Raw genomic sequence first — 144,179 nt, 5'->3', positions numbered from 1 at the left:
GTAAGGTGTGGGTGTGTCCTTGTTGAAGGCATTTCTTGCAATGACAACATCTGCCCAATCAAAAGTCATGCAGGTGAGTAAGTAATGTGAACAGAAAGCTGTGTTGTGTAAGACAACATATTTAATTATAGTAAGGTGTTATATAAACACATTTGTGAATATATTTTATATTTGTAGGGTTCCCTTTGGTGAAATTGTGATTGCTTTTAACATAGGCAGCCCCACACTTGATTACAGTAGGTTGAATGTATGAATAGATATAAATACATTTGAAAGCCATTTTAACTTTCTTTCTGATATTTCATAAAAAAAATATTAAAAAATGTTTGATATAAGTACATTTAGATCAATTCATTTGAAAAATATATATCATTTTCCACCCAACCATGAAATATAAAATCTCCTGACTCGAGTCGCCCCAACACTTTTCCTGTAACTCAGTCGTGCAGTTAGCTGTTGTGTTCAGTTATTCATGATGGTGCAGCTGATGCCGTCTTATCAGGTTTCTAGATGATGTGTGGCATGAGAGCCATGACTTGTGTGAGGTTGGAGTTACTCTGCCATGTGAGAGGATGTGAACAGTGTGAGACAATGTGTTAACTTATTCATGATGTGTGTGTCAAATGTGGTGAATGTCCAACTCAATAAGCGTGAGGATATCATCCGGCTCACTTCTGAGCAGAACATTGTTTTATTTTATCTTAGGTACAATTTAAATCTAAATTAACATCAAATGTTAACAGAATATTAAAGATTTTGGCACTTGGTTTCATAAAGGTGTTTGATTGGGCAAGGGACAGTTGAATGTATGTACAGATTTATTTTTGGCTAAGTAATTGCCAAAGATCCTAAGCCAAATGTAAACAGTATCTGGCTGCATATCATACCAACTGCATTCTGTCTGGGTCACAGTGTCTATAATAGATATTGAAGTGAAACGTCTGTTATTCTGCGGACAAATGTATCCATTTAGCTTGTTTTGCTAACATTGGTGTGTATCAAAAGCATAAATACATGCTATATTTTATTTTACTGTAGATATGAAGGTTTAACATGCTGTTTACCTCCCCCAGTTTTTGTCTCCTATTTTTCTACAAACACTAGTTTTATCCTGTATCTGATAAGATGTGTGCATATAAATAATAAGTATAAATGAAGGCTGTGGTTATCTCAGATCAGTATACAATGTGCAGCAATTTAGAAATGTAACATTTGAAAGCTGACGGAAATGGTTGAATAAAAGAAAATATATACGGTAGTGCAAAAGTTAAAATGGTATGAATTACAGACTTGTATCTTTTGTGGTGTGTGGTTTCAGGTGTGATCTATTAGGGCTGTTCAATGTGGATTTATTTAGGATGATAGCGTAATGTGTCGTATAAATGTATTCCTTAATCTGTAACTTGATATGTTTGACAAGCACCGCAACAGTAATGGAAACAGTTGGTATCGTTCCAAGCTTTATTGGCTCCTCATAGTAACTGCATGGTTGATTATCCAGAGAGGCACATATTTATTAGATAAAGATACTGTGATGCCAAAAAATGTAAAATTAAAAAGTAACAAATGGTACCAATAGATTTATTATGGTACTGTTGGCAATAATAATGTTTTTATTTGTACTTTTTTGTTCTGTTTTAGAGCAACCGGTCAGCCAGGGATCACGCCCTGACGGATAGCGACACTGAGCAGATGAGACAGCTGAGTAACAGAGATGCTCTCTCAGAAATCACTGAGCAGGAGAAAGACTTCCTCTGGAGACACAGGTAACAACACAACCAGCAAGAATAACACTAGAACTACCATACATCACACATAAAGTACTGCTTGGATTGAAGAAAGTGGCATGAATTGAACAGGTCGAATTCTATGTAGCTGTACGTGAAAATAGATTCAATTCAGGCTTGTTATCTTTGGTTGGTAGCTACATGTGCTATTGTTTTGGGTTTTACAGTGGAAAGAAAATAGTTCCTACATTTAAATGCTCACAATAAAGTCTGTGTCATCTTAAGTAAAGGGTATGATTTATGGAAGAGACATTGCTGTTGATCTTTTAAATAACTTTAGGTGTGAACTGTCTATTTAATAATACATTAAAACAACATTTTAAAGAATAACCAGAGCCAAATTGTGTACGCTGAATACTCATGTAAATCAAAATCACTGATCAGATTTAGTTTGAACTTTGTATGCAGGATGTAGGTGTGTAAAAACAACAGATTAAAACTTAAAGTGGAAATGTAGTTATCTCCTTTCTTATTTTCTACCAGACACTACTGCATGAACATCCCTGAGATCCTTCCCAAGATCCTGCTCTCTGTCAAATGGAACTCCAGGGATGAAGTAGCACAGGTAATGTCATGCCATTTCATACCTGCTCATTACACAAACACTCATACTCGAAATAAACTTGATCAACGAGTAAAGGAAAGATGTTTTGGGGCATTGTGAAAAATATAAATACATGTAGAAAAAAGCAGGTAATTGCAAATTGTGTTTTCCATCTACTCCATGTTGGACCACTTAAATCAACTTGTTAGGAAAGAACTCCTTTTTAAGCTTGAGTGTATACTTGAGTTAATATATTTACCGCCGCAGACAGTTTATAATGAGTATTAAATCATATTTCTTGTTTGTTTCCCAGATGTACTGTCTGTTGAAGGAATGGCCGTCCACCCGCCCTGAGCAGGCCATGGAGCTGTTGGACTGTAACTACCCAGACCCCATGGTCAGACACTTTGCTGTACGCTGCCTCGAAAAATATCTGACCGACGACAAACTGTCCCAGTACCTCATCCAACTTGTACAGGTGAGTCTGACACTTTAAGTAGACTGTGGGGTGCCTTTGTACGGTTATATCTGGAGGGAAGCAGCTGTATTGAAGACTCTAAAAGTCTGCCTTAAGATGTATTTGTTGCTTTGTGTGCTGAGGCTCCATGGTGAAAAACAGTATTGAATCTGAAATGACTAACCTGAACCCGCGTTATGCATCTCGATCATTTCTCTTCTCCTGTTCTAGGTATTAAAATATGAGCAGTATCTCGACAATCCCCTGGCCCGTTTCCTCCTCAAAAAGGCTCTGACCAATCAAAGGATAGGTCATTTCTTCTTCTGGCATCTAAAGTGAGTCACCATCCAGATTGCTTTCTCCCTAATGTTTATGCAGCGTCCTTTCTCTGTGAGCTATTATTATCTTTCCTTCCTGCTTCCCACTCCCTTCTCTTTGTGGCTTCTTCACAGGTCAGAAATGCACAACAAAACAGTGAGCCAAAGGTTTGGGCTGCTGCTGGAGGCGTATTGCCGGGCCTGTGGGATGTACCTCAAACACCTGAGCAGGCAAGTGGAGGCCATGGAGAAGCTCATTAACCTCACTGACATCCTCAAGCAGGAGAAGAAGGATGAGACGCAGAAGGTAAGGAGAGCAGCAGCACACACTTACACACGTATTATACATTATCACAAAAAAACACTATGCTTTTGTCTGGTTCAGGTCCAGATGCGGTTCCTTGTGGACCAGATGAAGAGGCCTGACTACATGGATGCTCTGCAGAACTACACCTCTCCTCTCAACCCTGCACACCAACTGGGAAACCTGAGGCAGGGAGCAGCGTGACTGAGCCTGTGTGTGCTGTTGTAAAAAGAGGGCATTGTATAATACCTTGAATGCATTTGTGCACAGGTTAGATGAATGCAGGATCATGTCGTCAGCGAAGAGACCGTTGTGGCTGAACTGGGAGAATCCTGACATCATGTCCGAGCTGCTCTTTCAGAACAATGAGATCATCTTCAAAAATGGAGATGGTAACGCACACACGGACACAAACAACCCACATTACACTTTACCACACTCAAGTGTTTTGTATCTCACTCGATACCACCAGTATGCCATTGAAAGAAACTCTGATAGCTTTAGCTCTGTTAGCCGGTAAAGGCCTTAATGGGTATACATCTTTTTTTTAATCAATATTTGAATGTCCTAAAAACGCAAAGCCATTAGATTTAGGATTTTCAGTTTTTTTTCTGATCTTGTATTGCTTAATCTCAAAAATAATTACTGGTAGTAACATCTAATAAAAAATGTTTTCCATTAACATCAAACAGATCCTGATAGCGGTTAAAATGCATATACAACATCTCTGATTTCATTCCAACTGTATTTAAAAATGTTCAATCTAATTGACTTAGTCTGTAGGAACCCTCTAACCAACTTCATTGTTTGTGTTATAGACCTGCGGCAGGACATGCTGACGTTGCAGATTATTAAAATCATGGAGAACATTTGGCAGAATCAGGGGCTGGACCTACGGTACTCTCCCTATTCTGTTTTCTCGATCCCTTTTCCTCCCATATTCTTCTTGCACCGTTTTTTCTGCTTCAATTGATACATTCTCTAACTTTCTCCTGCCTCAGTGCATATGGCTAAACAAATCTGTTGGTGTGTGTCTCCAGGATGCTTCCGTACGGCTGTCTGTCGTTGGGAGACTGTGTGGGGCTCATTGAGGTGGTTCGCAGCTCCCACACCATCATGCAGATTCAGTGTAAAGGAGGCTTGAAAGGAGCCCTGCAGTTCAACTCAAACACTCTGCACCAGTGGCTCAAGGACAAGAACAAGGGCGAGATGTGAGCTCCTCTCTCCTGAGATTATTTTTCACATCATTAGACAGGGAAGAACATAAAAGGACTTTGTGACCCTTAAAGAAATCTGCTGTTGCTAAGAGTTGCAGCCTATTTCCTGCCCACATAAGTTTCAAAATCCACATTTGTTTTTTAAAAGAATTTTCACATTTCCAATTGCTTTTAAATGCTAAATTAATTGTGTCACTGCTAATTTGTGTGTGTGTTTTTGCAGGTATGACCTGGCTGTGGATCTGTTCACGAGGTCCTGTGCTGGCTACTGTGTAGCTACATTTATCCTTGGGATAGGAGACAGACACAACAGCAACATTATGGTCAAAGATGATGGACAGGTAACCTGTGTAGGAACACCACACAATTGTATTTAAGGCACAGTAGGACACGTTACAGTTTTCCCTAACAGACACATAGTGAACAACCTGCACAATGTTTCAATCCTAATCTGTCTAGCCAAGCCTCTGTTTTTTTTAATGTAATTTTTTAGTTTTTTATAAACAAACAGCCAGACAGACTGCACAATAGCAGTTGGCAAACAAGTTAGGATGACAACAGTGTGATTCGAGTCCGACAGGATAAAAACAAAGACAAAACAAAACAATAAAAAAAAGGAATATAAAATTAAAAAAAGGACTGCGACAGGACAAAAATCAACATCAAAAAACAAATTCAAAATCTAAAGGCTCTGAGTCTAAGTCCATTATTAATAGCATGATGCAAAAGTAGAGATCAAACCATGTATATAAATGGAACAAAAATAACAAATATATATCAAAAATAAAAAACATAGCACTTGTTGTTCAGTCAGCCGCCCAGTAACCACAGTTTAACACCGCAGGTCCACCACCCTATTGTACAGAGACATCCGGCATGTCCAGCTCCCGTATATACTTGTAGAAGGGGTTCCACATCTTATGGAATTTCTCCAGGGAGCCCCTCAGTATGCACCTTATTTTCTCGAGTTTGGCTGAATTTAGGACTTCTTTTAACCACAAGGTGTGTGAAGGGGTGTTGGAGATTTCCACATGAGCAATATCAGGTGTCTGGCTAGTAAGGTATGTAGGCTGTCTCCAGAGAAGAGAGTGGCCATGTGGGTGGGGTTACACCAAACAGTGCGGTCATGGCATTAGGAGCGATCGGTTTTCCAGTAATTTCTGACAGTGATCTGAAGATGTCAGTCCAATAAGAGTGTAAGACCGGACAAGACCAGAACATGTGTGTGTGTGACTCGCCGGTGCTTGGTTACATCTGTCACAAGTTGGGTCCACCTCCTTATATATTTTAGAGAGCCTGAGCTAAGTGTGTGCGATGCACTACTTTGCACTAAATCAGTCCATGTCTAGCACAAATAGAAGATTTGTGTAGATTAGCAAGGGCTTTTTCCCAAAGTTCTCCTTCCCAAGATCGGTTTCCCAAAGAGATTTAATGGAGTTCAGGGTAACCAAACGAAGAGAATAAATCTGAGCGTAAATACACGTCATCATTCCCTTCAGACCAGGTAACGGCCTAAGGAGTGTGTCTAGCGGCTAATCTATTATTAACAAAACTGCGAATCTGTAGATACCTGAAGAAATGTTGCCTAGGTAGTGCACATTTATCAGATAGCTGTTGGAAAGAGGCAAATGTGTTGTGAATAAAGGGGCTAGCGTCGAGTATGTTTGGAGATCAAAGAAACGTCTGAACTAATTCCACATTTTCAAGGTTGCTCTGACAATTACATTTTTAGTGTAAGTGGAGGAGGGGGTCTTAATGAGAGAGTGAGCCAATGCTGAAAGAGATACTGGACTGTTGTTTTTTTGTTACAGTATACATGAGCGAATACTCAGCAGACTGAATGGCACATTTTATTGAAATAAATTGGTATCAGCAGTAAATAGATTTCACTTAAGAGGAGGTAACTTGTTATAGAGAAACTACTTTTTGACTTTGTGCTTTCTTCTTTTCCCTGCTCCCTTCTAGTTGTTTCACATAGATTTTGGCCATTTCCTTGACCATAAGAAGAAGAAGTTTGGCTACAAGAGAGAGCGTGTGCCCTTTGTGCTAACACAAGACTTCCTCATCGTCATCAGCAAGGGATCCCAAGAGTGTGCCAAGACCAAAGAGTTTGAGAGGTACTGCAGCATTTAAACTATGTACTAGTCTTCTACATGTAACTAATAAGTCAGTCTGTTGATTGGTTGTTTGAGGTTGTAGAATTCCAAAATGTGTCTCTTAATGTGCTATCCTGAAATTCTGCCATAAAAAAGGTTTGCTATAGTGTAGGTGCGTTAGTCTTAAACTAGGTTTAAAGGGTTACATTGTTACCACTTTATTGAAGCTGGTTTTGTCTGTTTTTTATTTTATATTGTAATGCAGGTTTGATTTTATGTTTTTATATTTTGAGGATTAGGGAACTTGGGAGGGACCAGCCCCCAAATCTTCTTCAAATGGCACCCGACTGCAAGTTAAACAGACCGTCTCTCGTGGAATTAGGTGGTTGTTACTGCCAGTGTTGGGGGTGTAGCGTGTTACAGTAATCAGATTACATTTGTCTCTAATTCAGTAGTGTAACGCGTTACTGTTGGTCTTGGTTACTGGACAAAATGATCTTGTTACTTGCGTTACTTTAAGGTCTTCTACTATCTGCATAACTGGAGGACAGAACATTTAATAAAACGGCCTGTTTCACTAGTGCTACACACGCAAGTTCATGGATGAGGAAACGGAGCAGAAATTACAGAATTGCATAGCATGTCTCAGCAAACATCGTTGAGGAAATGTTGCCTGTTTCAACGGTGAAATTGCAATATTTCTGTAACATATTGAGCAAGATACAGGTAACGGGGCTGCCGCCATCATACAGGAAAACACAGCTGAATTTCAAACAAAGAGCAGAAAACCGAGGTCTTGTGTACAGTAATGGCATCTAATGTTACAGAGGGATCCAAAAGTAATGTAACTTGTAGTGTAACTAATTACTTTCAGCAGTGAGTAACTACTGTAAGTAAGGCATTACTTTGTTTTTTAAAGTAACATCTAATGTGTAATGCATTACTTTTTTTGAGCAACTACCCCAACACTGGTTACTGCACAATACTGATTTTTTTTTAAACTTTTTTTTTTTTCTTGTTGTCTTTGCTTCGACCTGTTCTGTTGATATTTCTCACACTACATTTCCCATCTCCCTCCAGGTTCCAGGAGATGTGTTATAAAGCCTACCTGGCCATCCGGCAGCATGCAAACCTGTTCATCAACCTGTTCTCCATGATGCTGGGCTCTGGGATGCCCGAGCTGCAGTCATTTGATGACATTGCCTACATCAGGAAGACGCTGGCCTTGGAGAAAAGCGAACAGGTAATAAGACTTTTCCCCCGAGCTCATATCCACTCCGATCTGATATTGTTATTGCTGTGTATCTCACATTAAAATGTCATCATCTTCTTTATTTGATTCTGCTTTGTGCAGGAGGCGTTGGACTACTTTATGAAACAGATGAACGATGCTCACCATGGAGGGTGGACCACCAAGATGGACTGGATATTCCACACAATCAGACAGCATGCACTGAACTGATCTCCTGCACACAAACAACACAACACCAGTCCCGCCATGAAGTAACACCTCAGTGATGAAGGAAGTTTACACCCGTACCATTTCTGTTCATCTAAACAAGGTTCCTGGTTTTCTTTGGCCATAATCATCTGCTTTCTTCTCAACAATCGGTTCTACAAGAGATTGTTGTCTCCATGTCCTTGTGAAGATATTCCCTTCCTGGCCAATGCATCCACAAACAGGAACAAACTGGGAAACAAAGAACATGTTACCTCTCACCCTGCTGCTCTTGTTGGGAAAACACAAATTGGACAAAACAGCTTAAAGAAAATCGTCCAATCGTCTGAATCCACAAAGTAAATCCAACTTGCTGCCGTTCCACTGTGTTAGCTCTGCACTGTGGCTCCATCCCAGAAAGAGATGCTTGTATCTCTGCTGAGAAGATAGCGTGCACAAAAGAACATGTCATACCTAGTATTTGTTACGCAAATATGTTGCACATCGCAAGATTAAAGAAGTATGACGTAAGTATGACTTACCACTGTTCCCTCCTGAGCTGATTTGGTGTCAGCTTCGCCACCTTTAACCCTCTGTGAAAAAAACTGCATAAGAGCCTGTCGGTTGTTTTGCACAGGTCTAGAGTCTCCCTCGGCCTCAAAGAAAAAGCACTCCACCCTTGGGAACATTTGTTGGTGGTGCTGCTTTAGACTCATAAACTTCAGGGTGATGATGCCTCTCCATCGAAAAACAGCACTTAAAAAGTAGTAGAATACTATACAGGTTTATTATGACTTTTTTAAATTTATTTATGTATCTAGTTTATCCTTTTGTTACACATGCAACACTCAACTCTCAAGAAACACACTTGTTTGTTTCAATATATATTTGGAGTCTTTTTGTATTTGTGCTTCCTTTATCTGACTACCATGAGTTCTGCAAATGGAGACTACTAATGCCCTTTTCGCCTCCTGCACTTCTAAGTTAAACATCAGTTTGTTAGTAACGCTAGTTTGCAGCTTGGAATTTGTGATAATGAATTTGTTTGGGGATGCACATTTGGTAATGAAGGAAAGTGCCAGTCTCACGCTTTGAATAATGTGATCTATTTAAAGCCTCTGGCTGTCTATTTAGTTGGCGAGCAGAAGCCCAGGAGAATGTCACGTCTTCCTGATGATAAAATGCCTTGGCGTCACAGAACCTGATTCACATTGCTAAGCTCGACAGCCTAAATATTTGTAGTAAACAAACCACCACTATTTACATGAAAAGCTAGATTTTTGGTTTTAGTAACATGAAAACCAATATTTTTTTATTATTTCTAACTATGTGATATTTATCGTTTCATCTCTATAAATGTCAACTGATGGACATAGTTCGTCATACACAGTTCGTTTATATGTTTATCCATTTTTATTTGATTAACATCTTTCACTGAGCATGTAATAAACCTAGCAGTATTTGAGCAATGCTCTCTAAATCCTTGCTCTTTATTTTCCAAACTTTTTTACATATCCCCCCCAACGGAAACATATGAGCGTGTAGGTTTTTCAACATTTTTAAGTCAAAACAAATTAGCCTTCCCAAATTCCATTGGATCGCTCAATATTAAGCAGATAGAGTGATATATAGCTGTAGAGCAGTGTTTCTCAAACTTATTCAAACCAAGGACCACTTAACCAATAAAAAGACACTCGCGGACCTCTTAACTCCAAAGATATTCAAAAACACATCGTTTTTCTAGAACAGATTACAAATCGCCTGAAAATGGTACAAACAAGTGGCAACATGTGTAATTGAGGTGTTGCGTGGGGCTATATCATGCAATCAAAAGTGAAACTTAAGCTGGCTCCATTGCGGAGATATTCCCGCGAGAGTGCGGAAAACTTTAATTAATGAATTTATTTCAAATGTGAAATTGTACCAATATACTCACGGACCACTAGGGGGCGCTCACGGAACACAAGTGGCCCGCGGACCACACTTTGAGAAGCACTGTGTAGAGGACGCATAGTCTCCGCCCACACCTCCTTCAGCTGTGGTGTCTATAGGCAGAGGATGAGGGGAAATTTATGAATTAGACGTTAGCGCCATTCTTTGGACATGTTAACATAGTTATATCAACTGATATCAACATACTTTTTTATCTGGTAGCTCGATTAAGCCACTCTTAAGTTCTATAGTGATCGTCACAATCACATTTCATTGAAAGACAGGGATTTTGATTTTGTTCCATTGACCAAAGTCACCTTGTCTTTTGAGATTGGTATTAGTTCTAAAATGTGTTTTTATAAACAGAAAACCCTGATTGACTGTAAGCTTAGCCAGTTGAGAACGTGTCAAATTATGAGCTTTGTTGAGGAGAGAATGTATTATTTAACGAAAGTAGCTCAGCAGCATCATGAGCCCCTGACACCTCTACTGTGTACCTAGAAAGATATTTGGATGTGCTCATGGCTAAATGATCATCTTCTGTTTGAAAGTAGATCTGCCAGTGAAAAAGGAAGTATGCACTTTTCCCAACTGTTGATTGTATGGAAAAGCCTAAATGGTGTCTGTTCTGGTATGGCACACCTGTGTGTTGTCATATTACTGCAACATTAGTGGCTAGAATGTATTGAGCTGTCAAATATGTGCACTCTTTTTCTGGTTTTTGCGTCATTTATGGTTTCTCTCTAAAGTGTCAAATGCAGTGCCACTAAACATACAAGAGGTGTTCGGCAGAGAGCTCGTCTCTTCTTTCTCTCAATGTGCCAAACACAGGTTCACTGAGGCCTGTGAAAGATAATTCTGGAATTAAGTAGGCATATCAGTTTATCTTAAAATATAAAAGAAGAGGTTGGTGTGTGCACCTTAAAATAGCCTTTTTGTCCAGAAGAACGTTAGCCTAGTGTGCATGTCAGGATAACCAGTTTGTATATTTTGAAGCAGCGTTAGCCGTATGTATGTAGAGTTGCAGTCAGACTGCTTTGTTTTCTATCCTGAGCTCATATATGACAACCTGCAGTGTTACTATCATTATTATCTCTTCCCATGTATATGTTTGTGTGAACTCATTGTCTCTCTGTACAGGATGCAGAGCTTCATTGGCAGGCCCCAATGAAAACCCACACTGTGTGTATGTAGCTTACATGTGTGAGATGACACTTTTTAATTGTTTGTTAGGAAACATAAGTGAGAGGGAACTTTTCATACAGTTGTAAATGTTTTACTTCAGATATTGCATATCAGAACTGCAGCTGTATTTTCTTTTTGGTTTTAAGTTGAGACTGGTTGTTGTGCATTGTCTATTTAGTACTGATTGTGAGAGTGGTTATTGATGCCACAGTTATACATGAGTGAAGAAACAAGTATTTCTTGAAGTGATGAATGTTGTTCGAGAGCCAAATTCCAGGTGCAAAGTATTACTAATATATATTTATTGTTCTTTCATTATCCTGAGCCTCAAACTCATGAAAATTAGGTCCAAGTGATAGCTCTCACAGACAGCAGGATTATGTGTCTCAAGTTCTGCTTGTCCTCAACTTATGCACTGAATTTGTACAGGGTATCTGCAATAGTATTGCACTTGTTTTTCCACCTGTGGAAGCTGTGGTGGCTCCCATGCGTTATCCCTTTTGACTTTAAAGCAACATTGAAAACACCAAAATGTGTAATGGTATGAATCAACAATCTACATAATGTTACATTATCATTTCGCTGTTTTCTCAGAATTTGGAGTTATTGAATCTCTTTGAACCCGCTTGTGTGCTGAGAAATACTGTGAGATTTCGTGAGGTTAAACAGAGAGGGGAGGGAGGTCCTGTTTCCATTCATCTGCAGTTTGCCCCTGCTAATACAATCACAAGATTCTAGCTATGATTTGAAGACAACCAGTGGACATAATAACAAACACACAGGAAATAAGAATGCAATATCCATGCAGTGTTTACTGCTCTGTGAAAACCTATTGTTTTTTATGATATTCAAATTTGCTTCTGTTATATCTGTAAACATAATCAACAGGTGTTAGTTTGTCCACCACCTGTAGGAACTGTATTGTTTCTGTAAAGCAGTTAAAAAGCCACTGTTACTGCTTTTGTTTTTAATACAAATTGCGTTGCTAGGAAGCCTTTGAATAGGCTTTGAACAGAATGAATGTCAAGGGTTTTAAACGATTGTACTTCCAAGAGCAAGTATGACTAATCAATAAGATTACTGATCATTAATGATCATTTTGCTTTTGAAGTATCCTAAATGTTAAAGGGAAATATCGACTAAATTGTCTGTAGCTTAATGTTCAGTTCTGTATGCAGTGCTCTAAACTGCACTAGTGTGTCTCTAATATGTCCTCAACATGCCGTGCTGTCAGAACCTTAACCTACTATGAATGAATGTACATCAAGCCATGTTTCCCACAGCCTACCTGCATGAGCTTGGGTAAAGAGGAATATTCTTTTTCATTGTTTTAGTTTTCATATTCAGCCTGCTAAGCAGCCATACACATGTTTAGAAATGAATGCCTTACGTTTACTCCTATAGGAACATTTTCATCGTCACAATAACCTGCATTTATTAAAAGAAAATGTATTTCATTTAGGCTCGCAGGGTAAAGATTTGTACCCTGACCGACTGACTGGTCATCTGAGTGTTTGTGAAGATGTACAAATAAACGTGTTAAACATTCACCCGCTTCTGTTTGCTCGTACTTTCCCCTCTTGCGGTTTCACTCTACAGCAGGCCTTCACAAAGTCTTACTGGATTGAATAATGCAATGAATGATATCGTCAACATGTTCAAATGTAATGACTTTAATTATTGTATTCATTTCCAGGGCTTGAAAAGAAGATTTCCGGGTATCCAAAGGACTTCATCCGGATGTTGACAATGTTAAAAGACCAGTGAGATAATTTAGGCTGATGAAATGATAATAGGAAATCAAAGGGATACCGTGTAAGTCCGTGAGTACAGGAGAATCTTACAGAAAGAAACACATCATCGATTAGCTGCATTTATATTCACATTTAACCACAGCACAAAGAACAACGTCTTATTTTCGTGCGGATCTTTCCCTTTGAAGAAAAGACACATGCAATTTTCTCACATCTCTAATAAACCTGACACTTTGATTTACTCAAAGGAAACTGACGCTGATTATCTTTAACAGTTCAGAGCTCTTTCATCACTTCAGTCATTTTCTCCAGTGCTTTCAAAGAAGCAACAGGTCCCAAAAACAAGTTGCTTTCACCTGCACTGGTTCTTTTATCAACCTTTTGCATCTTAAATTTGAAATTAATCAAAGGTGTTTCTTTAAAGAAAAATGTGCTGCGTCCCAGAAAATAAAGCACTAGTCTAAATAAACAAAAAGCTGTGTTTGGAGGGAGTAAAAAGTGAGATCATTTTGAATACAAATGTGTTTCCCTTGAGGATGAATTTATCCCTGCAGGTCTGAATCACTGAAGCCCCCCTCTGCTGGGGGCTGGGGGCTGGCCTCCTCTGCCAGGCCATGTGTGGGTGCTGCAGGGGGGATGGGGTTGAAAGGTTTCCAAGGGTTGGACGGGCAGTGGAAGGGGCTGTCGTTCCCAGCTTCTGCATCCATGTCCGGGGAGGAGGGTTTTTTGGGTGCAGTGGTGTCCTCCTCAGAAGACTCTTCTTTGGCCGAAGCCTTGCCGGTGGGGGGTGGGCTGGTTGTGGTTGGAGGCGAGGTGATGGAGGGGACTTCTAACAGGATGTTCCTGAGAGGAGACCAGCCCGGGGGACGACGCCTGGTAAACATCTGGAGAAGGAATACAGTAAGACACTTAGCAACTGGACGGTTTTAAATTTTAGAATGAAAGTATTGTGATTGAATTGTAAAATGGGAAAGATGAAAAAGTATGGACATCCTATTTTACAAAGTCTATCCTTTTTATCTTTAAGGTTTATAGTATGTAACTGTGATAGATCTTATTTGGCATATTGCATGTTGTCTTTTATTTACAGCATGCAAACTCGAATGTCTACATTTCACTTTCAAGATATATCACTATCTAGTATTTGAGCAGATAGTGAGAGCTGACAGGTAAAACTTGTTTTATATAGTACTTTTACTTTCAATTAAAATAGAGTTGTTTATCATAGATTCAATTAGGTCGATGTGCTCTTTATTCAATTTCTAAAACAGGCTGAATGTTTGAGCATCCTGTGGAAGTGGGTCTCACCGTGGGCAGCGCCCCTTGTTCACACTGTATATATGCCTGTGGGACCTCAAACCTCCATGGTGCTACATCCACTGTAGAGTTACAGTTGGCAAGCTCCTACACACAAACAGAGAGAGAGAGAGACACATCAGACTAATGAACGTGGAGCATTGGATGGATAGCATAGGGGTCATGGGGCAGAGACACAAAACAACCACTGAGAGACACAATAGACGAAAAAGAAAATAATAAGGAACGCAACATCACACAAAGCCAAATAAAGCCACCATCAAGAAATACAACAAAAACAAAAGGACACACAATGACCCAAAGACACACAGAATGACCACAACGAGACACAGATCGACCACTTTCAGAACCAAAAAACACAAAGATACAGAAAACAGCAACAAGGAGACTCGTACGTAACAGCGACAGAAAGACACAAAACAACTAAAAAGACACAAAATACAACCACATAGAGACACAGAACGACCACATACAAAAACAAATACAAAGAAACAAAGAAACAAATACTATGTCAGTGCTTACCACATTCTCACTATCAGGGACACACAGCTCGTTGAGGTCTTTGTGTTCACTCTTGGGACAGGTGGTCCTCCTCATATCAAACCTCAGCTTGAACCTGAATCCTGCGACGACCTACAGGGAAACAGATACAGATGCAGACAGTAAAGAAAAACCTTCTTCTCCTCTTCATCTTCACCTCTCTCCTCATATCAACCCATTTCTACCTGTCTGGTGGAGGGGCCCACAGAGTTCAGGGTGAACAGGTGAGTAGAGTCGGATACTGAGTTAAACTTGGAGATGGAGACAGAGAGAGGAACCCTGAGATCCTCTGAGTTCTCATCGATCTCTGTCGGGCATCCCAAACAGATAGATTTCTCTGGGACGATGTAATCATCTAGAGAGGAGAAAGATGGTGGAGAGAAATAAAGAATGAGAAGACAGCAGATTGACTGGGCTAATCATGCGGTTAATTCAAACCACAACACCTAATTTCTGTAAGACCAGATCCAACTGAAGCAATCTACAAAACAGTACCAGTATTATTTTTCCAAGCTGTGCCTTTAAAAGTTGCAAATCATTGTGTTGGCTGGATAGAAAAATAACTATTTACTGGAAGCTTTCAGTGGGCTGGTTGGGCAAAGATTAAAGTCTAGACTATCACAAGTTAATATTGCTCTCTCTCTCTGTATCTGAAAATTATATTTCACAATCAGCTTCTCTGTGTATGCCCTGCGCCCACGAGGTTACACTTTCCTCAATGAATCACTGTTTTCTTAATGAGAAATACACTCCACTAATAAACAGTCATAGGGAACGTTATCAGCACACCAGATGTTCCTCTTCCCATACACGATATACGTTAAGAATATGAAGGTACCTGAAATGTGTTCCTAAGTAAAGTACTTGAGTAAATGTATGTAAATATGAAGCGTCACAATACAACAAATTAAAGTATTGATCAGGGCCTGCATGTAATATCATATGTCTAAGTGAAAAAATATACTTTCGATAATTTTGAAAGACATTTCTCTATAAAATTGAGTTCAGGTTTCTTCCAACAAAAGTAGTTATTTTGGATTTATTTATTTATTACTATCCTGTTTATGTCTCTGTTTAACTAGCTTTGAAGGGTTGCTTCAGTTCTTGAATCTTGAATCTCAAATGTTCAATATTTTTTTCATACTGCAGGAAACACGAGACGAAAAGGCTTTGTCTTTTATCTCCAGACTTTAATTACGTTAGATATTGTTTTTAAGTATAGTTCTAGGTTTGGTTGGTGATGGTGGATTAGATAGAACCAACCCTCTCCATCTTTTCTTATTTCTTTGAGAAAAAAGCTGGATATTCTTGTGTCATAACTGATAAAACAATAATATGACACTTTGTTATTTTCACTCACCAAGCAGGCAATCCACCTGTCGAGTGTCTGCCTCTGTCTCTGTCATGTAGACAGTGGCATTGCATGAAATTGGTTTCTGAAAAGAAAAACAGCTTAGATGATTTAATTTGTTTTAATCAAAGATTGTATAATCCATGCCTTTACATAACATATTGCTACCAATTTAAGACATGTTGTTCTCCCTTAAAGGTCCCTATTATACTGTTTTTCATCAATATATTTTATGTCGCAGATATATACAAAACATGTCTCTGAAGTGTTTGGCTCCACATACCAAACAGATCATGCATTGTAGCATCCCATAATCCCCTCTGTTTCAGCCCTGTTTCAAAAGTGCTGATTCTGTCTTTTAAAATAAGGAGCCACTCCCCACGCCCCTCAGAGAGATATTTGGTTAAAAAGAACAAAATGGTGCTCTAGGAGGAGATTCAGGTGATATGGTGGGCGGGGGTTATCTTGGTTGGTGATTGGCTAATGGTTACACTAGCCAAAAAAAATCGTTATGACATCATAAAGTGGCCAAAATCTGATCAGCTCATTTTCAGACAGGTTTTTATATAAATGGATCAGGACAAAAAGAGAGTGAACCCTTTTTCCTGAGACGTTCAGAATGTCTTTACACAGAGGGGACACATGTTGATGTATACAATACATGAAAAAGTGGATTTTGCATAATATGTGACCTTTAACTCTGAATGTATTTCCTGTGTAAACTAAATACGCTGGAAAGACAGTGGGCACTGTTTGTAGATTTTTACTGTGTGTCACTGCTAACAAAACCATGGATGTCTGCAGCTGTTTAGCTCTCTCATTATTACCTCTCTTCCGTTGGGCAGATAGTCGCAGACAGTCCAGGGTTTGTTGCTGCCAGCTAGACAGTCGCTCCTCCTGGTGGTGAACTGCAGTGAGTACACTGAGTCCGAGCCATTCTCTGACTGGAGACACGCACACACACACGCACACACGCACGCACGCACGCACGCACGCATGCACGCACGCGCGCGCGCACACACACACACACACACACACACACACACACACACACACACACACACACACACACACACACACACACGTTCAGTGTTCCAGAGGTCATAGTGTGTAAACATGTTTTCTTTAAATTTCTTATCATCCCACAGCTTTAGTTCCTGTTGTTTCACCACCGTCCAGTTTCATCTCTAATACAGTATGATACTTTAAAAAAAAATCAGGAGGCCACAATCGCCACATGTATGAATTATTATTATTGTTAATACTATTATTATTATTATTATGTTTTATAATAGGTGAAACAGTTAAAACCTCAATAAAGCTCATGAAATAATTGCATTGTCCTAGTTATTGCCAATATCTGTATTATATTCTTTGGCAGCCTTATGGTGTTGAGCAGATTCAAAATGTTTAGTTTTGCACATTTCACCCTTTTGTCTTTTAATTGTAGTGACTATATTAATCACCCTTCATTTTTAGTATGTCTAATACTAACTGAGTCCCTCTTACAAGTAGGACAGTGTCAGTATTTACAACAATGCAACACTGTAAGAGTAACCATTTTCCTCAAAAAACCTACAGTAGCATGTCACACACATCATTTTTTCCATCCCTGTACCTTGCTGGCTGACAGTATCTGAAACAGGGCCAGGTTGTGTCCCGTGCTCAGCCTCTCGTTGAACTTGTTCACGGCGCTGCTGACGGCTCTGTCCACAGACGGGTCGTCACAGAAGATCAGAACGCCAGGCTGCACCTCCAATGCCTCCGGTGAAAAGAAAAAAAATAATTTACTTTTTCTAGTAAAATCCTGATGTTTCTGACAAGAAGGTGAGGACTTTCATTTTCTCCTCCTTTATTAGTGAAATATAATGTTCTTTATTCCACAACATTAATCTGACAGTTACCAGTTACTTTACAGATAACATTTTAAATACTAAACAACTTCACTGTATGAACAATTTGACTTTGCTCACAGTGTATTCTCATAATGCAAGAAAGTTGTAGTTGTAGTAGGGTTTCTTTCTGCATACCTGGCCATAGATTGAGCTGTGGAGGCACAGCAGGCCGAGCACGCAAAGCCCCGCTCCGCTCCTCATCGTCTGATCCTGATGGATGTTTCTGCTCTGCTTCACAGGAAATAACAGTAAATATAACAACAGATAGTGAACGCCTCAATCCACAGTTTACCAATGCAATGAAAGTGTATTTCAGGTCGAAATGGCCTTCTAACCCTGGCAGCGTGAGTCGCAAATGTCTTATTTCTGGCTGAATCAGAAACAATTTGAAGCTTTCAAAATGATTTAATGCAAATATTTAATATAGCATTACTTACAGTTTATGAAGGTGAATGCCTGCTGTCGATGTTGCTGTGCTTGAAGAGATAAATGAATGAGTGAAGTTCTCCTGAAACTTTGGGTGGGAATCCTGGGAAGAATGATGACACACTGATAGACACATACACAGGGGACAGGAGGGCACACACACACACAAACACACACACACACACACACACACACACACACACACACACACACACACACACACACACACACACACACACACACACACACACACACACACACACACACACACACACACACATACACACACACACACACAAACACACACACACACACACACACACACACACACACACACACACACACACACACACACACACACACACACACACACACACACACACACACACGGATGCTCAAAACGCTCAGTCGGTAAAAGGAGAGTAAATGTTTGCTCTCTAGTTTGCCCTCCTACTTGTCAAATCAATACAACTGTCAGTATCCAAGAAAGGGGAGAGTATTTAAAGAGGTAACATCTTCCTTCCTAATGAATTTAAATGAGCAAACGCGCTCATACCTAAATACACACACACACATTTGAACACACAAAGAAGCATGTATGTTTGAACATAAACATAACTAACTGTACATGTTTAAGGGCCATTGTGTGTGTGTGTGTGTGTGTGTGTGTGTGTGTGTGTGTGTGTGTGTGTGTGTGTGTGTGTGTGTGTGTGTGTGTGTGTGTGTGTGTGTGTGTGTGTGTCTTTGTGTTTGCTTGCTGTGTGCTTTCACTGGTACTTTGTCCCTGTCGACCTTTGGCCTCTACCACTCTGATTTCCTCACTGCTCCTCAGTGAAATGAGGTGAAAGCTGCACAGATGTTACACTGCATAAATGACAGTATCATCCAGACATTGTGTTTGCTGTGTCTATGTGCAGCCTCTGTACAGGAATACACCAAGTTCACTGAGTTCACATGCCAACCGATGGGACGCAAACGGAGACCTCCTCAAGAGGTTTCTAAGTTTAGGGCATCGAATGTTATTTACTGCCACTAGGGGTCCCTCAATCAAAACAATGAGAAAAGACAGAATTGTATGCCTTTCATAACTTCCAAGGATTACTTAATTCTTCATCATTCAGGAGGTTTTGACTGGTAGCTGAATTCTCCGTAGATAAATCACCTGGTATATCAATAAGGTAATACGTAGACAAAGGAAAAAAATATGGGAACAAATGAAAACATGGAGTTAAATTCCAAAGAAAACAGAGCCTTGTCTTGGTTAAAATTATGGATGTTTTGGAGAAAATGTGGGATATTGAAGTGCTCTTATTAACACATTTCTAACATAGGTTATTTAGACATTTTATCGTTACAATTTTACAAAGAGGAGTCACATTTGAATAAAAGGATAAAGGAAAACTCAAATTATTTAGTTATTTTTACTTTACAAAATATTCAAATAAAAACAAGTAAAACAAATTAGTTTAGATTCAATATTTCAATGTAAACCAACAGTATAGCAGCAGCTGTGTAGCTTAACCAAGCCAGTAAGTACTCAAATATTTTATTGTAGTAAAACAATACCACACTGTAAAAATACTATGTTACAAACATATTCCTACATTCAAGTATTAGAAACAAAGAAAAGGTTCATAATATAAATAAGTTAAATGAATTAAATTAGATAACAGATATATTAAGATATAACATCAGTCACAAATGAAAGGCAGTTTTGTAACTTTAGAAATATACATATTGTTGTTAATGCTCAAAGTCCCCAACTTCTAAGACACTAACAAAAGCAACATGTTGTCAAGGTGACATATTTAGCACATAAAGTTAGAGCTACATGCTTCTGACTCAGAGTTTTACCATCATATAGTTTCCATCCGAGGTGTCAGCTCACCGCCTCCTATGACTCTGCACTTCCTGTGCACGGTTCCTTTGAGTGTCAAGGTGGTCGACAGTTTCACATTTAGAAGCAAAGCCACAACTGAAGCACTCACACGGCTCCCATCACATCACTGCTGCATTATTCTCCTTTCTGTTGTTTTCTGTGAACTATGATGCTAACGGCTCAAACAGGTGGATGGTGTCTCATAATCCTGGCTATTATTGCAGGTAAGTTTGATTTTCTAATCTCATTACATCCTTATAGTGCGCTTCTCCACAGACTAGTCAACTGCTCAACTCAATGCAGCATTTATGGGAGACCTCCTCCAGATAACAGAGAGGGTTTTCACATCCATATTGCCCACACAACTAAACTCAAATCAAACTTAAAAAAGGTAATGCAAAGTTAAAAACAACAACCTAAAGGATATTTTCTTTTTTTGTGATTTTCTTTTACCTCAAATACACTAAAGTATAAAAAATGGTTTGAGATTTAGAATCTTTTCAGATTTTATAGATCAATTGGTGGGATTGTCCTCAAAACAAAATTAAACTGTTATTTGAAACCAGAGCTGAACTCCAAGCGTCTCTAGGCACAAAGTTACAAAGGACCCCATTCGGTATTACTGTATGCAAGGAAGTAATAATGATAGGAGTGAACATGTGATTGAGACATTTCAACTGATTATTTCTTAATTTATATTTCTTAATTTGAATTGAATATTGAATTCAAAATGCTGTGTTGCCTTCTCTGTGAAAACCTAGTACTTGTAAATGTGCTTTGTAATAAATGAGGATGTTCTGGTTTTCTCTCTTACACAGAAATCTACATTTAAGGGTTTAACACATGTTTCTTTCTTTCTTAATCTGCAGTTAAAAGCATACAGATGGTATGAAAATAAACTGAGATAAAAACATTGAGGACAAGGTTTGCAGCAGCAGCTTTCATGAAATGTGTTATTATGTGTAATTGTTCAATTACTGTAATTATTGCTTTAAACCAATGTCAAGACAGCCTCATTCTTACTTCATAACCAAGTAATTTACCAAGTAAAATGTACTTGTTGCAAAGTGGACAAGCCTGGCAAAAATGTTTTTGTTTTCCTATTCTATTTAGACTTTCTGCAAAAATGTCCAATCCAAGATTCTGCTAGAGGCAGGTTAACAAACGTGGACGAATACCCAGCATTCCAGCATGTCCGTGTGCTGGCTGGTTTCTTGGCACATAACTGAATATGTGTCTGCTGTGTGCAATACGTATACATTAGATAACCAGATGTTGATAGTGACACGTCTCTTCTCCCCCAGGTGTCCAGCTCCAGGAAAAAGAGCGCTCTGTCCAGCCTGCGTCTGAGCCTCACGTCTACAAGCCGGCGCTGCAGCCCACTGAGACCACCCCTCCAATAGGTACACACCAATCCCTTAGAGATAAAACATAAATTGTTTGCACCACAGCAAATGTACCTACAGTTAAATGTAGACCTAATTGGGTTTAAAGTTTTAAAGGGAAAGTAAAACAAATAATTCAAGTCTAAACATTGGGGGCTCTTTTGTACGGAGCCAGAAGTTATTAATAAAATGAAAACAGATTGTCTCTAATTCAAGTTAAATGACCTTTGGCTGTCTGTGTTAATGTATATTTCTATATGTGTTCGTGCATAGGGACCTACAAGCATGTCGGAAAATCCTGCATAAAAGCCACCATGGGAGTACAGTACATTGTCATTGAGAAAAAGGTTAGTTTGTGTTTGGGTGTATGCGTGCGTGTGTGTTTTCCTCCGTGTATTTTTGTCCGATTTCAGCACATTTCGCCCAGCGTGCGTGTTCATTTCTGCATGTCTTCGTGAAGTATTTGTTTCACTGTACAAACAAAAGAAAACTAAAAATGTCCGTAACAATCTATTTAAAAACAAATAACAAGACGTGTGTGCTCTGGTGGAGGTGATACATTATCATTTAAATGTTAACTATTTTTTGCTCCAGTACTTGTTTGGTGACTGACTGGAGACAATGACATCTGACAGTGTATAAGTCATATTTCTCTCCTGTGTGCATTCAGAAGGCTTGGTATTACAACCTGGAGCCCTCCAGGGTCAGGACGGGGGGGTCCTGTGGTGAAGAAGCTGCTGTCCTCTCTCTCACACTGCCTGACGATGCTGCCAGTCTGCAGCTCACCTTCAGAAAGGTACACCAAATTTCATACATCCCTGTTTCCTTCAAAGTGTGCATTTTCTTCCACTGTCCGGAGATATGCAGGCAATGGTGGAATGTAAATTGACTATACTTAAACTCAAGTACTATACACATTTGAGGTAATTGTAATTGAGCGTTGATTTTATGCAACTTGTACTTCTAGACCACTACATCTCAAAAGGCAAAACTTGTATTTCTTACTCCATTATATCTATATGAGCACTTAAGTTTAGTTTAGTCAATTTTTCATACCATCATGTCAATTTTAAAGCCTTAGAAAACACCTCATAAATGCAGTGATTATGGAACTATTAGCAATAGTCAAATGAGGAAGACAAAACTGTGTTACGTGTTTATACTGTATCTTCAAATTCAGAAAATATAGTTTCTGCATCCACACTCTGCCATAGAAAAAATTAATAGAATCATTGACGCTTCCAGCTTCACAGAAAATCCAAAACATTCACATCAACAGATAAAGTAATGTGCATTAGAAAAATTGTTTTCAGAATTCATGCATTAGTGGATCAGCTTCAATCTCTTTTGTTTTTGTCTCCAGAAAGGGAATATTTTCTACGTCTCCAATCTGACCGCTCACGTGTCTCCTCTGCCTGTCTGCCAAGGATGTTCCAGTAAGACCAGATCAAGAGATAAAAAGAGAGATGACATTTAGCTGGTATTTCTGATTCTGAACCTGCCCACACAGAGAACATAACCATCCCTGTCTGACATCCTTTCCTCACAGATAAGACTTACTCAGGTGTGTTGACGAATGACAAGCTGTTTGCAGCGGCTGATGGCCAGAGCTTCAAGTGCGAATCTGAGAATCTGCTTCTGACGTCTCCGGAGCTGAGGATCCGGCTGGTTCCTCTGCAGATACAGGCCTTCACTCTGCTCAAAGGACACTACGGAAAAGGTGAATGGGTTGATCCTTAGGTACAAGGGAAAATATTCTTTATATAACAAAGTATCTGCGCTGGTAGATATAGAACTATAACAACATTTAGTCCTAAAACCGTAATTAATATCATAGTGAAAAGACAATTACAAACTCACATTGCTGAATAAAAGTATACACGCTTGACTACCCCATATGGTATTGTCTGCTTCCTCTCTTGTGTTCAAACTCATTTGAAGACACATGGACAGATACATTAGCATGAGCACCAATCTTTTTTCAAAAAGGCCCAAGAATTTAAAAATCAAATTGGGCTTGTTTTCTGTTGTACAGTATTACATTATGGTCATGCTTTGAAAGCACTCCAGTTTTCCCTCATTCTGTGATTAATCTCAATCTAGGAAAACAGCTGGGAGTTTTGCCAGATAGCCTACAGATGTGATCTATAATGTGAGCTTTGAGCATGCGATTCTTGAGAATCACACACAATGATAATTGGTCCCATTGGACTGTGTTAACAGTAAATATCCTGAAACTAAAGCAGGTTTATTGCTGCCGTGTTATTGATCTAATCATTATGGAAAACAATGTTCGTGTTATAAATGTGAATCTCTGCACTGCAGCTTTAGATCTAAGGGATTGATGTGAATGTGATATCTGCAAGATCAGATTATATATGGCTAAATTAAGGTACTCATTTGTTTCTGCATTTTGCTCTCCATGTTGTTTCAGAGGTGGAGTGTTGGGTTGACTTTACCAAGCGAGTTATCCCCATCATCCTCGGGGCCACAGTGGTGGGTCTTTTTCTCATCGCCGTGACGACCTCCCTGTTCATCAAAGACCACCACAGAGAAGGATATGACAGGGTCTGAACTTCGGACAACTGGATGGAGATTACCTTCATCTAAAATATTAGTTCATCATACACTGTCACAAAAAGTTCTCAAATTAGCTCTCCTTAATTTAAAGCACAGCGGTCTAATACCCATAAATCTTGACAATGTTGTTCCATTTATTTCTTTGACTATTATTTAATTATTTTTTCCAATTATAATTTGTAATCATCACAATTGGGTTTAACATTTATTTTCCTTTTTATTCTGTATTTAATGATAACTTTTGTTCACAGCTGTGTGTTGTAATATTCATATTTGTGGCATATTCCAGAGTTAATTGATAAAAGGGATTAGCCCTTATTGACACACGCTTGTTAATGATTAAGTAAATAATCATAACAACACTTGCTAACCTACATGTCAGAGATACTAGAAAATGAACATCGCATTTTGTTGTTGTTGTTGCTTTAATTGGTAATATATTTTATTTTGGATAAACAAATATTTCGTTATTACATCAATTGAAATACTGTACATAACTGCATAATATTGTAGTGTTACCAGAATACTTTAGGTTTTTATAAATAAAATATGTTTTAAATGTATTATAAGTGGGATTATCCTTACCTGTGTGACAGAGAAACGCTGCCCTCTGCTGGCGCTAAGTGCTCCCTGCAGCGTCCTCCCCACCTCCATATCCCTCTTTCTCATTGGCTCCTCGTCACTACGAGTCCTTTAAAAGGTCAAAAATAATAGTACAGATATTTAGACCTGTATTGCTGTTTTTACAAGTGCCAGTGTTTGTTTAAAAGGTCGGAATATTATTCATGGTTCGGTTGAGTAGTTTGCTTCTTTGAAATCATCACCAAACTGTGTATGAACTGTTTAATATAATAACACTTCGCCTTTTCCTCCTCAGCTGGTCATTTAGTGAGTTAGCTAGCAGCTATCACCTCAGCAGCTGGTAGCTATGGCTGCAGTTATTCTGAGTTTCCCAACTCTGCAGGGTCTGAGGATATTCACACAGTGAGTATATTTAAGCAATTCAGTCAGTTGTGATGTTGCCTAAAGCAGTCTGCTCTTCTTACGTAGTGTTACACAAACCAGCATCTTTTTGACCTTTTTTTAGCTTTCAAGTTTGCAATGCTATTCCACGTCTGAGCTAACATGGATGCATTTGTGCAGCTATCATTGCTACGCATCACTTTGTTTATTATTCGCTGTTGCTCGTGATGGCTGGACATGACAACAGGACGTTGTTTTACCGTCAACCTTAACGTGTTGTTGAATAGGTTTTTCACCATTATGCGAGCTAATGGAACAGATAAGAGCCGAGCAAGGTTAAATAAAGGTAGCAAACTGCCAGCTAGCATGGCTAATGTTGCTGCTTGTACACCATGCACACTGTTGTGTTTCTACCTGTGACACTAGTCCTTTATAGGTATCACATTCAGCCTATTTATTAAGACTACAGTTTTATTAACTGTACGTGCTTTTTAAAAAAAAGTTTTTTGTCTATTTAGCATCTTCTCCGCACTTTATACCCATGCAGAGATTTGAATGGCACTGAAGTTGTTGTCATCTTTCTCCTCAGAAAATTGTCATGGACCAAAAGAGGCGTGAGGTTCGTTTCAGGAGGTGAGTGAGGAAATATGCACATGTATGAAGAATCATGGCTCAGTTATGTTATGGTCTGAGGTTAAGCACTAAAATACCACAATTATATATTGCCATTATGTATCTTTTGCAGGGAGTTTATTTATTTAAAGTAAAAAAAGATACTGTTTCAGCCGCTTATTTAATTAACAATTTAATTTAGTCTATTAAACTTAAGAAAATAGAGAACAATTCTAGTCCCAACAATTCAATTAGTTACTGCCTGTTTTTTTTTAATCACAGCTCAAAGATATGATCATTCTAGTGTTATAAAGCTGATGGCATAGATGATATTGGGTTTTTATTGTCAAATGACTAAAACCAGTCATTGATTACAGTGTTTCCCACATAATTTGATTCTATTTGTGGGGGCACAGCACCCCCCCCCCCCCCCCCGGCAAGAAAAGCCAAAGGCCCCTTGACCTATTCGGGTGGTCCATGCATCCACCCCCCCCTCAAATAAGATAATACATGCGAGTTCATGGCTACTGTAGACAACAATCTTGTTGCTCTGTGTTGCGTTGTTAATGAGTGAAACACACCGGAGTTGATGATCTGTGGGGTTTATTCTCCCAAAAATATCATTTACAATTCAGGCATTTCGCAGACGCCTTATTCCAAAGCGATTTACAATGACCAATTACAGGGACACTCTCCCTGGAGTAACCGAAGGCTAAGTGCCTTACTCAAGGGCACACTAGTAGTGGTGTTCCAGGCAGGATTTGAACTCTCAACCTTCCGATCATCAGCCCACTTCACTATCCATTAGACTACCAAAAAATAAATAAATAAATAAATAAAAATAATAATAATTACAATTTTTTTTTTTTTTTATGAGATCCATTTGTGGCGGACGATATTTAATTGTGGCGGCCCGCCACAAATGAATCAATTTATGGGAAACACTGGATTATTCAAAAAGTTGCCGATTAGTTATCTGACTGATGTGTTATTTGTAGTATCTGGTTCGCACTGTGGATCAAACCATTGTCCGTGCTGTAATTGTTTACAGTTTTTGTTTTGTTTTGTTTTTGTTTGATCAGTATGTAGCACTTTTGTTTTCTTAAGACATTGGATAGTGGTTTCTGCAAGCCCTATAAAATGTTTTGAATTAGTTAGTGAGGTGTTGACTGCTGTAAAGTAAAATTGTAGTCCATTATTCATCGTTAAAGTGTCTGTTGTGTCTTTCTGCAGAGGTGGGAAGGATAGAGAAGGTGCTGATTGCCAATCGAGGAGAGATTGCGTGTCGTGTGATGCGCACGGCCAAGAAGATGGGCGTCCGCTCTGTGGCTGTGTACAGTGACGCAGACAGAGACTCCATGCACGTGGCCATGGTGAGATGATGGCTGATTTAAGTCTTGCAAAAGCTGTGTCTTTAGAATGTGTACACATCTGCTTCTCAGACTTTGTCTTTTTCTTATTTTCTCTTTGTTTTTGTTTTTTGTAGGCAGATGAAGCCTATCATATCGGCCCCGCCCCCTCCCAGGAGAGTTACCTGTCGATGGAGAAAGTTTTGGAAGTGGCAAAGAAGTCTGGATCACATGTGAGTAACCCCCTACTTGAGGTATTTTAAATAAAATGGGAGATAATTCTTTTCAGGTCTTATCAACCTTTCCTTTCGCGTCTTATTTCCCGTTGAAATCTCAAGGGACTTTGACGTTGTTACACATGTGTGTTTGTGTGTGCAGGCTGTCCACCCTGGCTATGGCTTCCTGTCAGAAAACACAGAGTTTGCGGAGGCGTGTAAACAGGAAGGCATCATATTTATTGGGCCACCTTCCTCTGCCATCCGAGACATGGGCATTAAAAGGTAACACATTTTCATCTTTTCCACAGTTATTTAGAATGATTCATTATTTGTGGTATCAAAAGGAGGCATCATTTACTCTTACTAAAGTTTCTTCCCCAGTCTTTTATGTGGAGGTTTTTGATCTGCTTTGAGGGTCCAAAGACAGTCTATTTCTACAAACTATAAAGTCCCTTTTAGGCGAAGAAAATAAATAAATAGAATAAATTAGGAATGCAATTTGTGAATTTGCTCTAGTAAAATTGACTTTGACACTTATAGCAATAATTGTTAACTTTTTCTCATTTTAAATGCTTTCTCCTTTTTTAGCACATCCAAATACATCATGTCAGCTGCCGGGGTGCCAATCATTGGTGGTTACCATGGAGAGGAACAATCAAATGAGAGACTGCAAGCAGAGGCGGCCCAGATAGGATTCCCTGTGATGATTAAAGCAGTCCGTGGAGGAGGAGGGAAGGTGAGAGGATGCCAAAACACCTAAATAACTTTGACAAAGAAACTTCAGGAAACATGGAATAACTGTGTGTGTGTTCAGGGGATGCGTATCGCACGGTCAGACTCAGTATTCTTGGAACAGTTGGAGTCTGCGAGACGAGAAGCCAGAAAATCCTTCAACGATGATGTCATGCTGGTTGAGAAATTTGTAGAGGATCCCAGGTAAAAGTTATGTTTAATAACTAATACATTTGACTCAATCAGTTAGTGCTAGTTTGACCACCTTTCCATGCTTATTAACACATTGATTCACAATTGAATGTGTCCGTCTCCTGTAGACACGTGGAGGTGCAGGTTTTTGGGGACATGCACGGTAACGTTGTCTACCTGTTTGAGAGAGACTGCAGCGTCCAGAGGAGACATCAGAAGATCATAGAGGAGGCGCCGGGGGTGAGCTAAATCAATACAGACTCATACATACATTCAATGTAATTGTAACAGTGACAGGCAAATCTCTTTTGAAATTGAATGTGGATTTGCTACAATTAGCCGAAGTGAACCTGACTCGAGGTTTAGGACATGTTCCGGGAATAATCCCCTGGTCTTATTGTTGGATCAGAGGAAGTGGTTCTGCTATTCTAAAGAGGATGAAGTCATTAAATATGTTGGTAAAAATGAAGTGTTTTTTTGAAGCGGGAGGGCAGAAAGCACAGATTATACAGAGGTAGCCCTCCCGTTAGGCATCCAGTTGCAGGATAAAGAACAAAATATAAATCCGTAATTAAATACGCACACAGATAAACAAAATGATATACATGTGTACACATATACAAGTTAAAATATGAAATCTACTACTCTTCTTTCTTTCTTGGTAGAGGACACGTGTCTGTCTTTCTTTGAATATGTTAGTGAGCTAGGTTTATGGAGTTTACTGCTGCACTTGTTTAAAAAAAGACTATAAAAAGCTATAGTGTAAACCTCTCGCATTTATCCATAGTTTTAAACAGATATGATGACTGGAATATATTTGTGTCAATTATTGAATGTTTTGACGTATTTTCATTTCCTTGTTTTGTTTTCAGCCTGACATTAGTCCTGAGGTTCGGAGGAAACTTGGAGAGGCAGCAGTTAAAGCTGCCAAGGCTGTCAACTACGTAGGGGCAGGTGAGACCCCTGCACACACCTCCCCCCAGCCCCTCACCCCCAACACACGGCGTATTAACATCGTATTGTTTGTCTTCCTTTGTAGGGACGGTGGAGTTTATAATGGACGCAGAGCACAACTTTTACTTCATGGAGATGAACACCAGGCTGCAGGTGGAGCACCCCGTCTCTGAGATGATCACTGGGACCGACCTGGTGGAGTGGCAGCTCAGGGTGAGACAGGAGGGAGAGAGCAAAGAAAGAGGGAGGAATATGTGCTCTAAAACATTTTCTTTTTATCTGAAGGAATTACATTTTCAGTCACATCAACACTCTGTGTAAATCTCCTCCAGGTGGCAGCAGGGGAGCGCCTGCCTCTCCTCCAGGATGACATCATTCTGAGGGGACACTCTTTTGAGGCTCGGATCTACGCCGAGGACCCCAACAACGACTTCCTCCCAGGGGCGGGGCCTCTGCTGCACCTCTCCACCCCGGCTGCAGACCAACACACGCGCATAGAGACTGGAGTCAGGGAAGGTGAGGAGTCAAGATCTGACTGGTTGTTTTTATACTGAGGGTTTCAATTCTTTATATAACGATACAGGATTTAGAGTCCTTTATGACGCTGCCTGATTTAACGGTATTGATTTAAACGTACAGAGAACAAAGGTCATGGTAGCTATAAAGAGCTAGAGTAAATCATTCTGAATAAGTGACAAATAAAATAGTTTTTTTTGCCCCTTTATCGTGCGTTTGTCTTTCAGGGGACGAGGTGTCACCACATTACGACCCCATGATTGCGAAGCTGGTGGTGTGGGGGGAAGACCGCTCTGCTGCTTTAAAGAAGCTGCGGTACTGCTTACGCCAATACAATGTAAGACACACACACACACACACACACACACACACACACACACACACACACACACAGCTATGCATGTCGTGCAACTAAACCTGTGAAACAAATACAGTAACTATTAAAGGTCCCATATTATACTGTTTTTCATCAATATATTATAGGTCTCAGATATATACAAAACATGTCTCTAAAGTGTTTGGGTCCAAATATCAAACGGATCATTGCAGCATCCCACAATCCCCTCTGTTTCAAAAGTGCTGATTCTCTGTCTGTTACTTTAGATGAAAATAAGGAGCCACTCCCCACGCCCCTCTGAGAGATATTTGGTTAAAAAGAACACAATGGTGCTCTAGGAGGAGATTCAGGTGATAAGGTGGGGAGTTACCTTGGTTAGTGATTAAAAACGTTATGACATCATAAAGTAGCCAAAATCCGATCAGCTCATTTTCAGACAGGTTTTTATAGAAATGGATCAGGACAAAAAGAGAGCGAATTTTTTCTCCTGAAACTTCCAGAATGTCTTTCCACAGAGGGGACACATGTTGATGTGTAAAAGATATGAAAGCAGTTAACTAAAGTGTTACAACAAATAAATGCAAAATTGCCTACAATAAGTCATGGTGCTGTGATTTAACTGTCTCTGCCTCCTCTGTCCTCAGATCGTGGGACTGAACACTAACATTGACTTTCTGCTGAGCCTTTCCGGTCACCCTGAGTTTGAGGCTGGAAACGTGACGACCAGCTTCATCCCTCAGTACTACGCCGACCTCTTCCCCGCTCCTAGGGCTCCCTCTGGGGAGACCATCTGCCAGGCGGCCCTGGGCCTGGTGCTGCAGGAGAGGAGACACACACAGGAGTTTGTACAGGCCTCCAATGGTGAGTGGAGAGCACCACAACACATATCTACCACGTTTGATTTGAACATTTATATAAATGGTGCAATGACGTGATTTGGATTTGTTTCAGACCCCTTCTCCCCGTTCGGATCCAGCAGTGGCTGGAGAAGCAACATTCAGTATAACAGAAACATGACGCTACAGCTGGGAGACAAAAGTAAGTCAGAGGGCTATGGTGGGCTTTACTGCCCCCTAGGGGTTACAGTAGAGAGGGAGAAAACGTCCTTTTTTGGTCCCATCAACAGACTAATGCCAAATATATTGAATTTATTATGACACAGGAAAAGAGCAAATACTCAAATGTATGCATTACATTTTTTTTTTTAAATAGTGTTTATTTCTTATTTTTTTTCTATGGACTGCAGCACTTTCATGGCAGGATTACTACACTTTATTTTCTAACTGTCATTTCCTTACAAAGCGAAGTTACTTTAACTTTAAGTTGGAAATGTTGAAGAGTAAAGTCAGAGACTCATCACTGTTTCATGACTGTTTGAATAATGAAGTTCAGAGCTGATCTTCTCTGGCAGTTTGGTAATGAACTCATATTCAGGGGTGCACATAACTTTTTTGCCCTAGTTCTCAAAGGAGCACCTGGAGATGTTGCTTGGTGCTCATCCTTAAAATGAAATAAACCGTAACTTTTGAGGGGGTCTTGACTTTATTTGCCAGACACACGGCACTGAACACACATGCAGAGGTGAACACAGAACACACATGCAGTGAACATAACCAATAACCTACCATAGCAAATAACAAATTAATGTAACTTATTTCATTTGTGTTGTTCATTCACATCTTATTTTACCTTAACATTTATTTATTTATGCATTTTTGTATCTCCAGTTTTAAAGGATATTTTTGGTTACTGTCCTAAAGTATACATTGGAATGATTTCAAACCTGTTTATCCTAATAATTATAAATGAGTGCCTTTGGAAATATGTGTTTACATAAATTGTGACCAAACCGTTTGAACTTAGACTAAAGTGAACTATCTAAACCAGGGGTCGGCAACCCCTGGCACTGGCACGCGGCACCGTAACCAGTGGCACACTAGGAATAAGTGGAATAAGTGTGCAAAATATTTAAATTAATTTTCGGATCGTGAACGCGAGACCGCCGCCAGAGCTCGTCTCCCCGTTACCTGGAGAAGGAAGCCATGCACGCAACACAGCCCCGCTCTCTTTATCTCCAGTTGACTTTCTGCCGCTTTCCTCCGTGGTGCAGTGCTGATCGTTTCACCACGGAGGAAAGCACTTCATTAATTGCAGTACCCATAAGGAGCTGTACAAATGACGCAGTTTTTACGTGGCTGTGTTTATTTAGTTGAAAGCCCAGTGGCAATCTGCTCATCTCTCATCGAAATAATATGCTGCAAGGGGGCGGACTGGCCATCTGTGTGTAGAACTTTCCTGTCGGCTCCCAGACCATAGTCGAGGAGGGCAGAAGCAACAAGCTTCAGGTTCAATAACCCACTTTAGCTTAAATGACTGGAGAGAGGCGAGCACTTCTTGGGAGGCCGTTGCATTTATTTAGCTGTTCTTCTGTTTCACAAAATACATCACAGACCTCTGTTTTTCTGCTTCCTCGTTTCACTTCCAGAAACATACACACGTTCCCTCACTGTCGCTCTACCATTCACAAACACACATGCACAAGCCGCACCCCTCTCTCTCTCTCTTAAACGGACAGCGATCTCATCTCACTCTGCATGACCCTAATATCATAACTTGTGTGTTCTGGAGAACCACAGAACGGACGATCGTCCTTATTATTATGCCGTTTAAACAAATTATTTAAATGTGTTTGTTAAATTCGGCATCATGTAAGTTGCGCTGACAGGTCCACACACTGCTTCCCCGCAGCGAGGCTCCCCCGCCCTCCTGCTGATAGTTGACGAGCGTCAAGCTCCTCAACCCCCCCCCCCGTTGATAATTATCGATCGTTGGCACGCTGATAACATTTTTTTTTTTAAATGGCACTTCATATCAAAAAGGTTGCCGACCCCTGATCTAAACACTCGGAGTCCTTTACCTCACTGAGCTGTAGTTATCAGCCTCTCAGTCTGACTGGAGAGGACTCTCCCTCCACATTATTTTAGACACATATTCTTCTTATATCCGTTAAAGCAGCTAGCACCAGATTCTAATAACAACAGAGCCGGTGCACCCTCCCTCTCTCCCTCGCTCACTAGCACTTTGGCTGTGAGCTGCGGGCGCCAGATAAGCCAACATCCCCCATTTTCATCACTTACAGCGCCCATCGTACAGGGCAAATGAAACGTGTAACCGGGGTGAAAAGGGTGTTACATTTACTTAATTATGAATATTGTTACATCAAGGCCGAAAATTAGGATGAGCACCAACGGTCAAAAATGTGTTTTCCCTCCCAGAATTGCCTCCCCAGATCTGGCACCCTAGGCGAAAAGTTATAACGCCAGTGCTACTGGCCGGTCCTGAGTTCAAATGCAACTCGCAAATCTCTCTGTCTCTCTGTCTCTCTGTCTCTCTCTTCTCTCTCTTCTCTCTCTTCTCTCTCTCCTCTCTTCTCTCTCTCCCTCTCCCTCTCTCAATGTTGGTACGCAAATGCGCACCTGCGCACCAGTTATGTGCAGCCCTGCTCATATTCATTATTCAGGGTTCCTGTTATAAATGTCACTGCAAAAGGCCAAATGTAAATCAGTGATGATGTTTAGCTAGAGGCCCCCTTAAATGACTTTCCTCCTCTCAAACCTGTTTTCTTCTTGTTTTTGTTGTCTTTTAGAAGTGGAGGTGGTTGTTGGGTACAGCAAAGATGGCAGCTACACAATGCAGGTGAGCTCGAGTGTGTCCTGTATCATAAATCACTCTTATCATGTTTTGTTTTTTTATCAAAGTGGCAGTTCACCTTTTGGTATTATGACATACTAGCTAGAGCTCACACTGTTATGATGAGTTTGATTTACTTTCCTTTAATTCAAAGTTTTTCATTTGAATGTTGAGCATGCCTGATGGCCGTCAGGAATAACAGTTGGACAGAATCATCTGAATCAAGGGCAACTAATTAGCTTTTTCTGGACCTTTTGAATCCAATCTGAAAGTCATCTTTATCAGGAAACTGAGTACCTGAACTCCTCTCACTAGTGACGGCTGTGAGATGCTGTTACAAAATCCAGAGGAAAAACTGGACTTTTGAGTTTAAATCCTAAAACCACTGTGGTTGTTTTTAAGGAACAAGGTAAAGAGTAGGGTGAATCAACAGCAAATCCCTTTCATTAACTGTATGGAATGTTTTACAACCTTCATGTGATGTTAACATATTTAATCCTTCAGCTTGGCAACGAGGTGTACCATGTGACCGGGGAGGTGGAGCTGGAAGGTGGAGCGTCGTTCCTCCACTGCTCTGTCAACGGCGTGAAGTCTCGTCCCAAACTGGTGATCCTGGACAGCACGGTGCATCTGTTCTCCACGGTACGTCCTGCCAACACTAACTGGAGTCGCCTTCATGTAGCTGCACATTCTTCTACTTTTATTTTTACTCATCATGTCTGTTAGCACATTTTAAGCATTAACACCATCTGTTTTTGATTCAAATTGTTCTTATACATGTTTGTTATATCGATTAATCTGCCTATTATTTAGTTCAGGAATTACACTTGTTGTCCATTAGATGCAGAAAAAGGTGAAAAACGCTTGTCGCATTATCCTGGAAACCATCATTAAGTGGTTTGATTTGCCTGGTAACTAAACGGAACCCTTAAAGTAAATGTAGCAACACATAAGATTAAACAATTCATCATTCTTCTCTTTTAAGTAATATGGTTTCTCACTCATAAATCTATTTAAAATGTGTTTATTAGATAGCTGGCCTTGTTTACAGTTGACTTACTGCAAGTTCAGTTCCCCAAATAAGAGATGTTATAACTCCTCTCTGCAGGAGGACAGCTCCCAGGTGTCCGTGCCTGTCCCAAAGTACCTGGCTGCTGTGAGCGGGGCGGGGGCCCAGGGCGGAGCGGTGGCCCCCATGACCGGGACCATAGAGAAGGTGAGGATACACTTTTAATTTTTATAATAATTAGCTGTAGCTGCTCAGTCTTCTCTTCTTCTGCTTTTTCTCAAATAGAAATTGCAGAATAGAATAAATGATGATTATAACACACCTTGTTGTTGTTGTTTGTATAAGCACTGTAATGCACTCCTTCTGATTAATAACAAGTCAACCTGGGAAATAAATGCAAATGTCTTCATCCTTACATTTGATTTATGGGGACACCACTGAGTGTTGTTGTTTGCCTGAAATGAACATATGTATCCTCTGGAGTGAGTGTCCTCTGTCCAAAACAACTCTGTGCTGTGTTCAGGTGATGGTGAAGGCCGGAGACACGGTGGCTGTCGGAGATGCACTGATGGTCATGAACGCCATGAAGATGGAGGTGAGGCACACACACACACACACACACACACACACACACACACACACACACACACACACACACCACATTTAACACACACTCTGCTGCGTTTGTACTAAAGTTGTTTCTGTTTACGCAGCACACGATCCGGGCCCCTAAGGCAGGTGTGATCAAGAGGGTCTTCTTCAGCGAGGGCTCGCAGGCCAATCGGCACGCTCCTCTGATCGAACTGGAGGAAGAGGAGGTGGAGGAAGGGAGCAGCCAGTAAACAGACTCAGACAAACAACCACGCCCTAAACACACACTGACAGGTGGCAGGGAGGCGGAGCTAGTTAGTGAGACAGCTGCAGGGGGAGGGAGTCTGGAAATGGTTAGTGTTCTGAAGATGAGACAGGATCTGAATCTGGAGTGAGTCTGGATTAGACAGAAAACCCTAGGGACCCAACCCTCCTATGGGTTAGGGTAGAAGCTGCTAAAGTCACCTAAAATGATTTGGGCTTGACTTGTGTGTCAGCTGCTCGCTAAACACCACATCAGCCTCTCAGCTGCCATACACACTTTAGAATAGCACTTTTATTTTGATTTCTCTTTCTTGTGTGTTTATATTCTTGAATCAATGAAGCTCTGGCAACTGTTTGCCTTTTCCCCATGTCTCCTCTCTTTGTTTCTGTCAGTGATGTTAGTTTAAGTTATCTTGTTCAGGACAGTGAGTATTTCTTGATCTTTACAAGGTGACGACATCAAACACTTGTGTTTAAGCAAATCTGATAAAGTGTGAAATCAGAAACCGTTCTTTCAGAATTAGTGCAAACTGTTCAATTGTGCTTCCAGACTAACTCCCTACTCTTCATAATTTCCCCTGAAAGTGTGATTATTATTAAAAATAAACCAGATCTGCTCGGCCCCTGTTGTTGTTGTTGAAGAGATTGTAGCCTGACAAAAAGAGAAAGGTAGAACAACACTCCAAAAGGAAGAAAAGATTCCCGTCTTCTGAGACCTAGTCTGATGATGCCCTGTAAAGTATGACCTGTGTGTCACGGACAGAAGGAGGTTTCTGTGTTTCCGCTGATCGCTCTCTTTTTACTAACTTGTGTTCTGAGGCCTTGTAGATTTAAACTGATGATCACTTGTGTTCATTTTGCAGATGTGACAGATGACTAGAAAATATTGTATTGAAAATACTTTAATAAAAATGTTTCTAAAGTATGCACAGCGTCAAGTCATTCGTGAAGTGTTTGAAGGTGGGTTGCTTAGTTTAACACATTTCCCTCTCCTCTTAATCCTTTTGTCATGTATCGAGCTCTACCACGCCTTGAGTCAACGGTGCTTAATTCCCCCAAAACGTTTATGACAAACCATTACATCCTGTTTTTATGGCATACATACTAGAACATTTTATCTGACAGTTTGATGACCTCCTAATATGAGGTTTTTAAAGAAATGTTTTTAAAAGATATACCGGTACTATACTATGACATTTTAATGGTATGATTACAAGTCATAAAACAAGTGATATGACATTTGATGGCGTACTCCAGGGGTACTCAAACTTTTTAGTTAAAGGTCCACTTGTGAATCTTATACAAGGTCAATGGTCCGGATCTTTTTTTCTTTTTTAATCTTTTATTTTAAATGTATTTATTTATTGAATGTTTTGTGAGCTGAGCTGTGTGGTTTTATATTTTATGTATCTCTCAGTACAGCACTTTGGTCTGGAGGTTTTAAAGTGCTATATAAATAAAGTTGGATTTGGTTGGATTAATCTACCTTATTTGGGGGCCCCCTTCTGGTCCAAGCACTTGCCTGTCGGTAAACGGCGCCCCTGTATACACACATTCAATAAATACATGCATACAGTATGATGGCTTGGACTAGTGGGAGAAATGGCACTGTTTGTCTGTAGCCAATGCCTTGAACCGCGGCAAAAATGGCATTAGAAGCATTAGAAAGTCAAGGTTAACTTGCGGTCTGCAATGCGTGTCACGCTTGCGCACACAAGTAAATATATATGTAAGTTCATTCTCACAACGCGTCAGACACAAGAAAATATACATTAAATTAATCATGCAAAATACACTTTGTGATGCTTTTATACATAAATACGTGTCCCCGGTGCGTCGGGGAACTCACGCAGCGTCAGAAAATAAAACCCTCTCTTTTCCTCCGTACCCAAATCCTTTAAAAACAGGGGTACAACGAGCGGATACAGATTTGTTGCCAATCTGACGTCAAATCGGCAGTGGACCCACAGAGAGTTGCTATCAGAAACAATGCCTGACGTGTTTTGGAAGTAATCTCGTTTTTGTTTACATTGGCAAGCCTCGCTAACCTTCAGAGCTAACCTGTACTGTAGAGCACTTGTTTTTAAAAAGCAGGAAATAAAAAAAGGAACTCACCTTGTGATAAACCCGCAAGAGAAAAAGCATTTGAGATACTGTTTCAGAAATAATCTTTCATATGGTTTAGAACAGGATGGTGTTTTATCACAGCAGAATTGAACTTTATCTACGGTAGAATTCTGATCAGGCACTTTACAGACTTTAGTTTTTTCCTATATTATGTTATTTTTAATGATCATTTTATGGAATACTGTAGTATCACTTTTGAATGCCAATAATATCCTTTGAAATATAATTGAATTTCTTAAAACATTTTGGATGTACTATTCTAAAATATTATTTTTGATTTTGACTTTAGTGCATACTAAGACATTCTTTATGAAATGCTATTATCTTTTTAATACATTTCATTTTTACATTTTTTATGGCATACTATACTATAACTTTTTCATTACTTTTTATATGGCACTATATTCAGACTTTACATTACATGTCACTTGTTAGACGCTTTTATCCAAAGCGACTTACATATTCAACACTGGGCAATCCCCACAGGAGCAATTTGGGGTGAAGTGTCTTGCCCACGGACACAACGACATGCTGACTGCAGTGGGGTTTGAACCTGTGCTCCCCTGATCTGAACACCAACGCACTAGTCCACTGCGCCACAGCCTCCCTGACCTTATTTGAAATACTACAACATACTATTCCATTACTTTAAAAAAAAAAAAAAAACATTTTAAAAGAACAGTCGCACACCACAGAAGTGTTTCTTAAAAATGTATTTATTTCGTAAATAGAACCGCATCTTCATAAACATCAGCAAAAGACAGATTTACAGACAGGAGGAGGAAGGACACACAGTGACAGATGAACAGAAGAAGATGAAGATGAGGGAGCTTCATCAAACCGTCCGGTGCAGCATGGCTGACCAATGAGAGCACAGAGGAAACATGATGGTGTTCTGCCTGAAGCTGAGTCACATGACCTTCTGCAGCACAGAATGGATCGATTGACATTTTAATTTAGATTCCTCTTTTAAGCTTATCCAATTGTGGAAACATTATTTGATTTAAGTCTGCAGCCTGAGTTTTCCAAAGCATCTCCGCACTGACGGCAACTTTTAGTTCAAAATGTCCGAACATTACCGTTAAAGTTAGAGCCTTCGTACTGTTTATGTTAACAATGACTATATATTCAATAGGATCTCTACATGATTGTGTTGATTGGATGTAATAAGACTAACCACAAGAGACAGATTTCTATTTTCATTTGTTCATACGTTACAAAGCCAATGTGTTCTGAAGCAGGAGGATTTGGTTTTAGACAGAAGATTAACCGCTCTTGATAAAATACTAATTAAACCTAGAAGGTGCTTCTGATGGATGACCTGATCACCATCTGCAGTCAGACTCCATCAAATATTAAATGACAACTTTTGAATTATGTGTCCGGGTAATCCCCTGCTCTTAGAAATACACCGGAGGCCTTGTATCCAAACACGGAGTCTCCTTGTGATGAAGCTTCGATGACATCAGTGCTTTGACGCTTTGGAGAATCAGGTTGTGTTTAAGGTCACAATCCATCCTTAAAAAAGACACTTTCTTTTTTCTGCATTAACAGAAGCATAGATGTATCTCTAGTGCCAATATCCATATGACATGTAATTAAAGGAATCTGTACCTGGATACACAATCAAAATATATATTTTCAAAAATAATTGTATAATTAAATTGAACTTGATAATGGGTCTTTTCACAATACGAGATTTTATTGCTTGGTTTTAATACATTGTATTTTACTTTAGAGAAAGGAAATTCCGTAATTAAAGTGTTTATTAATAAAAACCCTCTCCATCATTAATTTTTTTTTTTTTTTTTTTTTTTAAATCTTTAGGGAAGCATATTTTGCTAATAACTTATTGTTGATTATTTGTTATAGGATTTAATGATCATATTTAGAATAACTTCTATCAGGAGTAGAGCACAAGGGGGCATCAGAGCTGTCTCTGGCAGGCAGGACTCGTCTTCCCTCACACTTTTGGTTTTCTGTCAGGATATCAGTCTCTGCTGCATCAACTTCGACCTTTCTCTACTTTCTTTTTGAAAAAGTATTGGAAAAGGTATCTAAGGGGTGCTTCTGGATTTAGCATTTGACTCGCATACAGAAACAACAATGAGGCTTAACTCAGCAGATCCAAGATACATCCTGATTTGAATCCCTTGTATTCGTCTATCTAAATTAAACCTATATGTTCCCCTACGTTCAAACAATACCCACAATGCAACTCAATAGCATATTGTATTTTCTTAGAATTCAGAGAATAGTGCTCCTATATGGAAACAGACCTTTATGTGTGACATTGCAGCAGGGACATGTATTTGTCCTAATCCAGGCACAGATTACAGGTACCATAGTTTTATCCAGTTAGACATTTTAATAGCAGATATGAACGGATATGTTTAAGAAAAGGAAATAAAACAGGTTTCTGAGTAATGTAACTTAACGTTTCCAAGTTTTGTTTTGCTCTTTCATATCATTGAACATAACTAACTTCCTGTTTACTTCAGAATGGCCTTTCAGATCAAACAACACGTAGATCCGTGCACAGAACACACATTTCATATTGATATGAGAGAAAAACTAAAACACAAGAAGAAGAAAAGAGTACCGCGATAATAATAAATACACACTTTCATTGTGCCTGTAGGAGCAGAAATGATATAACAGGCCAAACAAAGTGTACCATATGGAAATAAACTTCAAAGATATTCAATAATTGACTGACAAAAATGATATTGACTTTCTTTTAACAGTTACCGTAGCAACAGAAACATCCTATGACTGAGGTGTACACTGGTCGTGTCAAGTTTAAAACGGTTGTCTTGAAACATTTCTACATTTCACTTCTGGAGTCAACTTTTTTTGGAAGTAGAGGTCAAATCATTTATCAAAGAGAAACGTTTGACCTTTGACCTGCTGGCTACATGTGCTGAGGTCCAATAGAGAGCTGACAACAAGGCTACGTACCGTCCTTACTTCGCCCGGCATCGAAACACACCAACACACACATTCACACACTTCATCAACGTAACAGCAAAAAAATGATCCAGATGGTGAGCGATGATTTGAGAAACAACACAGGGTGATTTCTGATATGTGATTCGTGCAAACGCTCTGCTTTTCTCTTCACCTCCATAGAAGCTGAATGATATTTATCTGATATAGCTATTCCTCTAAAACGTAGAGACATTCTTCTGTCTGGGTCGAGCAGCGGTCCGGAAAAGCATCTCTCCATTAAAGTCGTTTCTGTCTCGCTGAAATAAAAACTGATCCGATGCTCAGGGAATATTTTCAGGCAACTCTAGAGGGAGAAATTGATTCTTTTTGTCTTAAATATTCCCTGAGCATCGCGTTCTTTAACGCTGAGATGCCAGAAAAAGGCATTCTGGGGGAACACATCTGGAAACACAGCTTCTATCTGCAGTACCTCTTTAGAATCTACCTAGAATATAACTTCTTGAAAATATATGGCTTTTTAAACAGACCCCAGCCGGCCTGCTTCACTGCAACGCAGCACAATAACAACAGTCTTCCTAACAACGATATAAGCTTCTGTACAATCAGGCACAAAAATAAACACTTTTTCTTTCACACTCCAGTCCTTTGGTCTTTGGTAGAGATGAATCTCCTCGTACAGTATTACAGGAGATCTGTCTGGATAAAAACAGAAAGCTACACGACTGGGAAGCTTTTTCCCTTTCCATCTGGGGGAGGGGCCAAGGTGCAGCTCACACAGGAAGTTGATGTTGATGCAACACGAGCTGCTAGCTCGCATCAGCTACATGGACGATTGTGGCGGCTGGTTTCTATACGCCCTGTTTTGGGTTTATTTAGCACGTCCAAACCAGGATAAAGTCCTTAGCTACCGCCTGACATTAGCTAGCAAAAGTCCAGATCTCCAGAAATCTTTTGAGTCTACAAAGTACGTAAGACTGCTGAGAAGGATGAATAAATAGCCCCACGAGAGTTATGTAACTGATCTGAAAGTAGAGATGTCTTTACTTTAAGTAAGGTGTTTCAGATCATGTTGAAGGACCCTATGAGCAGTAGGAATCTGATAACGGTTGCCGCTCAAACGCTGAATGGTCTTCCTATTGGAGAAGTTTCCATCTGACGTCCTTCTCAACCTCTCTAGAGTTCAGGTATTAAACTACTACAAGCTGTAGCCCTTTGGTTTCACCGCGTTGCGTCCAGCATCGATCTTAAACCGGAGAAGCTTTACGAAAAGGATGCAGGGTAAGGGGTTCGCATAAAAAGGAGCCCCCCCCCAGCCCATGCTCAGTGTGTCACAGTCAGCCCCCCCGGGGGTCAGCAGTGGGTGACCTCGATGGGCGACAGCGTCAGGATGCTGCGGTCGCTGGAGCAGAAGTTCTCCGTGTCGCTCCAAGACCTGAAACAGGCAGCAGTGAGTGAGGGTTAGGAGAGAGAGAGTGTGTGTGTGTGTGTGTGTGTGTGTGTGTGGGGGGGGGGGGGGGGGGGGGGGAGATAACACACTGATTTCTGAAGGTTTGGGATTCTATTCTACACAAGCAGGCGAGAAGAAGCAGAAGGTCTGAGGGATGGAGAGTTAGTAATGGGTGGGATGGTGTTAGTGAGGAGTGTCTTAAGTCTCGCCTCATTTTCTCACACTTATTAAGGTCTAAGGATAACAAACGGATTCAGATCGTTACATGTAAAGATGTATTTTGTACAAGTGAATATTCCTGTTGTGTCCCGTTGCGCTTTACCCATTGGTTTGCAGAGGATTGGAATCAGATTAAGTGTGGTAACATATAAGTTCATCAAAAGAACGTACAGATATCAAGTCCATTGTAATATGACAGAAGAATAGCTGTTCATTGTCATCAGTTATTTTAAGCTATTGATTGATCTATGAGGAAGGAACCTTGATAAGTTGGCATTGCACTGCTAATGCCGTTCATTATGACATTTAAACAGCAATAAAGGAAAATAGAAAACATTTCAGGTCACTAAAAAGTTTAGTTTTGATGAAGTTGTTCAGAAAACTAATTATCCCGTAAAACCTTTATGCCTCTAAATTAAAAAAATGAGGGTTAGGGTTCATTGATGCACAGAAAAATGTAATTTCTCTGTGCTGTGCATTTTGAAACCTGTTGAGGTGAGACTTGAGCTACTCATGAATCAAAATCATCCCAATCATCATAAATATAAATAAAAAAATGAAGATAAAGCATCAACAACATACTTTCCTCACATGTCCACTCTCATGATAAACTGGGCTAACATCTGATTCTCTGCAGGTAAAAGACACATCCGTACTGTGAGCTCAGTCGGGTATCGACTAGAAAAATACGAATCAGACTTTCTCTCGCACAATATTAAACATATATACAATTAGTACAAAATCTATGATATTATGTTTTATAGAGACACGACAAAAGTACTTTCTGTTATTAGCTTAGCAAGCTGGATCTTCTTTGGAAAATGCACACAAACTCATCCATTTCTAGAGCGATCAAAACATGTCCCCCGCTGAACCCTCGGGCTGGACGAGAAGAGAAAATCCAACATGAGAGTCACAGCTTGCCACTATACGAAATCGTAAAGGTCACAACCGACCCACCCCCAGCGTGCTGACTCACATCAGAGAGGGCCGGGGTCACTGATCAGAGCATCTCCCCTAAAGCAGCAGAGAGGCGGAGCTTCAATACAGGCCGCTACACCTGATCTCCACATGACTGAAACGCTGAATAGATGTGTAGCTGAACTTACAACGAGAGGAGAACTGCACCTGTCCATCCACATCTTCAGATATTTCTTGATTTCTAAATGTCAGCTGCTTAACGTTAATACATTCTCATGACCTTTCATTTACCGCCGCTCTGTGAGATGAAGACAACCGTTTTAAGACCTGGGAAACGGGGCCACCCAGCGACTTTAAATAGGCCGATGACTCAAATGGTGCTCTGACTGGAGGCTCTCCCCACGTGCTACATCACCAGCTCTCTTTCTACCGGGTCAACCTCAAACATCTCGGGGCTGAAAGCATCTTTGTTCCCAGGGTTACGGCTGAACAAAACGCAAAACACACTTTTGGATTTCAGCCGGTGGGAACATGAAGCCGAGAAAAGACCAGAACAGGCAGATTTTTTACAAGACGAAGCTCACGAGGGACGTTAAACAGTACATGAATATATTTTCTGGAAGGTCGAACAACATTATGCAGATTTAAACACAGAAGGACAGGCAGGCAGACAGGAGGAGTGTGTTACATACAGGTTACAGTGTATACAAAGTACCAAAGGCAACAGCAGCCCCCATGCAACAAGACGGAGTCTGGATATTCTTGTGTTGTAGCCAGTAGTGGACAAGACGGGTGGAGTTATACACTGTCTTTAAACCTGTGGAGCAGAAAACTCCACCCACCTGGAACAGCCCCGGGTATCAAACAAGCGTACCCCCAAAAGAACCTCTTTTCAGAAGCACATATAAGGCTTCAGGATCCAGTAGAAAAAGACAAATAGTAACAGTAGGTAGCAAAGAACAAAAGACTCTCAGACTACATTTCCCAGCAGCCTCTCTGGTTAAGGATCTCCTTTTTCTAGGAGAAGCAGATGTCTGCAGAGATGTTAGGAAGCAGCTGAGTTTGTATCTGTATATATTGTTTCAAATGATGGTGCATTAAGTTCTGGTTCAAAACAATTACAAAAAAACAAAAGTTTTCTGAAACACCAAGTAGGAAGTTTTATTTTTGTTGGTTTAGTATGTATAGTTGTATTGTGGATATAAGCCTGCTTATTGTATTTAAATGCTTTCAACAAAGTTTCTTTATTTCAAGTACCTGGATGTTTAAGAAGCCTTTCTGGAATTGCCAATCGTAAAGCCCTCCTTTTTTCTACATTCGAAGGTACGGGTAAAATTAGTTTGACATGGCGATGAAAAAGCACTCCTTTATTATCAAAAACCTCTTTGACTCCTGACGTCTGCTCGTGCTTGATGCCTCTAGCCATGATTCAGCGTTGCAACAACAGGCAGCGAGCAGCCAGCTACAGTTTGGCTTCCAATACATAACAGATATATACGTTTTGTCTTACATATGTTTGTAAATATGCTTATTATATGTTCCTTCCAGTCATTTAGTATGTTGTATAGGACTGGGTGTATATATGTTCCCTTTCCCCTAAGGCAGTTTCCTAGCATTAAGGCCAAATCTGGGCAAGCTTGTCATTTTCAGTTTTATTTCCTCAAACCCAGACGAAAAAGTAGAGGAACGCAAAGATTGGGTGAGGAGGTGAGGAGAGGTGAGGACAGGGTGAGGGAAGGAGAAAAGGGAATCAAATTCAGATCCAACTTGTTTTTGATTTGTCACTGAGTTTGCAGAATAACGCACAGCTTTTTCCTTGTGATCATGCTCATCCTTCTGGGAGTCCACATTGACTTCTATTGGAAGAATTCAACTGGCTGCTTCGTGCCAAGGTCAGAAAACAAATCAATCATTCCCACAGGAAGAAATTCCGCTAAATTGAATCGTGCATTTAGTGGCAATCTGACCCTGGAGCGATTGGGAACCGTTTCCTTTCTTTCAGCGAAGTGACCCTGACGACGATTGAAATCGATTATTTCACGGAGCATATCCCACCCACCTCTGTCTGAAGAATAAAGAAGGGTATACATATTAAAATGTAGGACTTGTGTTATGCTCCTGACTGGGTGAATCAATGTTAAAAATCATCAGATCAGAAGATGGTGATTCATTTCTCACAGGGTGTTATTTTGATACGGTAAAAAGTTGCAAAGAGATGTTACATCCCATCATTCCATGTCTCTATGAGGTTGATGTATCTCCCAGGCTAAAGTGAGGCAGAACACAGAACCTGCAGGTTGCTGTCCAGAGGGGCTGAAGGGAGGAACAGTGCATCCCCTTTATGACCTGCATGCTATCACTAACCTGAACAAACACACAGTGATGAAGAACCAACACACATGCATGCCTCTGAGCGGGCCACAGCAAAGCTCTCACACACCAACAACAAGAAGAATGCTACATCTTCATTACTGATGTGATCGATACCCAGAGTCCCCAGCTGTTTGGGGAATATTTATTGCTCAGCAGAAAGGGCCGATCGGGTCGATTAATCCATGGCCGCACTGAGTCACTGCGATTCAGACAAAGTGACAATAACACTGAAACAGCAGATCGGGCAGCCCAGCAAACTGTGAAGTCAGCACACTCGCCTTTAAAGCTGCGCTAGGCAAGAGCTTTATATGAACAGAACAACAAGTTATAGATCTTTTATCATCTCAAAGTGGAGCTGCAGCAGAGAAAGACATTATCTGCTCTTAGTGAGAGCTCCCTTCTTGCAGTGAACTGACATCATGTTTCATTACTTTCACCCCTCAGAAATGCCAGGCCACCACAATGCAAAATTGCCAATTGCAGCTTGAAAGTCCAAAAACCTGCCACTTATAAAGCACTTCCATATCTCTTTTTATATAGTTTAAGGACAGAAATGTGCACACGCAACATTTGCTGTTTGGATAAGAAACGATTCAAACAGCTAGTCATTATCCGGCCTCTTCTAAAAATGGTGAGGCCCTCCAATGAATAACAACATAAAACAAGCAAGTCAACTTCATTACTGACATATAGACGACGGTGTCATCTGTTAAAGTGCATTAAGGAGTAGGCAGTTCTACAAAAAGAAACTGGCTAATCAGGCTAATTTGGACACCACACCTCTGATTTAAAGGAAGTATTGATCCGAATGAAAGCAGACAGACACAGTGTATAGATGATTATGACATAGAGGCGGGCTAATATCTGCCCTGTAGAGGCTAAACGGACAGGTTACAGTGTATTATTGAGACCTGTTGGATGCATGTATATCGAACCAGGTCTCCAAATTCTGCTTCTTCCAAACCAGGAAAGGATGGCCTTTTCAATGTTTTCAGTCATTGGTCTCTATGATTTTGGTTACAATGTGAACTGTTATATTTATGATGATACACTGTGGACATTACACCGTTCTGACTTTTAAAATAAAAGTGACTCAACACTCTTTGTTGTTGCTCATTGATGTAAATAAGAACATCATTACAGCTGTCCATGATGGCTTGATCCACACACCTTCCTCCTGGTTAGGTCGTTGTCCACAAGTCACACCCTAAAACCAGTCTCTTTTAAACCCTGCTCCACCACAGTTGTACGCCTAACCTGCAACGGATCTGAACAAGAAAGCCTTACAGTAGTTGTAGCCATATTAAGGACTAAAACACTCAGGACTCCAGCCCAAATGTTTGATCATTAGGGTTCATAATCACAGTTTGTGGTTGTAGTCCTCCCCACCTGTTGCTGCGGCTGGATGCGTGGGAATTGCTGGCGCTGGCCTGGCACTGCCCGGTCATTTGCTCCAGGAGGGAGGCCAGGCGGGAACAGCCGCTTTGCCCATGTTGGTAGCAGCACAGGGACTCCACACAGCTGAGGGCCGGGGGGGCTGATAGAGACTGGAGGGGGGGGGAAGAAAGAGCAGGGTTAGGAGGTTGGTGGAATATGGTGAGAGAAATGACAGAGGAGTAAAGAGGAGAGGAGATGAAAAGCAAAAGAGAAAGAAGGAGGGAGGAAAAGAAGAAGAAATGAATACCAACACAGTTAACGGTCACATTATGACAGGGTGATTGATGACTGTAGGATGACATATTACATGCTGCCACAGGAAGAGTGATGGGCGGGGGAAACACTGAACACATGCTACACAAGGGGTTGAAATGTTGCAAATAAACACATAAATCCTAAAAGCGAAGACGGACAAAAAAAGGCTCTTGTATTATAAAGTTGTGGTTAAGTAGAATACTTTGGTGCTCTGAATTGTTTGATAAACGCATGGAATTGAAGTCTCTTATGTTCTGAAAAGCCCCAGAGCTATCACATCCTATCACCGTGCATTATACAAGAAGATGATCTTGATATACTTGAAATTCAGAGCAAAATGTTTTCAGTGTTAACTTAGATGTTGAATTACACCTCCAAGAAACCCCTCCCTGTAGGTGAGTCATTATGAATCAGTGTTGCAGTGATGCATTGGGAGACAAAGCTGAATGAAGTTGCTGCCTGTAAACCTGCAGGGTCAGGCTGCTCTGTTCTGCTGACTCAGCCCCCGAGAGACAGACAGTGTGATGAGAGGAGAGAAAAAGTGAAGAGCAGAGAGTGTGAGGTTACACTCCTGAAGTTTGCATCCTGTACACTCCTCTTATGCAACCTCAGACTAACTTAAGTGACCTAGAGGGTGCCTTTAATCAGCTTTATTAACCCTCCTATTGTCTTCGTGTTCCCTCTTTACTTTGGTGTTCGCGGTCAAACTTGACCGGTCCTGTTTTAACTGTTATTACATTAACACAAAAAACATTAATTATCACCAAATTTCATTTAACACCCTTTCAAACTGTGAATATTGTATCAGACTACTGGTATACATGAACAACTGCAATAAGAATAGACACTGAACATGTATTGCGTGTGCCAGGTGTGATCCATGTGGGGGGATGGGCAAATAAGGGGGGGGGGGGGGGGAACACATCTAGAGTATGACCGGGAACACCGTGGGTGTTACAAAGTTGACTAAATCATCCAAAATGCAATGAAAGTGGTGATCAGCAATTGTATATGTCCTAATGTCTACTGTGAAGGATATCATAAAGCAATCAAATGTAAAACAAAAAAGTTATGATTGATGAAAGTAGTAAATCGGTCAGATTTGACCCGAACACAACAGGAGGGTTAAAATCCTTAAAAAATCACTATGTGGAGTTATTTCCAAAATGTGCTCATGTAGAAAACAACTTCTGATCTTCTGGACATATTTTGTCATGTAGCTACGCATTAAGCATTCAGCTAGGAGCGAGTGTCTCCTGTACTACAGTTTAAAGTCCTGTTTTCTAGCCGAGTAACTTTTGTATTCCACTGTGTTTTGAATTGTTGCGACTCTCTGCAGCAGAAATTGGAGACGGTGTTGGCATCGAACCAAACTTCTTGGCTGGCAATAGCAAAACACAAACAGGATGATGTGATTTATTCTGGCAAGGTCAGGTGCCCCTGGATAATAAATGCAGGTTTTTTTCCATCTGAACATATTGCTTTTCCTTCCTCTGAGAAACGGCAAACAGATTTGTTCCTATAACTGTGACACAGCAGCCACCACTTGAGCAAAGTTGTAGAATGAGGTTTTCTGAAACACACATTGGGTCCAAACCACAGAGAAAGCAATGGCAGCAGCGAGGCCAAAGCCGTGGAGGAAAGTCTTTCCCAGAGTAGTGTACAGTATATCTGTTGGTTAAATGCACTTGTATTAACCCTAAAATGACTGATTTAGCTAGTATTAATCCACCCATTGACTTTATATTTGAAGTAGCATCAGTTTAAAAGGGCTTCTACTGTTTCTCAGAAGCTTCAGCAGGCAGAGTTGAGATAATTGGGTTTTGAGTGGTTGTCATGTTAATATAAATGCTGTTTACGAGAGAGATAAACAAGAAAACAGTTGAATGTAAGGTCATAAGTAATGTTTCTGAGCAATTGTTTGATGGAAGTAATTTGTTGTTCTAGAGACGGAGCAGCAATATGATTCCTTGAGTAAAAAAATCAGACCAAACCTTTGATAAACAGTGTCTGTAAACAGACTGCTTGAACCGAGGGTTTTGTTGCGAAACAGCCAAGGCCTCAGTGACAGCTATATTGGTGACATCATCCACTAGCTGATTTACTATATTAGCTAGAGTTCAGCTAAAGTTCCTGCTTGTTGACCATTTCTTTTTGCACAACCCTACAGTACAGGAGTTTGTTTAAACAACTGAGAAAACAACATCATTTTGGTGACTGCAAATGTAATAATCTATGTTTTAATATTAAATATAATGTGGAGAAAACAAAACACTAAAAGTCCAAAACTGAATAACAGCAACTTTAAAAATCATACTTAAAGGGGTTATACGAGATATCAAACACTTACAGGCACAAATAATATACTGAAGCTTCAATATGAAGTATTAGTATGTGGGGATTAGATGGTTGAAGAAATATACAGCGAAGCATGCCAACAGCATTCTCTCTCTTTAAACTCTGATCCCAGATCTAATCAACTACAGTGAGGTGTGAATTGAGGTCTTCACAGTGAAGGATGGGGACAATCATGGTTGGATGAGGATGAGAAAATTCATGGAAGGGTATGTGTGGGAGAGGATGGGCCCATTCATACAGGAAGTGAGACTAAAGAATATACAGGAACTGTTTTTGTGACATATGAAATAAAGGGCAGTGCAGGTGCAGCTTTGGGGGAATGACTGGAGGTGCAGGTAGTTTTCACCAACTATAATATACATATGTGGTGACAGCAGCCGTTTGGGGTTGGTTGGTTCTCGGGGGAAGCCATAATGCTCGGACAGTGACAGGGGGACAATGGTAGTGAAGTATGGTACTACCTAGGGGAGCAGGGGGCTGGGCCGGGGGCAGCAGGGGGAGGATAAGCAGCTAGCAGGTGCCAATTGTCCTCCCCTGGGCTCCGCTGGGCTTTAACAGGGTCATATTCTGGGCCGACTGAACCCTCACCCTCTTCCATCTGAAGGACACAAGATGCTTACAGTGAGCCACCTGGCTGGTCAGACATCAGTCAGCCAGGTGGGCTGTTGGTAGTTCAGACACAGAAACATGACCAGTAAAGCAAAACTAACCATCACACTGCTGCAATAGTATCCACAGGTCATTTGGTCCCATATTAAGGCTTGATTCAGTTGAATTAATGGGATAACACATCTCTTCAGATGGGGCTGCAACCATTGATTTTTAGATTATCAATAGAGTGGTGCAGTGATGAGTCCTAAAACCCGGAAGTGAGTTAGTATTTTACCACTACCGGTTCCCTCGTCTCAGAGTCAATGGGATTTGGACCTGTTTGATAAATGCAAGTTTTGTTCAGCCAGATAATCTCCACATGTCTACCCTACTTCTATAATTTTCTAATCATAAATCTAAACGCCAGAAGCAAAAGGCCAACGTTATGCTATAAACAAACTACAGCTGAGTACAGCAGGGTCGCACGACTTCAACGTCACGCCAACTTAAGATCGATATTCAAAAATACATATTCAAAATGGTACAAGTTGAAGCGTTTGTTTTAACAGTTTGCATGAGTGCAGGTACTTGCTTTCAAGCAGAACAAGGCAAACTAACTTAGCGTGAGTGTTTACGTGCTCGGTGTAATGACGTACAACATCCTCGACAACTTCTGTAGTCCTATTCAGCCACTTGTTAACAACCATCGTTTTTCAGACACGTAAACTCTTCAACAATCACCAGTGGGGTCACTGCTGATGGAGTTAATGTCGTAGAACAAAACGTGATCCGTCTCTTCAATTTGTGTCAACCACAGACCTTATTTCCAGCTATTTTCCAAAATCCTATGGAGAAATCCCGTTGACTCTGAGACGAGGGAACCGGTAGTGGTAAAATGCTAACTCACTTCCGGGTTTTAGGACTCGTCACTGCACCACTCTATGTATCTGTCAAAATATTTTTCTCAATTAATCATTTGGCGTGAAATATATCAAATAATAGAGTACATTTCCAATGCAAAAGAAGATAATGTCTTTAAATGTCTTGTCGATTCCAACGATATTCAGTTATATTTCAGTTAGAGGCTGAAAGAAACAGCATTTTGGAAACTCAAACAACTAATCATTTATCCAAATGGTGATTTGTCTGTCATTCTAAACGATAAGTCAATTAATTTATTGCAGCTACTTTCAAATGCAATTATTGAAATGGGAAAAATTATATGATTATTAGAATTTTATCTTAAAAGTAATTTTCATTTGGGAAATATTGGAAATTATTTCATACCATTGGTTAGTGTTTTAATATGTTTCATTTAGTTTTGTAAATGTATTTGAGTTAATACGAGACTAAATGACTGTGGATACATTTCAGTGCTGCTTATTTACCAACCAGTGAATTGTCAGTAAGTAAACAGTCAGTCGGCGAGTCAGTCAGTGAGCTCTGATACACTAACACATACAGTATATATAGACCAAATCAATGCTGGTCCTGTTGTTAAAGCCCTTCACAAGTGACCTCTCCAACTATTTAAAGCAAAAGAGTTGAGAGCAAATGTTTTGCCTTACAAGGCAAATAAGAACCGCTGCTTCCTGTGGTTTGAAACACGACACCAATGAGCACCCCGGGTCTTATTCCCCTGATACAGACCTGGACCTCATCCTAATTGCCACTGTGGTTATCATAAATCACTGCTGGAGAAAAGGTCTTTCAGAAGGGTTGAGTGGATGTGATGAAGTCACTGGAGGAGGGCTTTAACTCTCACAAAAGCAGAGACAAGTCAACACAGAGAGAAGCTGCAGGTGTGAGAAAGATGTCTCGAGGGAAACGCATTCTTCGAGTGGAGATAAGAGCACATTTATTAGCATCCAAACCAATTAACCTGCTGCTGAATCTATAAGAGCTACAGAGAAGGCAAACAACGGAGAACCCAGGGGAGCCATCCGGGTTCTAATGCGATTACCTCTCTGATGTAATTAAGAAAAACAAAAGACTCCGATAGATGGTGCTACTATTGCTACAGAGCTGGATAGGCGCGTTACACAGCACATACACATAAATACATGCTTTGGAACCCAGTAAGAGCATCTTGTGAAGAAATAAATGACTTAAACTGAGGAAATGGGATCTCTTTTGTATAATGTTCTCTGTGCTCTCCCTTCCCATAGAGCACTTATGATCAGTCAGTCTGCAGTTTGTTTCTGCTCATTGACTCGGAAGGGGACTGCATGGTTTATATTGGGTGTGGCTTGGAATATACACTCATTTGCCAGTGTTTCAGATTCACCTCTCCTAAACTACTGCAAGTCATATTACTTATGTGAAGCTACCAAAAGTTCAATTTCAGCAAATACACCTTTGCAGAGGTAGGATTTATCTTCAGGACTGCATCCGTGTTCCAATGTTTTACACTGGTGACTGAATGTAATGTTGACAACTTTAAACATACAGCTAGGCTATTATGTTGTTATAAATCCAGAGTAGCATTCTCAAGCGAGTGCTACAAACCATCAGTGGTAACATGCCACAGCTGTAAAGCTAAAGATATGCGTGCAGAAAACATGAAAACATATAAATAAACTTTCAAAAGAAATGAACAACACAAGCACTGCCAAATTGGGGTTATTTTCAGTGTCAGTAAATATTCAGATCAAATGCGTGGCCTATAAAATGTCAGAAAAAGCCAATATTTCATGTTTGTTTTATCTCACCAGCAGTCTAAAACAAAAGGATGCCAAGCTTATAAATAAACTATACATTTCTTATGTCCAGAGTCCAATATCAAGATTCTTTGGAGGGCTTTAGGTCTGTTCTCCTCACCAAAGAGATCTAACACTATTGTAAGCATTTCCCTTAGCAATCGGTTTCCAACGATGCATGCTATGACAGCACAAGATCTTCAAGTCATGAGTCTAAAACGGTTGTGATAATAACACAGCAGTTTATCACGCTTATTATGGGAAAGCATTATGCTGCTGCCCAAGTCAGCTCAGACCAGTCCAAGAGTCTGTCATGCAGCTGGAGTGGGGGGTCAGTTTCTGGAGGTGGTCTGCAGAAAACATGCATGTGGACTGAATTCTCTGGAGAGAAGGTTGTATCAAGTGGGAAACCGTGCTCAGGTGGTTATTCACTTTGTCAAAAGGACGGACCATGCTGTAGATGAAAGGGAAGGTGTGATGGGCTGCACCATGCGACTTTAGGATATGTAACTGTGTGGCGTGCCATACTGTGTTTGTATGACACGACCAGGAGCTCATGATCAGGTGCTCTGATTAGGGACTGATGCAGATGCAGGAAGTCACATTCAGAATGACCCTTAATAGTCCCCGTACAACAACATTGCTATTACACTTTATCGAGTGCTAGGGCGGAGTCAAACTTAACCCAATTACATCATTCATTCCCTCTCTCATTCCTCCGTATGTTCATGCAGTGGGGGTGTAATGACAGGGACCATGCTTTCATGGGCAGGAGTGGGGGATGTCTCAGAACACATTCTTTATTTCAGCCTGTCACTAAAATGCAACACATGCAGCAGCTGAAATGCTTTATGTCACATTTTTGGCAATAAATCCTACCCCAGAAAAACCCTACATATATGTATACCCCCTCCTCATCCTAATGACGGAGAATGCTGATTGGCCTGTTCAGGGCATGCAGTCACAGATATAACAGAAAGCAACTGTTCCAACATTATCAGCACACGTCTCTGCAGTGCATGTGCTGTGTTAGGAACAGGCTTCAGTGGGACTAAATCAGGTCCAGACCAGGGAGGAAGAACATTTCCGATTGGCCTGATTGATCAAAAGCAGGAGCGCTTGTTACATAAAGCAATGTTTCACATTTCACTTCCGGGTTCCAAGACAAAGAGTGTCGTTCCACTTCTCAAAATACATTCATACAGTTGAATCAAATGTTGAGCTTTGCATCAATCAATCATCATTTTTTCTGTATGTATATTTTTTAATTTACTTTTGATTAATGGCAACTCAACAAACATAATGTCAAGAAACATCATGTCAAGTTTTTGCATTAGTGGTGACAAAGACTGGTGTGGAACATGCTTTTTTCCTTCTGTCTATCATAGTCATCTAATACAATTATCATGCTGATTTTATACATTTAATCAGCAAAACATTGCAAATAAGAGGCCCTGTGGTAGTTTCTTAAAGTGCTATAATATTTTCAAAATCATATATATTCAAACTAATGAAGAGAGATCATATTTAGAAGGAGCAGCATCTCTACAGGGAAAATGGACAAACCACTAATGCTGACTGACTATTAACAGATATACAGTCGCATCCCAAAAACGTCTTGTATAGAAACATTGCTTCTGATAAAGCACTCCTGCTTAACTTGTTTTATTTGAATTGATTTCTGGATGTATTTTAAGCCCAGGTCTGAATCAGTCTTGTGTCCTCTACCTAATTTTGCCCAGCTGGCTCTTGGCTCTGGAGAGCGGCTGCAGAGCGATGAAGTCATCACCTATCGCCACACGGTTGGTATACATCTACACCAGGAGCACACACAGAGAGGATAGGAGCAAGAACACACACAGACACACAGAGAGGTTAGATAGCAAGGTCTCACACACACGCATTTAAAACACACAGTTTAGAGTGTACCACTTTCAGAATCACACACACGCATACATTTAGGGACAAACAGGACAAAGGTTAGAGCGGAAACACCACAGAGGATTGGAATAGGCAGCTCCTGAGAAACAAGACAACAGTTTGGAAAGGAAGAAGGAATAATATAAAACATAAACAGTCTCCAGCTGGACGAATCAATACAATAACAGCATGGGTCTGTTGGGATGTGACCATGCACGCTGTGTGAGTGTGTGTTGGATTAAAGTCATGCGGTGTGTTTTCATGTGCAACCAAACACCATGCTGTTCCTGTAAAGAAACGGGTAATGAAGTGTTGGAACAAAGTGACACAGAAAATACTTCCTCTCCGTGTCTACAATCTGAGTTACCTTGACATTTTACTTTATGTTCTCCCTCTCAGGCTCTTGTCACATTACAGGAAATGACATTTCAGTTTTTTGCGATGCAAGTAGGAGGGAGTATTAAATCTATAGTGAGCACAGTAGAAGACAGCTTAACTACTGCAATGTGTTTGTCCTGTTCCATTTCATTACTTTGAATTAGTTTGACTTTGGAGCATGTGGAGCGAAAATGAAAAGCCCATAACTACAGATATAAAACAAAACTTTAGGATTATTTTACTACTGTGGTATTGAGCTGGCTAGTCTCAAATTGTTCCCATTGATTGCAATTACTATCTTATCTTTAAATGATAATCTTATATCTGACTTTCTTCTCTCATTTTGACTTTTGAATCAAGATTTGGCCTGACAAAAAGGTCATCTTGGCTTGATCACTTAACCACTTTAAGCAAAAAACAATCCAGGTTTGTAAATGTAGGCTACCTACACACTAAAATATCCAAAACTCAACTTCTAATGAGAGCAGAGATAAACAAAGACAACATCTTCCATTCCCAGAGTCGGAGTAGACACAGGAGAAATGCAGGACAGTTCAAGAGGTTTCCCTAGAAAACGTTTAAACAGTGAGTAGAGAGAACTGCTGTGACTAACAGTGACCAAGGTGCTCCTTGGAGTCCGGCCAGCTGGGCGCAGGCAGGGCGTGTGAAACACTGGGAAACCTCTGAGGAAATCAGTCCTGGAAGAGCCTCTTTAATGTGCAGCCAATTAGAAATGGAACCTTTCCTCTGTACCCAGTAGAATCCACTTGTAAAAAACAACCTGTAAAAGTCCTCTTTCTGCCCCTCCCCACCATTTTACCTGACTCTTCTGTGTGCTGGTGGGCTGCAGATGTCGGTAGAACACCTTCTTCACCACATCGGGGAGGAGGCAAGTTATGACGATGATGATGATGGCGAACCACGCAGAGCCGCTGGACAGAAGCTGCACGAATACAAAGTACATGTCCTGCGTGTGGAGGAAGGGCCTGGAGGGAGGGGAGGGGACACAATCGTTACATAGTCCAAACAAAAAGATGGAAACTTTTGTACACACAGAGCAGAGACCCTGTGAGAAAAAAGATTTTTCTTGAATGTGAAAGTTCATCTACTTCAGAAAGAAAAACATAGACTCTGTAAGGAACTTTTTCTTACCAGATGATGCCTCCATAGAAGAGGGAGAAGATGAAGTAGAAGGCAATTGAACCCCACGTCACAAAATGGTTCATCCATGTCCAGAAATGAGTCTCTAAAGCAAGCTGTTATTACACAAATACACATACACGAACAAGCACATACAGGAGGGGGAGGAAATGAAAAGAATGCGTAAAACACTGACACGGGGACAGTTAAAGCATCAATAAACCACAGCATCCGTCTCTGTGCAGTAAAAAAGACCTTGAGCCCGACCTGTGACAAATGACATTTCCAGTTAATGGCCACGGACATCATCGTTATACTTCAAAACATACTGTAGTTTGTTTGATGTGGCGATATAAGTGTTTCCATATGGACCCAAGCATGCTACACAGCTCTCAGTTAACCCCCAGAGTGACAAGCTATACTAATATTACACTGTCATTATACAACACAAATATCATGAATATTTAACTGAAAATAAAAAAAAGTATGTAACTATAGTAAGTAAGGTTATGAAAATAAAGTCAAATGATAATGTGATATCATAACAAACTAACAAATAGCAATGTGAAAGAGAGTGAGCATAACATTGGCTTTAATGTACCTTTAATGTGACTGTGATGACCATGACCGTGAAGACCAACGTTCCAAATGTCCAGTTCCCAAACATCTATAAAACAAACACTGAACTGTTAATGAAACTATCAACAGTATCACACTTTGGCAATAGAACAGAGGAATACTGGATATGTTTACATGCATGGACCCAGTTAATAACAACATAACAATATGCATGGTCGACCTGTTGTATGCAATATTTATACTTTACAATTTCTTCTTCCTGTTGTGTGGTGTTCCTTTTTACCTCAGCAGTATTAAATAAGTACTAGTTCGCCAATCATTCAAATGTAAAAATATAACATTTTGTTAGCATTTCATTGCAAGAAATCCAAATGGCTGTATTTGACATTAACCGCTTATTTTAATTGGATTTATCATATTAAAACCAGTCATCTGGATCGAGGTTGGGAGTCAGGACAGGTGAGACGCCGGTGAAAGGGTCATGCTTTGGTTGTGGAATAGAAGGAATCAGACTCAGTTAAAAAGCTGAGTGGTTTTATGATGCCTTCAATAAAGGCCTGGACTCCTACCATGTCACCTCTGCCACTAGCTCCACCGCCTGCTATGAGAACCACTTTGAGAGCTGTGGGGGGGATTGTTTTGTTGCCAGGCATTTCAGGACCGCTCTGGAGTCTGAACACTCAAAAGTAATAGTGAGAGGAATAAGGTGCAGCCACACAAACACAATTCATGACCCCTTACTACAGGGATATTGTTCTAGTTCATTATATCTTTAAAAAAAAAAAACATGCAGAATTGTTTACAAAAGTCCTTAAAAACTCGGCTCTTGGAGCACATTTGCTAATAAAATAACTTTTGTTTTATGATCTATTTACATATTTACTGTAACCATCACCAACTTTTAATTCATGAATGACAGTAGTGGTAACACTTTTGATAAACTTTGCACTTTGTCTAGATTTGTAATAATCAAGAATGAAATGACCCTGATTTTTTTATATTTAAACCATAAAAATGTTATTGTATGCAAATGATCGTGTCCGTTTGACTACTGTAAAGGCTAACCATGTAACCCATTAAAAGTAAGCCATACTGTACATACATAAAATCTGCACTGTTTGTACAAATGACTTCGACCTGCACTCGCATCTGCACACTGACATGAAAATATATTTAACAATCCAAACTCAAATATGTATGTATGTTCATTAAAATAATCAACGTTTACCTTGTTGTGAAATCTTGTACTAAGAGTTACTTATATACTGTTATTTTTAATTGTATTATCCTTGTGTGAATCTGTACTGTCATGTTTTTCACTCTCACTCTGTTGCTGCTTTAAAGGTCCCATGTCATGCTTTTCCGGTTATTACCTGTCCCCTTGTTTGTTATGTAGCTTTTTCAGCATGTAAACGGTCTGCAGAGTCAAAAACCCTCAAGGTACACCCTGTAGCGAGTAAAACTCTAACACAGAAAAGACCTGTCTATGCTGCCCCAGAACGCCTCGTTTCTTCCTGGTCTAAGTGACGTAACGACGACCAAATGGACCAATCCGTGGAGCTCCTCACACACCAGGATCCCTTAGCGTCACTATCAAATGCAGTGGGGGGACCTTTAGCGTAGATTTACAACTATCAGGGAGTCCCATTGACTTGCATAGAGCTCCCTGAACGTTGGTAATAGACGAGTTGGGATCGCAGAGAACACTCACTCAGCCTTATCATTTCTCAGGCTGTGAGTGTGTGGCGAACAGCCTGGCTGTGAGTGTATGTGTGTGCTCAGGCTGAGTTCCGCGATGTCTCGCTGTCTCGCAGCAACCAGGAAACGACACCAGTAACCCAGCTCACATTGTCCGCTCCTCGATCCTCAAAGGGCGTCCTGCCAACACGGCACCCAGACCCCACGCAGCATTCTCATCTGTTTGTCATTACTGGTGTCATTTCCTGGTTGCTAACAAACGCCATTGTAACACATAATCACTGATGTTCCTCTGTAACGGTGGTGGACTCATCAGAACAGAGTGGGCGAGCTGACCAATCAGAGCACAGTGGGCTCATAGGGAGGGGGGGGGGACAGGAGCTCCAACAAGCCGTGTAAGACAGAGAGTCAATACACAGAGATGCTGTATGAGAAACCAATGTGATTTTGGAAAATTGAACAATGTAAATCTATTCTAGTAAACCTCAACAATGGAATTATGATCAGTAGAAATGGCCATGACATGGGACCTTTAACTCCTGAATTTCGCCATGGGGATTAATAAAGGTCCATCTTATCTTACGACACAATTCTAGGATATATAACTATACAAGCAAACACTTGAAGCCTGTGGTCTGTATGTTTAAAGACAATGATATATTCATGTGTGAATCTATTGGCCTTTTGTTGTATGTAAATGTAGTTGTCTATGCAGTAGTAGTGGATGTTTTTAAGTAAAAGTTTAAATTCATGCAGGTTACTAAAACTATATTTTAAGCAAAATGCACATGCCACTGCATGTTTTCTAACTTCCATCATACTGCTCATTTCAATATTTAAAACAAAGTATAGGTATGAAAAATCATAATTTTCTACATCATCATTAGCAAGACAACAATATGTTTAGGAATCATGCTGATAGTCCTCTCATTACCCCCCCAGGAAGACATGCATTCAACTGTAGAGCAGACTCTTACCAGCTGCCTGTTAGCTCGCAAGATCTGAAGACATGCACAGCGTGAAAGGTAGAAGGAAAAAAGAGAAATCAACGAAAGATAGAAGAAAAAGACAAGCGAGGGAGAGCTAAAGGAGTGAGTGCTTTCTGAAATACCAAACTTTAGAGAGAGAGAGACGGACGGCAAAGTAAAATGGAAGGAAATTGATTTAGTGATAAACCAGAGACACAGAAGATATGAAAAGAAGAAAAGGTGAAATTAGTAGATATACTGACATACATGCTAGCACAGATATAGACACAAACAGTGTACAAGGTGGTTACAAAAAAAAACAGAATGAAGAAGAGACAGATGAAAAAAGAACTAGATTAAGAGAAGGATTGACTGAAAAGAAATACCTTCAGGCAACCAGCCCCATCAATAACAATAACTCATCATAACATGGATACACACATTTCTTTCTAATCTACCAATCATTTCCTACAGCAACCATTCTGATAAGGTAAGCAGGACAATTCATTTTCTAAAGATTTTACTATAAACACACTCAACAACCATACACACAGACACACACAGACTAGATCACCTGTCCATTGCCCATGAGCGTGGTGTCATCTCCCATCAGTATGTAGGATCCGAAGAAGAAGATGAAGGCGTGACAGAAGCCCAACAGGGTCCAGTACAGGAACGTCCGGAAAGACAGCAGGGAGTTCTTGCTGATGTCCCTGTAGGATACAGAAATATTTTTTTTGTTTTCTGAGAAGGAATATATTGTATCATATCTGTTGTGTTTCACTGTGCTGTATAAATTATTATTTTGAAGTTTAAAGAGTGATATAAGAAACATGTTTATTAGGAAAATAGGCCAGAGCAAGCTACCTGATTCTGGTTCATGGGCGTGACATAAAAACCGCATACCACGGATAGTATTATTCTGCTTCTGGGAATAATACTCTGACTAGTATGTTGTCATAATTGCTTAGCAACATGGTCACAGAAGAACACCTCCACCAACATGACGCTTGTTACAAATTCAAAGTAACAAAGTCAAATGGATAAAAACCTCTGACAATTTGAAAACATTTAAGATTAACTCGAAAAACATGTGCTAAGTGACATGCAGAGATATGTAAAGAGGTCAATGACTTGGAAAAAACTAGCTCACATCAGGCTGTGACATATTTTTGTGGGAATGCTGATACAGCATTCCAACTATCTGTTATGCTACGCATACAATTATTTATTATTCCGCCGGGTTATTTTGCACCTCTTCTTCTCCCATATCGCAGAAACTCCGTTCAAACATCAAAACGTTCAGCTCGATCGGGAATCGATGGCTATTAATTTTCTTATTCATAACTTTCATAATTCCAGAGATACATCCCATAATTCATCACATTTTTAACATGGAAGTCAATGGAGAAACTCTTCAGATTTGAACAATCTTCATTCAACTTCAACTGCTAACTGTTTTCTTCATACTTTCACTCAGAAACCTCATTCCAACTTTAAAATGTCACACATCTTTCTGACATTATACGTGTAACACAACTTTTAAATCTGATTCGTACTTTTACAGATATTAAACATTGTTCAGACCTTGGTAAAGAGGTCTTCTTCAGAGTGCATGATGTCACAGCTAGAGTGGAGGACAGATTTAATTTTGCCGTCATATATATTTTTTTAAACCTGCCATAATTCCCAAAGCCTACATTCCTGAGACATGAGAAACGTAGGAAAACATTTCGCAGCTTTAAAAATAAAAATAAATTAAGCAAAATAATTAAAGAAAATGACTCTTGAGGGCATGAAGTGACAAAAACGTTCAACATGTCTCCATTAAACACCATTGTAAGTTCAGCCTCATCTTTCCCCACCACAGCAGCCGTACACCTTTAGTTAATCTGCCAAAAAGGCCACTTTATTAACCCGAAGGTACACAAAAAGTACACTTCAGATGCTCAAGTTCCTTGACATGCTTCACGCTTTGAAATTTCTTCACCTGTATATCACCTCTCCATGCCTCAACAGCTCTACGTCAAATCTTACATCTCACCATATGCCGTTTCCATGGAAACGCATCCCTTGCCATAAAACACGATGTTATCGTAACGCCTATGAAAAGGGTCAAAACAGCACCACACTTCAGATACACACTTCTACGTCAATGATGGGGTTTCATCATATTCCGTTTCCATGGAAACTCATCCCTCGCCATAATAGACGATGTCGCTATAACTCCTATGAAAATGTTCAAAAAGTGCACAAACTTCACATGTGTGCTAACAGTCCAGCCGTGAAGACATCTACTGGGACAGTTTTGAGATTTCTTCAAATGCCGTTGCCATGGCAACACAATGCTCGCCATGAAACACGGTTTTATCATAACTTACGATACGATAATACTTTATTGGTCAGATCAAGTCTGAAATTTGACTTGCAGCTCAGCACAGCAGCTCCATTTCCAACATCAACAGACAAGTATCCAGACACAATACATGAAACACAAACAACAAACATTTAACATAACAGCACAATCAGTGAAAGAAAACATGCTCAAAGAACCTTCAGCGTGCATTTGATCTGGGATTTAGCTCTGTATTTACTGTGAGGATTGACTGATGCACGAAGGAGTGCTTCAGTCTGACTTTATTGAATCGTGGGACCCTGTATCAGTGAAAATGCTCCAAACGGCTGAAACTTCACAGGTTTGGTAAAGACGCAGCCATCAATGCATCTAAGCGTATTATGGGATGTCATCAAATGTCGTTGGCATGGCGACAGATAATTCGCCATCAAGTTAGTTCAAAAGTTTGCAGTTCAAATATTCTGCTGCTTTTCCAAGCCTTTTCACTTTATTTTCTTCTCTCATCACTAGGCCTGTCGCGATAATCGATAAATTGACTTATCGTACGATAAATAAAAATGGACTCGATAACTTTTCTGAGCTCGATAAATTGCCGTTTACATAAAGATGTGACCAGCATTTTAGCCTGGAGCGCTGTGGCTGCCAGGCGCGCTGTGAGGGGCGGGGCTGACACACAGCCAGGTCAGGACACTCCGCGTGCACGTGCAGCAGCGTAGCAGCCAAATTAATAATATAGCGACAAGCGGGAGACAACGTGTGACTTAGTCGCGGGGAATTTAAAGTGAAATGGAATTGGTTACAAAACCTAACTACACATCTCGATTCTCCGGTGTGGCAGTATTTTGGATTCAAACCAAATCAACGAGGCGAACCTACGGACTTGAATGAGCCGGGCGGTGTGTCGCATTGGTTTAAAAAAAGGTAGCGACAAAAGCAGGCAATACCACGCATTTTAAACCACCTAAAACACAACCACCCCATTCCGTTTTCCCAGCTGGGAGCAAACACGGCAGCTGGAGATGGAGAGCCCCCGCCCGACAATGCAAACATGTTGGTGTTCCTTGCTCGAAAACTTAGAAAAACAGATTTGGATATGGCCTGTTGAGGCATCTGGGTGTTTGACAGTGGACTGTACACTTGACTATTGTTTCAAGGAGGTTTTTTTTGCTTGTGAGATAATGTGTGCTCATATTTATTTATTTATTTATATATATATATATATATATAGAGAGAGAGCTCTGTTTTCCAGCCTGACTCTATTTAATTTATTGTTTTGGTTGTGTGTGATTTAATTAATTTATTATAATTTAATTAGTTTGTTTTATTTATTATATATAATTTATATATTTTAATATTATTTCACATTTCATTTGCAATGTTGAATGTTCAATAAAAAGTTATGTTTGAAAGGATGTACTTGAATTATTATTATATATTATCATTATGTCTAAAATGGTCTTAAAACGGCGCCGACAATATTATCGTTTATCGCAATAATTTCCATAAAAATGTATCGTCCAACAAAATTAATTATCGTGACAGGCCTACTCATCACACATTCAAGCCCCCAGTGCTCATGTATCATTTCAATCTAAATTCTCCACTTTCTTCTTACACATTACATTTCAGCATAGTAGTTTAGCGTCAGCTTTTCAGCATAAAGCATTCCCACTAGCAATTTCTTCAGGAATTGCATTCTCTAGTCCTACATACTATTTTGTGCTTGTTCTTATCAAAATGTAAACAAAATGTATTTTAGCCATCTTTGTTAAACAGTAGCAATTTGTGAATGTAGATGTTGTACCACAAAATAATTTACTATGTTTTTCGTATACATTTATGGCAGTTATACACACATGTTGTATATATGCAAGCGACCCTTAAACAGTTATTGCTTTTGTATAATATTACCGAGATGACATGTGAGCTTACCTGTACAGGCCAGGTTTATTCTGCAGTACGTGTGGATGGACCAGCTGTTCAAACAGGCTGAACACCAGGATGGGAAGCGAGGTGAAGCAGATGTTGTACAGTGTCAGATAAACACTGTCATACAGAGTCTGGGACGGAAAAGAGACAGCATTTCACTTAACACAAACCCATTAGACCAAACTTAAACAAACAGGTTATCTTAGATAACTTACAATACATTTAAAAAAAAGGCAAGAGCTTTATCAGGTTTGAATACACAGGCAAAAAAGAATGGTTGTAATTTCTTAGGGTCTCGGACAGAAGTAATTACTTTGGTAGCAGACAGAGGTTTAGATTTAATGCCAATAATAGTCTAATAAATAATTCAACTCAAGTTTTAAAGCGATGTGGTGAAGAGTGAGAATGAAGAGTTTAAATGCAAAGTGGGACATCCACTGTTTAAATAATACAGCAATTTTCACAGGCTTCCAGAACAACATTTCAATCTCAATCTTCTGGCTTATTGGGCTTTTTAATTTTGAAGTAAAAAATGCAAATCAAACGGGATATCAAACTCTCTCAATTCGAGGGAGGTATTTAAAAAGAAACTTAGGTATAGTTAAGAATGCATTCTAGTAAGCCAATGGCATTAAAACCCTAAACAAATCTAAAATGACATGAAATAGTGGAGGGTGTAGAGATAAAGAGACTTACTTGTTGTGAAAACAGACAGAAGAACTGGTATAAAAACTGGGGCGTGATAAAACACACGTTCTGGAAAAGAAAGAGTGAAAAAAGAAAAAATATTGCAGTGACATGAGAGATGGCCGAACACTGGGCCTTGTAGAGCTCCGACAGACTTATTCAGCTCAAGACATGGAGTTGTGCGAGTCCAGTTTAAAAAGCACTTTTCAAAACTCTGGATTATCATTCTGTAGCTTGTAATACAAATAAAATATGCAGATAGATTTAAGTAACTCACCTTGTAGAAAAAGTACTGTACAAGCGTAGCTATTCGAATGTAGTAAAAGTGACCGTGGACCAGCAGAAGTTTAGCCAGGAACTTAAACCTGGGGATTGCATAGTCACTGTTTCTCACGGCCTGGCGACCCTCCTTCCCCATGATACCTGAGACACACACACACACACACACACACACACACACACACACACACACACACACACACACACACACACACACACACACACACACACACACACACACACACACACACACACACACACACACACACACACACACACACACACACACACACACACACACACACACACACACACACACACACACACACACACACACACACACACACACACACACAGAGAGAGAGAGAGAGAAGCATACACTGAAGGATACACTGGTCTATACAACATCAAAGTTAGAGAGCACACTGTGTTTGAGGTGACTGTTTACCTATGCCCACATGAGCTTCCTGTATCATACTGACATCATTGGCTCCGTCCCCAATAGCTAAGGTGATTGGTTTCTCTGGGGATGTTTTAAATAGACGCACCACCTGGACAGAACAACATATCATTGACACATGGACACGAGGGTAAAGAGTTTTGGTGTGTGGGTGGGTGGGTGGGTGTTTATGGCAGAGGACTGGTACCTTAGCTTTCTGCAGCGGGGCCATGCGGCAGCACAGCACAGCTGAACAGTTTTTACACACTTCCATAAAGAGTTTCTCGTGTTCCCTCAACGCTAAAGACAGGCTGGCCCCGTCCACGACTAACCCGTGCTGTATGACATGGTCCTCCTTGATCCTGGAAGAAATCAGAGAGCAAGTTTAAGAATACATTATATGATTAGTTATGGATGAGGAGAGCAATAGAAAGAACTACTACATCTATCTAATGCTGTATTAGATTTGACTTTTAGTCCATTCAGCAGCAGATAATCTTGTTACTTTATGTTTTGTTTTCTACACATTTATCACAAACAAATCCTGTTTTTATTTAGAGTGTTTTGTATTTTAAATATTTAGCACTTAGAAGCACTTTTGAGTTTTTGTTGGTGCGCAGTAAGTTGAAGCACCCAAATATGGAATTTAAATATTTACATCCAGTTTTCAGTTGGGACACAAGCATACAAACAAACAGCACTTTAATCACTGTACCAATTCCTGCCCTTGATTTTTATGAGAGCAACAAACTAGGATTGCCTACTGCAGAAAAATTTCCAAAAAGTGGCATCTTGAAAAATGTATTCCCAGGTTTTTATTATTTACAAAAAACCTGACAGTTAAACCCATATGCAGACAACAGCGTCAGGACATCATTCAAAAAGTCATGCATATAAAAAGAGAGCTCCAATGTAATCAGAATATGTTGCTTTAAGATGCATTTTAAGACTTACTGTGAATATTTTACATTTTACGACACACACTCACCTCCTGTCCAGTCTGCGGAGCTGCTCAGCACACTCGTTATCAGAGTGCTGCTGCAGGAGCTCCAGGATGTTCATGGTTCTGTGGAAGTGTCCGCAGGACAGGCTGACGCTGACCGCCGTCTCATGTTTGTCCCCTGTCAGCACCCATACTTTGATCCCTGCCAGACGTAGAGCCTCGATGGTCTCCTGGACTTTGTCTTGGAGTCTGATGGAGACAAGAGTAGGAAATAATATAAAATAAATGTACTTAGGTTGTATGTGTTGTTTATTCAAAGCTTTTAGTTATCCCTTTGTATAATTACATTTAATCAATCTCCAGGTGACATATTTATTTTCAGAGTTGTTGTGGCTGAGGCCAGCATTAAAACCTGTTGTTTTACTGCGGTTGTCATTATGTGGTCAAGCCACAAAGGCTTGTTAGGCAGCTAAAGAGGCCATGATTCAATACACCTATTTTGGGATTGGCAGGAAGCTCTTTTTATAGGACACAGACAGGCAAGTTCTGTGAATAAACAAAACGTTCTTCAAACCAAATAAGATAAATCCAATACATTATGGTTGGATAAATAGGTAGTCATAGTTTAAACAGACTTATTCAAAAGCAACACTGAAGGAGGGTGGAGAAAAAAAACTCATAATGACCATGCCTGTCAGCGTTATTAGGCTCAAGAGGGGAATTCTAGTAATTCCTTCCATGATAGATAAGATCCTTTGATTGTGACCATGTGTGCATGTGGAGTGATTCATTACAGATACAGAAACAGAGCAGTGGAGATAAACGAAGGGAGAAAGGAGAAAGACTTATGTGAGGAGCAGATGGTGAGCTGATGCAAACTCACATCAACATTCACTTCCAGAGAGGCTCAGTGGGGTGAAGCTTCTTTCTCCCTGACGTCTATACATTGTTTGTTTGTTGAAGATTCTCCTGCTCTTTTTGTTTATCTGTCTGTTTATAGTCATGTGTTTCCAACTGTTGTACAATCTGCTCTGATGTCAAACTATCTCAGTTTAATTTCCTGGAACATAACAATCTTCAGTTAGTTATTTATATTTCTGAACCTCAAGAAAAGTCCCATCTTTGAATGAAATAATTACATTTCCTAGTTACAAAACATTTCACAAGACTAATGATGTTCATAAATTACATTCTTGCAGGAAGGTCTCCCATGTCCCCCTTCTTTTTTTAGTGTTTAAAAATGCTACTTTTAACTTATAACCAGTAAAACTCTAAGTGCAGCTAAGGCAGATGAGAATGTAATTAGTTGATGAAAACCAAAGTGTTGGACAAATTACATTTTACTGGCACAATCTGCGTGGACTACCAAAGTTATTTTGAGTTACCTTCTGGCTAATCTGGACAATATGTTTTTAATGGTTTAAGGCAACCAATCCTAAGTGTCTCATTTAAATAAAAAGCACAGAAGTCAACTTGCAGTCAAATTAGTTAGAAAAAGTGAGGAGATAATCAAAGTCAATGTGTTAGCCCTTTGGGTATCATTAATGAATATATATATATATATGCCCACATAAAATCAATTTCAAGGACCGCCTACTTCCATCTACGTAACATTGTAAAAATCATGCATATCTTGCCTCAAAACGATGCAGAGAAACTAGTCCATGCATTTGTTACTTCAAGGCTGGATTATTGTAACTTCTTATTATCAGGCTGTACCAAGAAGTCAGTTACGGAGCGTCCACACAGCAGCGTGCGCTGACGCTTGGCGGTGGGCGTGTCTGAAGCTTGGGGAGTCAACGCGAGCAACGCGACCAACAACCAATCACATGAATCTCCGGCCCCGACATACAAAGCAAAATGCTAGCATTCCATGCTCGCTATATATACTGTTTATGCCTGCTAGCTGTCCATTCAATGTTTAAACGAGGTAAACTGGATATAAACTCCCCAAACAGGCGAAAACCTACCAGTTTCACCCACTATCTCTGCCACCTCCCTCCATGCCTGGCTCCTCCGGTTTTTATCCCGGTAGATGAACAGAGACTGATCATACAGCACCGGGTGATTCAATACTCGCAGCATACACACGGTTTGATTGGGTAGCAGTTGTACTGGCAGATTTTCATAAACGGGATTTGATTGGCTGACGCTTCCGTCGAAGCTTCAAAAGTTGAACATGGTTCCACTTTTGACGCGAGCAACGCGTAGCTACGCTCCCCACAATGCAGTTCGGCGAAGCGTGACGTCACCCCATTCAAAGTGAATGGGCAGAATCGTTGAAAGTTCAACGCACGCCGCTGTGTGGACGGGCCGTTAAGTCGCTTCAGCTGATTCAAAATGCTGCAGCTCGTGTACTAACCAGAGTTAGGAAAAGGGACCACATTACTCCTGTTCTGGCTGCCTTACACTGGCTCCCTATAGAACACAGGATAGAATTTAAAATTCTTCTTCTCGCCTACAAAGCCCTTAATGGGCAGGCGCCATCTTACCTTAAAGAACTCATTATACCCTACTGTCCTATTAGGGCATTGCGTTCCAAGAATGCTGGGTTGTTGGTTGTTCCTAGAGTCTCTAAAAGTACAATGGGAGCCAGAGCCTTTTCTTATCAAGCTCCACTTTTGTGGAATCAGCTTCCAGTTTGTGTTCGGACGGCAGACACCCTATCCGTTTTTAAGAGTGCGCTTAAGACCTTCCTTTTTGATAAAGCTTATAGTTAGGGCTGATTAGATTCAGCCCCTAGTTTTGCTGATATAGGCTTAGTTTGTCGGGGGACATCTTACTTCTTCCTTCTCTCTGTCTATACCTGTGTACTCTCATGTTCCGATTAACCCAGCTTCCCCAAATTTCTTTCTTTTTGGTGTCTATATACGCCGGGATCCGGAGTCATGGATGATCCTGTTGCTGCGGTCCTGTGTCCTGGATCCCGAGCGCTTGATCTTGAGTCGTGGCTGTGGTCCTGGATCATAAGTCCTGGATGGATATCCTCGTGGATTCATCTTCCTATACGCATGCATTTCCAAACATTTGGACTACCTATGTTGCAAATGTATTATCTTTTCAATTTACACACGGCATCTATTGCACGTCTGTCCGTCCTGGGAGAGGGATCCCTCCTCTGATGCTCTCCCTGAGGTTTCTCCCATGTTCCCCTTTAAACTGTGGGTTTTCTCTGGAAGTTTTTCCTTGTACGATGTGAGGGTCTAAGGACAGAGGGTGTCGTATTGTCATACTGATATTCTGTACAAACTGTGAAGTCCACTGAGACAAATGTAACATTTGTGATATTGGGCTATATAAATAAACATTGATTGATTGATTGATTGATTGATTGATATATATATATATATATATATATATATATATATATATATATATATATATATATATATATATATATATATATATATATATATACACACACACACACATGGAGATATTTCACTCCTGACCAAAGTGAAGGGCCGACCAACCTTCAGACTGACATCATCATTTATACAGCCGTGCTGCAAACTGGCTTTACATGCACAGGAGGCACTGAAACATCAATCTAAAGCTACAATACAGTACATTAATTTTTCTTAAAGCTAACCCTGCAGAAATAAAACATATGTTTTGTATAAATATTTACTATAGGTCAGCGCTTTTCAAAGTGTGAGGCACGCCTCCCTGGGGTGAGGCCAGAGAGCTTCAGGGGAGGTGCAGCGTGAGAAAAAGTTTACGAGAAAAAGATGAGTAAAGTGTCACCTGCACACTTTTGGCTGTCTCCCCCACCTCGCCAAAAAGGCTGCAAAAGTGCTCATTCCCTTCACCTCCACCCAGGGGCGGACTGGCCATCTGTGTGTTCTGGAGAATCACAGAACTGCCGGTCGTTCAGCGGGCCGTTTCCACGCAGCGAGGCTCCCCGCCCCCCCCCCCCCCCGTTGACAGCTCACGAGCACCCCCTCAACTATATTAGGGTAGAGGAAATAGGGTAACCTAATTCCAAAACTTTTAAGAAACTAACATTTCGGTGCTGCTTTCTGTTTGGACTGTAAAGATTTGTATGTGAAAGACGACATATGCATAAGAGGTATGAAAATGTTTTTTTTTAAAGGGGCAGAACCGATTCATTCAAATTAGGGATGTAACGGTATACGTACCCGTACAGAAATTATTCGGTATGGGCCCTTCGGTTCGGTACACGTGTGTATTGAACAAATATAACGTTAAACGTAAAAAATTGAGAACGTGAACAACTTGTTGGAAGTAATCTCAGGTATTGCGTCGCAGCATTCAGAGTAATTTTCTCACATTGGGTTCAATGCGTCATAGAGCGACCAAGTCATTTCATTGGACGAGAGGTGGTCACAGGGATGCGTTCAAATTTAGTCAGTCATTTCAGGAACTGTCGAAATGGCGAACGCAGATAAAGTTGAGCTTGAAAATCCTCCAGCATCATTGAAGTCTCCGATTTGGGAACATTTTTGTTTCGCAGTTACGTACAAGGATGACGGACAAAGACAGGTGGACCGAACCAAAGCTGTTTGTCGGCATTGTTCAACTAAAATTGGTTACGCGGCTGGCAATACATCACACTTGCACACTAATTTGAAAAGGCATCACCCGAACGTGAATATCACCGGTACCAAAAGAAAAAAGACTGAAGTGCAAACCCAACTCCCACTAGCATTTAAGCCTCCACCACGAGCAAAAACTTCAGACCGAGCCAAAGCCATTACAAACGCCAAATATCCTTATGTTGCCATGTTAGCAAAGCGCTACCTGGCTGTATCTGCTACCTCTGTCCCTAGCGAGAGGGTGTTCTCCACAGCAGGAGACATTGTTAGTGCCAGCAGATCTGCCCTTTCTGCAAGCAATGTGGACAAGTTCATTTTTCTTTAAAAAACACGAAAATACAATGACAAGCAGGTCCTAATGTCAAACTGGCTGCTTAGGTACTAGTACATACAGTTCAAATACAGATTATTTCAGTTCTTCGAAATGCTGCACCTTAATTTTCATTTTATTATATTTTGTATTTATTGGAGTGAATACATTATTCACAGTTTAACAATAATTTAAAAAATAAAATAAAATAATGTTTTGTGATAATCTTTTCTGCTGTACCGAAAACGTACCGAGCCGTGACCTAAAAACTGAGGTACGTACCGAACCGAAATGTTTGTGAACCGTTACACCCCCAATTCAAATGTATTTGTTTGTGTTCATACTTGTCCTCGACCCCCGTTGCTCCAAGGAGATGCAGGTCTCTCTCGATGTAGCTGAAGGCCTCCTGCAGCCGCTCCTCCCTCTGCTGCAGCGCGGTGCGGGCTGCGTTCAGATGCCTGTCCACATCAATGTACTCCTCCGGGCTGAAGTGACGACATGCTACAACCAAGGTCCGCAATCCTTTCTGCAGTGGGAGGAGGAAGGTGGGCGTCAGTCAGAATATAAAAAATGTTTTAAAAAAAAGGAAAGAACAGAATATAAAGACAGGAAGAGGTGAGCTTTGTATAGAGGAAAGCGTGAGTGAGTTAAGAATATGTGTAAAGGAGAAAAAAGAAGGAAAGCAAGCTGAAAAAAGGCAGAGAAAAAGAACAGAAAACACATGATCAGAGCTTGGCTTTAAATCACAGAACCAGCCAGAGGGGAAGACGACCACAAATCAACCCGGTCCAGAACCCCGTCTCCCGGGTACTGACGTCCGATGACATGATGTGGGGGCCAGATGTGTGTGTGTGTGTACAGTATGTGTGTTTGGTGGAGCAAAGAGCTAAAAGTAATCACTTCAGTGCCTGGAAATGCCAGGCCTGCGCAAATAAAGAACACGCACTTCTGATTATATGGATCAGGAGGCAGGCCCACGGCCATCCATCCACTAAACATATGTGTAATATAGTCATGAAAGCTGCTGGAGAGCCTGTTGAGGCAACACATTTTAAACTTTTGTAAAAGAAAAAGAAGGAATTCTCACCAAGGCGAACTCATCAACGTGTAGTCTCGTCTTTTCGATCTCACCACTGGTAGCGAAAGGCAAGATGGCCGACTCAGCGCCCTTGGTGAACAGCACTTGGCCACCTTTAAAGTCAAAACATAATAAGATGATACGTTGTCAAAATACTCTTAATGCAATGGGAAACATTAATTTGGTACACAACATGAACTAATGAAAACCCTTAGAATGAACATAACAACAAGTCTATAATATATTTTTAATTGCAGTTTATATTATTTTTTATAATTAGCGTTTTATTTATTTTCCATCTTCTGTTAGACATCATGATCCATTGCTCTTCCGTCAAGTGCTTATTATTGCTGCAGTAAATATATAGTCAATAATGCTAAAATACTGTATACGTTCAGGTGGAGTTACCTGAGGGAGTCTGCAGTATGACGCTCATCCTCCTGCGGTTAGCGTCAAACTCTAACACATGGAGCAGTTTGTATCTGAGGGAGCACACTTAGGTTAACCTCACTTTGGACTCGCAGGACAGAAGACACAGTTTCTTTCCTGCGAATAGATGTGTTTGTATTGCATGGTTATTTGTTGTTCATAGTATTAAGGGGTTAGACTTACTTTTCTGACTTGCCAAATGTTTTGATCTCCATGGTCTCTCCACTGCAGCGAGTGAATTCCACTCCCAGCCTGAGGAAAAAACAGACAGCAGTTAAAGTGACCTTCTCTGGAGAATGGACTATCTGACCTTTAAATACGGGGTCTTTACAAGAAAAACGATGTAACTTTTAGCTAGAGCAGTCTCCTCAGGCCACTCAGGACTCTATGTCAGCGACAAGTGCTAAGAGGTAGATATTTAGTGCACAGTCTCAATCTTCACCTGCTATTTTGGCTGACTATATGTACTTGCAGCAGGGCAAAGTGCAAAAGCTCTGGGGCCTCATTTATAAAGCCTTGCGTAGGATTCACACAGGAAGGTTGCTTACGTGGTAGGACAAAGCAAATAAATACGCACAGACATTTTCCGATTCATAAAACACTGCGTACCGGCGTAGGACTTGAGTGCGGCACGTCCTACGCCGGTTTCCCTTTATAAATCTCAATCAACTCAAAATGCAGCGCAGCTTTTGCGGGCTTCACGTAACCCCCATATTTGCCTATAAATAATCAAAGAAACGCCCCGTATTAATATTCATTTTGACTGACTGCAGGAAGAAGATCGCAGGAAATGACGACAGAACAGCTAAAAAAAGACACCTCACACCGTGTCAGATTTTGGTTCTTTTGGGAGGTCGAGATAAATCATATTGTTTGGTGGATGAAGTTTGAACCAGAGTAGCAGCATGGAGGTCGGATCGTCACCAAAATAAATAAATAAGTGGTCCGAAAAAAGTTAATGACAAAATACACATAACCTTCCTCAGGCAGTGTGTCAGTGTGTTTGTGCCGGGGACAGGAGACCCCCCCCCATGATGAGAAACTGTAAGAAGGTATCGGGGGATCCCTGCGGAGTGGAGTCAATTAATGTTTATTATTTTATTTGGTGGTTTGTGTTCCAGCTGTCGATCAACCGTGCGCACCGTCTCCACTGCAGCAACTCTATATCCACCCGTTAAAGGAAATACAACTAATGTGTTGAGTTATATCAGCTGCCAAATCTACCAAATATATGGTGTTCTTAGTTTCCATACCTCCTGTGTTTTATGAGCGACTTATCAAGTCTTAGCAAGCGGCATAAAACATGATTAAACATGATAGTATATAAAACCATGCTCGTATCTACCTATAGAAAAGGAAAACGGCCTCAGTTTAGACGTAATTCTGTCCTCCTGCATACCGCATCATTTATGAGAATACATGTCATAACATTAAGACAACATATTTGAGGTGGTTTTCAATAACATGTATATATATTAGGGCCGCGACTTTAACGCGTTAATTAAGATTAATTAATTACACAAACATTAACGCGTTAAAAAAATTAACGCATTTTAATCGCACTTATTTTTGCCCTGCGGAACGTTTCTCACTGGATGAGTTTCAGGCGTACCGATTATACTGGAGCACCAACTAACGTTCATGACTTCAGACAACAACAAACCACAGTGAACAATAGTCAAACATGAACGAAGAAGCTGATGAGACCGCTGTGGTTGGCCCCGTGGATCGCCGGAGCTGTTAGATTAACATTAACATGCTTATTGTAGTTGTAAGTGCACTGCCTTGCGGCCTGTAGTAGCGCCGTCCTTGATGGAGCATATGTGTGGGCTGGACCTGCATTTTACAGGAAAGGAGTGAGCAGAGAGTAGAGTAGTTGTCGATTCTCGTTCTGTTTTCTGTGAATATCTGCCTCATCCTCTCAGACTTTGAGTTGCGCGCGCTACTAAAGAGACGTGTTACCATGGAAACCAAACAATGGTGTAGCTGTATTAAAGTCCGAGTGGAAACAGTCATGTGTAAATCTTATTTCTCAGAAATCGGGAGAAATGCGGGAGAAATATGACCCCGGGAGGAAACCGGGAGAGGGCAATGAAATCGGGAGTCTCCCGCGAAAATCGGGAGGGTTGACAAGTATGACCCACACCCAACCCACACTCAACCAGATGACTGGTTTCAGGGCCAGGATAACTAAGTCCACGTCTGAAAAAAATAACCAGCTCACTGGATTGCACTCGACTGTAGACCACTTGGAGTGGTAGAAAATAAGGGGCTGCAAAAGGTACTACAGATTGCATCGTCTGACACAACATATGAGCTGCCATGCAGAAAGACAGTGACAAAAAGAATCCAGCAGCTTTATGACAATGAAAAGGAAGATAAAGAGAATTTATTGGAGAAAGCCGAATGTGTTGCCCTGACTGGGGATCATTGGACCCCGGTAAGCAATTCAAATTACCTCTGTGTGACGGCACACTTTATTGACATCTTCTCACTGTTCTCAGGTCAAATATTTATATGTGATTAAAAATGCGATTAATTTTGATTAATTAATTACAAAACCTCTAATTAATTAGATAAAACATTTTAATCGAGTCCCGGCCCTAATATATATATATATATATGCATATATTTATTTCTCCAAGTTAGGTTTTTGTGTGCACTGAGGAGTCTCAAACAGGCGTTTGTTAAATCATTTTAAGATTGGCTTTAATCAATGTTTGCAAATGAATTCTTCTTATATGATAAATGAGAAGTAACATTTTATTGATGGTATTATTTCCAAATATTTCTCTCCATTCTTCCTTCTGCTAACGGTGTCGCAGTTTCTCATCTCTTCCGTTTGTGTGCTTAGTGCGTACGCATGGGTCAGAGTTTGCGTGGAGGACCGCACATTTTCCTGTCAAGTTTGTTTTTTATAAATCGCAAACATTGCTTAGAAACTGGCGTACGCCATCTTTTGAGCGTGCGCACCGTTTATAAATGAGGCCCCTGGATGGGGTTGTGCACTTAACATGTCACAGCACTACTCTCATTATTAAGGAATTGGCAAATCACAATACAGAATACCAACAACAGCAGAATAAAGTCCAAAGATATGTAATACCAATATATTTTGAGTAATCTGACCAACTGTGACGCCTTTTAAAATAAATGGTGTTTTAACAGGTGTTATGTTTGCAGGTGAATATTGAGGTTATGTTTCCAACTGTGTCTGCTTTCAGTTTAAATTAAAACACAAAAACAAAACAGAACAGATGCACTGTCTGGGGCCAAATGGAGCATGAAGGCATTGGGTCATGGGTGCAACCCTCACTGCATGACATAATTCAATTAGATGCAATGAATCCCTGACTCCTGCCCAATGAAGCCTTATAGTTGGAAATGTAGATGTACACTAGATCTAACTGGTATAAGAGAATGTGATCTCTTTCTATTAATGTATTTGAGACATTTTACACAATCATTTGTTAGAGGGTTTTCACTGTACATTAAATCGTGACAAAAAACCCCCCCTCAAAAACAAGGGTTACAGCAGGAAAAAAGTTGGAGTGCTGTGAGTAAAATGAGAATGTCGAAAACACTCTTGGTTTCTAAGTCAGCATGCACAAATCAGCTATTTTAGCTGAATTTAATGTACCCTCACCTCTTTGTTGCCTCTACTAAAGCTTTCTCGTCGGGTGAAGAGGCGTAGTACTCTATGTGATTGGAAGAGAAACCATTTGAATGGGAGAATGGGTCTCCGCCCCCGTCTGGCTGATCGTAGCTGATCTGAACCGTGTGACACAAGGACACCGCCTTGAGAAATAATAATTCCTCACCCACCTGGATGAAAAAAGAACAGGAAGGGGTTAGAATGTTAACTGTCATTGTAAAGATAAGGGAGATGTGATTAAAAGTCAATCATTTTGTGCATTTTATGCTGCAGCAGGGATAAATCCATTAGGCCAATTGTCTTTCCTTATAACATCATTGTCTAATAGACAATGAAATGACAATTTAAAGGGGCTCTTTTATGCAAAGTTTCAGGTTCATACTTGTATTTTGTTCCTCTGCCCGTAACATGTTTACATGCTTTACTGTTCAAATAGTCTTTATTTGTCTTTTCCCGGCCGGCTCTGTTGTGATTGGTCAACAGCTTAGAGATGTCCCACCCCTTAAGCTTTCACAGACAATTTGTTCGAGCGCTAGCCAATAGAAACACAAGTGTTACAAAATGATGTCACTATGTTACATAAGTAAACAAAGAAAACCATTTCAGGTAGGGGGGGTGGGATGGCGGGGGGTAGGGGGGATCAGTGTGTGGGAGAGAAACTCTCTCTGGATGGAACTTTGGGATTTTAGCCTTTGCAGATCATTTCCATACACAAAACCTATATTACCCAGTACAGAAAAAGGAGAACCCTAAAAAGCACAATAGGGCCCCTTTAATCATATCCTTTGGTGGTGCTCGTTAAATAGCAGAATTGGGAACAGTGTATATGTTCTAAATTCATATGTGAGTTACCAGGTGAGGTGTAGAACCGTCTGGTGAATCGTCAGTCATTCCCTCCGGCACCAGTTTGCTGTTAACTTCCCGGTACTTGATGCCATTGATTGAACACTCACGGAAGCACATCTCGTTTTCCGTTAGCGTACCCGTCTTATCTGTGAACACATACTCCACCTAAGAAAATAAATAAAATGATTATTCAAGTAGTAGATGTGAGGCAGAGTGTCCTTTCATATTATTAGGATGACAATGTATGTGTTGATTATTTAATAAAATACAAACCCTTATGTTATGTCAAAAAGGTTATATTTCCTGCAGTTTAATATGCATTATATTTCATATCTAACTGAAAAACTCAAATGTCTATGCAAGTCAATGTCTCTTTGCTCTTATGCTTTATGTATGTGTTCAGGCACTTGCATGGCCTACCTGTCCCAGCTCCTCGTTGAGGTCAGATGTGTTGACCTGAGCTTTCTGGTTGGTCTCTTCGTGGTAAAGGTCCAAATCCCAGCCAATGAAAAAGGAGCCAAGAAACTTCTGCATCTCCACAGTAACGTAGAGCGAAATGGGGATGATGAAGTTATAGAGGACCAGAAATGCCAGGAAGTCTGAGATAAACTTCAAGATCTAAAAGAGAACAAGACAGAGGGCCTAAGTGAAACAAGGTCTCGAGATAAACCAATGTGACCTGAACTCTGGGGGAAGATATTGAAACAGTTTGTAATAGTAGTTGGAAGAAAGATGGAGAGTGAGGGAAAGAGAACAGAAAAAAGCGACAAGAGAAGAAGGATGATGATTTGGTAAAAAACAGGAATCAATGTAAGTTTGTAAATAACAAAAAATGCCTGTAAGAGCATTTGGAGAAATATGTTGTAAACTGATCCATTTAGGATAATAATACAAGAGTATCGCAATCGGTCTTTGTCATTTATCTCAGCTTACATTGTGCTTTATCTGAGATGGAAAATAGAGAAATGCCTTTGGCAATGTTGCAAACAAAAACAATATCATTGGAATACAAATGTGCTGATTACTGGGGACAACCAATTTAAAAAAGATATTGCTATTGCTATTATTTTGACAAATATTGCAATATGTTCACAATATTGTGGATTGTTTGCAATGATCTGTAACACGGATTTCTAAAGAGAATACAATTGTTAGGAACATCTTTACAGCACCACTATACTTAATTCAGAACAGTATTTTATCCATATTGCATTTAAAAATAACATTTCATGTTCAGCTCTACTTTATACACATCTCAGCCCCGTACAGAATGGTGGTGTGATCGATGATCCTTGTAAATCAAAGCAGGCAGGGTAATTCATTCCCATTATGGAGGTAATTACTGTATGTGACAGGAAAGGAGAGTAAGAGAGTACCACATACTGAGAGATTGAGTGTCAGCAGCTTTAAAGAGACAGGTTTATGACATGCTACCTACAGTTGAGCTCTGCCTATCCCACTTTACAAAATAAAGAATTGAACCTAATAAATCTGAATAGTTCTGATTACAAAGCAGGGAGGGGAAACAACTGTAATAATGTTTTCCTGGGCTTGTTGTAATCTGTAGGCCTTGTATTGAGATAATTTTCAGTCTAGTGAAGGACCAATATATTCCCTAGAGAGAGGAGATAGCTGTGATGGGGAGACATGCAATCCTTGGCTTATGGTATAAAAAGGGGACAGGGGGCTGGAGTTGCTTTTAAACTAATGGTAAAAACACAGCCATTCATTTGTTACAGGTATTACTCTCTTTGTCTCCGGGGATAAGGGAGTGCACTGAACAGAGATGTCTTACCCCTCAGTCTCAAGACAGGGAGGCTGCTGTTCTCCCTGACTGATCAGTGTTGGCAGATAGGGTGATAGGCCGGCAGACTGTCCCCATGAAAGGCACTTCCTCACTTAAGCCTTGTTACAAAACCTCGAGACACTGAAACCACCCTTCCATCACCCGTCTAGATCTGTGCGTGTGCGTGCGTGTGTGTGTGTATGTGTGGATTCAAGCTCGGGTTCGTCTTTACGTCTTCACTCACTCCCCCTATTACCTTATACTTGCAATAGAGAGAGAAAGCCCATTATTATTCGGAGTGGAGATTAAAGTGGAGCAACAAGAACAGAAGTGGAATGTCGACTAAAATCTCACCTCATCTTATCTCTGCGGCTGATAGCTTGCTCTGCTTACAAAAAGAAAATCAATGCTTCTTTCTGGGGCTTAATACGAAGAACACTAACCGGACTGCTGTTTCTCTCTTGTTCAGTCTTCTGGTTGTAGAAAGGCTCGTCCCATTTGTCCTCAGCCTGCCAGGCGTACTTCAGGATGGTGCTGAGAATGGCCTCGAACAGCAGGATGCCCAGGTAGATGAGGAGGAAGGTGTTCATGGACCTGACAGGAGAGGATATTTGATATTTAAAGGTTATCTCCTAAAACAGAAGGAGATTTGCTTCCTCTGAGAGACCACTCACTTCTCCACTGCAGAGCGCTTCTGAGACTTGCCCTTATAGTTGAGCGCCATCTTGGACTCCATCCCTGTGTAAACCGCCACAGCTGCAACAGCACAGGATTAAGCAATAATTAGACATTAGCCTGTTAATAACCCTTCACATAAAAGGTATGAAAACGTGAGACACTGAAATGATCAATGTTTGCATGGTAGGTCATTGAGTCTGGTTCTCCATGCTACACAATAACAGTCAGGGCTGCATGATTTGTGAAAAATAACGATAGCTCTCACCGATATTGAAACTGCATATTTTTTTGGAATAATGAACATTTTCGCATTTTCTCTGCCAAATATATTATTATGATCATAGTGTGATTTTTTTTAAGAGGATTTGTGTAAAATCTGTTTTGTTCAGCTTGCAATAATCTATTTGTATCCTGAGATATCTCTGCAGCTCCACCATACTTTATTCACATATGGTATTTTAACACATATTTAGCCTTGAATAAATATGGTTCAACTTGTGATTTGAATATAGTCCATCTGGAAATGTAGATAACATTTTGATTACATTTGAAGCACTTATCACAGTACAGACAGACAGAAAGACAGACAGACTACTAAACCATTGCTCTAAAAGTCTACAGTTGAGATAATCATACTTTTGTCACATGATAATGAGAGGTCTGTTTTTCCCATACTGTCCAATAAAATTGTTTTTAGTGTCAGTTCCACCTTGGCTGTGTGTCACCTCTCTCTGTTGCTTCTATAATCCACTGGAAGCATTTCAGAAGCAACCTGTTTTTGTTTTTTTTGTCAATTGATTTATTTTGGATACAAAAAATTCTTAATTCATCATCCATTGATATATATTAAATGTACCCCCAACTGCTTCCCTCTCAGGTGGAGGATTTGACATTTAAAAAAGCTTTCCTTTTGATTTGTATCTGTACTGACTCACCAAAAATCTCTTTGGTGTTTTTCAACCTGGCTCCTCGTAGCAGCAAATTCTCAGGACCCAGCGGTCTGACATAAAAGAAAAAAAAGAAAAACATGAATACAGAAAAAGATGGATGTGATTTTGGCACAGAAAATAAACAGTAGGACATTCATATAAACTCAACTCAACACTCAAAAGTCGACAAGGCTTATATATCTGCAATTTGAAGTTGTTTTTTTCAAATTTAGGAGCTTCATTTCTCAAACAGCTAAGTTAGGCCAGTAGTTTTTTTTAACATTTGTAACCCTATGCTCAAAGCTTCCCTATCAACTGACAGCCATGTAATACCATTTATTGTTCATCTTATTGGGCTGTATGTTTGGCTTATCTAGCACACATACTATTGTTAATTGAATTACAAGCAGCTGGATAAATCTGGTCTCACCTGACTATCTCCTCATCTTGCTGAGTAATCGTAATCCGACCGACAAACCTGGAAAACACAAAATGCATTTTAGTTGAGTGGTGTAAGAGGGACAGTAAGTACATTCGAATGCACACAGGAAACTCGGTTACAGTATAAATGTAAATGGCGGAAATCCGAGAGAGGCTTCTACATGCACTTCAATAACGTGCTTCCTGTGTTTATGTGCAGCTGGTCAGCAATCATATTCTCCACTACACTCTGACATATTCTAAATGTATTAGATCGAGGCCTCTGCAGCATGCACAGACTTTTTTCTTGCAGTATTTGGAATAACAGATTGGTGATTAATGAACACATTTGAGAATGTTTCCAGATGTCAGAAGAAAAAAACAACTCCAGGAAAATGACATATGAAGGCCTGTGAATTTCACTTTCAGTTGATTTAGTAAAGTGTATGTAAACACTGAGGGTTAAGAGAGAGTCACAGCAACCAAGAGAGAGGGGAGGGGACAAAAATGCCACCGAAACAAACTGGCTGATCTAAAATACCCTGATCGATCTTAAAGTAGCTAGCTGAGAGCGACAGGAGGAAGAAGGGTTGTTGAAGAGGTGATGAAGCCTTCTCACTTCATCAATCATTTAATAACACATCTCTGGCTGGGCATTTATACCATGTATGAATTGTTGTGGCTTTTTACAACCAGGGGTCTTTGGAGATCCCAGAATATCAAATAATTGAAAATATTAATATATACTTGCAGTTGTTACTTACATTGACAAGTAAAAAGCAAATATAAAGCCAGAGTATTTCCTTTATGAGGATTTGAAAGGCAGAACATTGGCTGTTAATGTTCTAATGCAGTATGTATATGCTACGTTTACTATAAGTGACTTTGCACTGGTCTTTTCCTGCTCTTATCCGGAAGGTGTGTGCACACATAGACTGGATTACCTGTACAGGTCAGCTTCTGGTTGTTGACACTCCACCACAGCCTGCAGAGCCTCCAGTTGGGTCACCGACTGACACACTGATGTCTCCGCCACAGAGAAGTGAGTCTTCACACATGAAACACACAAATACATGTAAATCAAAGAGAAACATTCTATAAAATTAGATACATTTTTTGTTTTAGGGGACTTTTTTATACAAAAGACAGGGTGTGACCACATGTGCAATCTTGGACAAAATTATATATAGTTAGAACATAGAGCTTTGTTTTATGAAGCCAGTTGCACTGAAGATTTAAGAGGCGCAACCATACAGTGCATCTACTGTAAAATCTGTACCATAGTGTGATGGTGAGATGCAAGCAACATTTGTTTTACTGCATTTCTCTAAGGAGAACACATATATACATTTGTGTAAATGTGCCAGTGTGAGCCAACAGGTTGGTATCCAACTGCAGACCTTAGGCAAGATGTTCCTAAAATAATTAGGTTTAGGTGATCGTTGAAAAACAGCAACAAACCAAACACTCTCGTGACAGTGCAAAGCCAGGCGGAGCAACATAAAAAGGCAAAACCTTATTCAAGTAAACTCTGTCAACTATTCAGTTCAAGTAGACATGCAAGCAAGCAACAAAACACAGCCAAGCAATACTGAATACACCCATCTTTTTACACTTGTAAATGTGCAGAGCAGCAATAATAAGTAGGGCATAAATAAACATGAAGACACCATTTGGGACCGCTGTTAGCTTTCAATCCATCTGACCTTCCTTAACACCCCACATATTCTGACACAACCAAAAACAGCTGAGCCCTTTTTTTCAAAATTGTCATGTATACTTGGACAGATAAACCTGATCCAAAAATACTGTAGCTAGAGTGTTTTGGGACAAGCACTCCTGGGGGAGAATAAAGAGCAGAATCACTGTATACATTGTAGCATAAAAATAGCTGCAGCAATGAATACATATATATCAAAAGGGGCAAAGATTACGCCAACACATTCCTAGGGCAACACAAAGAACCCACTATGCTGTAGAAATAAACTATAACAGAAGCAGCAGCATGTCGTTAGAGAGGTAATGAAGCAATACGGCCTCTGGCAAGACTGTAGGTGTGAGGGAAGGAGAGGATGTTCTGAATTAGGACGTGCAAAAAATTTAAACTATATCATCCTATCTGAGTAACTTAAAGGTGTATTTTTAAGAGATGCAAACACCTGGCACAGACACAAACTGGCATTGGTCATGTGACCAGAGGCCTGTACTACGAAGCAGGATTTTCGCTTAGCCGGCTAACTTCAGGGAAAACTCGCGGTTTCCGGTCCTATGATGCTGGTTCTCTTTTTAGCAGGCTAGATCTCCATGGTAACTTATGCTGTGCGGCAAACCTGCCCCGGAGCAGGTTAGGTTGCAGGCTAAGAGCTCAACTCAGTGAAAGCACTGCCTGCTGACCAATCAGAGCTCAGTGTGCGGAGTTTAAAGCGATCAAGTCATATTACAGGAGAAAGGAAATACAGAAAAGCTGCCGTTGCAGGAAAGAAGGCCGGCAAAAATCACCGACTGTGTGAACGTGAACATTAATAGAATATCACCTCCCATCTTCAGAGCAATCTGACTATTATAACATTAGCGTTAAGAAAGCTTACTTAAATATCTGCCACAACATAAGTAACCGGATCAGAGTAACATTAAGTACAATCTGCGGCATATCACATCATAATGTATCATATATTTCCTTATCTGAGTCAGCTGAGCCGTATGCCCGTGCAGCACTCAGTGTCACATACTGTATGCAGAAGTATTATTTTAAGCAACTCATTAAGTTGACGAAACACTCGAGACAAATGTAATTAAAGTCAGATCCACTCGTGTCTTAGACGGGGCAGTGATATCATAAACCTGTTAATGTACGCATTCAAACACTTTTTCTGTTACCAGCTGTATTCACCTTGCAGGTGCAGCTATGTGGCTTTTATCCTGGATAAAATGTTTAAGTCATGGATATTTAAAGTTTAACTCCTTCATATGTCTAATATTAAAGTTCACTTTTCATTCAGGAAGTTTGACGCTGCGCTGTCAGTACGCTTGTCCATGTTTGTGATTGGTCGAATGCTCCAAATGCCACCCCTTTCATGTGAACGCGCACCTAACTAGATACGGCACGGCTGGCTTGAGCGATCCACTTGATAACCTGCGTCGTAGTACAGTTTAGCGAGAGCGCGTATGTTTTGGATTAGGCCAACCGGCTAACTCAAACATATCCAGGTTAGGTTGAACCAGCTTCGTAGAACAGGCCTCTGATGTCTGCCAATCCAACAGCTTTAAAATGTGTCTTGAAGATGCATTGCCTCAGAGCACAAAGGTACACAACATATTGGTACTCTTCTAAGACTTTTATTGCACATTATTACTATAACTTAATATGCGTATTGTTACGGCCGCCGCCTCCCCAGCCCTGTTAATTCTGTTTTGAATGTGTGTTGAATTTTGCCCTACTGTCATTGGCTACCCATCGGGCGCCCCGAAGACTGAGATTGGAGCTGACGGGACCAACACGCTCCAATCCCAGCGCACACCTTCCGGAGACGACTACAAAGCCGGTCGACAATGATCAGTTGGGAGGCTCTGCTGTGTGAACAGATGCCTCTCGCTAGTTGCTCTCGATTGTGTACAAATCTGTTAACCGTGGTTAACTCGTGTGGTCCGTGTTCATCAGTACTGTTGTGATTAGATGTGCCTAGATTAGGTTAGTATTGTTTGACTGTTGTCCTCTACCTTAGCTGTGTTTTCTTACAGTCTCCTTTTGTTAGTCTGTACCACTTTGATAGTGAGGGATGTTTTGTTGCTATTTAGTTTGTTAGTACCTATTTCTTTGTATGTAAGTAGGCCCCGTTATTAGAGTCCTTCCTTTTGTTGGTTGCCCGTTGAAACCCACGCCCTTTTGGACCTTTTGTTTGTTCAGGCTGCGTGCCTTCCATTTTGTTCTATCTGTTATACAATAAAACTATTTATAATTATTACCAATTCCAACTGGTGTATGTTGCTTTCCTCTTCCCCTAGTTGGGACGTAACACTTATATAAACATTTATTTATTTTATATAAAAAATTGTGCAACTTTCACAAAACCTAATTTCCCCACGGAATTAATCAAGTATTCTAATTCTGTTCAAGACCGATAATATCACAATAAAAAGACCCAGGTGTTTATGAGTGGCATGAGGTTGCATGCACTCAACACTGCCATCAACAAGATCCTGCTGTTGGTTTTGCAAGACTCCAGTGATCTGCAGTAACGACAGAAACGCAGCAATGCAAGGGAGAGAGGAAGAGGGCTGCAAGTGAAAAATAGTTTTGGAAATGTTTTACGTGGAAAGCGCACCTGTAAGCAGTAGGCTAGTGGAGTTTTGCAATTTTGGATCGCTGGATTGGTTGTGGATATGCAGGAGTCTTGTTCATTAAATAAAATATATGTTCCTGACACAAGTATAAGGTCTATTTAAAGTTTTAAATAAAAAAACTGTCACGTATACTCCCATATTGAATATATCACGCAGCAGACCTTAAGGTTGGTTTCTCCATCGAGGCTGGCTGTGGTGATGTGACAGGTGCCGTCCTCACGATCGGAAGACAGCAGCGCCAGGTCAGCTGGGAACGTCTCATCTTTAGCCACTCGGACAATGTCCCCCACCTGGATGGACACACATCAAGGTCAATATTGGTTAAGTGTCCAACATTTTCTTTAAGCGGGTGTTCAATTGTATTCAAAGTCTGCATTTTCATAATATAATTAAATATTTTCTGTGATGATTCCACCGTTTCTTATTATTTATATATTAACACAGACAACAATTCATTGTGTAGCTGGCCAAAAACAGGAAGAACACTATGGAAATCCAAGTTTATACAAATTAGTTCTGTTTTTATTGACGTCCTTATCCTCTACTTCTATATGGACCAGCTCTACATAAACACCCCAAGCATCAGGAATTTAACAGCCAGGCTTGAAGTATGTATGTCTGTTGTCTATAAGCTGTGAATAAAGCTATTTGTAGGTGCTTTTAAGAACACGTTTTACAAGATGTAATGTCCTGTACTCAAACAAAGAGCAAAGCTTTGAACTTGAATGACTGGTATAAACAAGGTACTTTTAGGGTGTCGTTTTTGCCGTCTTACTCTGATGTTCTTGGATTTTGTCTGGACGAGACATCCACTGCGAACCACAAACACTGGAGCCCCGTTCACTTCGTTGTCTGCCTTGTGTCTCAGCCAATCCTCGTAGCCCTAGAAAATACATTTGTTGAATATTATTATTATTATTGATCAACTGTACTGACAATTATTCTAAACACACCTTTTCATATCAATGCCAAATTCAATACTGGTTAGGTAATAGAGATCCTTAACCAACAACAACAGCTTTTTTATATTTGTATGTATTTTTATTTTGTGGCTAATGACACTAAAAGGAATGCATCTGAATTCAACTGAATACTAAACTAACTTGAAATGGTTAGTTGTCAACAACAATTGATCCAACTTTAATGTTATGCACTGTTTGTTAGTTCCACATTGTCAGCACAACAAAGAGGAAGCAACCATATGCTAATTTCCTCACCTGTTTTATGGCAGTTACTGTGATCACAAAGAAGAGAGGCAGACCACTGGTGACGGGGGAAGTTGGGGTGTCTATCATTAGCTGGAAAGACAAATACAAGAGGCAAGTTTGCAGATAAATAATTGAGGTGCAGCAGGTAGAACATTGAGAGACTTAGTTAAAGTGGGTGTTTCCTGTCAGAGAAAGTGAAGTAGAAAGACAAGAGAAGTACAGGCAGATGTGTGAAACAGGAAATTCCTATAACTTCCCTCCTATTCTCGTAGGTTAACTATCTGTTTAGATATACACACTCACACTCAAAAAGGGATATGAAAAGCTTCAAAGGCAACATTTACTCAAGCTGACACTCAGATTTCCCAACCTCACATGAATCATTGAATAGCTGTTATTTTAGAAAGTTTAGGTGTCCCAACACTAACCCTTCTCTGCAAATGTTTAAACAAATCTTCCTCAAAGTACTACTTTACTAATAAATCATTCATTCACAAACACATGTTCAATTTTGTTTTGTGGCCTTTATTGAGTATTTAATAGTATAGAGAGGCATGAAATAAGGGGAGAGTTGCTATATATTTAGCAACTATAGACAAGTACAAGCCTTTTTCCTTCAAGGGAAACTACAACTGTTAAATTTTGTTTCAACTTTGTATCTCAGGGAATTAAAACTTTAGGGCGGTGTGCAGTTTGGATCCATATCTGGCCAAAATGTCATCACTTTGCCTTCTATCCTACTACACATTTGTGTTTATTTTATATTTAGCATATTAATGCTTGAGTTAACGTCAGACACTATAAAGGTCAGAGGTTAAAGTGACCTTCAACCATCAAAATCTATCCAAAAGTGGACAATTGTGCCAAATGTTTTAATTTCCTGAATATGTTCGAGATATCGCGACTACAACAATGGGACAAAAGCTGAAAGCATAATAAAAAATATAATAATAAAAAATAACAATATGGAGTTCGTATTGAGTAACTGTAGGAGGTGAAATAAATTTGAACTTAGAAAAATTGTGTGCAATGTATTGTTGAAAAAGTCAGTTAACACCCTATGCAAAATGTGTTTTACATAAACTATGATCCAAGCTGAGAACTCCATCCAAAAAATCGAACAAAAAATCTTTATGTTCACAATGTCAAGATGAGGTCCTCCACTTAGCGATTTTATACAAGTCTGACTTCAGCTTCACTGACGGGTGAGTGGGTGAAAAGAGAGGCTTTTTAGACAGAGTCAAGTCGATTAGTCTGGCTTCACTACACAGGCCCAAATAAATCAGGAGCAGGCTGAACATTTGAAAGGCAAATCTGACTTCAGCACAGGCTGACTGATGCAGAGTGAAGGCCTAACGCCTCGGGTAGATGTAAAGAAGACACACATATTACTTAATGTGTTGGTGTAATGTTTTAATTAGGAGGCAGACCTGTCCTGCTACTTGTCCTTAGTAGTCTATGAGTCAATAGCTTACTCGTGTGCAAACAGACAAACACACATTTGTAATTCAGGGCAGGGAAACTAAGGTCGCACTTGACTTGTCACCATCTGAGGGGAGTACGTGTACCTGTAAAAAAAGAGTTATGGGTGTGTTTGTGAGTGTTATTACCTGTACAAGGAAGATAATGAGAAAATAGAAGTTGGCTATCCTTCTGAACTGCTCGAACAGATTCTTAGGGATGAAATTCCAAACTGTGTACTGAAAGAGAAAGAAAAAAACAACTTTGAGTAAAAATGCTATTTAGGCAGGGTATCTGTGGGTTTCAAAAAGATATATTTGAGACTCTTGTTCCGCCTTCTTGAATGCAAAGAGCTAAGTAACAAGTTAAATATATACAAAAAAATACACAAGGCAGATACAACTAGTCTACTCCATTTATGAATATAATATATTGTTCATCTTTCATCTGAACTCCTAATCCCCTCACAAATACAAACGTTTATTTTTTATCAAAGTTGATCCTCTTATCGATAAATCATGCTCCACTTCTTATCTCTCTCCCACCACTCCAGAGCACCGGATACTTTTTTTTAACACTTGTCAACATGCCAGAAAGCAGTGTATGTACGGGACGAGGACTTTTATTTCACACATTGTTGCTGTCACTGCTCAAGCATGCAACATGTCATAGTTGATGTTTCTTAATAAAAGAAAACAGTACCCTCATAAATAAGTGAACAGTGGTTCAATCACTTATGTAATTTGCACTCTTGGCTTAAAATGAAAAATCCTAACATGTTGATGTTATGACAGAATTTGAAAATAAAGACAAAATCTCAAGAAGTTAAGACATTTTCAAGAACAACATCCTTACCTTCTTTTATTATGTAGACAATTGTACGTTAAAGGTGGGGTAGGTAATTTTGGAGAAACCAGCTTGAGTGCGCTAGAATTTGAAAAGACAGCCGGAAAAAATCTGCCACTTCCTTACAGAGCCCCTCCTCCAACACACACGAACACGCACATGACCAATGAAGGCACGAGATCAGTTTGTGCACAGATGGAAGGCTGACAGGCAGGTAGGCCATCCAGTTATTTTAGCCGGGCCGGCTGAAATGATTGGTTGTGCTTTTTACAGTACTACGGCTTCCACAGATGAAATTTTGTTATGGTTTCTTTGTCAAAGCACTTCAGATATTCATTGCTATTGGGATTTTAAGAGCATTCCATGGAATATAACAAAAAGTGTATCTCGAGCCGGTTTCTCAAACTTACCTACCCCACCTTTAATATCATTGACGGTCTAACATAATATCCTGTAGTGTGATAACAACATGTGGAAAACACAAAAATACAAAAAATAGTGGCTCGAACAACATTAGGTACCTTGGAGGAGATGATTCTGTTGTCCGCAAAGCGTTGCGGTATGTAGTGGCCATGCTCGGGGAAGCGGTTTGCTACATAAATCGTCCTGGTGTCACTTTGATGGGGGGGGTCAAAGCCCTGAGGGACGGGAGGACACATGAGAAGAAAGAGGGAAGAGGCAGGAAAGAGGAACAAAGGGAAAATATGGGGAAAAGGAGGGAAAGCTGGTTACTTACAACTCTTAGTACGTTTATTGACAGAAACGACTACAAATACAGTGATAATCAATGAAATCATATTCAAGCTAAAATGAAAAGGTGCCAATAATACTGCATGTTTCTCTAGGTTTCTTTTCCTAATGCACATTAGTGAGCAGCCAGATAATATGTTTAGGGTCTTTGAGTTTCCTGAAAAGCGCTATACAAGTCTCATGTAGTATTATTATTATTAGGGTGGCAAAAAATGCTTGACCAGCAAGTTTGTTTTTGGTAATTGAAAAAATTAGTAGACAAAAATTGCCTGGAGGAATGGGCCAAAATACCAGCAACAGTGTGTGAAAACCTTGTGAAAACTTACAGAAAACGTTTGACCTCTGTCGTTATTCTAGATTGAAAGGTGCATGCATTTTGGATTCATGGTGGCTGAACGGTCCCCAGTAAAGAAAAGAAAGTAGAAGGACAAGACCAAGAAGGGAGCAAAGGCAACAGAGGTTAAAAGTGACAAAAAGCTGGAGGACAGGGAAATCAGCTAAATTGAAGAAGACAGCCATGAAGTGAAAACTGAACAGAACACGGTGTGGGCTATGGGAGTGTTTAAGTTAATTAAAAACAAATGTCAAGAGGATTCAGAGTTACTGGGCAGAAAACATCAACCAGTGTTGCAGAAATGTACAGAATTCCTGCTAAGGCGAGAACATAGCCTACTCAATGTTCAGTTACAGAGCAATTAGAGCTGGAATCATTCTAATCTTGACATAAAGTTAATTGATCCTCTTAAAAACATCTATTGTTATGGTTGCCGTTCTAACCATTGCTACGTAGTAGACTATTTTATTAGCCAATGTAAGTCCATCATTTTTAAATCAATAAAATCATTGATAAAAATGTGTTTACATTTATATTCTGCAGAGCAACACAATGACATGCAATTTCCTTGTCTGTTCTTATATCATTTCCTGGTATTGTCCTGTGTCACATACTCGACCCGAACGCTATTCTAAGAAGGTTAAAGCTCACAATAACTTGCAAACTGCTCGATGACGTAGTTCACACACACACACACACACACACACACACACACACACACACACACACACACACACACACACACACACACACACACACACACACACACACACACACACACACACACACACACACACACACACACACACACACACACACACACACACACACACACACACACACACACACACACACACACACACACACACACACACACACACACACACACACACACACACACACACACACACACACACACACACACACACACACACACGAATGCATCCGGCCACGACACACACACGTCACACACTCCTACACAGATCACCTCTGTTCGGGGACACATGTTAACTATTACTGACTTTCTGCTTCACTCTATCAAGCTCTCCATCTGCTGCTGGTTTCATATTGTTTATTATTTTATAAATTCACTGGGTCAGTGTATCAGTTTTAAATATTGAAAAACGGTATATACAGAAACAGTCACTGAGCTTCAAGAGGAAGAGCTGCTTTTGGCTTGTGTTGTTGTTTGTGACATGCACACCTCCAGTGCATCATCAAAGTAAAACCACATATATACTTAAACCTCACTGTAACAAGTGTAGTGACATTTAACTCACTGTGAATAACAAAACCTCAGATTTTTAGGAGATGATAAGCCTTTTGTAACCTTCTCAGTGCGACTATTAAAAACATTTAAAGGAACATCCAGACTCACAATGAAGGTGCCCACAAAGTACTGTAATCATAGTTTTAGAGCTTCCCTAAAACTTGACTTCACTGCTGGGGAAATAGAAATCTACCAAATCATACCACTGTTTGTTAACACCGGCTGCTAGGCATTTCCCATGAGGTGGTCACATTGAACTAAAAATAAAACGTCTTTTTTTTCCGGCTTCAGTTGTTGTGACATTGTGTTAAAACTGCATATATAATTGCTGTTTAATATGCACCTTGAAAGGCCACACCTGTCAGAAAAAAAGCTGCCCACTAACATGGATTTAACACATTTTGAGTGGAATAAGCAATCTCTGATGTTTCTTAGTTTACACTTAACCGTGTCACGGAATAGTAAACCAACCTACAGCATATGACACAGTAATTCCGACACTGACCGGAAGTGAGCTTTGTAAGCCATAAATGGCTACATCTCACACAGTAACTGTTGAGTCACTGACATTGATCAACAAGGAGAGCGATTATGATAATTGTGCACTTTAGGACAGTAAACCAGTGAGTCAACACAACTTTGACATGACTACAGCAAGGACCTAGATAGTGGTTGTAGGAGGGCGTTTTTTCGTACTCTCCTCCCAGGTTTTCAGACAGTCTCAGTAGTCGGAGATTAGCACAACACCACATAAATCAATCATCAGTCGTGTTGCTTAATCTTTAATATCTTTGCACACAATAGCTTTGGTTATCTTTACTGCTGGCTGAGTAAATACCTAACAGCCAGGTGTAACTGTAACAAAGATATGGCCTTGTGAAATGAAGGGAAGCACCTCTTCCAAAGGTTTTGAACACACTGCAATGCATAATAAAGTTATTATTGTGAAAACAACGATTAGCTTGAGTTTTTGGTTCATCTTGTTGAACTTGCAAGTGCACATACTGAGGATGGATTACATCAATGGTAATTGAAGTTTATAGATCTATAGAACAAGACAAGAATTGGTTAAGATGACAAATTGTTTCCATTGACTAGCTTCGCCTTTGCTACTTTTCTTCTGTTCTCTATCACCACCACCAACAAAGATATATGCATGATCGAAGGCTAACATCTAATGCAGCTTCTTTTTTCAAATTTGCGATGAAAGATCTCAAACAGCCTGACAGTAAATGATATGCAGTGTCTTGTGTCCTGGTGTGACCATACATATACCATAACACACTCTAATTAGTCCAGAGCCAATCTTTCTGTCACAACAACCATACAACATGTTCCTCAGGCTGCATATATCAAATACAATAATGCTTCACAATTAATCGGTTCATTTGGCAAAAAGGTCTCAAATTGCCTGTATATAATGAAAGCCAGATGCTGTTGTAATATGCTAATCGATAGTATATTTGCACCACTCAGCAGATGAAAATATAATGATAATCTATTGATTGGCTAGTTGAACATTCACTAGCCATTGAGCTGACGGACAAGACACTTTATTTAGCAGTGCGTTTTGCCAAACTGCATTTAACTTTTACAGGTAAACTACAATGTTTTCCTTGAAGAGGCATTGAAATCACCAAAACATAGGAATTTAAAATGGGGAAAACATAGAGACAATCGATTGAGCATATTGCTCATTCCCAAGACATGCATGCTATCATTTATCTCAGAAAACAACAACATGACTCACTATACAGCCAAAACCGCATCCATTCACTAGATTCAGATATCTACAATATATACACGTCATTCTGTTGCCCTGTTGGAGGAGCCTGTGACCTAAGATTGTCATTGTCATAACTACACTGTAGCTATGCACACACAGCCTCAATAAAAGCCTTGAAACCTAGAAACCTCCGATGCACTACGGCAACCTGATCCCAATATGGTCATTATATTTTCATTAAATTCAAAGCAGGCTATTACTTTTGTGTTTGCCTCTGTTGATAATATGTATATGAATATGTATATCATCAACAGAGGATGTACATATATGTATGTTAGTTAAACTTTCAGATGATCTTGAACACCATCTGGCATCAAATGTTCAATGAGCAGCAGTGATGATGAGCCAGAGACCTAACATGAACTCTAGAGTGCTAGATTCAGTACTTTGGTACAACGTCTCTAGGTGGAAATGATCGAGTAGAAATGTCTGAAAACTGCATAGAGCTGAGGTCATACCTGGCTGATGGATAGGTATGACTGGCACTCATTTGGGACACTTAACCTATCCGTTTTATTAAGTACAAGCAATGAGGTGAACCCAAGTACAAGCCATTTTTGATTCCCCCAAATATTTATACTAATCAAAACACAGTGAATATGGATATAACAAGTTAGACATTGATTTTAAAGCTTACAGACTTTGCAACCAGGCTTATATTTATTACCAGTAAGAAGTTAAATAAAAAGGTATATCAGACCTTTTCCAACTAAACTTTAGAAGTTTAAGTGTCCTAATTTGCTATAAACTTACACAAAATGTTTATTGTAATGACAATGGCAATGACAATATATATAAGAATAAATAATACTGAAAATACAGCAATCATTTCAGTGTGGCTTTCTAGTAAACACTCTTAAAATCAGAAAGCAGACTTTATTTTTATCCCTGACTCTCGTGCCCCCATCAATTTGAAGGCAGACAGGTAATTACACCTTGCATAAAGCCTTTTGGGAATTCTTGCATTGCAAAGCCTAATACTTCAGAACCACGGCAGAGCATTGAGCTGTATCGTAGATTAAGAGGCCTTTAATCAAAAGCCTAATCAGAGATGTAAAGAGGGAGAGAGGAAGTCGCATAAATAGCCGCAGCACAAGGAGGAAGAGCTAGAGGGATGTTTGCAGTCAGATGCGGTGAGGTGCTGCTTTTGACCATATTACTTATGACGAGAGCAAACAACACGACCACAGGCATGACAGAAAGATATCTAACAACATGTGGCACGACATGGATGGCCTTAAGAGCTACAGATGATATGGAACTAAACAATTGTATCAAAGGTGGCATGGGCCAGTAAATATTCAAATGTTTTTCTACTTCAGATTTTAATTGTTTTATTATTCGGGTTGCTGGAACATGTCCAAATGTGATCCTGAGCACGACTGTAAGTGTGTTGGATAGTTTGTTAGCTCAAAGGGCTAAGATGCATAGTATAGAACGGTATGTTACAAATACCAACTGACATTTACATCACACACACAGAAGGCTTATTATCATTTTACTCATATCAACTTGCAGACACTGAAACCTGATATAAGAAATGCATCAGTGAGCATTTTATAACCGCTAGTTTTCTTTTGTTTTTCTAAAATAACATTATGAAAACATTGGTCTGCATTACCAAGCAATGACTATGTTGAAAGCCCTCCTCTCTTGGTGCATTGAAGCAATATCCAAATTCCCTGATCACTCGCAAGCCATGCCAAAGACAAGCTTTACATTAGAGTATGCCTTTGGGAAACCTAAAGTAAGAAAGTTAGGAAAATAACGTTTTGTCTGCGTTGGGCAACGGACAGGAATAATATAGTGACTCCTTATAGGAAATAGTGAATAGCACAACAAGTTCCTATGTGATACTTGCAGAACAGGATGTCAAAAGGTCTTCTAAGTTGCAACAGTTGCTTGCACTGTAATTTGAGTTAGTCTTATATGATATGAATGCATTACTAGCAGGATGTCAGCACTGCTGGTGGGAGAAGAGGGATATTAAAAGCCTGTCATACTGCCCATTAGGACTCATCTCATCTTCTTTTCTGCTTCATGTCACCAGCAAGACACTGATAAGGAGCATGAGGGAATGAGTATCCCTGCAGTACCTTTCAACTGATATAAAGGTCAGACAAATGCCCCCTGACAAACTTTTTCATTCGGTCGGTTGCATTTTAAATTACACTTTTAATTAAATAGGCAGGTCAATTATGTGGGATGGGATGGGTCAAATTAACAGAGTTATCGCAAATCAGGAGGAGGCTACTATTTTTATGGAGTTATAACTCTCTGAGGTGCTCTTCGAAAAAGACACAAATTAACCTCTATTACTGGAAAGAAAAGATGTACCAACTTGCAGCTAAGCAAGTGTCACTAACCCGACTTAAGTACAGGGTGCACTCAGGGACTAAGGGATGGGAGCTCAGACAGACTATAACATTGATTAAACTCACTGGCTGTGGTGACATCAACAGTTGGACCAATGTATGACTAATCCCATTTCATTCATTCACATGGGCATTGCCCGCTCACATGCTCACACACCCAAACCAACAGTCACACGACTTTCATTAAAGGTCAAGGCAGGTTCTTATCTTATGTTTATTCTGACAAAACATACTAAAACAATATAAAGTTCATTATGTCATTGCATCATGATTGAAACACATATTATTAATTCCTCCAGCGAAATTAAACCGGTCTACTATTGACATGTAAATCACTCTGTGCTGCTCGTTTTGTTTTAAACCTGATCAGGCAGGGCTCACTTGGATCATTTCGGAAGTTTATCGGCACTACCTGTAACTTTGCCTATCGAGGCGTGGCGTCACCACACAGCCATGTTTGTAGGCAAACAACAGGTGATGACAGCAAATACAGGATGCTCTCTCAACAAATGATACTCTCGAGATCGTTAAGTTACTGTTCATGTTTTCCAGTCCATACAGATGTCACTATGAAGTTAATTAAAACACACCGCCGATCCAAATATGTCGTTAAAGTTAATATAAGAAACGCTAACTTAAAATTTGTTTTTGGTTGTGAGTTGAATCTAATATGTGAACAGCTGTCAAACATTATTTTATTAGCTCAATTTAGACATAATAAGCCATTATAAGTGTATTAATGGTGAGTAAACGTTCATATTTAAGTTTAACCCACTTGAAGGTTAGTTAGCAGTTACACTTTGCCAAGTTTGACATCGTTAGCCACTTAGCTAGCTTTAACTCTTGTGCTTATTATTAAAATAAGTCTGTGTTAAAAATGGTAACAAACTTCAAATTAACTCAGAAGTGCACTTTAAGCGTATCCCAGTGGATTTGCTGTTTAAGTTTTAACATGAACATTAGTTTAGTAACACAATGTCAGCTAATTAACCGTAGCTAACTAGGAAGGTAGCTAACATTACCTACACCTGACTGTCATCACAGCCAGACCAACAGAACATTGTTTTGGACACATCGGCAACAGCTATATCGCTAGGTTAGCTTGCTAAATGTTACCCAAATAAAGTTTATACATGTTTCCGTGAGCTACGAATTGCATTAGACGAGCACTGCTGTGGGCTAATGAGGACTAATTTAAAAACAAAGGTAGGAGAGCAGGTTTACCAGCTGTTGTCGTATCCACCGAAGCATCTTAACAAACACGTTAGGAAGTAGACAGCACAGTCGCTAGCCCAGCGCTAGCAACTAGCTACTCCAACAAAACCGTCCCGAAACATAAATATTTCCCCCCAAAGGTAGCTCTCCTCGGCCGCATTACGCCACACATTCATGCAGTATAGGTGTGCAAAAAAGGTAATCCGGTAATTCCTATTCCGCGGTAATGTCGGACAAATGTTCCCCGGTGAGAGTGATAGACGGCTGGCCACGGAGTCCCAGAGAGCTGCACTACATCTCTGCTCTGCCACGACCAGTTCCCCCTGCCAGCTCTCAGCACATTGCAGACTCTGGCTGCTCTCTAGCGGCCTCTCTACGCCCCCTGCCTGTCTGCACTCACAGGTAATGGATGAGAGGAAAGACAGAGAGAAAAGACTACAAGTATCATTTCATTAAACATAGACGACATGATGTATAATAGGTTAAGATTAGGCTGGATAACTAAATAGGCAGGCAAATGCCCTTTAGCTAGTTTGGGAATTGGTTTGGGTAATTTAATTGCAATTTTGTTTTGTAATATAAAAACATGTACTTATCTCAAATAATTAATTAGTTAGGTGCGATAATAATGTGCCATGTTGAAATCTCATGTTAATGTCAATTATTAACATCTGTGCTTTTCTTATGTAAACATTTCTGCACTGAGATAAAGGTATATCGAGGCCATGTCTTGTATAGGGGCAAAACAAATCTAGTTACTGTATATAAACTTCATTATATAATCTGATATTGATGATATATGTAATCGCTAATGAAGCCCTCTAAAAAACAATTGTCCGTGGGTCTCCAAGCAAGTAGTTTGGCCATGTAATTACAACATCTGAAGATGAGAAATTCTCATCAGACATGAGTATAAATGTTAAGTGAACCTTTGTCTCCTTCATACTGTTCTGAATTTACCTGAAGATTAATCATATGTACTGTATTGCAGTGTCACTAATGAATTGCAGTGTTCACTGCAATGGAAACATCATACTGTATCAAATAGTGATAATGCAAAGCCCTGAGTCATATTGCATACTAAGCACTTTTTCAAGTTGTTGAATATTATTTGACATAAAGCCAATAGAGCGAAGACTTAAAGTGGATTTGCTCTCTCTAAATGTGCTTTGGATATATTAAGCCAGAGGGAATTCGTTTTTCATCTCCTGCAGCAAGCCCAAACCAAACTTTTCCTTTCACATGAATTCCCTTGCTCATTTTCTCTGATTGATTGTGCGGCTCCTTTTCAGGATGAACCATAAAAACGTAGAACAAAAAATAAAATGGTACTACAAAAAATGATTTTTATCTGGATAAAGCATGCATACTCTTCTCCTTAAACTTTCAGCATGGCTGTCCCGTCCCCCTGTTTTCCCAGAATGTCTATTGTAAAGCATCTCACTTAAAGTGAGTTCATCCTTGTGTAACTGGCTGTCTCCAGTGATGAATCCATTCATGTCCCCTCCCTCCTCCATGGCGTAGCTGCAGTTCCTCCAAATCAGTCAATAATTTATATAATAAATAATTCCATGCAAGGGAGGATGACGTCAGCATGTCTCAATAACCTGCAAGGTTTGACAAGACTGTGTGCTTTCTAAATTGATTGATTCTGTATATGATTGAAAACACTGAAGGGATTCTGCAGTGATATAGTGAATAGCAAGAAAAGCAAATGGCAATGATCGTGTGTAATCAGTGTGTTTCAGCAGCTATATTTGGTGCAGAATATCTGCAGCTGCCCAGTAGTAAAGTGCTTTTCTCTCTTTATCAAGCCTCCTGTATGAAAAAGTAAACACACAAATGTATTTGAATAATTTCCAAACCTCTCATTTGCCCAATAAGGCAGTGAATCTCAAAGTTGCGTCAGTGCCAAGTGGGGTGTGTTTTCAAATGCATTACTTTAAATTAGTATGGTATAAATCTATTGTTCAATAAATAATATTAGAATTTTGAAATAGCGTTCGAATCAAACAAATTGTATATTCTTAAACTAATATGTGAACAGCTGTTAAACATTATTTTATTAGCTCTATTTAGACATAATAAGCCATTATAAGTGTATTAATGGTGAGTAAACGTTAATATTTAAGTTTCACTTGAAGGTTAGTTAGCCGTTACACTTTGCCAAGTTTGACATCGTTAGCCACTTAGCTAGCTTTAACTCTTGTGCTTATTATTAAAATAAGTCTGTGTTAAAAATGGTAACAAACTTCAAATTAACTCAGAAGTTCACTTTAAGCATATCCCAGTGGATTTGTTGTTTAAGTTTTAACATGAACATTAGTTTAGTAACACAATGTCAGTTAATTAACCGTACCTAACTAGGAAGGTAGCTAACTTTACCTACACCTGACTGTCATCACAGCGAGACCAACAGAACATTGTTTTGGACACATCGGCAACAGCTATATCGCTAGGTTAGCTTGCTAAATGTTACCCAAATAAAGTTTATACATGTTTCCGTGAGCTACGAATTGCATTAGACGAGCACTGCTGTTAAACATGTCAACAACAGAGTTTTGCGATTTGGAGTGAAACATGTCAGTTCAAACTACTCTTGATTTTTGTGTGTGTGTAATGTACAGACCTTTTCACTTTCGAGTCGCCTTATTATGTTTAGGAACATTTTGCAAATAAATTAATTGATATCAGTTGCAGGGTGGCTGGTGTCTCCCTTAGGGATAAGGTGAGAAGTTCAGTCATCCGGGAGGGACTCGGAGTTTAACCGCTCCTCCTTCGCGTCGAAAGGACCCAGTTGAGGTGGTTCGGGCACCTAGTAAGGATGCCACGTGGGCGCCTCCCTAGGGAGGTGTTCCAGGCACGTCCAGCTGGGAAGAGACCAAGGGGTAGACCTAGGACCAGGTGGAGGGACTATATCTCTTCGCTGGCCTGGGAGCGCCTTGGGATCCCCCAGTCAGAGCTGGTTGATGTGGCCAGGGAAAAGAAAGTTTGGAGCTCTCTGCTGGAACTGCTACCCCCGCGACCCAACCACGGATAAGCGGGAGAATATGGATGGATGGATAGATGGATGGATATCAGTTGCAATGTATTATGGCTTTCTATGTTGGGTGGGGTGGTGCAAATATTTGTTTACATGTCTCCTATCTTTGTAATAGATTTATCTTGTGTTGTTATTTAACACAACACATTTCTACAAGTGTATAAAATATGCTATGTCAAAACGCTCCAAGAGACATACCTACTGTATATATTAAAACAAACATTAATAACCTCAACCTCGATGCTTGAGTGACTCAACTCAACCCCACTTGAACCCCAACCCCATTATTAAAGCATTTTTTTAAACAGGCAAAAACAGTGAAACTGAGCCAAACACCACCAACTCACATTTATCTCCAGGATTGAAATGCTTTAGGTTACTCTATGAGTCAGCGCAGTAAGGCACTGACTCTGCACACAGTGTTTGCAACATCTTGTGTTGCAATCCCACTCATCTTTCACATAAAATAGCCAAGGCCTATTTTGTGTTTTTTTTCAACTATATCCAGTCAAAGCAGAAATGTCCCAACTCATCTTAAAAAGACAGCTTTACTCTGCAAATCCTGTGGGTAATCCGCTATCTGCCTGCGTTTGAGTGTGAGCCATGATCCCAACAGCCCTGCCCATGTGACTGTCAGGGTAATCTCTGAGTTTCACTCATTTACATAACAGCACTGCAGCAGCAACATCTGGGAGCTCTCACCTCACAGCTGGATTGGATACAGTATGCCTGGCTTTGATGTGATAGGTTGGCAAGGAAGTGCATGTTTAGTTGTTGGTGTTAAGATAAAAACCTCACATCTATAAACTTTTGCAGGGACTGGGAACATCCTTCCCTGATAACCTAGAAGTAATCTCATAGAATTACTGTCACGATCTGTTTGTGTTGTGTTTTGTCTTGTCTTTTTCTGTCTTTGGTTTCATGTTTTATTTTGAAAAGTCTTCACCTCCTGTCTTGCCTGTTGCTGTCTGTCTGTTTTCCCTCCTACCTAATTACCCGATTGTGTTCACCTGGTGCCCCTGTGTTTTCTCCTCCCTCCTCACCTGTGTCTGGTTTGTGTGATTAGTCTTGTGTGTATTTAAGTTCTGGTTTTTCTGTCTCTCATTGTTGGTTCATTGTTAGTCTTTGACTGTGTTCTCGTGTTAGTGTTCTGTTTGTGCCTCTAGACCAGGGGTGGGCAATTATTTTTTTCATGGGGCCACATGAGAAACAAAAAATATTGTGGAGGGCCGGGCCAAAAGGCTGAACTCAATTCTGCATAATATTAATTGTATTTCTTTATAAAAAGCAGTAAATAGCATTGTTTTGACAAGCTGGTAAGAGTATATGTTATAGTTGAGCAATGAAAAAGTGAGGTTGCCTTACAAAAAATGTAATTTATTCAATCAAATTTCCCAAAACAATGGTAAACAAAATGTGAACGTTTTTCACCATTTCTGACTCATATTAGTGAACATTTTCAGTCGCATTCACTACAAAACACATTTTGAGTTTCATATACTGTTGGAAAGTTGTGTAAAGGTTCTTAGCATTCTTAAGACATCACAACATTGTCTTTGTGCTCCAAACATTCAGCAAGATACATCATATTGAACTGTCACTGAACATCACTGAACTGTGATTTTGAGAAAAGGCTTCCAAAGAAAGTGTCCCAGTTCACTGCTAGTTGGTTCCTTTACATGCCTACATTTGTAGTCTAACCACCTCATTTGGTGTTTTTAAGTTCTTTTTTCTTGTTCAGTGAGAGAAATCTAGTCTCTGCTGGGCTTTAACGAGTGCATCGAAGTCAGGTTGAATGTCTGAGGTGGAGATGCGAAGCACAGCTGACAGATGATCATCAGTGAGAGAGGATCTATACCTGGATTTCATAAACTTCATCTTTGAAAATGTTTGTTCACATATGTAGGTAGAGCCAAAGAGAACCAACATCTTCTGAGCATGTCTCCTCATGTTTGGAAAGTTCTCCTCCTCGAGAGAAGAGTAGAAATCCAGCAGAGATCCTGACTTAAAGCGCTCTGCCAGTACTGCATCAGACTGCATCAGACTGCAGGTCAATGAGTTCCAGCTGGCCATCACTGGGTGCATTATCCATACTGCAGGTAAAGGGAGAGGAAATCATGAGCATTTCATCCTCGATTGTTCGGAGATCTTCAAATCGCCTTGAAAACTCACCATGCAATGCTCCTAACATGGATGAGTACCTGCGGAGGTGATCAGCTGATGGTGTGACTTCTTTCAGGGTTTGCATGTGAGTGAGAGTGTTGCTCTCCAGTTGGCTTGAAAGAAACTGCATCTTTCTCATGAAAGCCTTCACCAGGCTGTGCATTTCATGAACAAAAAGGCCCTTGCCTTGCAGTTTGGTGTTCAGTTCATTCATCAGTGCAGTCACATCAACAGCAAATGCAAAATCTGCCATCCAGTCCTCGTCTGAGAGCTCTGGGATGTCTTTGCCTTTCTTCTCACAAAACTCTTGAATCTCTGCTTTCAGGTCCCAAACTCTTTTTAGCACTTTGCCCAGGCTAAGCCATCTGACAGCTGTGTGGTAGCCGATGTCACTATGCTCAGTCTCATGCTCCTCCAAAAGTGCAACAAACTGTCTGTGATTCAATGCCCGTGCCCTGATGAAGTTTACTATTTTAGTAACAACATCAATAACATGGTGAATTTTTAGCACTGACTTGCACAACACATGTTGGTGTATAATACAATGCAAAAATACCAATTTCTGATCTGCGTCGATTTCAGTCACTTTATCTTGCATACGTTTCAAAAGTCCAACATTTTTACCTGTAAGATTTGGACAACCGTCTGTTGTGACACCTGCCAGTCTGTCCCATTTCAGTCCCAGCGTGTCCATGCACGCATTTACCTCCGTGAACAGATCGCTCCCTGTCGTCGTCCCTTTCATCGGCCGCATTGCTGCCAGCTCCTCCGTAATCTTGAAGTCCGGCGTTATCCCACGGACAAATACGAGTAACTGCGCTGTGTCGCGGACATCACAGCTCTCGTCCAAAGCCAAGGAGATAAAGTCAAAACTTGCCACTTCATGTTGCAGCTGAAGCTCCAGATTCCCCGCAATGTCCTCGATCCTTCTCGTCACGGTTCGCCTGGACAGCGGGACTTGCTCAAAGGCTTCTTTTTTTTCAGGGCATATTAGTGCTGCAGAGTCCACTAAGCACTCTTTGACAAACTCCCCCTCTGAGAATGGCTTACTGTGTTTAGCTATTTTGTGGGATATCACAAAGCTGGTCTTGGTTGCTGCATCCTTGGATGTGTGAAGCTTGGTAAAAAAGCCTTGCTGCTTTTGCAGCTTAACTAGCAAAGCGTTCGATGTGCGCGCCCTTTCAGCATCAGTCAAGTTTTTGTATTTCTCCGCGTGTTTCGTCTCGTAATGCCGACTCAAATTGTAGTCCTTGAACACGGCGATCTGCTCCCCGCAAACTAAACACACGGCTTTACCTCCGACTTCAGTAAATAAATACTTAGCAGTCCAATTTTTGTTGAAAACCCTACATTCGGCATCTACCTTTCTTTTTTTAGCATCAGCTGACATTTTTGAGCGCTAAAGTCGTCTTGTGACAATTATCCAATAACGCGCACGTCTTGATTTGACGTATTGCGTCATTATGTACGTGAATAAAAAACAACTTCAAAATGAAAGCATTGCAGCTTTAGTCCATGCATGAGGTAAAATTAGAAAATATGTTTATTTTGTAATTTCCAATTAACCTTACACGGGCCGGTCAGAGTCAACCAAAGGGCCGTATGTGGCCCGGGGGCCGTACAGTGCCCAGGTCTGCTCTAGACCTTGAAATAAAGGTATTTTTTCAGTTTATTCTGCATTTGGGTCCTGCCTGCTTCACTCAACCGTAACAGAATGAACCAACCACAAATGGACCCAGCAGATGATCCATTTGAGGTAGAATTACAGCATTTTACCTTTTATCTGGCTTGCTGCGTTGATTGTTGGAAGGGAGCGTCCAGTGTTCGGCAGAAGAGGGCCGCTCTGGAAGAGGCGCACCGGTTGGCAGCAGAGAAACCATGTTTTGTTGAGTTCTTATCTGACTGGATTTTGGACTTCCTTTCAACATGTGATTCCCATGCTGCTAGCCCTAGGCATGCTAGCCCCCTGCCTCCCAATTCCCAACCTGACGCCATACGTCTCGGTGTGTTCCGTCTGGAGTCAACCCCTGCTTCTTCCCCATTTCCTGCTCCTGTCCAGGAGCCATACTCGTCTGGCTTTTGGAGGTCCAAGGAGCCTCCAAAAGGCTCCTAAGAGAAGGAGTCTTAGGTCCAGGCTAGCAGCCCGAGCCCCAGAAGCCATGCTTTGGGCTCCAGTACAGGCCCCAGCAGCCATGGTTCCGGCTCCAGAACCGGCCCACAAAGCCATGGATCCGTGCACCAGTATCGGCCCACACAGCCATGCTTCTGTGCTCCATTACCTGGCTTACACAGCCAGGATCCAGGCTTCTGTTCCGTGCCCAACAGCCATGGTTCCGGCTCCAGAACCGGCCCCAGCAGCCATGGTTTCGGCTCCAGTACTGGCTCTCCGGCCGACACCAGCCCCCCGTGTCCTGTCGGCGTACCGGCCGACTCCAGCCCCCCGTGTCCTGTCGGCATTCCGACCGACTCCAACACCCCGTGTTCTGTCGGCGAACCGACCGTCTCAAGTCCCCTCTCAAGTCCCCTCACAAGTCCCCTCTCGAGTCCCCTCTCGAGTCTCCTCTCGAGTTACCTCTCGAGTCTCCTTACAAGTCAACTCTCGAGTCCCCTCTCGAGTTCCCTCTCAAGTTCCCCCTCCAGTCCCCTCTCGAGTTCCCCCTCCAGTCCCCTCTCGAGTTCCCCCTCCAGTCCCCTCTCGAGTTCCCCCTCCAGTCACCTCTCGAGTTCCCTCTCGAGTCCCCTCTCAAGTTCTCTCTCGAGTCCCCTCTCAAATCACCTCCCGAGTCCCCTCTCAAATCACCTCTCAAGTTCCCTAATAATAATAATAATAATGGCTTTAATTTATAAAGCACTTCATATTTGCATTCAAATCCCGAAGTGCTAACATCGTAAAAAGAATAAAAAGCAATAAATACAAATAAATAAGTAAAAAGAATAAAATAAGATAAAAGGGTGATAATAAATAAATAAAAGGTCTAGGGAAAGGCTCTATTGAAGAGGTGGGTTTTGAGGCCTTTTTTAAAAACCTCCACGGTCTGTGATGCTCTCATGTGGTCGGGGAGAGCATTCCACAGACTGGGGGCAGCCGAGCAGAAGGCCCGGTCTCCCATGGTACGGAGCTTAGTCCTCGGGGGTTTGAGGAGGTTTGAGTTGCTGGAGCGGGTGGTCCGCACGGAGGTAAGGGGGGTGAGGAGTTCCTTGAGGTATGGAGGGGCTGTTCCATAGATACACTGGTGTGTGAGGACGGAGACCTTGAATTCGATCCTCAATTCCACGGGGAGCCAGTCTAGTGATTTCAGGATGGGGGTGATATGATCATATTTGCGCACCCTCATCAGGATCCTAGCAGCGCTGTTCTGGATGTACTGGAGCCTCTGGATGCTTTTCTTAGGGATCCCGATGAGGAGTGCATTGCAGTAGTCCAGCCTTGAGGAGACAAAGACGTGGACTAGCTTTTCCGCGTCAAACAGAGTGAGTGAGGGGCGGAGTTTGGCGATGTTCCTGAGGTGATAGAAGGAGTTTTTGCACAACTGTTTAATGTGGGCCTCAAAGGTCAGATGGGCGTCCATTTTCACACCCAAGTTGGTGACTGTTGAGGAGAGGGTAATGTCCTGGCCGGAGAAGGTGATGGTCGTGATGGTGGATGACCGAACCTGATGTGGGGTGCCAACTATAATGGCTTCGGTCTTGGAGCTGTTGAGTTTCAGGAAGTTTAGCTTCATCCACGCCTGTATCTCCTCCAGGCAGGTAGTGAGTGTGGGTGAAGGCAGGGCTGCAGAGGAGGTAGGGTTGATCCTGAGGTACAATTGGGTGTCATCAGCGTAACAATGGAATGATACTCCATGTCGGCTGATGATAGAGCCAAGGGGGAGCATATAGAGTGTGAAAAGGGTGGGGCCGAGAACTGATCCTTGAGGGACACCACAGGTGACGTTGTGGGTACCCGACTCTGCCTCACCCAAGGAGACGTACTCTGTTCTCCCGGTGAGGTATGATGTGAACCAGTCAAGGGGAGAGTCAGAGAGTCCGATGGTGGAGTGCAGACGATGGAGGAGGATGCCGTGATCGACGGTGTCGAAAGCTGCAGTGAGATCAAGGAGGATGAGGAGAGAGGGAGAGCCAGCATCAGCCGTCATCAGCAGGTCGTTGGTGACTCTGACCAGGGCAGTTTCTGTGCTGTGGCCTGAGCGGAAACCAGACTGGAACTTCTCAAATAGGTTGTTGGAGTTTAGGTGGTCCTGGAGCTGAGCAGCAACTATTTTTTCCAGCACCTTTGACAGAAATGGAAGGTTGGAAATGGGTCTATAGTTGGCCAGGACTCCCGGGTCAAGGGAGGGTTTTTTAAGACTAGGTTTGATGACAGCGGTTTTTAGGGCAGAGGGGACATGGCCAGACTGGAGAGAGAGGTTTGCGATCTTAGTGATCATGGGGCTCAGGGTGCAGATGTACGATTTCACCAGAGCTGACGGAAGGGGGTCCAGGACACAGGTGGAGGGCTTCATCCTCCTAACGATGCCCTCAACCTCTTGCTGAGAGATGACCGTGAAACAGCGAAGAGGCTGGGTTGTCCCAGGCTGTGGGTCAGCAGTTGGAACTGGAGGTGCAGAGGGGCTAGAGAGGATGGAGCGGATGGTGTCAACTTTATTTTTGAAGAAGGCGGCGAAGTTTCTACACTGCTTCTCAGTGGAGTCGGAGTGTAGAGGACTTTGGGGTTTGAGGAGGTGGTTTATTGTGGAGAAGAGTTGCTTGGAGTTTCCAGTACTGTTGTTGATGATGATGGAGTAGTACTGGGATCGTGCATCTCTGAGGGACTGTGCGTAGGCCTTCTGGTGTTCACGATAGGCTAACAGGTGAACAGTGAGTCCTGAGGCCTTGAGCCGCCGCTCAAGGACACGCCCAGCTGTCTTCATTCTCCGCAGCTCGCCGGTGTACCATGGGGCTGAGCGCGAGAAGGTGACCATCCTGGTTTTGAGGGGGGCATGTAGATCAAGGAGACTGTTAAGGGACTGGTTGTAATATGCCACTGACTCATTTACTGATGAGAAGTTGGCGGAGGAAATATGCTGGAGGTCCAGGGTCATGATGTCCGGGTTGATGATCCTCAGGTTCCTGAAGCGGATTTGGCGTTTGGGCTTGCTGAGTGGAGACTGGAAAAACAGCTCCAAAGAGATGGTCTTGTGGTCAGACACCCCCAGGTCATACACTAGCAGATTGCTGATGGGGGCGGAGTTTGTGATGACCAGGTCCAGCGTATGGCCCTTGGCGTGTGTGGGGACATCAACATGCTGTGTGAGATTGAGACAGTCCAGGAGCAGCAGAAACTCCGTGGCAAAATGGCAGGAGGGGGAGTCGACGTGAATATTCAAATCTCCAATTATGATAATATTGGCAGAGGATGTGCATAGCGTAGTGAGAAGGTCTTGTATCTCTGGAATGAAAGCAGAATTGGGTTTGGGTGGCCGGTAGATCAGAAGTATTGTCAGAGCGAAGGGGGGTTTACATTTAAATGCAAGGCATTCAAAAGAGGACAATACAGGCAGGGGCAGGAGTGACAGTTCCAATTCCTTTCGGTAGATAACAGCTAGGCCTCCACCACGACCAGTGTTGCGGGCTTTCTCCAAGTAGCTGTAGCCAGGAGGGCAGGCTTCATTGAGTGTGGAGTAAACCTCTGGCTGATGCCAGGTTTCCGTGAGGCACATGAAGTCCAATTTCTCATCAGTGATGTGGTCTTGAATGAAGGATGCTTTATTGCTGAGAGATTGTGTATTCAAAAGTTCTATTTTGGCTTTAGAAGATGTGGTGAATCTCTGTAGGGGCCGGAGTAGGCTGTAATCCACTCCACGTTTTCCAGACTCCTTCGTGTGTGGTGGTCTCGCGATGCTCTCCATGTATTCATGCATGTGTATCCCTCTCGAGTCTCCTTTCAAGTCACCTCTCGAGTCCCCTCTCAAATCACCTCTCAAGTTCCCTCTCAAGTCTCCTTTCGAGTCTCCTCTCGAGTTCCCTCTCCAGTCCCTACTCAGCTGTTGGAGGTTCCGCTGGGGGTCCTGCCAACTCCATGTCCTGTCCCGTTGGGGGTCCCGCCAACTACTCTTCTGCCAGGGGTCCTGCCAACCCTATGTCCTGTCCCGTTGGGCGTCCCGCTGACTACTCTTCTGCTGGGGGTCCTGCCAACCCTATGTCCTGTGCCGTTGGAGGTCCCGCCGGCTACTTTCCTGCCGGGGGTCCTGCCAATCATATGTCCTGTCCCGTTGGGGGTCCTGCCGACTACTCTTCTACCGGGGGTCCTGCCAACCCTGCGTCCTGTCCCGTTGGGGGTCCCGCCGACTACTCTTCTGCCGGGGGTCCTGCCAACCCTGTGTCCTTTCCCGTTGGGGGTCCCGCCGACTACTCTTCTGCCGGGGGTCCTGCCAACCCTGTATCCTGTCCCATTGGGGGTCCCGCCGACGACTCTTCTGCCGGGGGTCCTGCCAACCCTGTATCCTGTTCTGTTGGAGGACCCGCTGAGAGTCCTGCCAATCCCATGTCTTGTTCTGTTGGAGGTCCCGCCGTCACCTGTCTCGCCAGGGGTCCTGCCAACTCCTGGTCCTCTTGCGTGGGGGATCCTGCCGAAGCCTGTCCCACCGGCTCCGGTTCCTGTCCGGCCGACACCGGGTCCTGCCCGGCTTCCGGAGCTGTCCCGTCAGCGCCTTCCTGCCCGGCCTCCGGAGCTGTCTGGTCTTCGCCCTCGAGCCCGGCCCCCTGAGAGCCGCGGTCTTCGCCCTCATGCTCGGCCCCCTGAGAGCCGCGGTCTTTGCCCTCGGGCCCGGCCCCCTGACTCTTCCTGCCGCTGCCTTCGCCCTCATGCTCGGCCCCCTGAGAGCCGCGGTCTTCGCCCTCGGGCCCGGCCCCCTGACTCTTCCTGCCGCTGCCTTCGCCCTCATGTTCGGCCCCCTGAGTTCGCCCGCTGTGGCCTTCGCCCTTCCATGGTCTCTGCCTTGCCCCCGGGCCGTCCGCCCGAGACCCCCACCTTGGACTCTGCCTTCCCCCCGGGCCGTCCGCCCGAGTCCTCCACCTTTGACTTTGCCTTGCCCCCGGGCCGTCCGCCCGAGTCCCCCTTCTCGGCTTCTGCCTTGCCCCCGGGCCGTCCGCCCGAGATCCCTTCCGGGTCCTCCGCTGTGCTCCTGGGCTGTCAGCCCAAAACCCTTCCTCCAGACCCACTCCACCCACCCTGGTGGCCCTAGTTAATTACCCGACTGTGTTCACCTGGTGCCCCTGTGTTTTCTCCTCCCTCCTCACCTGTGTCTGGTTTGTGTGATTAGTCTTGTGTGTATTTAAGTTCTGGTTTTTCTGTCTCTCGTTGTTGGTTCATTGTTAGTCTTTGACTGTGTTCTCGTGTTAGTGTTCTGTTTGTGCCTCTAGACCTTGAAATAAAGGTATTTTTTCTGTTTATTCTGCATTTGGGTCCTGTCTGCGTCACTCAACCTTAACAATTACAAGGCAACTAAAAGATGTGACGTTTTGTGTACATGTTTTGCTGTCGGAAAAAAACCTTCCTTTTAATCCTTCTGTTTGGCGTTTAATGTAAAATGCTCAAATATATTATCCCTTGAGTCATGCACTTCTTTGCACTTGCCAGACCCTCTCTGTCCTGATATCATCATTTCATGTAGGCTTCATGAAGCATAAGTCAGATCGTGTACTGTGGTCACGCACAGTTGCTGCCGATTTAAACGCTGTATGCTTAATAGACATCATTGTGCCTCAGACAGGAGCCCACTGCTGGCCAGTGATCCATAATGCCCTTGATGTCTGCGATGTAAATGGATGGCACAATACTAGATAACGTCTGGCTGCCTTCCCAGGTCTGCATTGAATTTAATTACCGTTACACTGATATCCTACAAGTGCTTGTCATATTAAATGCTGTAGGTTAACAGGTTGAAATTATTCACCATGCATACTGCACAGATAAGGGTACAAATCCTGCATGTTTAGTGTGTGGGTTAAGCATCTGCAGTATGTTTGTATACATACACCATTAAAAAAACATAAGATTTTTGCATGATGAGTCATATACAGTTAAAAAAAAAAAGCAAAACGGCATCAGTTTAGATGTAATTTGTCCTTCTGTTTACTGTTTGAGCAGTACATAATATACAAAAATGACATTGAAAATGCACAAAACACACAATGCATTAATATATTATATATAGGGTTGGGTTGTAACGGAATACATGTAACGGCGTTACGTAATCAGAATAAAAAAATCAAGTAACTATTCAGCTTGCGTTACATTTGAAAAACGAGTAATCTGATTACAGTTACTTTCGTAAACCTGAATTGAATACATTTTGGATTACTTATTGGAATTATTGGGGGAAAGATTTCCTCACAACATTTAATATTAATTATTAAAGGTACAGCCGAATCATCACAGCGCACAAAAACTTTTACCGCCGCAGGTGGACCAAAAAAGGGAGCGTTTGAAAAAAAAGGGGCGGGTCCGCTCAGTGAAAACATAACAACGAAACATGGAGGAACAAAAGTCTGCGTTTAAGTCGTGTGTGTGGTTAAAACACATCAGCCTGCGGTCGTCCTTTAGCCTTATGATTCTGAAGGTAAACACAGCGAAGGCGGTGCGTGAAAGGCGGTGCGTGAAAGGCACTGCGCGCTCGTCTTCTCAGAGACTGAGTTAACCCTCCCACTGTCTCCTGGTGCTGCAGAGATTTCATGAAGTGAAGGAGGTTTTCCTTCTATAAAACAGCTGTGGGTAGCAGATACTGTGAGTGTCACAGACATGAATTCATAGATCAAGGCAGACTGGTGCACAGAGTCTCATGTTTTGCCGATCCGGTGCTTAAAAAAATATAGCTCTACACCCCTGGCCAACATATCCTTAAAATGAAGTCCGAGTTCGACATTTTAATTCATGTCCTGCCAACACTGGCAGGACAGAAGGCGACATGCCCGTTCTAAGCCGTGTCCCTCACTCCTCACTCCTGCACCCCCAAAAAGTGTATTATGTTGTTGCATCGTTTCAGATGTTATGTTTCAGTTGTGCTCTTGATAAGCCATTAAAAAAGTAAAAACACGTTTAGTTTCCTTTTGCTTTTTGTGTCTCCTGTTCACCAAAACATACCATCTGTGATGGAAAAAGAAAGTAATCTAAAAGTAATCTGATTGAAGACGCGTAACTGTAACTGTATTCGGATTACTTTCAGAGCCATGTATTCAGTAATCAGTAATTGATTAAATTTACAAAGTAACCCTCCCAACAAGCAAAGAGCAGAACGTTTATATTCCAGTGCGACTGGTCACAGACTCAACATGCCCCATGACTGAGTCTGTGATTTGTCCAGGGATCTTCTTCTACTTAGTTCGGTATTTGTTTCATGATGGTGTCACTGTTTATTATTATCTGATTTAATATCATCTTGCATCTCATTTTCCAGATCTGCATACACGTGATGCAAATGACAAGCCGAAAAAGTGTGTAGAAAATGTTTGAGCACAGAAAAATATATTTTGCAAGCGCATCAATTGTATTTTGAAGAGAAATTGACTCTGAGCCCTCTCACAAACTCCTGCTCCATGCGCAAGCAGACCGCTGCACGTGCTCTCAGCTGATTACAAATCTAAGGCCATTAAGAATTCATTTAAATGTATAACCTCTATATTTATTATTGCAGTCTTTTAGAAAGTAAAGTATATTTTAGAACTTGATCACAGCCCGCAGTAATACACTGTTGATAGGGTTACAATTAAGTCAGGGTTACAATTATTTCATTCTACAAAAAACAGATACACAAGATATGATTGTTTGCAATGCAAAGTTTATGATTGTATACATTTCAGTGGCATGTCCAGTCTTTTGACTAGGGTGGCTCTGACTAATGGCACAATGTAAATATTCACAAACATGTCAAATAAAACATTTATCATTTTTCTCAACTACTCATGTATTCTTACTGACATTACAGTATATTACATTCAGAATCATTCTTATAATTTTGGCCTCAAAGTTAATATACCAATCACAAACCAATTGAGTGGCACCAATATAAATCCTTGATACTTTAAGCCTTCATAAAGAAAGAAGTCCTCCAAAATGTGACTGGATACAAAAGAAAGCAAATTCAATGACAACTTTTTAAATGAAAAAAATAAGTGGATCAGATTGTGCCTCACTAAAAATATACATTAAAACAATGACATTAACTCTGTTCAAGCAAATAGGTAGACCTACCAATCACTACAAATCCAAGAGGCAACACACATGTAAAATAAAGTACAACACAACACACAACATAAATAATTCAAAGCACAAAATAAAATGAAAATAATTGCCTATGGAAACAAAATAATGTTTTAACAACATTGTGACAAACTACAAATCCACTACACAACTGTTTGTGGGTTTCACACCTGTAATGGTTCTGATCAAACTGAACAGTCTGAACAAGACAGGTGGGAAAGGGCACTGTAGCTAGAGCTGAAGGGCCAGGCATTTAACTCTGCATTTCAACAGACACTTTGCCACAACTTTAACAGACTTAAAAGATATAAAAAACTCATTATAAATGACATAACAAATGTTTAAAAAAATGTAATGATATTATCTTAATGTGAAATAAAAAGCCTTTTGACTATGAAATCTGTGTCTGCCACATGTAATGATAACTAGTAAGAGTAAAGACAACACTTTAAAATATGAAATGACATAAAATGAAGATAAAATAAAAGAGGTAATAAAAAAAGTAGTAAATGTATAAGCTATTAGAGCAACAGGATTGCTTTTGTACATTGCAAACTGTCTCACCGGTTGCACAAGTTCTCTTTATGGGGTGTGTTTAAAATTCCAGGAAAGTGAATGACTGTCTGTCACATATTTTTCATGCTGTAAAATGTATGCATCAGTGCTTGTGTTGCACTTGTTTGTACAAGATTAAATACGCTTAAGAGAGAGTATGAAAATGAGACAGTTTGCCACACCTGAAACAAGCAAAAACAAAAACAAAATAATACAAATTCATCATAAAATAGACAACAAATGTTTTTAAAAGCTTAAATGTCACAAAGTGAATACAAAATTAAATATGCATGAGCTACAGGATTGGCACGTGTACCTTCAATCTGTCTTATTTATAATTTGCTCATGTGCTTTTTTGAGGTGTGTTTGGAATCCATCACAGTGATTCAGTGGCTGTCACGCCTATATTTCAAACCTAAAATTTGTCTTGGCACTTTTGCTGCACTTGTGCAATTTGCACTTTGTTATTGACAGTCCCTTACCCTAGTTTTCATACTGAATGTCATAAGCAAGGGGTCCATCAATAGCAAAGCCAAGGTAGAAAGAAACTTTTTCTGTGCTGCAACCACTTCTTGTACCAGCAATGAGAGCTGGACGCACAGGGATTTTCAGTTTTCTGTAATTGGCGAACACCTCTCCTTGCTCAATGGTTCCAACGACTCGATGAAGACGTTTGATAATAGCCTTTTTTTAAAATATATTTCCATTTCGCCAAAGTTGTGCCAAGGTGTCACGTCGCATGTCTTTAAAATTCTCATCTAGTTGAGGTTTGGAAACAAGCCTACTGAGTCCCTCTTCTTTCCCTAAGTAGAGGTGGGCAACTGTGCTCCTATTTCGAAGCAATGAGAACCTCTTGCAGGATGATCTTCGAATTGCTTTCACATATGTCACGATTTCTTGGTTTTCCTGAGTAGAACTTGGCCAGAACAGCAGCAAAGCCAGATAGTATGGGTCTGGGAAGGGATACCCAAGTCCTACATCTGTCAGAGTTTTCAAAAGCAGATCAGAGAGGTGGTTGAGTCTCTTTACATGCTTAGATTTTGGTTTTAAAAGGTAAAGAACTATCTTTGACAAAATGTAATTGATAGTTTCCTTTGTCTGTTGTTTTTTATTGAAAAACTGCTGTTTTTGTTGCAAGAATGCATAGCATGCTGTGATCTCCTCAATCTCGTTGGCAGGCTTGTCCAAATGCTGAAGAATCCCTGTGAATGTATCTGCATGTTTCGCTTCAAGAATCAATCTTCGTTCTTCAATATCTATTTTCAAATTGAGATTAGGATTGCTTGGTCGTTCTTTTCGCATTTCATCAGTTGCAGTGCAAAAAAGATTTACAAAGTCTTTAAAAAACCCACTGACGGTCCAACGATTCTTTGAATCAAATTCGGAATCGTTTGCTTTAATATATGTGAAGTAACAGTCAAGAAGATCAAATGTGTCTTTAACTTCAGTTTTCAAACCAAGGAGAAACTGCTCATGTTCTTTGATGATCTCCACATATCTGTTGTTGATGTCATTGTCATCCTTATGCACGCTGGTGATTGGGATTACTTTTTGCAGGTAACTCTGGAAGTACTTCTTCTTCATTGGATCTCTTTCCTCAAAGAACGGCAATCTGCACAATATCTCAAAGATTATGAAGGCAATTTCCAGCACACCCACATAGCCATAAACATTATATGACTTTCTGGGAAAGTCATCAGACTCATCAGCAGCAGCTTTATCCTCAGGGTCATCCTCTGTGTTTACCAGCTTTTGAGCGCTTTGAAATGCTCTGATGGCATTCTGCGCTATTTTTATGTTTGTGTTTAAGTCTTCTGGATTGTGTGATGTTTCCTGCTTTTCTCTGTTGTTGTTAGATTTTAATTGTTTTTTGTGAATTTGCCCAATTGTGTCGAATGTGTATGGGTTTTCTTTGATGTTCTTGGCCTTTTCTGCCCATTTCAGAGCCTCTGGGAAGTCAGATTCGTTGATGTATAAATATCTTGCCAGGGCCTGAGGAATAGATGCACTTTTTTCAAACCTGGATGATGCTTTCACAAATATTTCTTGGACAGTTTGCCTTCCTTGCTGGCTGTGGACTTTGTCTATAAGAGATGAAAATAGTCCCCTCTCATCTTTGCTGCGCTGCCTTTCAATTACCATTTGTTGGATTGAGAATCTGTGTTTGGCTACTCCAACACTGAAGAAGAGATCACAGTGAAGAACCTCCATAGTGATATCGCTCACTTTTAAAGAGAAGCTTCTCTCTAACTCTTCCAGACAGGCAGATGCAATGGCCGGATGAAGGATTCGGATTCCTTTATATCCTCCCCAGTCTTCAACCTTGTGTACAATGAGAAAGTTGGAATATGGCTTCATTCTGTCCAGTACACTGTCCTCTCTCCAATGTATCATTTTCATTCCCAAAAGTTCTTCAGCAAGAGAGAGAGATATTTCGGATTCTGCAACATAGGTATTCAGTAATGCTAAGAAGGCAAACGTTCGGGCCTCCTTTTGGCTGAAATCAAAGTTCTCCAGTGTGTTATGAGCAATGCCATCAATATATTTCTTATCAAAATTACTTTTCATGATCATGAAGCTGTAAAAGCTTTCAGGTTTTTCATGAGTTTCTTTGAGCTCTTTGAGTTTCTTTTCAAAGTCCTTCTGCTCTTCTTGTGTCAATGAAGACGTTATATGTTGACTTTCTGTTGGATTGTGCTTTCTGAATTGCTCTTTTGGGCTATGGGAACGAACACAGTTAAGGATAATGACTTTACAGTTTGGTTCATCATCCACATTAATGTTCAAACTAACTTCTTTACGTATGCAGCTCACAAGGTCGTTAGGATTTTCGGTTCCTGTTGAATCATCCACTAACAGCAATACTGGAGATGGTTTCTCACTTTCAAGTTTCATGAGTCTTTTGACTTGAGTAGCTACTTCTGTTTTTGGCACTGTGTTGTCTTTCAGCACAGCGCATCTTAACTCATGACGGAGATCCCACATCACATGCATTGCTAAGGTGGTACCTCCACAGCCCGGTTGGTGAAACAGATTGAGCAGAACACACATGTCCTTTGAATCTTTCAAGTTAGACCTGATCATCTTCTTCACATTGTCATACTTGTCCCGCTTGATAAATGGCTTATCTTTGTTTTTGTCACAGAAGTAAAAGTTCCACCATTTTACTTTGCCTCCTCTGAAGAATTCCTCCTCAACGTTCTTTCTAAAATCTTGGAACTCTTCACTCTTTTCATCATAGGTATTTTCACACTGATTCAGACACAAAATATCCAGAGCAGTAATGAAATCTTCATCCTTCGGTTTCAAGGCAATGGCACTGGAACCAGAAGAGGGAAGTAACCTTCCAGATGACTGATTGAATGGCCCCAGTGCCATTATAGTACCATTGATTTCACTTAAGGTTAGTTCATTTATTGATAGACATTCAATGTCGAAATCACACTTTTCCTGTATCAGCTCCCTCCATTTCTGGTAAGTGCTCTGAGATTCACAAATATTGATGATGCTTTCCTCCTTGATGTGTTTTATGAATGATTTGTAGATGTCAACGATTGGGTCTTTCTCAGTGACCACAGGTGAAAGTAGGAGAAATATGATGAGACTTCTTCCATGGTGAAAAACTTCGTGGTTGCAGATGAATGATACTAACTGTTCTACGTCTCTGCAAGATTTCCTAAGCCAGTTCTTATAGTCTAACTCTTTGTTCAACTCGCTGTCAAGGTCATGTCTGCCATTGCAGAAGATCCAGCTTGTCTGCTTGCAGAGGTTAAGGTCCTTTATCACTGAGTCAGTCTTTCCTTGATATTGTGATGGAGTATGCAGATTGGCTAACCTTGACTCTCGGTAGGAATGACAGAGTCCCCCAGGAGCAACAGAGTTGGGGTCAAAGTCTAGCACACAAAATAGTTTCAGCTTAGTCAGAAACTGGAGATACTGCACTTGTTCTGGACTGCTCTTGTTCACAACAACAACAAATCTGTCATATTGGTCTAGTGAGTTACCACCACAAGTTAACAAATTCTTCAGTTTCTCCCCCTGGTTAGCTTCTTTCTTCAAACGGGATTTTGAAAGAAGACTCTGCTGCTTCAGTTGACCTGTATGAACAGTATAATACATCTGTTATTCAATATAGAAACAAAATATGCCTACAAAACCAAGCATTTTCAAACATTTTCATTCTTATCAAATCCTATAAAAAAAGCAAACAGTGTGTCAGTCCACCTCTGAATACTCTTGGCTTTTTCTCAAAAAACGTAAATCCTAAAACAATTTACTCATACAGTAACTAGTTGAATTTTATAGAAAGCGTCAGTCATTTCAAAAATGTAGTCACTAGAAAATTATGATGGGAATTTACAGTGATTCAATATTATGTATGTAGGTTTCCTGACTACAAAATCTTGTCAGACAGAAGGGCGTCGCCCTGACCATTGTCAGGCAATTATCATATGGATGTTAGGGCTTGTAATTAACATGCTGCGCTTCCCCTTCTGTCTGCCCCCCCACCCAATTTAAGACTGTAATGTGGATTGCCTTCCTTCCTGTGTCTCATCTGTATAAATGACATTGCTTTTCTGTGTAACGGGGTCAGATCCTGGTACTATCTACTAGTGCAGGACCTCTGTCCTTTCCAGCTGGAAATATGATGACTTTGGTTTAAGCTTGTATTTGTTCTTTTCTTACCAGAAGGTGATTAAGTGTGGAATTTCCACTACAGTTTTTCTTACAAAAATTAATCAAGAAGGATGACATTTTTCAGCCATGGATTGATCTGAATGTTGTGCTCTAGTGACTTTTTGTGAAAGCATGACAGTGTATGTGTTCATTTTAATTAAGGAGCATGTCACCAAGTGCAAGAGAGTGGGTAATCGTCGTGATCCACAGTTTGTACATTTGTTTATCAGCTTTTTTGTCAAAAAAAGATCCCTTTTTGTTAAATCTATCTGCCATTTCATTTTTGACTGCCCTTGGATCCAACTTCCTGCCAAACCCTGACACAAATAGTATATCAGCCTTTTAATACAAAGGTAACTCAGTATTGGTTCACTGTTTTTGGGATTTGTAGAAAGTAGTAATATGTGAGTCAGTATGTGCTAGGTAGTATTAAATAGGATTTAAATCATTACAAAATAATGCAAATCAGCAAGAAACGAACTCTTTAGAAGTTATCTAAAGGTCAAGCTACTTCACTATTTGAAAACCTTTTTTACATTGGTTGTCTTACCAGTTTTCTTCTCCAGATCACAAGCAAGTGGGTGCTGATTGATGTTGAGTAGAATGTCTCTTGTGACTTGTACAGCCTCATAGGTTCCATAGTGGTCAGTCACTATCTTGGCAGTGTCCTTAGTGTCCTTTCCCTCTAGTTTACCTCTAGGAATCGATTGATTTGTGGATTTAGTGAATTCGTAAAAATGAAATTCTTTCAGGCCATCTTTGGAAAGGTTGTCTAGAATTTTCTTTATTTCCAAAGTGATGTTTTGTTTGTCTTCTTGGACTGTGGTCTGCAGGAAGAAAAAGTAGATATTAAGTGTACATTTAGAAATGTAATTAGAGCCTATATTAGTGAAAACATTTAATATACTATGAATTATAAAACTGCAAAACACTTTACCCCAATCATTTCTTTTCTCCTTTCCCCCAAGTCTTTTTGGTTTGTATGCTGAATTCCGTCCTTCTCTGAAGCTTTATTGAATTGCTGCTGAATATTTTCAGATTTATCTTCAGCCACATTGTCGGTTTCTGATTCAATTTTGTTTTGTGATTCTGGTTGATTGGTTGTTATGGCCTGAGGTAGACTCAGTTCAGGTTGAGTGGGGTTTGGCTTTTCTGTAATATCTGTGATGTAAGATATAGGTTGCAGTTGCGGTTCTGGTTTGTTGTTCAACATGTGTAGTTCTGCCAGAATCTTTACAGCAGGACCACTTTTAACTTTCAAGTCCAGAAAATCCTGCTTCTTGAAGCAAACCAGGCAATCTCCAGAAACATCTTCCTCTCGAAGCGTTTCTGCATATTTGTCATATACCTTCACATGCTGTAGTAACCACTGGGTCACTTGCTGCTTAGTCCAATTTTCCACATACGCTGGGAACTGTGACTCAGGTCGTGGTCCTTTCTTGAGACTTTCTAGATAAGATGTGATCTTGACAGCAGGACCATGTTTTATTCCCAAGTCCAATATGTCTGTCTTTCCAAAGACATCCAAACTTGATCCCGAGACCTCCTCTTCAAAGAATTTGTCTGCAAGAGTCTCATGAACTTTGACCTCTGTCATCAGCCACAGGTGGACGTCTTGCTCTGTCCATTTTTCAAGGAGTTGAGGTGAGGGCCTTGTTGTCATTTTGGTTCACCTAAAAATGGTAGTAAAAGATTCAAATAATTAACAAAGAGAGACCTAAGAGAAATGAATGCTATAACATAACAAAGATGCATATTTAAAACATTTCTTTATAGAAATCATGATTCTATGTGTACCTGATAACTATGATTTCTACTGATACATGATGATGATTTTAAAATCAGTTTTAGGAATATTCAAAAATCAGAAGTTCAAAGGTTTTGCACCCGCAGCTCACAGCCAAAGTGGGATCGAGCGAGAGAGATACAGTACATGCAATTTATGTAAACAAATATTTCCAAGGCACTCCTTTATAATTACCCAAAATATCACCCCACACACACACACACACACACAGCGGAAAAACGATATCCTGTCACACAGATCTGCTATTTTAAAGTAAAGTCAACACATATCGACTCTAAAAAAAGTCTATATTAAGAACGAGAGATGTTTTAACATAATGGCTTAAAGAAATGACAAATGAGCGAGGGTGATGACGTCAGAGCATCGTCCTATGTGCCGGTGTTTTGTCAAATTATGCACCCCCGTCGTGAAATGCACCCCCTGGCCTGCCGTAAAAAGCGCCCCCCCAAAAAAAGATGCTTCTATTAATCCCACCCTCAAGCACTTTGGAGGGTATTAGTTGCAGGACTAGAACCAATAAATGGAGCGAGTTTCATGTATGTGACACGTGTATTGTCAGCATACTTGTTAGGCGGAGTGCGTTGCGGTGGAGATTGAATAGAACTCAGTAGTAGACAGCTTTCTTTAGCCTTCATTAGGCATATTTATTTATATCGTGGTAGGGGAGATGCGGTTGTGCTGCCGCTCTGTATTCGATCCAAACAACATCTGACCGGATAAGGTAGAGGCCACAGGTAGTGCAAGGTATAGTCAGTGACGTCACGTCCTGTACGCACTGCAGACAACACTGCCCTCTGCAAGACACAATGAGCAAGGGCGCACATAATGGTACAACATTTAACACCCCCGCTCGATCCTAGCTTATTGTGGTAGATTTTCATAACAGAATACAAACAAAACAAATATTCTCCCCATTTGGCCTTCAATACAAAATAAACAACAAAAATACAATGGCACATATATGCATTTCTTCCACTTTAAGTGCCAAACAAATACTGAGCAAATGTTTTCAGTTGTAGCTTAGTGGCTGGTTTTGTCATTATGTCAGCTAACATGTTGTCAGTAGGACAATATTCCAAAGATATCCTCCCGCTGTTCAGTTTCTCGGATAAAGTGATATTTAATATCGATATGTTTGCAACGCTGCCGATTTACTGGATTTCTGGCAAGTGCAATAGCTCCTTGGTTGTCATCATAAACCTTGGTTTGCCCATATTGATACTCATCAATACCCTTGAGTAGCTGTTGTAAATACATACACTCCTGTATGGCTGACGCTAAGGCCATGTATTCTGCCTCGCAGGTACAGTGCAACTGTTGGTTGTTTTCTACTCTTCCATGAAATGAGAGCTTCTCTCACTCAGACTGGCACAGTACCCTGTGGTGCTACGTCTGTCTGTAACCTCTGAGGCCCAGTCTGCATCACTATGGACTATTAGGCCCAGTTTACCTGCGTCATCCTTCTTAAAGCATAATCCACGGTCCGTTGTACCCTTAAGATACCTGAACACATGCTTCACAGTGCTCCAATGCTCTTCACTTGGTTCAGCAAAATGCTGGGAAAGTTTACTGACCACAAAACTTAAATCTAGTCTAGTGCATGTAGCCAAATAGATCAGACTTCCTACTGCCTCTCTATACATCCTTGGCTCTTCCATTTTTTCAGCATTTTCTGTGTATTCAAGTTTAGACTCACATGGGGTTTCTCTGACCCTACAATCTTGCATTCCAAATCTGGAGCATCATTTTGACAATTTTCACAACCTCCTCATTGTTAGCAGCAATTATCAGATCATCAACCCATACAATCAGAATCACTTTTTCGTTTTGTTTTTCCCTCATGTATTGACAGTGATCAGCAGGATTTTGTTCCAAACCATTTTCAGTGAGATATGCATGTAACAGAGCATTCCAGTTTCTGCCTGACTGCTTTAGACCATATAGGGACTTCTGTAATTTGCATACTAACTTTTCTCCAGTTTTTGACTTTTTCTCATAACCTTCAGGTTGTTCCAAATAGACCTCACAATCAATGGCTGCATGCAGGATGCAGTTTTCACATCCATTTGGTGTAAAACTAAATCTTCCTGCACTGCCTTTTGCATGACAACTCTAACAGTTGTCATGTCAGCTGTAGGTGAAAAGGTTTCCTCATAGTCAATGCCTTGTTTTTGGCTGTAACCTTTTGCAACAAATCTTGCCTTATACTTGTCTGACCCATCAGTATCACACTTGAGAGTATAGACCCACCTACCCCCCACTGCCTTTTTGCCTAGAGGCAACTGGGTGATCTTGAATGTGTCGTTCTCTTCTAGTGACTGCATCTCGTCATTCATTGCATTGATCCACTGCCGTGACTTGGTTGACCCTATGGCCTCCTGGTAATTTTGTGGTATGTCACAAACTGCTCTATAACAAGAGTCTACACATGTTACCAGTTGGTCTACTGTATCCTCAGTCTCATAATCCTGTAAGTGCATTGGCTTTCTCCTAGCTCAAGGTGGGTTCTTTCTAGCCTCACTCTCAGTGCCTGACTGTTCACATTCAGCCACAGAAACCTCACCTTGAACACTTTGACCTGATGCATTTCCCATTTTTTCATCAACATTTTCCTCATTGTCAAGGACCCTGGGGTGTACCTCACTGTCCTGACATTCAATGTGTGACCCAGGTGTCTGTGTTTCTTTCTCTTTGGCTGTCTTGTTTGTGAATTTCACCAACCTGTGTTTTTGGACCTTATCTGTGTCTGGACAGTACACAAGATAAGCTGGACTGTTCTTATCATGGCCAATAAAAATGCCCTGCTCACATCTGGAATCTAACTTCCCCTTCTCTTGTGTGTAGGCAAAACACACAGATCCAAATTTCTGAAGTTTGGACATGTCTGGCTTCTTGCCTGTGAGCATCTCATAAGGTGTTTTCTTTGTGCGATTACTGTAACACCTGTTTCTTACATAGGCTGCCGTCTGTACAGCATAATTCCACAGTGTGTCTGGCAACTTACTGTCTAACAGCATACACCTGCCCATTTCATAGAGGGTTCGCCAACCTCTCTCTGCTGTGCCGTTTTGGTGAGGTGAATAGGGTGCAGATGTCTCATGTCTAATCCTATTTTTGGTAAACAGTGATTTGAATTCTCCATTAGTAAATTTGCCACCGTTGTCTGAACGTAAACATTTTACTTTTCCATAAGGTGCTGAGTCTGCCAAGAACCTCTCTGTGGCACGTATTGCATCCCTTTTGGATTTGAGAAAATAAACAGTTATGGCACCCGAATAGTCGTCTGTAAAAGACTGTGCATATTTGTGCCCTTCTAAGCTTGGGGTTCTCATGGGACCGGCTAAATCAGTGTGGACCAGCTGTAAAGGTTCTGTAGCCTTTCTGTCTGGCTCCCTATTCCTTGTCTGGGTGAATTTTCCTTTTGTACAAATTTCACACAGCTGTGCTGGCCTCACTGTACTGCCTCTTATCTCCATGCCTTTTACCACACCCAGTAACTTTTGTACATCGTCATAATTGCAATGTCCCAAAATGTCATGCCAAGTTTACATGTCATGGCACACCTTACATTTATCAAAATGTTTCTGAACAGTTGGCAAGTAAAACAGATTACCACTTTCATGGAAGTCAAACCGGTTGTTACCACTCTTGGTGATCATGTGGCTGTCCCCCTTCTTGAAAGTGACTGTCGCTCCTCCATTTGTTGCTCTTGCCACTGAGAAGATATCGTGTGGATACGTCGGCATATACAGTGCCTCATGCAGCTGCGCTCTTTGTTGACGTCTATCGTTGTCTAGCAGGTAGATCAGCGCCGTCCCTCTGCGTTGCGCCATCCCGCTGCATTTGGTCCCATCCGCCAGCTCGATTGAATGGGTGTCGGGCTGGAATGTGTTGTCAAAGCTCTTGAACTTGGCGATATTGTTCACTATGTGGGATGTCGCTCCGGCGTCCACCATGATGCCTTTCTTCTTTACGTTGGCTGATGGCCTCTCGCTGTTTGCCTGCTTGGCCATGAAGCAATGCTCCTTGTCGCCGTTGTCCTCCTCTTCTTCCTCTGCAACCTTCCTGGTTCCGTCTTCTTTTCCCTTTTTCCTGCACAGGGACTTTGTGTTTGTGTTGCTCTTGCAGTGACTGCACCACACTTTCTGGGTGCACTTGCTTCTAATGTGTCCTTTTTCTCCACACTTGTAACAAGTCACTGAAGTCAGAGTGGCTTCTCCATTCGTCCTGTGTGTCTTGGTGCCTTGTCTACCTTGCCTTGTGTTAGTCTTGATCACACTGTCCATAGATCCAGTCGTCCTCATCTTCTCAGATTCTTCATAGACCCTCAGTCTTCTCTTGAAATCTTTAAATGTAACATCGTCCTCGTTCTGTGACAGCCAGTGGCCTGAATGAATCTGGCAGTCCATTCAAAAATGGTGGCTACAAGCAGCCCATCACTCATGTTCTCTCCTGCATCACGTAGAGATTCAATTATATTCTCAGCCCTTATAATGTAATCAGTCACAGTTTCATTGTCTGCCATTTGTATGGTGGTCAATGATGTATACAGGTTTTGAATCCTTGGCTTGCTTTTTCCTTAATAGTGCTCCCTCAATAATTTCAGGGCTTTCCTTCCATCCTCGGCGGCATCATGTCTTATCAATGACAGGCTCTTATCATCCAGGGTATTCACTAACTGTGCATTCTTACAGTCTTAATTTTTTTCTGGATCTGCAGCTAATGCGGCTTGACCCGTGGGCACTCGCAAAATAGTGTCTTTTAGCTTAAAAATGTGCAAACGGCTAAGGAATCTCGTCTCCCACAGATCATACTTATCTTCTGTTCCATCGAATAGAATCTGCTGGGGTGTTCCTGCTCCCGCCATTTTTTTACATTGCATCCACGTTAACACGTCTTCTCTTTATACAGTTCACTTATCTCCAAACATTGGGTTGCGGCTTGTAGAAACACCGGAGTCTCTCAGCGCCGTCTTCATCCAGGTCCCACTAGTAGCTTCTCTTGGCTAACAGCTCGTTCTTCTGTTACCTTGTTGCTCTAGACTGGCATTCCTGGGCCCATAACCTGTTAGGCTGAGTGCGTTGCGGTGGAGATTGAATAGAACTCAGTAGTAGACAGCTTTCTTTAGCCTTCATTAGGCATATTTATTTATATCGTGGTAGGGGAGATGCGGTTGTGCTGCCGCTCTGTATTTGATCCAAACAACATCTGACCGGATAAGGTAGAGGCCACAGGTAGTGCAAAATATAGTCAGTGACGTCACGTCCTGGACGCACTGCAGACAACATTGCCCTCTGCAGGACACAATGAGCAATGGCGCACATAATGGTACAACATTTAACATACTTGCCAACCTTGAGACATCAAGAAAATGCGGGAGAAATATGACCCCGGGAGGAAACCGGGAGAGGGCAATGAAATCGGGGTTGCGTTCGAATAGTCCATTTAGCTTAGGAACCGTCCTAAGCGAGTGAAATGACCCGGAAGTCCCTCAGTGGCAGCCATGATAAGTGCAGTTCGAATTCTCTAGAACAGGGGTTTTCAAAGTGTGGGAAGGTGAGCCTCCCCTCAGAGAACATAAGAACAGCCGCGCCCCCCCTCCCAATTATTATTGCCATTATTATTATTATTGTTGCTATAATGCAGGGGTATTCAATTGCATTTCAAAGAGGTCCAGTAAGAGAAAATGTAATGAAATGCTCTGTTTTCGCTGTCTACCTTCCGCCATTTGAAATTACTCCGACTGCTTCTCTCCTCTTGTCTCGTCTCTGTGTTTGAATCTATCGTGCTGACTGCACCGATTTGATTGGCTGAGTAGCGTCACCTCCTTAAAACATTAAACAATAACTTTAACCTTTTTATTTTTATGTTTTAAACATATTGTAACTCCCCCAATACTTGGACTATTCCTTGCACCCCTCTAGAATAAGCCCGAATGGTCTCAACCATATTGCATCAGTAACGTGCACTTGTTGTTATAACAAGATCGCTGGTAGCGATCGGAACATTGAGTGTTGTTCAGTTTGTGTGTTGTGGAACATGCGTGTCCGTGCATGAAAATATACCACACACCCAATTACAATTGCATGTTCAATTCACTACCCTGGAAGTTAATACAGTTGTTAAAGTTGGAACAGCCTGTGGACAGCCGTTCTTCCTTGCGTGTCAGTCGCCGACACCTTCTTACAGAGGACAGGCACATCTAGCTGCAGCACGACACGTATATTTCCGCACGCCGTGTTCTCAAGCCATATTTTTTTTTAACATTTTCAACATGGTGGATAAATCCTTATATGCTCCCGGCAACACACTGAACGTCAGCTTTGCCTCCTTATTACACTCGGGGTGAGTGTAATAAGGAATAGTGCGAACAATAAGTCTGCGTCTTTGATGCACACAGGAATAAACGCAGATCATACTCTGGCTGCAGCCTTTACCGGTACTTGCTTTTCATCAAAGTCAGTGCGGAAAACCTGCACTCACACAGGTAGGTGGAGGTGAAGGGAATGAGCACTTTTACAGCCTTTTTGGCGAGGTGGGGGAACCCAGTCTCCACAGACAGCCACAAGTGGGCAAGTGTCACTTTGCTTGTCTTTTTCTCGTTCTTTTGTGTCTCACGCTGCGCCTCCCCTGAAGCTCTCTGGCGCCCCCCAGGGGAGGCGCGCCTCACACTTTGAAAACCGCTGCTCTAGAATGATAGGAAAGGAGGTTTCAAACATCCTTTATAAACTCCTTTAGCTTAGGAACCACTGGAACTCCCTAACCGAAAGGAGAGGAGAAAATGCTGCTCCACAATGTCTTGCAGCCGCAGCATTTGACGTCACACAACAGTCGGCCGTTCACGGACACAAACGATTATGACCGAGAAATTATATCATGAAAGTTACGGTGCTTATTAAGCATCTTAAAACGTATGTGGTAAGTTGCCAAAGTGCATTGTTTTGAACGTTCATCAGTATTATAATCAAAAAGAGAAATATGAACGTTAGTTTTTACTGAAATGATCCAATAAAGTCAACATTTCACTGAGCTGTGTGGGGTTTGTTCAACTTTTAAAAAGATGTTTGAATGGTGATATACACAGTGATAGGTGTTAAAGACTAACGTTTATAATAAATACATTTGTATTGATTTTAAGATATTTTCATAGTTCATACAATCATTCGTATTGGGATCATTTGTATTAATGTGGACCGGAGGGAGAGGGTGACGAGCATAAGTTTCACTTTCATTTTTTATTTCAATTCCAATTTTGGTCATGAAGAATATGTTTCTCTGTTGTTCATAAAGCATAAAGCAACAGCATCAGAGCAAGGTGCAGAGTCTCTAGATGAGTCCGTCGTTCTTATTAAACATCCATGTTGTAGTCCGTTGTATAGAAAACTGTAGTATAGTTTCCCCACAGCAGCAGACGCACTCAATGACGTCCGCTGGCACATCATAAACACGTCGGATAGTGAAAGTGCATTCGGATTCTCTAAAGTACCGCAGTCTCTTCTCCTAAGTCCTTTTGAATTCTCCCATCCACTATCCCTTAACCCCGTGACGTTTCACTCAGAGGTCAAGGAATAGGAGATAGGGTTAGAACTTAAGAGCTGATTTTTAAACTATCCGAACGCAACCCGGGAGGCTCCCGCGAAAATCGGGAGCAAGGGGTGCATATCGTGGCAACCAGGCTGTTCATAAAAAAGCACCACCCAAAATAAAGAAATTAGCCTATATTAATCCCACCCTCAAGCACTTGATGTAAAAATAAACAATGCATTGTAAAGCACAAGTACAAGCAAAAGTATACAGAGAGGACGTCACAATTAAATAAAAACATACATTAAATAAAAAATGCACTGAAAATAAGTGATGAATGAATGCAAAATCCAGGATTCGACAACCCAACCATCCAAAATACACTGCGGTCAAGCCAGCCTCCACTTCGGAAAACACAGTCAAGCCAGCATCCGCGTTGTTTTGCGGTGCGCGAATATCCTATGCATTACGGTAGTGGCCTGGAAAAACTGCCTTCAAAATAAAAGTGCTTACTTGGTCAATAACAATTATACCAAACATATTAAAATATGTACTATATAGGCCTAATGTGATCAATAATAATGTAAGACAAACTACGTATTACTACCACATTATAACTGAGTGAATGTAAAACTCAGAGTTTCAAAATAAAAGACCTTTTAAGTCTCATATATGAGCTATCATCCCTCTGTTTTTAGATAAGAATAAAACAAAAAATGTCCAGTATCAAATACTAATATCACTTCAGGGTGATAGCAGGACACCCCATTTAGTCACTCAGAGAAAATCAGGACAGTCTGATGTAGAGTTTCAAAATAAAAGACCTTTGAAGTCTCTATCATCCCTCTGTTTTTAGATAACAATAAAACAAAAACTCTCCAGTATCAAAGACATATTTCACTCCAGGGTGATAGCAGGACACCCCATCTAGTCACTCAGAGAAAATCAGGACAATCTAATGTAGAGTTTAAAAGTAAAAGACCTTTGAAGTCTCATATATGAGCTATCACCCCGGAAAAAAATGATAGTTTAAAATAGAAGACAAATAAAGGTTAAAGCAAAAGTATCCATATTCACTGTAAAATAAGAGTATCTACATCTAGATGCACACTATAGAACAGACAAGAATACATTTGAAATTCTCAAAAGTATGCACTGCATGTACGATATAAGTACAATGTAGCAGACGGATCAAACAATGTATGGTGCTGGGAGTTATCTGCTGGCCAGGGATGACGAGTTGTAGAGAGTTATTGCTTTAGAAATGTTTTTCTTTATGTAGTTATGTACACATGACGAAACACTGTTGAATCTTTGATTTTTTTTTGGGTGTGGAGTCCTTCCAGCTCCTACAATGCACTATCTTCCATGAGCTGAAACTGACATAAAATGCACATGTACTTTTTGAGTAATCCTTTGTCAAACTCTGGCAAACTGTACAATAATGCATGTTTTCTACCATCTTTAGTAAAAAAAATAATCAGTAAAAGTACTTGATTGTACTTTTGGTAGTAGTCCAAGTAGTACAGAATTCAACATAACCGATTTTGTTAAGAACTTATTGCAAAAAATAATTGTATCTTTCATCAAAGAGGGCAGAGAACATGCATTATTGTACTCAGGAGGGGAGTTTGACAGGGGATTACTCAAATAGTACACAGTAAAATTACTTGATTGTATTTGTGGTAGTAGTCTAACAAGTACAGAGTCCAACAGTACCAATTGTATTAAGAACTTATGGCTAACAATTATTGTATCCCTCATCAAATATCATTGATTGATTGATCAAATAGCCTAAGCACTTGTACTACCGTTAGCGCCGCTTCTCGGCGATTACCGTAAAGACGCTATTAATCGCGCACTCAAAAATGAAGCGCGGCTCATTTGACCAAGCAAATGCGAGAGACGGCTGAGTTGACCACAGTCAATTGAACCCCCTTGTAACAACAACCCTGCTTCGTTCACCGCTAACAGTAGGCTACATGTGTTGAATGTAGTTTATTTGCACAGTTGCATTCTGGAATTGTAGCGATTGAAGCCCAGCTCTGCATTTTAAAAAGTAAGTTGTTAGCTACAGTCAGCAAGTCCCCGGTAGCCTGGGCGGGCCAACAAGAGGTAGCTCCTGCTAGCCGCTCCCTGTCAACTCCAGAGCAGCTGGGAGACTGTCCAAAAAAAAGATGGTTTTCATGTCTAACAGGCTTCTCTGCGCCTCCTTTTGGTTGGTCATCCTCTCAAAGTCCAATCCCAATATTGACTGTCTGCTGTCTGCCCCTTGACCACTCAAAGTAATAATTAATTAAGAGAGAGAGATCTGGAATAGAGAATTTAATATATATACCTGGAAAGGATGGGGGGGCGTCCCATTTCCAGTAAAAAATGTATAAGGCTACATTAAGCCCTTGTTCTTTTCAACCGTTATTTTATGTGATTATAGTTTTTTTTCAAAATGATCATGTATTTGGTGAGTAAAATAGACACTTTATGGGAATTTTTGTGAGTTTTTCTAAACATTTTCTGTTCACCATTTGTATGTACCTACCATCGTCTTTTTTATAGTGTGTCTGTTAAATTCATATACTTTTCGAAGTTAGCTTTGTATAATCTTCTAACAGAAGACGCCAACATTCTTGTATGCCTTTGTCCTTTCTGCAGTCTGTGCTTAATAACCACAAACATTTTAAGAAAATGTTTCTGATTTCTACATAACTATTTGAATGTTGGTTTAGTGCTCATAAGGACACCTTTTTCCTCCAATAAAGATATTAGATATTGTTATTTACACTACATTGCTGGAGTTGGACCTCTTTAGATTTATTTACCTTCTCCATGCACCTGGGAAGTAGGTTAAGTTGTGTCAACAATGTCCATTGTTCTTGTTGGCCAGCAACCGTTACGACAGGGTGTGGTTCCAAAAGCTTTTGACAGAGAACTTATCAAGCAGGCAATGCTGATATTATATATAAATGCTTACAACATTAGCTGAAACAGCTAATTATAATACAACATTGTTGATTCAGAATAACTTATCGGGTACATTTTACAAACAAAAAGATCTCTCGCAAAACGTACATTTGTGCAGCCAGTGATTTTTCTCACCTTTTAAGGTCCTTTTAACGGCTCATCTGACCAGATGTTGGCTGCTGGCCTTCTTTCCTGGAACATAAGAGGTTTCATGTAATTCTGAACAGAAATGTAACAGCACTTCTGTTTCCTGGAAAAACCAGTGAAATTAATAACTGCGCAGTAAAATCCTACCTCTTGCGCTGTCTTCACCCGAGTAATGGGCAACTCCTTTGCCTGAATGTCCATGTGACATCACTTCCTTCTACTTCCGACCCATGGGACCCCGGAAGCGGAAAATTATACATTGACGTCAATGGAGAGAGAAAAGTCATCTTTCGATCCCGTTTGAATTGTGCCACGAATGACACATATGATGTTTGTCAAATTAAAAGAACATTTTGCAAGTCAAAAAAATAAAAATCTGTCGTAAAACTGTGAAGTTACAATTTTTTTATTTTTTTTTGTGTGAAACCGCTCAGTGAACTACAGGTCTCTGGTCTCGAATCATCCGAGAAGGTTGGAGCAGCGGACACACGTGCTGAGAATGAGTAGACGGAGATCTTCTTCTTCTTCTTCTTCTCTTTTTTAATGGCGGGTCGCAAACAGCTTTTGGTTGCATACCGCCACCTACTGTACACGAGTGTGTATCATCATGTCAGTCCTCTAATAGTAGACGGAGATAGGAGTGAACGTTGAAGTGAGTGCGAGATTGAGAGCAGCTGGTGGAATGGCTTATTTGAGTCCTGGAGAGGAGGATATGGAAAGTGCATCTGAAGGAGGATGGAATGAAGTAAGGAAAAAGACTTCAAGAAAGAAGATAGACATGTCAAGTGACAGTCTTAGTGAATCTGATTCACAGAATGAATTGAAGAAAGTAAAGAAAAGGATTGAGAATGAAGAGTGGAAAGTGATTGTGGAGTTTGGTGAGCAATCAGCAGCTAAACTACATCCAGTGGCCCTGACTAAAGCAATTCACAAAGAAATTGGATCGATAAAACAAGCAAGATTTCTGAGCAAAGGACGGATGTTGGTTGAGTTGATTAATGCAAGACAACAGGAAAAGTTACTGAAAATGAAGACCCTGAATGAAGTTCGAATTAAATGCCATGTTCCTGGAGCAAATCGGAAAATACTTGGAGTTATCAGTGGAGTTCCCATAGAAATAGGCATAGAAGAACTCAAGAAGGAAATTAAAGGGGGGAAAGTGACTGTAGTAAAGCGTCTTCCTACTAGGTATCAAGGTAAGATAGTGGATAGTTTGTCTGTTCTTCTTCAGTTTGAAGAAACAATGCAACAGAAGATAATGATCGGTTGCATGAGCTTTCCAGTAAGAGAATTCATCCCTAAACCTCTGCGGTGCTTTAAGTGCCAAAGGTTTGGGCATGTGGCAGACAAGTGCAAAGCAACTAAGCCCAGGTGTCCAACATGTGCGGGGGAACATGAATATGGTAGTTGTACTGCAGGTGCTAAGGTGAAATGTTGTAACTATGGTGGGGAACATAGTGCTGCGTATCAGGGCTGTGAAGTGCAGAAAAAGGCCAAGGAGGTGCAGAGATACAAAGTGCAAAATAAAGTCTCATATGCTGAAGCAACAGAAAAGGTTTCACTAAACATAGCTAGGAAATCCCAAGTAGCAGCAAGTATGTTCTCTTCAAAAGATTTTCCCAAACTCCCACAGGCAAAGGAAAGCCCCACAAAGTGTTCACATAAGTGTGTGATAGGAGAGGATGCATTGATGGTTAATAAGTACAAGTTTGTGGCCTTTATTGGAAAAGTGGTGAATGTTGCGTTACAACAGACAAAAAAGAGATCAAGACTGAAGACAATAGTGGAGGCAGCAGGTGAATTTTTGGGGATAAAGGATATAACCGTTGAAATGATACATGAAATGCTAGCCACCAATAATGATGATTCACAGATTGAGTAGATGAATGGTTTTTCTCATTCTGCAATGGAATGCTAGAAGCCTTATTGCAAATGGACAAGAATTCAAGACCTATATATATCAGTTAAAAGAAAAACCAGACGTTATTTGTATTCAAGAGACATGGCTGAAGACACATTTGGACTTCATAATTGGGGGATATACTGCTATAAGACAAGATAGAAATGATGGCCAGGGAGGGGGATGTGCAATCTTTATCAGAGAAGTCATGTCTTATAGTAAGCTAACTTTTAAGAACAGTCATGATTTAGAAATAGTGGGTGTAGAAGTTTGGATTAATAAAAGGAAAATTAGTGTCCTGAATTTTCATAATCCATGTAATAAACTCAAAATAGAGGAATTAGACAGTCTTTGCCAAGGAAATGAAATAATATGGTGTGGTGATTTTAATGCACATAATACAATGTGGGGAGGGAGATCAACAGATTACAACGGACAGGTAGTGGAGGACTTAATGGAGGCAAAGGAATTAGTTTGTTTAAATAATGGGCAAGGTACAAGGATCAATTTTAGAGATGGAACAGAGTCTGCGATCGACCTAACTCTTGTAACAAGTGAATTAGCTTCTGGTAGCAGTTGGGAAGTATTGACAAATAACAGTATTGGGAGTGATCATCTTCCGATTATAATCAAGTTTGATATAAATCATGTGGTTGAGCTAGACGGTATCATGAGATGGACTTTTTCTAAAGCAAATTGGGAGATGTTTGCTAAATTGTGCGATAATGAATTGGATCAGATTGATATGGCAGAAAGTATTGATGAAATAAATGAGCAATTTACTTCAAATATAATCAAAAGCGCTAATCAAACTATTGTGAAATAAAACTGGGAAACTTGGTAAATGTGTTAAGATGGTACCGTGGTGGAACAAAGACTGTAATGATGCAATCCGAAACAAAATCAGGCTGTTTGGAAAGCTAAGAAAGACACATTCATTACATAATTTATTAGAATATAAAAAGGCACAGGCTCAGGTAAGGAACATTGTTAAAAGAGCAAAAAGTGAGTGTTGGAGAGGATTCTGTTCAAGTATTGGGAGAACTACACCATTAGATAAAGTATGGGGAATGATTAAGAAGATGAGGGGAATAAGACAGCAGAGTAACCTGCCAGTATTAGAGATTGGAGGGGAAGTTGCCACTGGTGCGTTGGAGAAGGCAGAAATTCTAGCTGAAAATTTTGTCAAAGTTCATTCTTCGGAAAATTTGACAGAAGAAGGTAAGATCAGGAGGCAGGAAGTGTTAGATGAGCATCCTAATGTATATGAAGAAAGACATTCGTCGCAGAGTGTTGTAAATATACCTTTCTCTATTCAAGAGTTGAGAAGAGCATTAAGTAAGTGTAAAATGACTGCTCCTGGGAAAGATAATGTATGTTATATAATGTTGACCAAATTAAGTGATTTTGCCTTAGGAAAGCTGCTGGAGATGTACAATAAGATCTGGGAGAAAGGGAAGCTGCCAATAATATGGAAAGAGTCAGTCATTATTCCTATTAGGAAACCTGGGAAAGATCCAACCAGTCCAGGCAGTTATAGACCTATAGCTCTGACATCACACTTGTGTAAAGTTATGGAAAGAATGATAACAGAAAGGCTAACATACTACATTGAGAAAAATGAACTAATGACTCCTTATCAGAGTGGGTTTAGAAGAGGGCGGAGTACTTTAGATCCACTGCTGTGCCTGGAGTCTGAAGTCAGGAAAGCCCAAGCGAACAAGGAGTGTGTTGTAGCTGTATTCTTTGATGTGGAAAAAGCTTACGATATGATGTGGAAGGAAGGATTATTAATAAAACTGGACATTATGGGTCTGGGAGGTAATGTATATAATTGGATTATGGATTTTTTGTTTGGCCGTGCTATCAGAGTCCGAGTTGGCAAGTCATATTCTCGAAGGCATGAAGTTGAAAATGGAACCCCGCAGGGGAGTGTCATCAGTCCTCTTTTATTTTCTATCATGATCAATGATATATATACACAAGTAGGATCTGATATTGGTAAGTCACTTTTTGCAGATGATGGAGCTATTTGGAAAAGGGGCAGAAATGTAAAATATATTGTATCTAAGATTCAGGAAGCCATTAGGGAAATTGAAAGCTGGTCTCTGACATGGGGGTTTAGATTGTCGGTGGAAAAAACTGAAACTTTATTTTTTACGAGGAAAAGGATAGGTGAGGAGGTTAGGTTAAAACTTTATGGACAAGATCTAAAGAAAGTGAAGACATTTAATTTCTGGGAATATGGTTGGACGAGAGAGTCACATGGAGTGCTCACATTGATAAAGTCGTAGATAAATGTAAAAGGGTTTTAAATGTTATGAGGTGCTTGGCAGGCACTAAGTGGGGGGCTGATAAAGCTGCTTTGAGGAACGTATACACGGCCTTAATTAAATCAGCCATAGAATACGGACTAATAGTGTATGGTTCAGCTGCATACTCTTCTCTTCAAAAATTAGATAGAGTCCAGGCACAAGCACTAAGGATATGCTGTGGGGCAGTAAGATCTACACCTGTGTCGGCACTTCAGGTAGAGGTCGGAGAAGTACCTATTTCTTTGAGGAGAAAGCAGTTAATTGTTAATTACTGGGCAAATCTACAGGGTCATAAAGATACTCACCCTACTAAACAAACTGTACAAACAAGTTGGGAAAGTAACAAAATAAAAAAAGAAAGTTTTTGTTTTTGTGTTTCGGAAATATGTAAGGAATTCAAAGTTAAGGAATGGAATATTAGTCCGACGGTGTTGTTATCAGCTGTTCCACCATGGTTGCTACCTCAACCTATAGTAGATTTATCACTATTGAAACGGGTACATTCAATGAAAAACAAATTCAATGTACAGGCTTATGTGAACACTGTTCTACATGAACAATATGGGCACTTTATAAAAATATTTACTGATGGATCCAAAAATCCAGAAAATGGTCTAACGAGTTGTGCATTTTATGTTCCTGAGTTAAAAGTAAAAGTGGGAAAGCGTACAAGTGATCACATTGCAGTATATACAGTAGAGATGATGGCTATCTCTCTAGCACTTCAGTGGGTAGAGGAAATACAGCCAATGCGAGTGGTCATTTGCTCTGACTCCAGTGCAGCTCTGGAGAGTATAAACAACTTCTCTTCAGAATGTCGTCAGGATATTTTACATGAAATTTTACAAAGCATGTTTAGGTTAGTTCATCTGGGAATTGTTTTTCAATTTGTGTGGGTTCCAGCGCATGTGGGCATTAGAGGGAATGAAGTAGTGGATCAACTGGCAAAATGTGGTTTGAAAGCAAACCAGATTGATATTATGGTACCCATCAGTAGAGCAGAAGTCAAATCTTTTACTAAAGTGGTTATCAAGCAACAATGGCAAAAACTATGGGACAGTAACACCAAAGGAAGACATTTATATCAGATACAAAAGGAAGTAGGAACAGGAAGCACTTGGGGGAGTAGTAGAAGAGAGCAGAGCATCAACAGCAGGATAAAATTGGGACACTCTGGACTAAACTCATCACTGCATCTGATTGGAAAACATCCAAATGGCAATTGTGATGGTTGCCAACAACCAGAGACAATACATCATGTATTTTTTAGCTGCCCGGACTATAACAGACAAAGATTCATTCTGAAAACTTCACTGGAACAACTCAACATCAAGGACATGGATTTCAAGGCAATATTTGAAAGTAAATCAAGAAATGAAGCAAACAAGCTGATCTTCAAATTCCTCAAAAGCACTGGTCTGAGGACAAGGATTTAGTATGAACATTTAATAACTAAACAGTAGGTGGCGATATATGCTCCAAGTGGAAGCGATTCGCCATTAAAGAAAAGAAGAAGAAGAAGAAGAAGGTCTCTGGTCTCGCACAAGACGCGTCACCGGGACGAACTAGCTCTATGTCCGGTTGGAGGGAGAAACGGACGGAGGAAGCCGGAAGAAGAAAGTGAAGTTGGAGACACGCTGCAGAAAGTTCAGAGAGAGTCGGAAATCATCGAAACATACAGAAATGGTAGCATTGGACTGGTTAGCATAAACTGTACATTGACTGTATCATCATGTCAACCAGCTCAGATGGGACCCAAAGAGCTGATATGGAATGGGAGGAAACCAAAGCTGTGAGGAAGAAAAGGGCTTTGAGGGAAAAAGTTAGCAGACCAAGAACACAAAGTTGGTCGGATTGGTCGAGTGGAGCAGGCTTAAACAAAAAACCAAAAGGCAGTCAAAATGAAAAACAAGCAATTTCGAATACAGAACTAGAGCAGGAGTGGAAAGTTATAATAGAATTCAACCGGGATGGTGGGCATTACCACCCGATTCAACTGACAAAATCAATTGAGAAAGAAATCGGTAAAATCAAATTTGCCAAGTTTATGAACAACAAACGAGTTTTGATACAAGCAACCAGCAAGCAACAGCAGGGAAAAATACTTAAAATGACGACACTCAGTGGGGCTCATATCCCAGGAGCAATGGCAATGTTGAGAGGAGTCATATCTGGAGTTCCACTTAATATGTCTATGGATGATGTTAAAAAGGAGATTAAAGGAGGAAAAGTTATTGAGGCAAACAGACTTATGAGCAAAAGAGATGGCACATTGAAGGAAACACTTTCAGTAGTTATTCAGTTTGAGAAAAATATACCGAAATCTGTGCAAATAGGATACATGAACTACAGTGTGAGGGAATTTATCCCAAAACCACTTAGATGCTATGCATGCCAAAGAATGGGACACACAGCAATGCAGTGTAAAGGAAAACTAAGGTGTGCGAGATGTGGAGGCCAACATGAGTATGGGAAATGTGAAAAAGAGGCAAAGATGAAATGCTGTAATTGTGGAGGAGAGCACAGTGCGGCGTTTGGTGGATGTGTAGTGCAGAGAGAAGCCAGAGAAGCTCAGAGGGTCAAAGTACTCAGTAAAGTCTCATATGCAGAAGCTCTAAAGAAGGTTAGGGAAACGGAAGCAAACAATCAGGCTTCTAGTGGAAGGGTTCAAAGAAACTTAGTACAGAGTGGTAGCAACATTTCAGAAAGGCAGGTTACAAATCAAAGCCAAGTACCTGTGGAAATTAAAGAAGATGATAGCATTCTCGTGGTAAAGAAAGTCAACTTTATGACATTCATCTGCCATACCATTAATGTTGCAGCACAGATGAAGAAGAAAAGTGACAGAATCAAAACCATCGTGCAGGCAGCGGAGAAATTCCTTAACATTAGAGATATAAAAGCAGACCAGATACATGAATTACTAGCAACAAAAGATGTGGGAGAAACGGACAACCAGGATGAGGGTTAGCACGTTGTTAATGGTAATTCACATACTCCAGTGGAATGCTAGAAGCCTCATAGCTAATGGACAGGAGTTTAAAAAATATGTCTATGAGTTACAAACATTGCCAGATGTAATTTGTGTGCAAGAGTCTTGGTTAAAACCTCATCTAGACTTTATGATTCCAGGGTTCAGCTCTATCAGATATGATAGAGTTAGCAATCAAAATGGTGGAGGGTGTGTTACTTTCATAAAGGATGGGCTGGCCTATAGGGTAGTCCCATCCCCTGACGACAAGGAATGTGTCATAATAGAAATATGCAGCCCAAGGAAAGAAGGGAATATAAAGCTTATCAATTTATATAACCCGTGTAAAAATCTGGACATTGAAACCTTACAGACAATAGCAGGGACGGCTCATAGAAGCGAAGTATGGTGTGGTGACTTTAATGCTCACAACAGCCTTTGGGAAGCAGTCAAACAGACAGTAATGGGGATGTCGTAGAAGAAATGCTAGAGGAAAGATCACTGTTTTGCCTTAATGATGGACAAAAAACAAGAATAGACGTGAATAGGGGGACACAATCATGTTTGGACCTCACACTGGTGACGGATAGGTTAGTTAAATCATGTGAATGGTATGTTAAAAGTGATTCTACCATAGGAAGTGATCATTACCCAGTTTTCACAATCATCAATACAAAGGTATGTAGACAGGAAGGGAGTGTATTTACCAGGTGGTGCTTTGGTAAAGCTGACTGGGAAACATTTAGGCTTTACTGTAAGGAGTCAGCGCAATTATTAACATTAGAAGGAAGTATATGAGGAGTGCTCAAATCAAGTCACAATGCACATTAAAGAAGCAGCAAATAAAACTATACCTAAAAGAACAACAGAGGGTAGGAAGAAAGTGGTTCCGTGGTGGAATGAGGAATGTAGCAGAGCTATTAAAGAACGAAACAAGGCATTTAGGTCTTTAAAGAAAAACTTGTCACAAGACAATATTTCAGATTATCAAAGGAAAAGGGCAGTAGCCCGTAAAACAGTAAAATACACAAAAAAGACGTCATGGAGAGAGTATTGTTCCACCATTGGAAGAGGAGTAAAGTTAGGGGATGTATGGTCGATGTTTAAACGGATGAATGGGAAAAGGAAGTCGGTTAAAATTCCCGCTTTGATTGATGGGGAGAAAGTGGCAGTGTCAAATGAAGAGAAGGCAGAATGTTTAGGTAGGGCATTTGCTGCGGTGCATAGTGGGGAACACCTTGATGACAAACATAGACAGCAAAAAGAGTGTGTATTAAGAGAAAATGAAAATGTTAGGGAAAAGAGACGGGATGATAATTCAGCTCTTGATGTAGACTTCTCAATAGCAGAACTTAAAATAGCTTTGCAAGGTACAGGATACTCAGCACCAGGACAAGACCAGCTATGCTATGCCATGTTCCGGCAGCTACCAGAGGAAACATTCAAATTAGTCCTGAGACTATTTCATCAAATCTGGAGAAACGGAGTCTTACCAATGAGTTGGAAAACGGCAGTTATATTGCCATTTAATAAGCCAGGGAAGGATCCTGCTAATCCCAATAATTATAGACCCATAGCATTAACATCACACTTATGTAAATGGATGGAGAAGATGATAGTGCATAGACTATCACACGTCTTAGAACAGAAAGGGTTAATAAGTCATTTTCAGAGTGGTTTTCGTAAAGGAAGATCCACAATAGATGCTTTGATTAGAGTAAGCAATGAGGTGGAAAAGACAGTGAAAATGAAAGAGGTTATGGCAATAGTATATTTTGATATTGAAAAGGCTTATGATTCTATGTGGAGGGATGGGTTGCTCATCAAATTGAGTAGAATGGGTTTTGGAGGGAGAATGTATAACTGGATCATGGCTTTTTTATCAGACAGAACATTCAGAGTTAAAGTAGGGGCAGAGGTTTCAGAAGAGTGCAGTATAGAAAATGGTATTCCTCAAGGGAGTTCAATCAGCCCGATATTATTTAATGTTATGATAAATGACATTTTTAGTAATTTGGATGGATGCATAAAATCTGCACTATATGCAGATGACGGGGTCATATGGATACGGGGAAGAAATGTTCCATATGTGTTTGAAAAAATAGGGAAAGCTATAAAGAAAGTGGAGAAGTGGTCATACAACTGGGGTTTCAAGCTGTCAGCAAGCAAATCTTGCTTTATGAAATTTACGAATAAACGCAAGATGGAGACTGAGAAGCTTACATTATATGGAAAGCTGATGAGTGAGGTCAATGAATTTAAATATCTGGGGCTATGGTTAGATAGTAAATGTACATGGAAAACTCATATTAAACATTTGGAAACAAAATCCAAAAAAGTGTTGAACCTATTAAGAGCAGTGGCTGGATGTGACTGGGGGGCAGACAAACAGGCATTAATCGACATCTATCGGGCAATTATGAGGACAACACTGGATTATGGGTGTTTAATATATGCAGCAGCAGCACAAACGTCATTACTAAAAATTGATAGGTTACAATATAAAGCGTTACGGTTGTGTATAGGTGCAATTAAGTCAACCCCTACTAATGCAATATTAGTTGAAGCAGGAGAGACTCCATTGGAGCTAAGAAGAGAGAAAATTGCTCTTGCTTATTGGGTCAGGTTAAAAGGAAGTGGGGAAGGAAATATCACAAACAAAATACTACAGGAGTGCTGGGAATATTCTAAGTTTCAGGAGCGTGGGTTTGGATGGACAAATAAAGAAAAAATAAGGACATACGGCATGCATGAGTTAGAGTTTTCACCATCAAATCCATTCAGTAGTGTACCCCCATGGCTCTTTCCAATAGTAAATATAGATGTGAGTATTGTAGAAAAGAAAAGAGAGTGGCAAATAAATGAAGTAGGACTCAAAACAAGTTTGTACCTCAGGAATAATTATCACAATTACCTCAAAATATATACAGATGGTTCTAAAAACAAAGAAGAGTGTATCGGAATTGGTATATATATCCCAGAATTTAAAGTGTCAATATCAAAAAGAGCATCAGACCAACTTTCAGTGTATACAGCAGAAATGCTGGCAGTAGTAATAGGATTACAGTGGGTGGAAGAGGTCAGACCAGACAGGGTGGTGATATGCACAGATTCATTATCCAGTTTACAAAGCATACAGTCAACAACAACTGCCAGAGAAGACATACTCATAGAAATCAATCACAGCCTGTTAAGACTTCACAGAAGCGGCATAGATCTGCAGTTCTGCTGGGTGCCTGCGCATGAGGGGGTGAAAGGGAACAAGTGTGCTGATAGATTAGCAAAAAGTGCACTACAAAAGGAAATCACATTACCAGTTCAACTTGGAAAAGGAGAAGGAAAAGCAGTTATTAAGAATAAAGGGATGGAGATCTGGCAGAAAAGGTGGGAGAAAGACCAGAAAGGCAAAGAATACCATCAAGTGCAAAAGACAATTACAATTAATATTTATAAAGAAAGAAACAGAAGGGAGGAAGTAATGATAGCTAGGCTCAGACTAAATCACACTGCATTAAATGGTACGCTGTATGTCATGGGGAAAGGTGACAGTGACAAGTGTGGGAACTGTGGAGTTAGGGAAAATGTGGAACATATTTTATTACATTGTGTCACCTATAGAGTTGAAAGAGGGAAATTAAGGGATACAGTTTTAGAGGCAGAGAGGGAGTGGAATGTAGCGGGTATTCTGGGAACAGAAGGAGAAGGAGTAAGAGCTATCAGAAAAGCACTGTTCACCTTTTTGAGGGAAACTGGGATAGGGAAAAGAATTTAACAGTAGACCATGGATGATTTGTTTTTTGTTTTGTTTTATTTATTTTATTTTATTTTATGGTTTTCTTTTTGATATGCTGGTTTATTAGAGGACTGACATGATGATACACACTCGTGTACAGTAGGTGGCGGTATGCAACCAAAAGCTGTTTGCGACCCGCCATTAAAAAAGAGAAGAAGAAGAAGAAGAAGAAGAAGAAGACGCGTCACCATCACAAAGATGGCTGTCACGTTAGTAAATTTCACCTGTTTCTTTCAGAATGAGGCGAAAAAGTATAAAACGAGGTGAAAATCACTACAAGTCTGGGCATGTTGAGAGCTGTAAATACACGAAAGGGAGCGGTTCTGTAAGAGCCAGCATGCGGGACCGGCTTTACAAGGTTTCAGTGAGTAATATGAGTGCAATGTTTAAGGTTAATGTCAGCTAGCTAACAAGGTACACTAACGTGTTTTGTTTTAGCAACTAGTTTTCTCCTTAAGAACTTCGTGGTGTCTGTGTATGCTGTGGATAACATTAGTGTTCACAAGAACAAGATGCACTCCCGTGTTTTGTTTTAGTTGCTCTTCAGATTGAAGCGGCCAGTTTTATATCGACTATATGTGTGATCTCCTTTTTACATCTCGTTGTGTCATTTGAGTTTATTTGCGGTGTGTAGATTCAAGGATTTTGGTTATCTTGTCCAGGGATGCAGACTTGTCACCTTTCGGCGAAATTCTCCGTTTTGAATCCAAAATAGGTCGTTTGTGTGATTCATGTAGATCTGCAATAACAATATTTTGGGGTCTGGGACCCGGATTAATGTGAAGCCGCGAGCTTTTTTTATATAATGAAGCGCGAGCTGTGTGCTCGAGTCTTCCTGCCTGTCGGCTCTGCTCATGATGTATAATAAGCCTCTGCTGCTCGGCTATGATGGTCTAGCTTCAGCAGCTACATTACGTTAATATTAACTGTGCGTCCGGAGTCATTGTGGCACAGACTGGACCGCTGGTGAACAGCTGTTAAAACGGGCCGTTCAGGTGTTCAGAGTAGAGCTCCTTGTCGGAGCGGCAGAGCGTGATGTGCATTGAAACGTTTTTTTTCCCCGTCGCAATATTATCGTTGAGCTAGCTAACTAGCATACATTGTCACTATCTGCTAACGTTAGCTTTAGCCTTCGTTTTCTAATCGTTTTTTTCATAGGCTATAAACAGAGGTGATATAAGTATATATCTTGTATTTGATTAAAAGTAGAAGTAGCCTACTCAGATCGTGTAGGCTACTTGAGTAAAAGTAGAAGTACTCAGATATTGTACTTGAGTAAAAGTAGAAGTACCAGAGTGTAGGAATACTCTGTTACAGTAAAAGTCCTGCATTCCAAATGTTCCTCAAGTAAAAGTATTATTATCAAAATATAGTGAAAGTAGCGACAGTAAAAGTAGTCATTGTGCAGATTGGTCCATTTCAGAATAATAGATATGATATGTTTTATAATGATTGATCAATTTAAAGTGTTATCAAAGCTGGTAAAGGTGCAGCTAGTTTGAATGACTTTGTATACTGCAGGGTAGCTTTTGGATTTACTCCAGGTGGAACTAAAGTCTGATTTAACACTTGATTATATTTCACATCATTCATCCACATCTGTAAAGTAACTAAAGGGATTAAATACATGTAGTGGAGTAAAAGTAAAGTGTGTACCTCTGAACTGTAGTGGAGTAGAAGTACAAAGTAGCAAAACATTGAAATACTTTAATATAGTACAAGTATCTCAAAATTGTGCCCAATTATAGTACTTGTTGAGTTTATGAACTTAGTTACTTTACACCATGTGGCTATAAAGATAGAAAGACTAAGCCTTGCACAGAGGCATGAAAATACATTTTCAAAATGCTCAACAGTGCTGCCAAAATTATAAACGGACTGCTACACAATTAAAATAAATGCTTTTTATATATTTCTATTAGATGTGACTCTTTGGCGTTTCTGTTATTATTAACACTGCTGCTTTAGTTGTTCTGACTGCTAAAATCCTCTGTTATTCCTAATTTTAAAGCCGATATTCTGTGGGGTCAGGGGGCTCGGATCCTTCTCACCTTTTTCATACCTGATGAGTTTGCATCCCTGTTGTCAATTTGTTTGGTTATCTAGGCACAGCTGTGTGTGACTCCCTCTGGTACACTGGTATGTGTTTTCCTAATGTAGAGAGCATTGATTAATTAATAAACTACACACTGACTCTAGATCCTGATCAAATCCTTTTTTGATGATCAAATGTTTTTCAAAAATGTATTGTAGAATTATATAACAGCTGCACATCACAGACCGGAGTCTCTGCTACTGTGGACCACGAAGGAGGCGATTATCATCCCCATCCCCAAAGACCCTGCATGGCATGGAAATCTCCTCCTCCTGGAACAATTCTACACCCAGCATATGCTCCCTGTGTTGGCCAGTAGAGAGGAGGACATTTAAATAAACATACTCTTAACACCCTCGGACTCTGCGTTGTGTTTCGTATGTGTGATGGGGTGTTATGCAGAGGGGAAGAAAACAGGACACAGCAGATTGGGATTGTGGTGGAGATGCTGAGCAGTTATTTAATTGTTGCATGTAATTATTATTATACTGCGTGCTTCTTAGTTATTCCATCTTTTGCTGTAACATGGATCTGTATGTAACTCTATATTTACTTATTATTATGTTATCTACCACACTTCCTTCTACATCATACACCATCATTATACATGGTGTATATAGACCCTTTTTGTGTTTGTACACAATGACGACGTAGAATGTATGCGCGCGCATTGTGGCAACAGAAGGATGGCAGAGATAAACAGCTTGTCAAGCTACGCAAGGGGATTATCAATTAAAGATCGTGAATGTTGCCTTAACAAGTTGACTTTGACAAATGGTGTCCGACTTCCAGATCCGTGTTCTATTGATGAGTGGGTTGAAGACGTTAGCAAGTGGCCGAATATACAGTGGCCAGATATATATATATACCTATTTAATTGAGAAACCGAGCGTGTACACCAGAGAGAAATTACGAGCCTATAAGTCAGTGGATGCTTACGAATACGTTGTCTGTGGTCATGTACAGAACGTCAAATACCATGACATAGACTCAGAGTTTTGTATTTTGAGATCAGAAATTCTCCCTAGTCAAAGACAAGGACACAAGACAACGATGTATGAGGCTTGGGTCATAATCAACCAACGAGAAAACTACGTCTTCACAGCGAATTGCACCTGTATGGCGGGGTAAGTAGCCTATTATTTGGTGTTGTGGGCTTGTAGGTAACAGTTCAGGGGTGTGTTACTGT

The 144,179-nt window shown here is 40.6% G+C and overlaps 6 protein-coding genes across 11 annotated transcripts in view; 3 read left to right on the top strand and 3 right to left on the bottom strand.

Annotated features, from left to right (window-relative positions):
- LOC307029237 (phosphatidylinositol 4,5-bisphosphate 3-kinase catalytic subunit alpha isoform-like) overlaps positions 1–12,827 on the top strand; it is a 27,287-nt gene extending 14,460 nt beyond the window's left edge. For both annotated transcript variants that reach the window (XM_079665006.1, XM_079665005.1), the window contains 13 exons: positions 1,642–1,766; positions 2,271–2,352; positions 2,645–2,809; positions 3,020–3,123; positions 3,241–3,412; positions 3,491–3,597; positions 3,680–3,801; positions 4,228–4,306; positions 4,450–4,620; positions 4,850–4,967; positions 6,592–6,743; positions 7,803–7,965; positions 8,077–12,827. In XM_079665006.1, the coding sequence (XP_079521132.1) occupies positions 1,642–1,766; positions 2,271–2,352; positions 2,645–2,809; positions 3,020–3,123; positions 3,241–3,412; positions 3,491–3,597; positions 3,680–3,801; positions 4,228–4,306; positions 4,450–4,620; positions 4,850–4,967; positions 6,592–6,743; positions 7,803–7,965; positions 8,077–8,184 (1,668 nt within the window). In that variant the 3' untranslated portion in view covers positions 8,185–12,827. The remainder of the gene's footprint in view (positions 1–1,641; positions 1,767–2,270; positions 2,353–2,644; positions 2,810–3,019; positions 3,124–3,240; positions 3,413–3,490; positions 3,598–3,679; positions 3,802–4,227; positions 4,307–4,449; positions 4,621–4,849; positions 4,968–6,591; positions 6,744–7,802; positions 7,966–8,076) is intronic.
- Positions 12,828–12,934: 107 nt separating this feature from the next.
- On the bottom strand, positions 12,935–18,700 carry kng1 (kininogen 1). 2 transcript variants are annotated; one of them, XM_079665021.1, is made up of 9 exons: positions 18,572–18,700; positions 18,270–18,365; positions 17,858–18,001; positions 17,067–17,183; positions 16,249–16,324; positions 15,074–15,243; positions 14,871–14,981; positions 14,340–14,435; positions 12,935–13,915 (listed from the first exon to the last, which is right to left on the bottom strand). In XM_079665021.1, the coding sequence occupies exons 2-9, from the start codon at positions 18,333–18,335 to the stop codon at positions 13,574–13,576; spliced, it is 1,122 nt and encodes a 373-aa protein (XP_079521147.1). In that variant the 5' UTR covers positions 18,336–18,365; positions 18,572–18,700; the 3' UTR covers positions 12,935–13,573. The 2 variants fall into 2 exon arrangements, with proteins under 2 accessions (XP_079521147.1, XP_079521146.1); XM_079665020.1 differs by having other exon boundaries at positions 18,270–18,362.
- A 162-nt stretch (positions 18,701–18,862) lies between these two features.
- Positions 18,863–24,927, top strand: lamp3 (lysosomal associated membrane protein 3). The gene is made up of 7 exons (XM_079665039.1): positions 18,863–20,663; positions 21,744–21,842; positions 22,098–22,171; positions 22,495–22,620; positions 23,188–23,260; positions 23,374–23,544; positions 24,259–24,927. Exons 1-7 carry the CDS (start codon positions 20,606–20,608, stop codon positions 24,396–24,398), a joined length of 741 nt encoding a protein of 246 aa, XP_079521165.1. The 5' UTR covers positions 18,863–20,605; the 3' UTR covers positions 24,399–24,927.
- A 154-nt stretch (positions 24,928–25,081) lies between these two features.
- On the top strand, positions 25,082–36,756 carry mccc1 (methylcrotonyl-CoA carboxylase subunit). Of its 2 annotated transcripts, none has more exons than XM_079653822.1 (20): positions 25,082–25,174; positions 25,282–25,388; positions 25,957–26,000; positions 27,213–27,352; positions 27,466–27,561; positions 27,707–27,828; positions 28,135–28,282; positions 28,361–28,482; positions 28,599–28,710; positions 29,343–29,424; positions 29,510–29,637; positions 29,757–29,940; positions 30,168–30,277; positions 30,922–31,138; positions 31,229–31,315; positions 33,924–33,973; positions 34,472–34,609; positions 35,076–35,183; positions 35,500–35,571; positions 35,690–36,756. In XM_079653822.1, the coding sequence occupies exons 2-20, from the start codon at positions 25,333–25,335 to the stop codon at positions 35,816–35,818; spliced, it is 2,145 nt and encodes a 714-aa protein (XP_079509948.1). In that variant the 5' UTR covers positions 25,082–25,174; positions 25,282–25,332; the 3' UTR covers positions 35,819–36,756. The 2 variants fall into 2 exon arrangements, with proteins under 2 accessions (XP_079509948.1, XP_079509949.1); XM_079653823.1 differs by having other exon boundaries at positions 25,174–25,192.
- A 1,900-nt stretch (positions 36,757–38,656) lies between these two features.
- atp11b (ATPase phospholipid transporting 11B) lies at positions 38,657–99,584 on the bottom strand. Of its 3 annotated transcripts, XR_013801210.1 has the most exons (31): positions 99,432–99,584; positions 89,594–89,710; positions 88,376–88,465; positions 86,775–86,855; positions 86,333–86,440; positions 85,719–85,847; positions 82,161–82,264; positions 81,227–81,274; positions 80,803–80,867; positions 79,864–79,945; positions 79,633–79,783; positions 77,824–78,021; positions 77,410–77,568; positions 76,549–76,727; positions 73,086–73,154; positions 72,882–72,955; positions 72,483–72,586; positions 71,740–71,921; positions 66,572–66,775; positions 65,792–65,945; positions 65,593–65,695; positions 65,143–65,288; positions 64,875–64,934; positions 64,182–64,309; positions 60,468–60,606; positions 57,250–57,315; positions 56,661–56,764; positions 56,329–56,494; positions 54,939–55,024; positions 47,260–47,417; positions 38,657–42,342 (listed from the first exon to the last, which is right to left on the bottom strand). XR_013801210.1 is itself a non-coding variant. In XM_079642152.1 (30 exons), exons 1-30 carry the CDS (start codon positions 99,468–99,470, stop codon positions 42,261–42,263), a joined length of 3,489 nt encoding a protein of 1,162 aa, XP_079498278.1. In that variant the 5' UTR covers positions 99,471–99,584; the 3' UTR covers positions 38,657–42,260. The 3 variants fall into 3 exon arrangements, 2 of the variants coding, with proteins under 2 accessions (XP_079498278.1, XP_079498279.1); XM_079642152.1 differs by lacking the exon at positions 54,939–55,024; XM_079642153.1 differs by lacking the exons at positions 54,939–55,024; positions 99,432–99,584 and adding an exon at positions 96,812–97,206.
- Positions 99,585–111,806: 12,222 nt separating this feature from the next.
- LOC307024079 (sterile alpha motif domain-containing protein 9) lies at positions 111,807–130,090 on the bottom strand. The gene is made up of 5 exons (XM_079657889.1): positions 130,064–130,090; positions 129,905–129,961; positions 118,415–119,150; positions 118,028–118,304; positions 111,807–116,897 (listed from the first exon to the last, which is right to left on the bottom strand). The coding sequence occupies exons 3-5, from the start codon at positions 119,138–119,140 to the stop codon at positions 113,491–113,493; spliced, it is 4,410 nt and encodes a 1,469-aa protein (XP_079514015.1). The 5' UTR covers positions 119,141–119,150; positions 129,905–129,961; positions 130,064–130,090; the 3' UTR covers positions 111,807–113,490.
- Positions 130,091–144,179: the final 14,089 nt, after the last annotated feature.

Source organism: Notothenia rossii (genome assembly GCF_949606895.1).
Source record: "Notothenia rossii genome assembly, chromosome: 1".
NCBI classification, from domain to species: domain Eukaryota; kingdom Metazoa; phylum Chordata; class Actinopteri; order Perciformes; family Nototheniidae; genus Notothenia; species Notothenia rossii.
This window is presented reverse-complemented; position numbering and strand designations above follow the sequence as displayed.

What these genes read in the sequence shown, in the direction of transcription:
- kng1 (XM_079665021.1), bottom strand. Translation starts at nt 18,335, where the DNA reads ATGAGGAGCGGAGCGGGGCTTTGCGTGCTCGGCCTGCTGTGCCTCCAC. An exon ending in ACAGCTCAATCTATGGCCAG is followed by an intron (nt 18,002 to 18,269) that starts GTATGCAGAAAG and finishes TTTTCACCGGAG; the next exon opens with GCATTGGAGGTGCAGCCTGG. An exon ending in ATCTGCCCAACGGAAGAGAG is followed by an intron (nt 16,325 to 17,066) that starts GTAATAATGAGA and finishes TTTTCTTTTCAG; the next exon opens with AAACCAATTTCATGCAATGC.
- atp11b (XM_079642152.1), bottom strand. Translation starts at nt 99,470, where the DNA reads ATGTTCCTAAACATAATAAGGCGACTCGAAAGTGAAAAG. An exon ending in ACATTTGGCAAGTCAGAAAA is followed by an intron (nt 72,956 to 73,085) that starts GTAAGTCTAACC and finishes GTGCTCCCTCAG; the next exon opens with ATACAAACTGCTCCATGTGT. An exon ending in TCATCACAGTCACATTAAAG is followed by an intron (nt 56,765 to 57,249) that starts GTACATTAAAGC and finishes GTGTAATAACAG; the next exon opens with CTTGCTTTAGAGACTCATTT.
- lamp3 (XM_079665039.1), top strand. Translation starts at nt 20,606, where the DNA reads ATGATGCTAACGGCTCAAACAGGTGGATGGTGTCTCATAATCCTGGCT. An exon ending in AATCCTGGCTATTATTGCAG is followed by an intron (nt 20,664 to 21,743) that starts GTAAGTTTGATT and finishes CTTCTCCCCCAG; the next exon opens with GTGTCCAGCTCCAGGAAAAA. An exon ending in CAAAGGACACTACGGAAAAG is followed by an intron (nt 23,545 to 24,258) that starts GTGAATGGGTTG and finishes ATGTTGTTTCAG; the next exon opens with AGGTGGAGTGTTGGGTTGAC.
- LOC307024079 (XM_079657889.1), bottom strand. Translation starts at nt 119,140, where the DNA reads ATGACAACAAGGCCCTCACCTCAACTCCTTGAAAAATGGACAGAGCAA. An exon ending in GGAGAAAAGAAATGATTGGG is followed by an intron (nt 118,305 to 118,414) that starts GTAAAGTGTTTT and finishes TTCTTCCTGCAG; the next exon opens with ACCACAGTCCAAGAAGACAA. An exon ending in TGATCTGGAGAAGAAAACTG is followed by an intron (nt 116,898 to 118,027) that starts GTAAGACAACCA and finishes CTGTTCATACAG; the next exon opens with GTCAACTGAAGCAGCAGAGT.
- mccc1 (XM_079653822.1), top strand. Translation starts at nt 25,333, where the DNA reads ATGGCTGCAGTTATTCTGAGTTTCCCAACTCTGCAGGGTCTGAGGATA. An exon ending in CGTGAGGTTCGTTTCAGGAG is followed by an intron (nt 26,001 to 27,212) that starts GTGAGTGAGGAA and finishes GTCTTTCTGCAG; the next exon opens with AGGTGGGAAGGATAGAGAAG. An exon ending in TGAACGCCATGAAGATGGAG is followed by an intron (nt 35,572 to 35,689) that starts GTGAGGCACACA and finishes CTGTTTACGCAG; the next exon opens with CACACGATCCGGGCCCCTAA.